The sequence below is a fragment of the Peromyscus eremicus genome, chromosome 11, assembly GCF_949786415.1.
Source record: "Peromyscus eremicus chromosome 11, PerEre_H2_v1, whole genome shotgun sequence".
NCBI classification, from domain to species: domain Eukaryota; kingdom Metazoa; phylum Chordata; class Mammalia; order Rodentia; family Cricetidae; genus Peromyscus; species Peromyscus eremicus.
In genome coordinates this window covers 8,052,893-8,181,319 of record NC_081427.1, presented here as the reverse complement: position 1 = coordinate 8,181,319, position 128,427 = coordinate 8,052,893, and the positions used below count along the sequence as shown (strand labels likewise).

General features: G+C 44.5%; 4 protein-coding genes and 2 long non-coding RNA genes across 8 annotated transcripts; 2 read left to right on the top strand and 4 right to left on the bottom strand.

The window, feature by feature from the left end:
* Positions 1–6,989: 6,989 nt before the first annotated feature.
* On the bottom strand, positions 6,990–11,173 carry LOC131921704 (uncharacterized). The gene is made up of 4 exons (XR_009382070.1): positions 10,927–11,173; positions 10,195–10,530; positions 9,152–9,541; positions 6,990–8,434 (listed from the first exon to the last, which is right to left on the bottom strand). It is a non-coding gene; the product is annotated as an uncharacterized LOC131921704 (long non-coding RNA).
* Positions 11,174–11,230: 57 nt separating this feature from the next.
* Positions 11,231–46,992, top strand: Cmbl (carboxymethylenebutenolidase homolog). Of its 3 annotated transcripts, none has more exons than XM_059276433.1 (6): positions 11,231–11,339; positions 38,643–38,839; positions 41,341–41,448; positions 42,666–42,808; positions 45,311–45,402; positions 46,345–46,992. In XM_059276433.1, the coding sequence occupies exons 1-6, from the start codon at positions 11,328–11,330 to the stop codon at positions 46,522–46,524; spliced, it is 732 nt and encodes a 243-aa protein (XP_059132416.1). In that variant the 5' UTR covers positions 11,231–11,327; the 3' UTR covers positions 46,525–46,992. The 3 variants fall into 3 exon arrangements, with proteins under 3 accessions (XP_059132416.1, XP_059132414.1, XP_059132415.1); XM_059276431.1 differs by having other exon boundaries at positions 11,235–11,339; positions 38,643–38,875; XM_059276432.1 differs by lacking the exon at positions 11,231–11,339 and adding an exon at positions 29,095–29,216 and having other exon boundaries at positions 38,643–38,875.
* Positions 20,605–21,351, bottom strand: LOC131921703 (coiled-coil-helix-coiled-coil-helix domain-containing protein 2). Its single transcript, XM_059276435.1, has one exon. It carries the CDS (start codon positions 21,309–21,311, stop codon positions 20,850–20,852), a length of 462 nt encoding a protein of 153 aa, XP_059132418.1. The 5' UTR covers positions 21,312–21,351; the 3' UTR covers positions 20,605–20,849.
* An 841-nt stretch (positions 46,993–47,833) lies between the features above and the next one.
* Cct5 (chaperonin containing TCP1 subunit 5) lies at positions 47,834–59,361 on the bottom strand. Its single transcript, XM_059276430.1, has 11 exons — positions 59,166–59,361; positions 55,817–55,877; positions 55,170–55,334; positions 53,618–53,816; positions 51,920–52,112; positions 51,694–51,843; positions 51,097–51,216; positions 50,332–50,517; positions 50,102–50,239; positions 49,725–49,905; positions 47,834–48,073 (listed from the first exon to the last, which is right to left on the bottom strand). The coding sequence occupies exons 1-11, from the start codon at positions 59,268–59,270 to the stop codon at positions 47,946–47,948; spliced, it is 1,626 nt and encodes a 541-aa protein (XP_059132413.1). The 5' UTR covers positions 59,271–59,361; the 3' UTR covers positions 47,834–47,945.
* Positions 58,994–79,069, top strand: Atpsckmt (ATP synthase c subunit lysine N-methyltransferase). The gene is made up of 5 exons (XM_059276434.1): positions 58,994–59,718; positions 64,981–65,258; positions 65,963–66,100; positions 69,480–69,530; positions 77,458–79,069. Exons 1-5 carry the CDS (start codon positions 59,667–59,669, stop codon positions 77,626–77,628), a joined length of 690 nt encoding a protein of 229 aa, XP_059132417.1. The 5' UTR covers positions 58,994–59,666; the 3' UTR covers positions 77,629–79,069.
* Positions 78,792–79,420, bottom strand: LOC131921705 (uncharacterized). The gene is made up of 2 exons (XR_009382071.1): positions 79,254–79,420; positions 78,792–78,952 (listed from the first exon to the last, which is right to left on the bottom strand). It is a non-coding gene; the product is annotated as an uncharacterized LOC131921705 (long non-coding RNA).
* Between the last annotated feature and the right edge of the window lie 49,007 nt (positions 79,421–128,427).

Here is a 128,427-nt window from a genome sequence, read left to right as displayed (position 1 = left end):
GCTCCGGGTTTTGTTTTTTTTTTTATTAAAAGACCATCTAAGATTCGAACAAGAGGTCTCATGTAGCTGACCTCCAACTCATGGGGGAGGACGACCTTAAACTTCTGATCCATCATGTCCTGAAGGCTGGGATTACAGGTGTCTGCAATTATGCCTCTTTAAGTGGTTCTGGGAATCAAACACAGGGCTTCGTTCTACATTAAACTGTAGAAACTGTTAAACCTCAGCAGCTCTCCCTCCAGGTTCAGCTTTCAGAACACTGTCAGTGGGACAAGTCAGATGAAACCTTTTGAGGCTCATTTCTGCCACTCATCTACTCATGTCTTAGGCTATGTGAATAATTTGTTTCCTTCTATGTTTGAGGAGTATTCCATTGTGCAGATGTACAACACCTTGTTGACATTTGTTAGATGTTAAGGTTGGTTCTATTTGGCATGATTATAAAGAGGGCTATTATAAACCTCTCTTCATTTTAATTCATAAAACTACTTTATCAGCAGTAATATTAAACAGCCATTTATAATGTCTGACTTTATATATCAAGACTTTACCTTAGTAGTTTTGGGAGTGTTAAATAAGGATATCCTTTTTATTATGCCTTTTTTAGTATATATTAATTGTAAAATAAATTGATGATTTTCATTATTATATTTATTTTGAGACATGTTGTCACATAGCCCAGGCTGACCTCCAACTCATTATGTAGCTAAGGATGACCTTGTACTCATAATTCTCCTGCCTAAATCTCCCACGTGCTAGGATTACAGGTGTAAGCCACTATGCCTGGTTTTCCTTATGACATTTTCATAAAACACACTTGCGTCACATTCACCTACACATGACAATCTGCCTCCAACCTTCTGGCCCTCTCTCTGCCTGTCCTTTAATAGTTCCCTTTCCGTTGCATAATCTGTTTTTCTAGAGTCTACATATGGAAGAAAAGATGCAGTCCTTGTCTCTTTCTCATTTGGAAAACAGCTAGGTTTGACCTCTTGTACCAAGCAGGCTGTGGGTGGCAACAGACATCAAGCTTAGCCCTGGGATCAGCTGACAACTGTGTGTGGTAAAGTGTCAAACTGCATGCTGTCTGTATCAATCAGGGGACTTTCCAGAAAAACAGAATTGCCCGAGTTAGGACTTCTTTTGCTGCAATGAAAAACCATGGCCCAAAAGCAAGTTGGGCGGAGGGTTTATTTGGCTTACACTTCCACATCACTGTTCGTCATTGAAGAAACTCAGGACAGGAACTCAAACAGGGCTGGAACCTGGAGCCAGGAGCTGCTGCAGAGGCCATGGAGGGGTGCTGCTTACTGGCTTGCTTAGCCTGATCTCTAGTAGAACCCAGAACCACCAGCCCAGGGATAGAACCACCTGCAATGGGCTGGACCCTTCCCATCAATCACTAATTGAGAAAGTACCTTACAGCCGGATCTAATGGAGGCATTTTCTCAGTTGATCTCTTTTCAGATAACTCTAGTTTGTGTGTCAAGTTGACATAAGACTAGTCAGCACAATTGACCCTCCCTTGCCAACTTGACACACAAACACATCACTATTAAGCCATGCTTTTCCTTTCTAATTTATCCCCAAGATCTCACATTAAAAAATTTAAATAACTTTAAAAGTCCCACAGTCTTTACAAATTCAAACACATTAAAATTTCAGTCTCTTTAAAATACCCAATTTCTCTAAAAATCCAGAATGTCTTTTTGTTTTGTTTTGTTTTGTTTTGTTGTTGTTGTTTTTCGAGACAGGGTTTCTCTGTGTAGCTTTGGAGCCTTTCCTGGAACTCACTCTGTAGACCAGGCTGGCCTCGAACTCACAGAGATCGCCTGCCTCTGCCTCCTGAGTGCGAGATTAAGGCGTGCGCCACCACCGCCCGGCCAGAATGTCTTTTAAAAGTTCCAAGTCTTTCAGCTGAGGGCTCCTATAAACATCGTAATTAAATTAAATACCTTCTTCAAGAGGGACGAACCAGGACACAGTCACAATCTGAACCAAGCAAAACCAAATTTTTCCAACAGTGTAAATAAGTCAATGTCCAATTGTCTGGCATTCACTCGTGATCTTCTGGGCTCCTCCAAGGAGTTTGAGTCACTTCTCCAGCTCCACTCTCTGCAGCACACACAGTTCATCTTCTAGGCTCCAGCTGGCTCCACTCCACAGCTGCTGCTGCTCTTGGTGGTCATCCCATGGTCCTGGCATCTCCAAAATTCGGAGGTCCCTGCTGCAGCTGGGCTGCACTTTCATCGATGGGCTCTCCTGGATGCTCACAGTACCAGCCTCAGCTGTTCTCCATGACTCCTTCATGCTTTCAAAGCCAGTACCACCTGGGTGACTCTTAAACGACCAAGTTTGGCTGTCAGCACAAAGTACAAACTGAAGTACAACTTCAGTTGCTTCTGAAACACACAGCTTGTATGTGCTGACCCTGAGGAAACACTTCCTGGAAGATTTCACCTCGATGATGCTGGTCTCTTCTCAATCACGGCTAATTCTTAGCTCCAGCTAACCAGCGTCAATTGGTCCAGTAATGCAAAAGTTTCACTTCAATGTTGCCAGTCGTTTGTTAATCATGCTGACTCTTCAGCCCCAGCTGACCAGAACAATAGAATCTTTTTCCCCCCCAGTGGTTCTTCTATTTTTTTTTTTAATTATGTATACAGCATATTTGCCTGCAGGCCAGAAGAGGGCACCAGATCTCATTATGGATGGTTGTGAGCCACCATGTGGTTGCTGGGAATCGAACTCAGGACCTCTGGAAGAGCAATCAGTGCTCTTAACCTCTGAGCCATCTCTCCAGCCCCTAGAATCTTGGTTCAAGATAGCAAACCACTCCATAGGGTCTTTAAACTTCCCTCCAAAACTTCACAAGCCAGGCTTCTATCTTCTGCACTGTTCTCAACATTCTTATCTTCCAAGCTCGTACAGAACAGCTCACTGAACTCTCAAGACTCAATGGCTTTTCAGTCCGAAGTTCCAAAGTCCTTCCATGGTCCACCTAAAAACATGGCTAGGTCTGTCACAGCAATATCCCACAATCTTGATACCAACTTGTCTTAGTTAGGGTTTCTATTTCTGCGACAGAACACCATGACCAAAAGCAAGTTAGGGAGGAAAGGCATACATTTCCACATTGTGGTTCAACAGGCTGGGTAGCTAGAGCTATGTTTGGATTATGCCTCTTCCCTGAATTCAAATGCCGAAGCACTTCTCCTCACTGAGACTGAATGGGAAGATAGAGCCTTGAGGGAGGTAATGAAAAAGAAATGAGGTCACGGGCTGAGGCCTTTCTACAGTAGGCTGCTGTCTTTACAAGACAGACAATTGCTGTGTCTCTTTTTCTACACGTGCACAGAAGAGACACCATGTGAGGACAAGCAGAAGGCAGCTGTGAGAGAAGCAGGAAGGAAGCCTCGCCAGACACAAATCACGCTAGCACTTTGACCTTGAACTTCTGGCCTCCATAACTTTAGGAAAATAAATATCCATTGTTGAAGTCGCCCCCTCTATAGTACTTAGTCATGGTAATCCTGGTAGGCAAACGTAGGTAGGGGGGTAGATTTTCGTTCATTTTAAGGAATTGGTTTATGCAGTTGTGTGGCCTGGCCAGTTGGAAATCTTCAAGGCAGATTGTCACACTAACAAATCAGTGGAGCTACACATTCTCTTGAAAACTTCAGTTTGTGTTCTTACCTTCAGCTGATAGTATGAGCCTCACCCATATATATTATCAAGCTTAATCTTCTTTATTTGAAGTCAACCAATTTAAAACCGAGTGAGGCAGTGCCTATGTATAGCCCTAGTTACCTGGGAAGCTGAGACAAGAGGAGATTCAAGCCAAGAGTTTGAGACCAGCCTAGGCAACATAGGGGACACTGCCTCGAATACACACATACACACACACACACACACACAGAAAGAGACAGAGACAGAGACAGAGACAGACAGACAGACAGAGAGACAGAGACAGAGACAGAGAGAGAATCAGCTGAAGCAAATGCTATCACATATACAAAGTATCTTCACAGCCACGTATAGACTAGTGTCTGACCCAACTAGATCCACAGCTTACGCTGACATTGGAGTAACCCTTACCCTGGTCATGGGTGTCAGGAAGGAGCTTCATCTGCCTTGCCATCCTCTGTCCTCTCACTACATAAATATGGAAGGAATCCAGCTGATGGCTAGGGAGGGGGCTATCGTGACAGAGCTGCTGTTTGAAGAAGCATGGAGCCCAGTCCATCGCTGGCCCCAAGTAAACTGGGTAAAGAGCATGATAAGTTCTGTTTCTGTTCAGCGCAGTGCTGGTGAGCCTTTGCACCACGAGCTTGCCATCTAGGGAGGCAGCCCAGAGACCCTGAGATTTTCAAACGGCACAGAGACTACCATTTATCTGCGGAGTTTTATCAAGAACCAGGCAGAGCTCTAGGCACTTTGTGTCACATTATTTAGTCCTCAAAAAGTCTCTGTGTGGTGAGCGCCATTTCTACCAGATTTACAGATGAGCTGATGAGGCCCTGAGTTAAACGTAGGAGCAGAGCTGAGATGCACTCAAACAGTCTGGCTCCAGAGCTCAGAGTTCCGCCACTCAGTTCTTTTGATTTAACACACCTCTATAAACCACACAAGGCCATGTATGTCCATACCATAGGCACACATAAAGCCAAGCGGTGGTTTGGAGCATAATAGTTCTGCATAGATCATGTGTGGATAGAAAACTTGTTCCTTTGTGTTCTTGTCTGTCACCAGTATGCATGACAGAAACAACTTCAAGGTCTTTTGGGGGTCACTTTTCTGGAAGTTTTAGTCCATCATGGCAGAGGGGTGGGCATGGTGCACCCCATGATGGCCAAGTGTGAGGCAGTGGTTGGTCACATTGTGATGGACTAGGAGGCAGAGTGCAGGTTGGACCAGGAGTGGGCATAACCAACCTCCAAAGAATCACCCTGCTGGCCAAGCTCTACAGATGCACAATAGTGGCCAAAACGGAGGACCAAGCTCCCAACATGTGGGCCTGTAGGAAATACTGCAAACTCAAGAGAATTTTAACTTGATGCATTTTAGCTTATTGGATGCATTGGACCTTAGAAAGCTTTCGTTGTATTGGCAGCTAGAGAGGGATAGGGATGACATGGATTTGTTGACAGAAGACATATGGTATTCTTGAGTTTAGTTTTTTTGAGTACTGAACTGTGCAGGTATTTATTTTGGCTTTTCATGTTAATATTTGATATATGAAATTCACAGTTCATAAATCTTTGTTCTTTTGTCAGTTGTTAAAGATCGAATTATAGATCTCATTTGTTTAATTCTTACAAGATTTCACTTGCTATAAGAATTCTCAAGTGAAAGATACTTGCCCCCAAGTAACGTTGCCCACTGTCCCATATCACTGGGCCGCTAAGCCAGGGACTCGGAGCACTTAGGAATCCTGGTGCTTCAGAGATGTAGAATAGATCCTCTTGGGGTCTGACGGCCCTGTGGCCTGCCTTCCACAACACTGATGCTTCTGTGACCTACAGAGGGTGGGTCATGTGGCTCACAAGTCCAAACTCAAGTTACACGCCTCTTGCTTTGACAGGGGTCTTAAAAACACCCATGCCCTTCAAAACAGATGAAGATTAAACTTGTTGGAATCCTGCATTCTCTCGCTTTGTCAGACTGCAGGTGACATTTGTTTAAAATACTCTCTGACTCAGACTGCAGGTGATATTTGTTTAAAATACTCTCTGACTGAAATCTGGATGTCACACATGCATCCATCCATTGATGAGGTTATTCTACTTGCCAAGGCCTGGTGAGAAACCTGTGTGAAATGGGTTCCATACCCTGAAACCAAATCTGTGGAGTCTTGTTTACAGATGTGATTAAGGATCTAGAGCTGAGATCTTCCTGGACTAGTGTTTGGAGCTTAAATTCAATGTGTCATTGTAAGAGATGACAGAGAGGAAGACTCAGAGACAGAAAAGGCCATCATGTAGCCTGTAGAGAGCCGTGCATGGCCGCACCTCAAAGATGGTGCCGGCATCCGGCTTCCGCCTTCCTGATGGCAGGTGTTCTCTGGCATAAACAACTCCTTATTTGGCTAAGGCTAGGATCTGGCTTGCTTCCGTGCACCTGGACCTAATCTGGCTTGCTTGCGTATGTCTGACCCTATCGGCATTGTCCACGTGGCACTACGGGGTTGGTTGCCCAGTGGCTATAAAGGGCGTGGGCTGGCTTTCCCCAGAGAGTGAGAGAAGATGGCTTTCCCGGGGTCAGAAAATTGTCTCAAGGTTCCTGAATAAACTGCTTGGAGAAGAGCCTGGTGTTGCGTCTTCCTTGCTGGTCAAGGCGGACGTGACAGTAGCCAGAGCAGAGACTAAAGTGATGCAGTTACAGCCAAGGAGCAGCTGCAGCCTCAGAAGCAGGAAGAGGCAGGGAAGCATCCTCCCCCAAGATGCATGGCAGGGAGCACAAGCTGTATCTTCAGAACGGTGACTGAGCACATTCCTATTGCCTCAAGCCTCCAAATTGTGGACGTTTGGTAAGGTGGCCACATTCATATGGGATATATAGGGCCATACTTCATGGAATTCATATTGAGACTCTTAAGTTGCAAGCATGGAAGGCTAATGAAAGAGACATTTGTCTTAAGGAAGCTAGTTACTAGAATAGAAGGTTGAAAAAGGAACTGGAGCTAGCACAGTGGTTCACACCTGTATTCCCAGCACACAGACACTGAGACTGAGGCAGAAGGATCATAAGTTCAAGGATAGCCTGGGATAACTAGTAAGATCTTATCTCAAAATTAAATATCTGAACTTCAGGATGGAAAGAGATGGAATGCAGGCCTGGAGTCCTGGTAGGACCCTCCTGTAGACAAATTTCTAAATGTTCTTAATAAACAAAAAACACAGAGCCAAATATAGGAGTGAAAGCCTTAGAGAGATCAGGGAAATACAGAAAGCCACCAGCCAACCTTACCTCATCAACTCTGCAGCTTCCAAATGTGAGTTACTTCCTGTCTACCCACGACTATGTGCCTTGCTGTGGAGCTAAGGCATGTGCTACCACGCTTGGCTCTGTTTCCTGTGTGGCCTTGAACTCACAGAGATCCTGCCTGCTAAGTGATAGGATTAAGGGCGTGTGCTACCACTGCCTGACTTCTTTGTTTACTTATAATGGCTTTCTTTTTCCTCTGATTCTCCAGGCAAGATTTATTTATCAAAGCACAAATAAATATCACCACATTTCAGCACAAATAAAATATCACTACATTTCCCCTTTTTTGTCTAATAAAAAGAAAAACAATTTAAAGTTATAACTAATATAAGAAAAACTATATATAGTAAGTACAATAACTATATATAGTATATACAAGCAGTAAATACATCAACAATGTCTAGTCCATTTGTATTTGACAAATTTAGAGAAAATGTTCCATTATCTATCCTATTTTGATGAGTCCAAAATGTACTTTTCACTTTCTATCCTAACTTATACTACCAACAGGAAACTATCTTATGGTGTCTTTCAAACTTATACACTTAACACCTCTTAGTGAGTTTCTTTTCTGAATTTCTTAACAAGGAAAACTGTAACTATAACTATCTAATCTTGAACTCCCTCAGAGACCCAAGAAGGAAATAATGTTATCTAGGAAAACAGGAAGTGCAAACAAGTGACTTTCAAAAAATGAGTTATGATGGAAACAGCCAGCTTCCTGGACAGTCACCCCAGGTTTCTCTGAACATTGGGACATCATCTTTGGCCTTCAGGCTTATCATATCTGACAGACTCATTTATGAAGTAGGATGTACACAAGGCTTACAGCTCAACCTTACTTTGGGTGTGAGTATTCCATGTACCAGATAAGCCTGAATTCCACCAGTGACCTGTCATGATTCAGGATTTTAAATTCTGGAAATTGCTGGTGTTTTTGGAATTCAGCTGCCAATTCTTCTTGGCTTGTGTGTGGCTTTATCTTGGCATCCCATTCTTCCTGGCTTGTGGGTGGCTTCATCTCCTTTATTAAATGCCAGTCTACCATTGAGAGGATAGACTCTGTCAGCCTAGTTACTCTTTCAAGAATAACTGTTTCAGCTACTGTTCCACTGCACACCAGAAGCCATTGGTCCATTGCCTGTTCAGCTGCCTTTGAAGAAAGGGGCACTGTACCTTTTCTGAATTGCAAAGCCACTTCAGCGATGGTTCCTTGGAGGATGCTTGTTGCTAAAGCCACAACCACACTTGTCTTGGCAAGGATCAGTAGTCCTTTGTTTTGTGTCCTGTTTGTCCATTTTGGACAGCATACTGTCAGCAGCCAGTGCAAGGGCACTTTCTTGCCCAGTGGCTAACTTTTACTGCAATGAAAGTTAACTCCATATGCATTTTCTTCAATGCCCATATCTTCTCTGAAGTAGATTGGTGCTGCCAGGAGCAGACATGTCTCACAGTCATTAAAAAAAGAAAAAAAATCTGTTATTAAAACATTTTAAATGCCATATTCTGTAGATCTCTGAAGGGTTTGAGGATGACCTGTCTAAAATATATCTCTGCTTGACCTTGCAAACATATCTAGTGTGACTACAAGTTCAATTGTAGTGTCTAAGTACTAACTTCCATTTTTTTAATATCATAATAGTTAGTAATAATAACATTCAAGGATTAGCAAATTGCATTACATTGTTAAATGAACTGTATAGGTATAATATCCTGAACAAGAGTAGAAATATATGTACAGTATTTTCTAACAAAATCAATCTCAAATTTGTATCAATATACACAATTTGTATACAGTATATAAAAATCCAATCCAATGTAAAATATTTAAAACTAGTAGTTGTCTTTTAAAAGTAAATTCAATAATCTACCTTTTTATCTGTATCATGTCTATGTCCTCTCTTTTTTCTTGTCAGAGTACATTCAATAATCTACCCTTTATTTTATCATTTCTATTTTTTCAGAGTAGATTCAATAATCTACCTCTTATCTATATCCTCTCTTTTCTTTTTCTTTTTTTTTAAACAAGAACCTTAAATCTAATCTCCTTTGTTTAGCCTCTTTCCTGACTGTTAACAATAACAACTTGTAACCAACCATCCTAAACAATGACAATTATCCCAAACCCAAAACCCATTGAAAGACCATAAACCATCTGCCTCACCTCTTGGGAATGTGGTCATTGTGTTCTTAAAATTGCTTCCTGCTGTTTGTGGGCGGAGGCATCTTTAGGGGATTCTGAAAAGAAAAATTTTGGGTTAATTGTCAAGTCCTAAGAGAGATAGCTGTATCATTTGTTGTCTAGTCTATGCATAATGCAAAAGTGCAGGGCTTATCTCAAGTCTTTGCTAGAATAGTCTGTGAAGCTGGATCATCTCAGCTAGCCATCTCGAAATTGTCCTGAGCAGTTTGTAGTCCAAAGATGATCTTTGGGTGATGTTTGTCAGCTTAGTGGTATTATTATTGTCCACGTGGAATCATCACTGTGGGGCCCATCATCTTTCTGGACATTTCAAATTTGCTGTTAGGCCTGGTATTGATTCCCTGCAGAAAACTGATAGAGATTCCAACACAAAAGCATGTATAAGCAGCTAAATGAAGCCTTTTATCTAGAATTAGTTAGTACTCTATATGACCATTAATATCATAACAAAAGTTAATATATATATATATATATATAAATCTTATAAATTTTGATATAAATTCATACCTTAAGAAAAATTTAAAGAATCAAAATAGAACCAAAGGATTGAGATAGTGGCAATGGACTAGTCCCTTAATTTTGGTTTTCTTCTGTCCCATATCACATGGCTCTTCTGACCTGATACAGAGATTTTGCATTTTCCTTTTAACAAACATGCTTGGGTTTAAAGAAGGAGAGAGCTGGGGCTGGAGAGTTGGCTCAGAGGCTGTTCTTCCAGAGGTTCTGAGTTCAATTCCCAGCAACCACATGGTGGCTCACAACCCTCTGTAATGAGATCTGGCTCCCTCTTCTGGCCTGAAGGGATATATGTAAGCAGAACACTGTATACATAATAAATAAATGAATTAAAAAAAAAAAAAGGAGAGAGCCATTCTCCAACTCCAAAGCCAGCTTTAATTTTTAATTGAGCTGGCACTACAAAAAGACCATTTGTGTTAAGTGTCTGTAGAGAAGAGCAGAAACAAACATTTAGGAAAAGTTATGAAATTTTATATGTGATATACCAATAGGCCACTTTACTCTTTTTCTTGGGACATTTTTTTTCTAGATGATTTGTCCTTTTTCTTCAGATGTCCCATTTATCCAGTGTTCTTCAGATTCCTTAGCCTTCATTTTCCTGAAAGACAAAACCAAAAACCCTTCCCCAAGCCTAACTTTGGGGAGGTTCCCTTTTGGCAAGTTATATCTGATTAAATGAAAAGCATTTGTTAGTGGTATAAGTTAGTTTAAATTGGATGGTCATGCTGGTTGATGAACTATCACCTCTTCTAATTAAGAGGTCTCTCTTATTCAAATCAAACCTTTATCAATTTTGATGGTGTCCACAGCTTTTTCTTCTCCTGTAGAAATAAAAGCAAAACCTCATCCCCAGCATAACACATATCTTGGTTTCCATTCTGAGGTCAGCACATCCTTAAACTATATAGGCTGATTTAATCCTGAAGTTTTTTCTATTATCCAATGTCTCTCCACAGCTGTTGTTCCTTTCTCATTAGCACTGAGAAAATTCAAATTTAATAGAGCATTATGTAATCTATTTCTGGGGGTTTTTGTTACCCCTTTCTGTTTATTTAGCATATCCTTTAGAGTTCGACTTGATCTTGCTATGAATGCTTGGCCTGTAGGATTATGTAGTATATCTGTAATATGTTTTATAGTGTAATAAGCAAAAAACTGTTTCATTTTAACAAAGACATATGCTGGAGCATTGTCAGTTTTAATTTGTGCAGGTATACCTATGATGGCCGTAACTTCTAGCAAACGCGTGATTACTGAATCAGCTTTTTCAGAACTCAGAGCAGTCACCCATTGAAATCCTGAATAGGTATCAATGGTGTGATGTACATATTTCTATTTTCCAAATTCTACAAAGTGAAACACATCTATCTGCCAGAGTTCATTCCTTTGAGTACCCTTTGGGTTACATCTTGCTAGTAATGGAATCTGATTGTAAAAAAGAACAAGTGGGACATTTCCTCACAATTTCCTTGGCTTGTTGCCAGGTTATGGAAAAATTCTTTTTAAACCCTTACTACTGACATGATGTTTTTTATGAAATTCTGAGGCCTCCAGCACATTTCCTATCAATAGTTTATCAATCTCATCATTACCTTGTTAGAGGGCCTGGAAGATCCATATGGGATTGGATGTGAGTTATGTATAAGAGATTCTTTCTATTCCTGATTATATCTTGTAACTGAATAAATAACAAAGTTAATTCTGACTCATCAGGGATAAATTCTGCAGTCTCAATATGTAAGACCACCCTTTCAGCATACTGAGACTCAGTAACTATGTTGAGAGGTTCAGAAAAATCCATTAATACCAACAGAGTAGCATACAATTCTGATTTTTGAGCCAAATTGTAAGTACTTTGAACCACTTTACTTAAATTTTCTGACTTGTAGCCTGCCTTTCCTTGTTTGATTGCATCTGTATAAAATGTACGGGCTCTAGATATATGTGTTTCCCAAACAATGCGAGACGAATCCAATCAGCTCTCTTTATAAGTGAAGGATTCTTTTGGGCCTTGTATAACTTTTGGAAATGATTCAATTTTCTTTCCTGCTTTCTCAATTCTGTCCCATCCATTTATGGCTGTCATGCAGCATAGAATTAAGGTTTGGATATCACATAAACATTGTCTTTGTATATCAGTGTAATCACCTTCTCCAAAAAGCTGGTCCTGGGAAATTTCCACACCTCTAGTTCTACATTGGTGTTCTATTGTTTTAACTTTCTCTTTAAACCAAGTTCTCCATTGTAATTGTGTTCTGGCTTCTAGGATAGCTATAATTTATTCTTTCCAGTCCTGAGGGATAATTCTATTACAAGTTGACCACGAGTTTAATATCTGCTTTACAAATGGAGAATGTATGCCATATGATACTATAGCGTCTTTAAATCTCCTTTAAATCTAACATTTCCACTGGAGTCCAATTAGCTTGTACATGCCCTAGAGCAGGTAGTTCCTGTAAGGTTATCAGATAGATTAAGTTTGATTGTTTGAAAACAGGCTGTCTCTCTGTAACTGTAAAATTCAATCCTGAAATAATTTCACCTTTAAATTCTCCTGTCTGGGTCTGAATTTCTCTATAATTCATTTTAACAGATTTTTCTAAAGCTTTTATCTTGGCACTTAAATTGACCAACCTTTTTAATGCTAAAATAAAAATGATCAAACAAATAATATTCATAATTAATGTTACATACATCCCATCAACATTAATTATCCTCTCATTTAATTGTTACATTTTCAGACTGCCTAAATGTGTTATCAAACAGAGACCAAATTCCTTCCCTTGTAAAAATGTTTCCTTTTTTTTGGTTTTTTGAGACAGTGTTTCTCTGTGTAGTTTTGGTGCCTGTCCTGGATCTTGCTCTATAGACCAGGCTTGGTCTCGAACTCACGGAGATCCACCTGGCTCTGCCTCCCGACTGCTGGGACTAAAGGTGTGTGCCACCACCACCCGGCCAATGTTTCCCATTTTTTTTAATGTGGGAAAAAGATTCTCTTTTAACTAATTTCAATCTTTAAGATATCTTAATTGACTTACTAAGTCTGTCCACTGCGTAGAACAGTAGAAGTCCGAGGGATTTTCAAAGCAGCTACCTAGTGTGGTGGCAGTCCGAGATGGGAATCCAGAGAGAGAGAGGGAGTGAGAGAGCCTACCATCCACCAGCAGAAAGAAAGCCAAAGAGACTCCAGCCACGTGCTCTGGCCTGAGCTGTGCAACTGGGCCTGAGGCAGGGGCCCTGTAAGCCCACAAGCAGTTTTTTAATGAATTCTTGCCACATGGGCACCAATTGTAGATGAATTTCTAAATGTTCTTAATAAATAAAAAACACAGAGCCAAATATAGGGGTGAAAGCCTTAGAGAGATCAGGGAAATACGGAAAGCCACCAGCCAACCTTACCTCACCAAGTCTGTAGCTTCCAAATGTGAGTTACTTCCTGTCTACCCACATCTATGTGCCTTGCTGTGGAATTAAAGCGTGTGCTACCACACCCTCCCTCCTTACCTCTGTGCCTGTGTCACTGTCTTCTCTAACCACAGAGCTAATCATCTTGTAGAGTATGGCCATGGCAAAGCACCTGAATTCATGTGTGGTTATTCCAGCCATACTCTAGCAAAGTAACTCATTTCCTCTTACCTTAAACCAAAGAGCCAGCTTACTGGTAGAAAATACGTTACTGGTACTCTGTGATGTTGGCCAGTGGCAGCAAGTAGCAACAGCTTTTAGGCAGCCTAGACATCATGAGGAGGCAGAAATCATCACTCTAGCTGGGGGTGGAGTAGAGTGGGGTGGGGTGGGGTTAGGTAATGCTGCATGTCTTTAATCTCTGCTGTAGGCCACAAAAAATATATGAAGTAGGATTTCAGCTCATTATGACAAAGCTATACCTGGAAGAAACCAAGGGCCTTCCAGAGGTCAAGCTGAGACTCAAGGAGTCTTGGCGATCTTGGCTTTTGATTATTAGCCATTTCCTGCTATGAATTTCTCATGTGCTGTTGTAGCTTTTCCATCGTTCATTGAGCACAATCTCTCCTCTCCTAATGGAATATTTAGATAACCTTTAGTGCAGTAATGCAGCCAGGATCCCTAATTTCAGGCCTTTCTGTAATTATCGTCATTAGCAGCATCCGGCCAGGACCATCCCCAGATGGATGAAAGTATCTTATCAGAGATACCGCTGTACTCTCTAAGAACAGACTTAAGCATCCATACTATCTGTTCAAGAAGGCCTGGTGGATGTGCTAATTAAGTTAACTTTCTTCCTTTCCAAAGTCTTATCTCTAGTTTTACATCTACCTTTAACTATTAACTCAGAACTAAAGGGTTTCTACTTACTGGTACATCAAGCTGACTCAGGCTGCATGGCCACCAAGTGCACTCCCCCACCCTGCCAGAATGCAGTAGTCAAGATTACTTGGACAGATAAGGGGCCAAAGGAAAATAAGGCAGTTTTATTTTCAGTTGTCGCTAATAGACTCCTAGCACTTTAACTAACCACTTCTAAGAATATAGTTGAGCACATAAAATCCCATGCTCAGATATTAACCAAATTTAGCCCTCAGTTGATTCTATTCCCCATTAGTCACTTCCCATTTGGGTTGCATATAATGGCTGGCAATTACTGCCCTTTTGTGTGGATCTTATTGCCCCTCCTTTTGACTCTGAGAGAATTCAAGCCTGGTGAACTTGCCTTAGCCAGAGCATTGCTATGGCATGGGCATGTTACTGTAAACCTCAGAGACTTGGAAGGACTAGACGGAGAAGAGAAAAGAGAATGGAAGAACTAGATGGGTAAAAACTGGAGAGGAACATACTGAAATGGGGAAGAACTAGATTGAAGGGCTAGAAGAGAGTGCTAGAGGAACGAGATGGAAGATGAGGAAGAGGGGGGATGGGGAAGAACAAGATGAGGAACAAGATGAGAAAGAAGGAGATGGGAGAGGAGCTGAGACAGGAAGGAACTAGATGGAGGAGAACCTAGATGGGGCAGAACTAAGATGAGAGAATTAAGATAGAACTTAGACAACAGCAGATAAATGTAGAAAGAAATTAGGCTAGAAAGAAGCTGGGCATGAGAGCAGAACTGAAGCTGTGTAGACAAAATTTTATCTCAGAGGAATAAAGTAGATGGATAAAAGAGCTTGGTGTACTTAGATTCTTTTCCTGAAAATAATTCACGCCATTCATAGATTCTCTTCTGGGCCCCTGGGAAGATTATTAAGGCTGGTCCTTACTAATATTCGAGAAATCTCAGCACTTGTGAGGCAGAGGCAGGCGAATCTCTGAGATCGAGGTGAGCCTGGTCTACAGAGTGAGTTCCAGAACAGCCAGGATTACACAGAGAAAATCTGTCTCAAAACAAACAAACAAAAAACAAATCCACTACTCTATAGTGTACTGTGCAGTGAAGCTAGGCTGTTCAGAAACTTATGTGCGCCCAATACATACTACTTAGAATATTTTCAGTTTATAGTGAGGGAGTGACCTCGCCATAACAGAGTGGCATCTTTGCTGCAAAACAACAGTAGACACTATTTCATCTTTCTCTAAGAAGCAAGGAGAAAGCCACAGTGCTTCTTCTGACTTAGTCAAGAAGGCATAAGCTGTCGTATTGCCAGCCACTAAGAACAACCAACATTTAAGGGGAGGAGCTGTCCTTTGCTTGGAAGAATCAAAATATTTATGGGTAGATTGAAAATTTTTAAATTTATTCTTATGTATGCTTACCTGCTTGTCTGTATGTATACACAGAGGCTAGAAGAAGGTGTCAGAACCCCTGGAACTACAGTTACAGATGGTTGTGAGCCCCTTATGTGTGTGTCGAAAACCAAAGCTGAGTCCTCTGTCAGAGCACCAAGTGCTCTTAGCCACCAAGCCATCTCTCCATCAGCCCCCATTTATGGGAGATTTTAAAAATCACTAGACGGCACACACCTTTAATCCCAGAACTCAGGAGGCAGATGCAGGTGGATGCTCTGTGAGTTTGAGGTCAGCCTGGTCTACAGAGTGAGTTCCAGAACAGCTAGGGGTACATAGAGAAACCCTGTCTTAGAAAACAAACAACAAAACCAAAACAAAATAAGCCCCCCTCAAATAACCGAAAAAAATCACTACTGGGATTATTTGAAGTTAAAAGAGGCCACAGAGCTAATGTAATAATATGCTCCAGGTTCCCAGCTTTTGTGAGCTGTCGTTCATGCTGGGGTGAGCTTTGTTGGTGCAGCTGGCTGTGAGTCATTTCTGCTCCTGTAAGTAACCCCAATAAGATCCATCAGTTGACCAAGTTGGACTTTGGTAGTAGCCATACTTCGGTCTGTCATGGGCTCCCTGTATCTAAGGTGAATGAATGTGTGTGTAGCAGCTCCCATAAAAACCTTTGTCACACAACGTCCATGAACATGGGCGATCTTTCCATCTTCTAGTGTTTCTCTGATTTCTTTCTTCAGTGTTTTAATTTTTCCACTGTAGAAATCTTTTATTTCCTGATTTAGGCTTATTTCAAAGTCGGCTTTGTTGTTATTTTGAAATGATTGTGAATGGGGATGTTGCACTGATTTTATTTATTATTTATTTTTAAATCGCATTTATTTGTGTGTGTGTGTGTGTGTGTGTGTGTGTGTGTGTACAAGTGCACACAAGCACATGTATGGGCACAGCTGTCACAATGTGTATGTAAAGGCCACAGGACAACTTTCTAGAGTCAGCTCCATTCTCTACTAACACCACGTAAGTCCTGGGGATTGAACTCAGGCATCTCAGGGCTTTAGGGTCTCTTATGTGTCATCTGCACATGAAGACTTTTCCTTTTTCATTTGTATGTGTCTCCCTTCTGTTCCCCTCTGGGATTGTTGCTCTAGCTAATACTTCAAGTACTGTACTGGATATGAGTGGAGAAAAAGGCCACCACTGTCTAGTCCTGTCTGGAAATGCTTTGATTTTTCTTGTCTAGTATAACTGTGGGGTGGGCTCATCATTATTAGTCATTATTATGTTGAGGTATGGTCCTTCTTTTCCTGATTTTTTTCAGGGCTTTTGGTGAAGAGATTTGGGGCTTTATCAAAAGTTCTTTTTGCATCTTTGAGATGACAGTGTGATTGATTGATTGATTGATTGATTGATTTTGGTTTTCCGAGACAGGGTTTCTGTGTAGCTTTGGAGCCTGTCCTGGAACTCAAACTGTAGACCAGGCTGGCCTCAAACTCATAGAGACCCACCTGCCTCTGCCTCCCAAGTGCTGGGATCAAAGGTGTGCACCACCAACCCCCAGCCTGATAGTTGACTTCTGTCTTGAGTTTATTTATGGAATGTATACCACTGTTGATTTGCATATATTGAGCCATCTCTGTATCACTGGAATGAAGTCGCCTTGAACATGAGGAATGATCTTTTTGATGTGTTCTTGAAACCAGTTTGCAAGTATTTACTGAGAATGTTTACATCTGTGTTCACCAGGGAGGCTTGCCTATAACTCTCTCTGTCTCTCTGTCTCTGTCTCTCTGTCTCTGTCTCTCTGTCTCTGTCTCTCTGTCTCTGTCTCTCTCTGTCTCTGTGTCTCTGTCTCTGTCTCTGTCTCTCTCTCTCTCTCTCTCTCTCTCTCTCTCTCTCTCTCTCTCTGTGTTTTGTATTTTGGTTCAGTGTTAGAATAAATCTGGCCTTGTGTGGAGAATGGTAGCCTTCTTTCTGTTTCTATTTTATGGAGGAATTTGAGAAACATTTGGTATTACTTCTTTAAATGTCTGTCTACACAGCTTCAGTTCTGCTCTCATGCCCAGCTTCTTTCTAGCCTAATTTCTTTCTACATTTATCTGCTGTTGTCTAAGTTCTATCTTAATTCTCTCATCTTAGTTCCGCCCCATCTAGGTTCTCCTCCATCTAGTTCCTTCCTGTCTCAGCTCCTCTCCCATCTCCTTCTTTCTCATCTTGTTCCTCATCTTGTTCTTCCCCATCCCCCCTCTTCCTCATCTTCCATCTCGTTCCTCTAGCACTCTCTTTTAGCCCTTCAATCTAGTTCTTCCCCATTTCAGTATGTTCCTCTCCAGTTTTTACCCATCTAGTTCTTCCATTCTCTTTTCTCTTCTCCGTCTAGTCCTTCCAAGTCTCTGAGGTTTACAGTAACATGCCCATGCCATAGCAATACTCTGGCTAAGGCAAGTTCACCAGGCTTGAATTCTCTCAGAGTCAAAAGGAGGGGCAATAAGATCCACACAAAAGGGCAGTAATTGCCAGCCATTATATGCAACCCAAATGGGAAGTGACTAATGGGGCATAGAATCAACTGAGGGCTAAATTTGGTTAATATCTGAGCATGGGATTTTATGTGCTCAACTATATTCTTAGAAGTGGTTAGTTAAAGTGCTAGGAGTCTATTAGCGACAACTGAAAATAAAACTGCCTTATTTTCCTTTGGCCCCTTATCTGTCCAAGCAATCTTGACTACTGCATTCTGGCAGGGTGGGGGAGTACACTTGGTGGCCATGCAGCCTGAGTCAGCTTGATGTACCAGTAAGTAGAAACCCTTTAGTTCTGAGTTAATAGTTAAAGGTAGATGTAAAACTAGAGATAAGACTTTGGAAAGGAAGAAAGTTAACTTAATTAGCACATCCACCAGGCCTTCTTGAACAGATAGTATGGATGCTTAAGTCTGTTCTTAGAGAGTACAGCGGTATCTCTGATAAGATACTTTCATCCATCTGGGGATGGTCCTGGCCGGATGCTGCTAATGACGATAATTACAGAAAGGCCTGAAATTAGGGATCCTGGCTGCATTACTGCACAGAAGGTTATCTAAATATTCCATTAGGAGAGGAGAGATTGTGTTAAAACCCAATGACTTCTAAAGAAGGCTCTTCAGATTCAAGTAAGCAACTCAGAACTCCCAGGAAGTCTCTGAAACTGACCATATCATAAGCTCATCAGACCCCAAGGTCAGATAAGCAGGAAGGACTGCTGAAGTGACCGTACCAGACTAGCTGCCTGGAAGAGGCAACTTTCCAACCTGTTGAGCTGTCTATAAGTGGTGCAGTGAGCTGTCTACAAGTGGTGTGGTGAGGTCAGCTTTTATGAGCTGTTACTCATGCTGGGGTGGACTTTAATGATGCAGCTGCCTTTGAATTCTTTCTGATCCTGTAAATAACCTCTCACCCAATAAACTCATTGGCTTACCAGGTTGGACTTTGATGGTGTCCTTATTTTGGTCTGTCACTGGGTCTCTATCTGGGGTGAAGAGACACTTGTCCATGTCTCCCCAGGTACAGTGCCAGCTGCTTTTTCCGCTCAAGTGTACCCATCAGTGTAAACAGAGCCTTCTTTTCCACCGCCTGTTCCCAAATACCTGGCAGCCACTTCCCAAATTACCACACAGAGGCTTATATTAATTATAAATATTTGATCAATTGCTCAGGCTTATTACTAGCTAGCTCTTACATTTAAATTAACCCATTTCTATTAATCTAAGTATTACCATGTAGGATATTACTTTAATATTATTCTGCCAAAGCCTAGGGCAGAGGTCCATGCCACTTAGCAGTTTAAAGTGTGTTCATGCAATCAAAAAGGCTAAAAGATATGCAATAAAAGAGGTCCAGGTTGGAAAAAACCTCTAAATGAATAGTTTAAAAATAAAGTCTTTAAAGAGAGAAGTAAAATAATAATTAAAAAAAATAAGCCATGTAGAGATGAGAAATACACAGGGAGTCTGGATCCTGTATGTTATTGTATGGATTTTGAATTTTTTTGATGGCTGGTGGGCAAGAGACAGCTGCTGGCAGACATGGGCTTGTGAACGGGACTGCAAAATTGAACCAACCTAGATACTTTAGGGCTACCTTAACTTTAAAAAAGAAATAAAAAAATATATTTATCAATGAAAATCAAAAATGCTTTAGAGTTTTGTTTTCACAGGAGATAAGAGGTTATGGATTCCTTCGGGGTTAATATGGATCAGGTTTGATCAGGGGAGACCTCCTGAACCTTAACAGGCAATATCTATCAACAAAGATTATAGCTGGATTTCCCAGGACTTGGTTATTATCTCAAATTTTCTCTTTGGGACCCTAATGATACTTCGTCTACAGACAGCAGGAAGCAGTACGGAGAAAACTATGTCCACATTCCCAAGTGTTGGGGATATGGGTATTCTTTGATTATTTGGTAGGTTATGGATGTTTGTTATCATTTAGGGGAATACAAGAATGATAGGATGGGGGGCTGGCGAGATGGCTCAGTGGTTAAGAGCACAGACTGTTCTTCCAAAGGTCCTGAGTTCAATTCCCAGCAACCACATGGTGGCTCACAACCACCTGTAATGATACCTGGTGCCCTTTTTTGGCCTGCAGGGACACATGCAGACAGAACACTGCATACATAATAAATAAATATTTTTATCCCAGCACTCGGGAGGCAGAGCCAGGCGGAGCTCTGTGAGTTCGAGGCCAGCCTGGGCTACCAAGTGAGTTCCAGGAAAGGCGCAAAGCTACACAGAGAAACCCTGTCTCGAAAAACCAAAACCAAAAAAAAAAAAAAAAGAATGATAGGAGGGAAGGGTAGATTGTTGAATCTACTTTAAATAATAGGGTAGATTATTGAATTGACTATAAACTAAGGAACAACTATTGATCTCAAATATTTTGTATTTGTAAGGACTTTTGTATATTGATATAAATTTAAAGTAATTTTTGTTTAAAGGATTTTTGTGTATTGATATAAACTTAAAGTTACTTTTGTTACACTGTACATATGTTTGTATTCTTGTCTAAAGGGTTTTTGTATATTGATACAAATTTAAGGTTGTTTTGTTACCACATATTATATATATGTTTCTACTCTTGTCTAAGGTATTGTACCTATGCAGTTCATTTAAAAAAGTAAGGCAAAGTTCTAGTTTTTGTTTTTTTTTTTTTTTTTCAGAAGAAAACAACTTTATTTTCATTAACTCACAAAACACAACACAGTTGGTTCAGGAGGCCATCACTTGCCCAGTGCCAACACTACTACAAGCCTCAGTGAATCTCTACACAATTAGAACTCTTTAATAGCTATGCTCAAGCAATGGAGCTATTAGAAGGGAGGTTTAGTCAGGGTCCACACTTGCACTGCCAATTATGCAGAGCCCATTTCAATTTCTTCAGTTTCAACTTCTTGATTAGATCAGGCCATTTGCAATTCTGCACTGCCGCAACACCTCGTTGAAGCCCTCACAGAGCTTGACGTCACTCTGGTTCTGGGCACACTCCAGAAACTGTTTGATCTCAAGAGAGCAAGGCCCAAAAGACTGCTGGTTCACAGGCTGGGTTCCCTGGGGCTCCTGGTAAGTGATGTCAGGCCTTGCGGGCTCAGCATTACCACCTCCACTGAAGCCCCCGGTGATGGCATGACCCAGGGTGTGCCCCACTGCGGAGCCCACAGCCACACCAGCTGCAGTGGTGGCCATCTGGGCCATCAGGCCTGGCTGCCTGGGGGCAGCGGCAGGTGAGCCAACTGCAGATGGGGCAGCTGCTGCTGGGGGATGAGCTGCAGGTGCTTGTCTGGGAGCAGCCCTCATCTGAGGGGCCCGGCTGGCCGGAGGGGCCACCCGGGAAGAGCGGCTTCGGCTTCCACGCGGCATCCTAAGCGCTCACACTCTCGGAGTCAGAAAACGACTAACTGCCAAAAGTTCTAGTTTTTGAAAGCTATTATTATAAACTATATAGGACAATCAAAAAACATAGGTCAGTAGTTAGTCATTTATAACAACCAAATTTTTAGATAGGTATATTTTCTAGGTTAAATAGATATGTTTTAGATAGATGGTCTTCAAATACTTCAAAGGCCTATAGAAAATGGCATTTAAAAATGTTGTGTTAACTGAAAGTTTTCATGACAATGAGATGCATCTGCTCCTGGCAGCACCAGTTTACTTCAGAGAAGATGATGGGCATGGAAGAAACTCCTTATGAAGTTTGCTTTCACTGTGGCAAGGTTAGCCACTAGGCAAAGAAACTGTTCTTGCCTTTGACTGCTGACAATGTGATGTGCAGACTGGACATGCAGGACACACAGGAAAAAGACTGTTGAACTTTGCCAAAACAAGTTCTTCAAAATTTCTGCTTCACAGAAGAGTCTGCCAGATATTCTGCAAGATACAGAGGAAAGTGACTGATGAACTTTGCCAATACAAGGCTGGATAATCCTTCAAATTTCCTGTTTCACCGAAAAGTCTGCCAGATATTCTGGGCCTGTAGGCTGAAGATGGATGCCCCAATGTTGCAGAGAAACTTTAGGTGACTGTTCAGGTAGCCAACTGTCTCTGTTGTTAAATAATATTACATCCTTCTGGGTCTTTGATGGAGCTGAAGACTAGATAGTTACAGTTGCAGGTTTCCTTAGTTATCTTAGAAAGTAAATTAGGTGTAAAATTTTGGATTCATTAAGATAGGATAGATAATGCATTATTTTCTCTGAATATGCTAACTACAAATGGACAGAATATTATGAATGTAATCCTTACTTGATAATTGTTATTATATATAGTCTTACTATGTTTAAGTTAAAACCTTTTCTTTTTATTTAGACAAAAAGGGGGAAATGTATAATATTTTAAGTTGTGTTACTTTTGTTTATGTTCCATTTGTTTAACTCTGTGAAGCTGTGTTACTGTGTGTGTCTAAAATACCTGATGGTCTAATAAAGAACTGAACGGCCAATAGCAAGGCAGGATAGAGAAATAGGTGGCGGGGCTGGCAGGCAGAGAGAATATACAGAAGGAGAAATCTGGGAGGAGGAAGAAAGAAGTATCTAGAGAAAAAATAGTCAGAGAAGGAGGAGGACTCCAGGGGCCAGCCACCCAGCTACACAGCAAGCCATGGAGTAAGAGTAAGATTTACAGAAGAGAATGGGGAAAGCCCAGAGGCAAAAGATAGATAATTAAAGTTAAGGAAAGCTGGCAAGAAACAAGCCAAGCTAAGGCCAGACATTTATAATTAAGTATAAGCCTCTATGTGTGATTTTATTTTGGAGCTGGGTGGGAGGCCACCAAAAGAGCAAAAACAACAACACTGTGGCTTTACTGGTCCTCTGGAATCTTGCATCTTGGGCAGCTGGCTCGCCTCTCTCCCTCTCTCTGTCTCTCTCTCTTTCTTTCTGCCCTTCTTCTTCCCCTCCTTAGTTTGTTTGTTTCTGCCTGGCTACTGGCTGAACAGCTTCTTTATTGACCAATGGGAGTAATACATATTAAAAGCTTACAGAAGGATCATCCCACAGCACATCAGCATCCTACTTGACGCAACTGGAGGAAACTGGCAAACCCTAACATTCTGATTTGAGACATCCTCACTAAGGCACCCAGTACATCTGCTTCTGTCCCCATGGCTGAGGACAGCACTGCTCAGCATTCTGGCATGCTTCAGAAGATCCCATCCTTGCATTTCTAACAGCCTCAGCCTTGCTTTCCTGCAAGCACTGGAAGCCTGTTGAAGCTGTCCAAGGCTCTCAGCCGCTCTCAACAAAGCCTCGTGCCCAGTTCCAAAGCCACTTCCACATGTGAGGATTTGTAAAAGCAGCACCTAATTCAGATATCAAAAATGGCTAAATTATTAGCGGGGTAAAACAGTAAACATCGTTGCATAGTTTGTGACTGTCAGGTTTCCGGGAGTGATGCTGGCCCAGCATCTGTTGTGAAGGTGTAAACTGGGGTTGTAGTGAGACCCATGCGGTGTCATATAAGCCCTTCAAAGAAAGCATGGCAGCTACTTACCTAGCAGAGATATGTGACAAGTGTGGTGGAAAGAGAGAGAGAGAGAGAGAGAGAGAGAGAGAGAGAGAGAGAGAGCAATAAGCGCCCCCATACCTGGCCTGCACATTAGGGAGGGTGCTTCCTAGCTGCCTCTCTTCAGCGGCAGCCTGTAAGTGGGAACAGATGAGGTGGGGGTGCTCTCCTTAGGTACCTTTCCCAGATACCCTGAAGCACAAAGGCGCCGCTTCTGACTTGTTTCAGTTTTCTTTGGAGAGGTGGTTCAGAGGGAATTCTTTTCCTAACCTTGTGATCAAGGGCGGTGTCCTTCACAGGGGCTGGCACGGTCAGCAGTTTTGTTTAACTTTGCCCTTGTTCCTTTGTTAACTCAGCTTGGACTCATCGGTCCCTGGAATTTGGTTCCTCATTTCCTAATGAAAAATCAAAACAACTCGGCAAGAGTAACTTGCAGCAGCTGCTGAATTGGACCCTGAAGCTTGGGAGAGCTCATCAGGAAACCCGCATCGACTTTAACAGCCTTTGTTAAATATTCGCTGTGGGGATGGGTTTCCAGTGGAGTCTGAAACGAAGCAGCTGATGCCAGAAAGCTGCCACTTCTGGTGTCACAACCCCCACCCCCACTGCCACACCGGCCCCATGGAAAGAATTTGTGACTGCGGCTGGTCCTCAATTCATTCTAGGTGGTAACACCTTGGTGGCTTCTCTTCATTATTCAGATGTTTAAAAATAAGACATCAGGTTTGAGGGGTGGCCCAGTGGTTAAAGGCATTTGCCACTCCTCCAGAGGACCTATGTTCTAATCCCAGCACCCACTCCGGTTTCTCCCAACTGCCTGTAAATCCACCTCCAGGAGATCCGATGCTCTTTTCTCTGTGGGCATCCACACATTCATGGCACACACTCACTCAGATACATAAATACAAATAAATCTTTTTAAAAATACCCAAAATAGGTCAGGTGTGCTGGCACACACCTTGAGTCCCAGCACTCGGCAGGCAGATCTCTGTGAGTTTAAGGCCAGCTTGGTATACGTTAGTGAGTTCCAGGACAGCCAGGGACTCTGCATAGTGAGAACCTGTCTCAAAAACACAAACAAACACACAAGACAAAACAAAATGAACAACAATAAACAAAACAAACCTTAAAATATACCTATCCTCCATTTCAGGCAAGTCTCAGGGCAGTATGTAATTCAGCTACAGACACATCAGACTAGAATGTGAAGGATTCTGTTTGCAGGTGAACCAGTTGCACGGGAGAACATTTGTGCATGTGTGATTTGTCTCCAGGCATAGAATCAGACAGCCACGCTAAGTTCGGTCAGTCACACAACAAACATCCCTCAAGCAGCCCCGCGCCTGAGGTAAGGTAGTATAGTGGAGGGTATAGCCTTATTGTAGTTCGTACTCTGGTTCCTTCTGCTAGGGCACGCTAACTCTGTTCTGAGCTCCTCCCTAAAACTCCACCTCCTAATCCCATCACTGTGGAAGTTAGGATCAGCATCTGAATGGGCTGTGTCGATAGAGGTCAGGGAAGGCATCTGCCATGGTGTAGCAATTTGGCAATGTGTCCCCTGTCGTAGACTGAACTGTATTTCCTAGAATTCCCTTCGCTTGTGTTTCCAGGTTGGGTGAGCTGGAAGGACTGTGCTCTCTAGAGAGGCAGAGCGAGGACGTCTTCCTGTGGCGCTCCCTGCGGATACCTCTCTGCCGGCTAACGCAGCAGCAGGGCCAACAGTCGGCTGGCTTTCTCCTCGTGTGCTTCTTCCCTGCCCTAGTGTGTGAGTTTAGTTTCATGCAGAACAGCTCTGCGTTTTTGCAGGGCCCCCTCGCCATCCCGGTGAGAAGCAGGAAGGACGAACGCGGGCTTTTGATCAGCAGGTGTTGCTGAGTCACGATCTTCTCTCACCACCTCCCTGCCTCGTGTGTCAACTTTGGCCTTTAACATTGGATGTGGTTACTTAGCAACACTTCAAGGCCAGCTTGTATAAATAAGCCGAACCCTTGCAGTGACAGCGTGTGGTGTGCGCACGCGCGTATGTGCCTGGCTCGCGGGGCTCAGTTTCTGAGGTCCACCTGGACCCCCTGGATGAGAAGCTCTCCGGTCAGGGTTTATCCCTGCCGTTTAGCCAGCCTCCCCTGGGAAGGGGCCAAATCCGGTGTCACCCCCTGACTTTGCAGTTAAGAGGACAGATGCAAAGGGCAGAGGCATTTCTTTGGGTTGCTCAGAGTGGGAGCCAGAGAATCGTCGGGGCTGACTCGTGTGAAGGGCAGGCCTTCTTCAATCAGAAGATGGTCTCATCCTGTGGCCCAGTTATACCGTACCCCTTCTCTCCATTACCGCGCATCTACTCACCCCTCAAGCTGGGCTCACCTCAGGCTTGTGGTGATGTATTGTGTGTCCCAGTAAAGCTTACCTGGGCATCAGAGGACAGAGCCAGCCACTAAATTAGACATAGAGGTCAGGTAGTGATGGCACACACCTTTAATCCTAGCACTCAGGAGGCAGAGATTGGATCTCCGTGAGTTCAAGGCCACACTGGAAACAGAGCCAGGTGTGGTGGCACATGCCTTTAATCCCAGGAAGTAATATGGCAGGACACAGGAAGGTTTATAAGGCATAAGGAAACAGGAACTTGCTCTCTTGAGGCTGAGGATTTTGTAGAGGTAAGCTAATGGCTGGCTGTTCTGCTTCCCTGATCTTTCAGCATTCACCCCACTATCTGGCTCTGGGTTTTGTTTTGTTTTTTATTATAAGACCTTGTAAGATTTGTGTTACAAGGCTAGCAAATTGTGACAAGGCAGAGTCCTTAGAATATAAAATCCCATCTATTAATAACAGTGTTATTAAATCAGAGACTAGAACTGACGCTTGAGGAGCTAAATTTAGCAAATAGAGAAAAATGATATGTAATTAGTCATATCTATTATTTCCCTGTCTACAGAGTTTCAAAGATGTTGAACAATACTTGAAAACAGGTTTTTTGTTTTTTTGGGTTTTTTTTTTTAGACAGGGTTTCTCTGTGTAGCCTTGGCTGTCCTGGAACTCACTCTGTAGACCAGGCTGGCCTCAGCTCACAGAGATCCACCTGCCTCTGCCTCCTGAGTGCTGGGATTAAAAGCTAGTTGTTTGTTTTTAATGCTATAGCGTCTCATGTAACCCAGGCTGGCCTCAAATCCACGGTGTAGCCAAGGAAGACTTGGAACTTTTTCTTGGCCTCCACCCGAGTGATGGGATCGAGACAGTATACCAGCATTCCTGATTTTATTATGCAGTTCTGGGAAATCCAACCCAGGCTTTGTGCGTGTCAGGCAAGCACTCTACCAACTGGGCTACAATCCCAGTCCTTTACAACACTCTCACAGCTTTTGAGTCCGTTCTGTTCCCTGAATCCTAGTCTACTCCCTTCTTATGGGTGCTTCCTCTTACTTTATATTTATCTATTTATTTACTTATTTAGAGACAGGGACACACCATGTCACTCTGGCTGCACTAGAACTCACTATGTAGACCAGACTGGCCTCAAATTTACAAAGATCTGCCTGCCTCTGCCTCCGGGGTGCTGGGATTGAAGACCTGTGCCACCACATCCGGCCTGCTTTCCTCTTCTTAACATACTGTCTCTATTTCTATTTCTTAAAAAAGAAAATCAGAGAGCTGGAACATGGTTCAGTGGTGAAGAGTCCTTGCTGCTCTTCCAGAGGACCCAGGTTTGGTCCCCGACACCCACATAGTGGCTCACAACTGGACTCTGTAATTGCAGTTCCAGGGGATCTGCCATCCTCTTTGTGCCTTGAAGGGTATCAGGCAACCATATGGTGCACATGCATACATACATACAAAATACATACATACATGCATACATACATACATGCATGCATGCATACATACATACATGCATGCATGCATACATACATACATGCATGCATATATACAAACACGCATGCATACATACATGCATGTGTGTCAGGTCCCAAAGAAACTCAGGACAAATGGTTGACTGTGGTGCCTATCAAAGCAAACACAGGTCTCCAGGCTCACTCAGTACCCATGGCACCTCTCAGGTCTTCTCACCATGCCCCTGCCAGGGACCTTCCCCTCCCCTCCTCTCTCCTCCCCTCCCCCTCTTTCCCCTCCCCTCCCCTCCCCCCTCTCTTCCCTCCCCCCTCCTTCCCTCCTCCAGCTCCTCTTTCATACATAACCCTGCCACTTCAGCCACTGCTCTCTTGGCTTTTCTCTCTCTCTTGGCTCCTGCTCCTCCTCTGCCCCCTCTCTCTTCTCTTCCTTTCCTATGCTCCCCCTTTCTCTCTCCTCTTATGGCCTGGTCTATTCTGCTGGCCATGTTCAGTCTGGACTCTTCCAGATGCCTCTGGATGTACTCTCCCTCATATCCACAATAAAACCTTCTCCTCAACCATACCATGGAGTGGTCGTGTTCTCATTTCATTCGACATGCAGGCAAAACACTCTACATACATACGTACATACATACATACATACATACATACATACATGCATAGAAAAGGGAGGGGAAAAGTGGTATCGTGTGTGTGGTGACACACACACCATAGCCCAGCACTTGGGAGGCAGTGACAGGAACATCAAGAGTTCAAGGCCAGCCTGGATCACACGGGGAGACTCCATCTCAAAAACAAACAAACAAACAAGCAGAGGCTGGAAAGATGGCTCGGCAGTCAAGAGCAGTCGAGGATCTTCCAGAGGACCCAGGCTTGGTTCCGAGCACTCTCTCACTCACATAGGGCCTCACAACTGTCTGTTATTCCAATCCCAGGGGTCCAATGCACTCTTCTGGTCTCTAGGGGCACCAGGCATGCAGACACACATGCTGGCAAAATACCCACACAGAAAATTAAAAAATAAATAAATAAAACAAAACAAAAAGACCCAGGTTAACCAACTCGCCCCCCGGCCCCCCAAAACTGAAGAAGGGCACCCTCCCCCTCCATTGTGCCTCTTTTGACAGTTCCATAACAGAGGAGCAATCCTGTCCCACATGAGATGTCGAATGGAGCTCATAGGCCTCTGATGCCGTCCATCTCTCTTAGCAGAGACATACCTGCTCCCCGGGGTCGTTTTGTAGTATTGTCTGGATTGTCAGAGCTACCCGGAGGAAAGCCATGAACCAGCCCCTATATCTTCTACATCTTCGTGACAGTGCAGGGAGATTAACCCTGTTTCATCGCCCTTGCCTGGGGGTGTTTGGGGAAGGTTAGGGCAGCAGGAAGCGCTACCCACTCCATCTTCTTTCCTCAAAGTTTTCTTTCACTTTCCTTCCTCTGTGGACAACGACCCGTGTTGCATGAGGTGAACATGGGCGTAGGGGATAAGTACAGAAATGCAGTAGCTCGTTCCTTGAAATAGCCTGATTGTGATTGACAACAGAGAAGTACAGGTCCCAGCAGATAGGCACCGGGCAGTGTCCCAGGCCCCCCCCCCCCGCCCCCCCGCGCGCGCGCCTCCTCAGGCCTCTGCTTTCCTCCTATCACTTCTCTTCCCATCCTGCCCTCTTGCCTCCATCCCAGAGAAAGCCCCTTCGCGATCCTTGTAGACCCCCTGATTTCAGTTCTCCTCCTCCTCCGCTGCTCCCTGGCTCAGACTTTTCCCGGGAATACAGGTCACCCGGCCACCGTCAGCGTGTCCACTTCCCGTGCTAGACCAGGCTCCTCCCTCCCTCTGCAAGGCTCTCCACTGGCAGCAAGCTCCAGGGCGTCTGCTCCCGCTGCTTGCCTGCCTGCCTTCTTCACCTCTCCACCAGACAAGGTAGGTGCAGGTCGCTGGGGACGGTCAAGCCTGCTGAACCTGTGCGTGGGTTTGCAGTAAAGCAAAGGGCTTTTGCTGGTGTAGAGGTGAGGCACTTCCAAGTCCGTCTTCCCAAGTGAACTTTCATGACAGTTTATACTGTCCTTGCAAAAAAAGGCAAGGACCACACCCCGATCCAGACCTAGGCAGCCATCCTTTACTTGGGAGTATATTTTCTTGTAGGTGTTCAGAGGTTAGCTTTTAAAACAGCTGAGAGCTTGTAGACCAACTCGTGTTCCCAAGGAACCCTTCTCCCTTGCCCTTAAATACTATTTTTAGGCTGGGCATTTTTATTGTACGATTTTTGTGAACATGGAACCATGGACAAACTGAGCATATTTGCATCAAAATCAGTACCCATCTCTGGCAGATCTTCTGTGCTGCGAAGAGGTGCAGTCATGTAAGAATATGACATCCTAGATGGCAGGTCAGCCTTCCCGAGGGAGAGTCAGTGCGGTTTTACACTCCATGGCTACTGGGTCTGGCCCAGGCTCTGCAGAGACGGCCCGATGCAGTTTATATCCACTTGCTGACAGAAAAGGCCACCTGTTGTTTTCAGAGGCTGTTTAAAACAAGATAGTTAGAAAGGAGCCCTGTGCACACTCGGGACAGCCTGCTGGGCCTCCAACGGCCAGAGAGCAGGCCAAAGGCAGGGTTGTGATTGGCACGTTTAAAGAGGTTGCTATGTGCCTCTTTAGCTTTCTATCTAATGCTATCCAAACAATAGATATGCACACTGCAAGCCTGGTCACTAAGTATGTGGAGAGACGGCAGAATCACCTAACACTAAGAGTTGGCTCTGCCTTTCCCAGGGCAGGACTCAAAATCAGGAGCAGTGAAGCTTCTGCAACATTTAACCTGGCAAATCGCCAGTCCCTCCCTGTTAAATGCCAGCTTTCTGCAGAATCAAATGCATCCTTGCACCCTGCGCCCTGTCCATGATTCCTATCTGCAGACTTTCCTGTTACAATCCTGTTTGTGCCTTGAGCTTGCTGAATTTATTTTCCCATTTCTTTTGGAAAACTTCATTGTGTGATCTGACTTCTGAGCTACACAAATCCTGAAAGCATGAAACCAGGGAAACTACATTCCCACATGCTTTCCTGCCCTATCTGACTTCCAGGGGGAACTGATACTGAATTCTGCTATTAAAAGACTGTTTTCCACAAAAGGTTTCTGTTACACAAATTGCTAAATGGTTTTTATTAATTAAAAAAACAAAACAAAAAAACAAAAAATCTGGAGCCAGATACTGAAAGATCAGAGGAATAGGACAAGCCACAGCCAACCTCACCTTACTGATGCCTCAGTCTCCAAAGAGACCTACTTTCTGTATACCCACGCCTATATGCTTTTCTATTCTACAATCTCACTTGCTTTCTCTGCCCAGCTACATCACTTCCTGTCTGTCAGTACAGACCTCCAGACCTCTATGGTTAACTGGTGTTGGAATTTAAGGCATATGCCACCACACCTAGCTCTGGTCCCCAGTGTGACCTTGAACTCACAGAGATCCAGATGGATCTCTGCCTCCTGAATGCTGGGATTAAAGGCATGTGCTACCACTACATGACTTCTGTGTTTAATATAATGGCTGGCTTTTCCCTCTGATCCTCAGATAAGCTTTATTAGGGTACACAATATTGGGGGACACAATATATCACCACAGATTTCTTCAGGCAGGTGTAAAGGTGTTGTGTTTGTCATGACAGGGGAGACAGATGTCTTAGCTGACTCAAAGAAATCAGAAAGCTCAAACTTATAACCAGTGAGGGAAGGCCCCAGAGAGGTGCCTGTGAGAAAAGAGACATGGGAAGCCCTTGGAGGAAATATAGAAGTCCTTGGAAGGGATGAAGGAGCCCTTTGAGGAGATATGGGAGCCCTTGAAGGGGATGAAGGAGCCACTGGAGGAGATGAGAGAGTCCTTGGAGGGGATGATGGTGCCCTTAGAGGGTTTGAGGGAGCCCTTGAGGGGATAAGGGAGCCCTTGGAAGGAATGAGGAAGCCTTTGGAGGAGATGAGATTGGAGGGGATGATGGAGCCCTTGGAGGAGATGAGAGAGTCCTTGGAGGGGATGAGGGAGCCCTTGGAGGAGATGATGGAGCCCTTGGAGGGGATGAGGGAGTCCTTGGAGGGGATGATGAAGCCCTTGAAGGGGTGAAGGAGTCCTTGAAGGGGTGAGGGAGCTCTTGGATGGGGTTAAGAAGTCTTTGAAATTTGTACATCACACCTACAATAGGAACCCTCTTGGAGTTTTTGTATCTATCTGTCTGTCTGTCTGTCTATCTATCTATCTATCTATCTATCTATCTATCTATCTATCTATCTATCTATCTATCTATCTTGTTTTTCAAGACAGGGCTTCTCTGTGTAGCCCATGCTGTCCTGGAACTCACTCTGTAGGCCAGGATGGTCTCGAACTCACAGAGATCTGCCTGCCCCTGCCTCCAGAGTGCTGGGATTAAAGGCATGTGGCACCACTGCCCAGACAAATGTGTAGCCCAGGCTGGCCTCAAACTCCCGTCTCTGCCTCCTTCAGCAAATCCTACTGGCATTTGAAACCACAACTGGCTTGTTTTTATTTTTAAAGACAGGGTCACTAGCCAAGGCTGGCCTCATGTTCCCTAGGTAGCCAAGGACAACCCTGAACTTCTCACTCTCCATCTCCACAGTGCTCATATTACAGATCTATGCCACCATGCTGTGTTTTGGGAGATGTGGTGATTGGATCCAGGGCTTCATGCCTGCCAGACAAGCACTCCACCAGCTAAGTGATACACCCAGCCCACCTTGTCTTTCGACTTATAATTTACAGAAGAATTTTCCTGTGGGAGGCAGGCTTGTAGGGGCAACAAATGTCCTACCACAAGAACTTTATACATTTGCAGTGTCTTCCACGAATGTGTATGGAGAATCCAGCACTTTCTGCTGCTAGCCGCTGTGGCTCTGGCCAGAGACACAATCATCAGGATGCCCTCCATAGGGGAATGTCCCACTATTTCCTGATGGCACAAAGAGGTACCTGAGTTCTGGAGGCTGTACCAGTGAAGACCACGGACCTGATCTGAGGGTGTGTCCTCAAACACACAGTTAATGAGCCTACCCGACGTAGGAGGGACAGGACCCTGCCACTCCTGTGAAGGACCTGGTAATGTGCAGAAGAAACCATGCTTCAGTGCAAAGTGTCCTTCCTCTTTGGCCCACTCTCTGGCTCTTGGAGTTTAGCCCTGTTCCATGTATCTGAGTCATTTTGCAATTCTTTGTAGGTCATGGGTAACTGGTAGACTGATAGATTTCTTAATTATGTCCTGCCTGTTACACAATCAATCTCCTTCCTCCTTTCCTTGGGAAGAAAGCTTGTATCCATGTGAACTTCATCCCACTTTCCTGGGGGCATGCGCTCCAACCAGTTAGAACATCTCCCCCTTTGTCTCCCATCACCCCAGGTGTGAACTTACTGTGAGCTATGGATGGGACAGAGTACAGAGTGCTCTTCTCACAAGGTGGCCTTCTAGAAAGAACTGCATACACTATCATACCTGAATGCACCCGAAAGCAAGGACGTGAAGGAATGCCCTGGCATGTCCACGTGGGGAAAGGCAAAGGCCTTGGGGGGATACTCACTCTTGGCTGTTTTCACATGACCAAAGATGCTAAGGTGTAACACCAGGTACATTCCCTCGATGTTCTTATATTTGCTTAAGCTAACTGTAAATGTCACCTCATGTTTTGTTTGCTTTAGTAATACAATGGAGAAGTGCTTTGTGCTACTCTAGAGCCCAGAAGCCTGGAGTCCCATGGTTTGTTCCCACCCAGATCCTTTGATTTTCAGACTTAGTCTCATTGGTCCTGAGGCAGGCTATCATTTTTATGTTTGTATGAGAGCGAGGCCTTTGCTTTATCCTGCAATCTGTCTTTTAGAAAATGTGTCATGGGGAAAAGCAAAAATCCTTAAGACAGACGCAGAAAACATGGGCTGCCAAGGGTTAAGCTTGTGTTCCCGACTCAGCCTGGACCCCAACAGGCCAATCCGTGGGTAGAAACTGCCTGCCCTGTTCCTGCCCTGTCCAGAGTACACTTGGCTCTTGCTTTCCTGGCTGGGCTCAGCCGTTGAGACCATGTGAAAGAGCTTGGCAGGACTCCAGCCTTCCACACGTGGCACCCTCGGGCCTGTGTTGGCTCTACCCCATTCTGTGGCAGAAAAAAAAACTTGGCGCTCCCAGATGTAAAAACTCCTTTTGTAATTGGAGCTCCGGTCAAAAGAGCCTGTTATCGGTGGCCTTGGGGGAGAGGCTAGGCTCCCCGGGTCCTCACAGCAGCGGTTTCCTTCTTTTTTTTTTTAGAGAAAGGGTCTCTGACCCAGGCTGGCTTCCAAGCCAACTCATAATCCTCCTGTGTCCTAGTTAGCTTTCTATGGCCGTGATTAAACGCCATGACCAAAAGATAGTTGGAGAGCGAAGGGTTTATTTGGCTCATCACAGTCCATCACCCACCGAGGGAAGTCGAGGCAGGAACTCAGTGTAGGAACCCGGAAGCAGGAACTGAAGCAGAAGGCATGGAGGCGCGCTGTTTACTGGCTCGCTCCCCTTGTCTTGCTCAGCCAGCTCGCTTGCTTCCTTTGTTCTTTTTTTGGGAGATTCATTTTCCTCCTCTGTCCAAAGCAGTGTCCAGGGTGGACTTTTCTGACTCATTAGGACGGTTGAGAACCGCTGATATAGCCCAATATTACCCACCCACCCCCACCCCCCGCCCCGCCCCGCCCCACACCCCCGCCAACTCTCTTCTGTGTGTCTGTGTTTTAAGACAGGGTCTCACTATGTAGCTCTGCTTGTCCAAGATCTCACTGTGTAGACTAGGCTGGCCTTGAACTCACAGGGATCTGGTCTATAGAGCAAGTTCCAGGACAGCCAGAGCTGTTACACAGAGAAACTTTATCTTGAAAAACCAAAAAAAAAAAAAAAAAGAAGAAAGAAAAAAAAAAGTTGCTCTTCACTAACATGTGGTTGTGTGTGCACACCTCCTTGTTATTTCATCACTAACATGTGGTAGTGTGTGCATCACACCTCCCCGTGACTCCATCACTAACATGGTAGTGTGTGCACACCTCCCCGTGACTCCATCACTAACATGGTAGTGTGTGCAGCACACCTCCCTGTGACTCCATCACTAACATGTGGTAGTGTGTGCAGCACACCTCCCTGTGACTCCATCACTAACATGTGGTAGTGTGTGCAGCATACCTCCCTGTGACTCCATCACTAACATGTGGTAGTGTGTGCACACCTCCCTGTGACTCCATCACTACATGGTAGTGTATGCAGCACACCTCCCCTTGACTTTCTCCAGGACACACGTCTCATCTATGTGTTTCTTCTCTTTGTATGAAATATCTGAGTTTTTATGGAGCCTTTTAATATATTTTTTTTAGACAGCATCTTAGTATATCATCCAGTCTGGCCTAGAACTTGCTATGTAGACCAGGCTGGCCTCATACTCAAGAAATCTGCTCGCTTTGTGCCTCCTGAGTGCTGGGATTAAAGGTGTGCATCACGACACCCTTTGCCTTTCAATCTTGTTATTCATCCTAATTACTTCCTAGTAACTTTATTGGCTTCTCTATAGTGAACATCTGAAAACTTGTGAACAATCTCAAGGATATCTAAGTAGAAAGACTAGGGCAACCTTGAACTCACAACTCACTGGAGACTCTGAGAAACACAGGGAAACAAGTCCCAACATCTTCATCTGTACAGATGTCATTTGTGAGGAAAGACAGGACTGTGCAACCCAGGACAGTACCCTCCCTCGCCATCATAGCAGCAGTCCTCTGCATCTGTAAATATCTACCCAACACTCAGGTGTCTGTAGTTTTCTTTCCTTTTTTTTTTGAGACAGGGTTTCTCTGTGTGTAGCCCTGACTGTTCAGGAACTCACTTTGTAGAGAGACCGGGCTGGCCTCAGATTCATAGAGATCCGCCTGCCTCTGCTTTCTAAGTGCTGGGATTAAGGTGTGCGCTCAGCTTGTTTTTTTTTCTTTAAAAAAAAAATTATTCATTATATCTGTGTGTGTGTGTGCACGCTGGCATAAGTTTACATGCACTGCATGTGTGTTGGTGTCCCGAGGGTCAGAGGGCTTTAGATCCCCTGGAACTGGAGTTACAGGCCACCTAATGTGAGTGCTGGGAACTGAACTCGGGTCCTCTGCAAGGACAGTAAGTGCTTTTAGCCACTGTGTCACCTCTCCAGTCCCAACTGTTTTTATCCTCAACAGTTAGTTAAAGTAGATTGAAATTCACTAATCTTTTCCTTGATGATGGGATGATTCTGGAGTCTCCTTTAAGAAATCAGGCCTCGCTGGGCGGTGGTGGCGCATGCCTTTAATCCCAGCACTCGGGAGGCAGAGCCAGGTGGATCTCTGTGAGTTCGAGGCCAGCCTGGGCTACCAAGTGAGTTCCAGGAGAGGCGCAAAGCTACACAGAGAAACCCTGTCTCAAAAAACCAAAAAAAAAAAAAAAAAAGAAATCAGGCCTCAGTCCAATGTTAAAGGAAAGCCGTTCACATGGAGCAGGCGAATTCTGCATTCTCTGCTTGGGTTTTGAGTCTTGGGATGTGATCTCTGCTGCGCTTCAAGGGCCCTGTGTGACTTGTTTTCTCAGCTGGGCCACTCCGTGTGACTTCTGTTGTTCTGTCCCTGGCCAGTCTGTCTTTCCCATGTGGATCGACTGTGTCTTGTTGGCTTCTGGGATGACCACACAGAACTCTGCTGTGCCTTTCTGTGCACCTGACACCTGACTGCATAAACAAGGCCGGGGGCATCTAGGACAGTGTTCTCCACCCAACCACCCCATTTTAAGTTCCCACCTCTCTGGTTCTTAATCTTTAGCTCTGTGAGCAAATGAAGCGACTCTGGCCCCCACAGTCAACCTTGGGACACAATCCTCTCCTGTGTTTTTTACCCCTCCTTGGTTTCGTGGAATTTCACCACTAATTACAGATGGTTTATGTTTTACTTTATTTCTTTGTGCGCGTGTGTGTCTGTGTTCAGGCGTGCGTGTGTATGTGTGTGTGCATAGAGAGGCCGGAAGACGGCCTTGGGTAACGTTCTTCAGGTGCGGACACCTTTTATATTTTAGTTTGTCTTCCTTCCCACTGCTCTCCTCGGCGCTACCCTGCTTCCTTCCTGTGCTTGGTTCTCTCTCTACCTCGTTCTCTCTCTCTCTCTCTCTCTCTCTCTCTCTCTCTCTCTCTCTCTCTCTCTCTCTCTGTATCAGTCACATCATGGCCGTGTATGAGCCTGGTTTAGAACTCTTCCAAGAGTCAGAATTTAATGTTTCCAGGGTCTTCTATTGTTCATCTCTTTGAAAGATTTGTTAGATCTGAATGTACATGAACTTCCAAAGTAATTACACAGAAATGTAATCCTGCAGACGATCCGGAAGTGGGGCCTGTGGGAGAGGAGAGGGTCACAAAGGCCCAGCCCCTCTTCGGATTTTATGAGCACCCTCATAGGAGACGCTGGAGAACGGTCTGTCTGCTCCTACCGCGTGAGGACACCGGGAGGAGGTGACCTCTGTGGTTCAGGAAGATGCCTGCTCCAGACAGCAGAGGACTGCCGCTTTGATCAGGGGCTTCTGGTCCCACAGTCTTAGGACCATGCCGTTGCTTCCAAGCTGCTGTGTTTTGTTACAGCAGCTTGAGTGGACTGACTCCCTTCCCACGTCTCCTTGAGGCGGAGCTCACTTTCACTCTGCCCCCCCCCCCCCAACACTTGCCGTGTAGACTGGAGGGTTCTCTCTCTGCAGTGCGCTGTACTGACTTACTACGCAGGCTCCATCGTAACTGATTTCTAAACCTTGTGCGTTTGTAGTATGATCTCGTTGTGTTTAACTAGTTAGTTCCGAGGCGTGCTCTCTCTCACATAGTCCGCTGTGTAGCTGAGGAGAACATTAAACTCACTTCTCATCCCCCTGCCTCGACCTCCTAAATGCTGATTGACTTCCCAACCAGGGCAACTGTTCAGGGTCAACCAGGCATTTTCAGGCTCTCTGTCTCTTATTCAAATAATTGAAATACAGGTTTGCACGAATCTCCAAGTATCGGGCAATGTTGTTTAAAACAAAGCAGGTTTAGAACAGGTCACTGACAGCAAAGCACAGGCTTGAAAAAGTACCCAACAGCCCTGGCCACGGCGGGCCTTCTTTTCGTAGAGTTTGAGAGGAGAGAGAGCTTAGTCAATAGGGGATGATTTGGGTGGTTTTGTGTTTGTTTTATTTTAAGACAAGGTCTTACTGTGTTACTCTGGCTGTTCTGGAACTATGTAGATCAGGCTGGCCTTGAACTAGAAGATCCTCCTGCATCTACCTCCCAAGTGCTGGGGTTAAAGGTATGTGTCACTATGCCTGGACTACTTTCTTCTTTTTTTTTTTTTTTGTGATTCTCTCAGTTTTTAAGTTATACAATCTTTTCTTTATTGTGCACACCCCTTCCCATAATGCACCTGGTTTTCATCATGTGTATATTCAATTATGAGTAGGCACAAGATGCCAAATAGAGGATTTTTCCTAAAAGTTCAGTTAGAGGACAGAGTTTGCCTTACTGCAAAGGCCCACCAAACCAGTTGAAACCAGATCAGCCCCTCCTACTGTAACACAACTGGAGCATGACTGCATAGAATCTAAGTTTGAAGATTGTTAAGGAGAGCAGAAACTTAATCCATTGCTCTGAGGGGTTGTGCACACGCTTGACGCCAGGAGTCCTAGGTTGCTATGTGCATTGTTCAGAGTGGGTGTGTGTGTGTGCATGGCATGTGCAGGTAGGGTTTCTAGGCTGCTAGGTGTGTTACTAGAAGAGAGGTGTGTGCATATCTCCACTCAAGTGGAGTCCTAAGCTGGTATTCCCCGTGCTTGCCCGACTTCACCGGTTCCCAGGTGTGCATACGAGGTGAGTGCTCTGGCAACTGAGCTAATTTCCAGTTTGTTTTAAATCACACTTATTACCTTTATGTAAAATATTTGTTGAGATTTACACCGAAGTTACTATATGGAGAGTTTGTTCATGTCTGTTTGAAAGACTGTCCTGGCCAATGCTTTGCGAAGGCATTACCTGTATACCCCCTGATATAAAACCATCAAAGGACTCATCTATTGAACAGGTCCTAATGCTATGATCTAATTGTCTCTGGATAGGTTCACTAAACACATAGTTGTCTCTTAATCCTGTCAAGGTCACAGTCAACATTAGCCAGCACAACATTGAGTTATTTCAGAATAAATGTCATAGGTGGAGTTAGATGTTTTTTCCAGTAATTTTGATGATAATTTATTTAGTATAGATTATCTTTAGATCTGTACTAGTCAGCATGTAATGAATGTTTCATTTCCTCTGTAGCCTGACATCAAGACCCCAATGGCTAATGAAGCTAACCCTTGCCCATGTGACATTGGTCACAAGCTAGAGTATGGTGGCATGGGCCAGGAAGTTCAGGTTGAGCACATCAAGGCATATGTCACCCGGTCCCCTGTGGATGCAGGCAAAGCGGTGATCGTCGTCCAGGATATATTTGGCTGGCGGCTGCCCAACACCAGGTATATGGCTGACATGATTGCTGGAAATGGATACACGTACGTATGAAGTTCTGTTCTTTGCTTAAATTCTTGTGAATTTCTGTGGTCCATTTTGTTCCCTTCCGAAAGACAAAAACAATAATAGCCTGAGCTGTATTCTCACTTACATTATCTATTTCCTTATCTCAGTGATGGGAACTGGGAACTGTCCTTTGAAATTTAACACTGACCTGGTGGAGCCAACTCTTCCCAACAGAATCCCTGAGCATCTGGTCCCCAGCGGTACCTGGCCCTACAGTCATGCTGGATAGAGGGTCCTCTCCCCACAAAGGGTCCCATCCAGGCATAGGCCAGCACACCTGTGCACACTCAAGCATCTCAGCCTCAGGGTAGGTTTCACAGGTCTTCTTGGAATGTGACTCAGAACAAAAGAAAGTCACACGTCAAGGCTCCTTTAAAGTAAATCAGTGGAAATTTCAGGTGAGTTCCAGCAAAACCTTCTGCTGTGGATGTCACAGGATATCTGATGATGTTCTTAGCTCTTGTGCTGGTGGCTGCTACTGCTGTCTGTTACTGCATTCCATGTGACTTAGCTGATAGTCACAGAGGTGTTAGGTCAGACACAGAGACGGCAATGAATAGATTATGAGGGCTAAAGACAACCCAAGAGGATTGGGCTCTGGACCTGCAGCATTCCAAATCCTCCACAGTGGTGAAGTTCCCATCAGTTTATGAGCCTAGTGCCATCTTTTGCACAGGCAAGGTGGCTTATTTTCTGGGAACTTGGGTTCACAGTGCACAGAGAGCTGGAAGTCCAGGGTGAGCCTGTCTTCTCTCCCCCACTGCCGACGCAGGCCTAGCAGGCCTAGCAGACCTACCGAGGGATGAAAAGATGGCCTTGAGGAGAGTGGGGCCATTTCCTGGGGGAAGCCTCTAAATAAACCTATGATAGCCAATGTGGACAGCCTCTCATGCTTCCAGCAGCCCTGGGAGGGAGGGATATTACCTTCCCCATATTAAAGGCTGGGAAGTCAAGGCACAAAGACAGAGGCTCTTGGTTGCTCTGGGTGAACTGTAAGTCACTGCTTGAATGGCAGTAGGACTTACAAGACTCCTCCCCTTCACACTACTCATTTTACATACGCAGAGCAATCGGAGGCCGGGCAGTGCACATATCTGTCTGTCTGGTCAAGAATGTGAGGCTTAGGACCAGAGAGACGGCTCAATGGTTAAACGTACTTGATGACTTGACAGAAAACCCAGGTTTGGTTCTGAGAACACACATGGCAGCTCACAACTCTCCGTAACTAGTTACAGGGGATCTGACACCTTCTTCTGGCCTCTGCAAGCAACAGGCATGTACATAATACATGCAGACAAGCACTCATGCACATACAAATAAATCAATCTTAAAGAATGTGAGGGATGCCAAGCAGTGGTGGCACACTCCTTTAATCCCAACACTTGGGAGACAGAGGCAGGTGGATCTCTATGAGTTCAAGGTCAGACTGGTCTACAGAATGAATTCCAGGACAGCCAAGACTGTTACACAGAGAAACCCTGTCTCGAAAAACCAAAATAAATAATTAAGAATGTGAGGGATGAAAGTGGTCAGTTACTTGTCAAGGTCTTGCTACAGTATAGGGTGGTACTGAGACATGAACCTGCCCTTTTTGGCCCAGGCCCTGGTGTTCTGCCCACCTGTGCAGCAGAGGGGCTGGTGCCTTGAATCACAGCCATAGCTAACTCATTCCTTTGGGAGACTGTGGTCCTGGCTCCATCGCTCCCGAGTTGGCTTCTAGGAGAATGGCATGGACTCCAGTGTGCAATCCTGCCTCTGCCCTCCCAAGTACTAGGATTAGCAATGTCCATGATTTCCAAACTGTGCCAATTGCCTGTGCTGGGTCCTCTATCATTTGATCATATGATTTGTGCGTGTGTACAATGTATATATGTGTGTGTGTGTGTGTGTGGGTTCGCGCTTACTGTAGTGAGACATAGAGGGCAGAGGTCAACCTCTGTTAGTCTTCACTTTGCTTGTTTACTCTTTCTCTGGCCTGTTCTAGAACGTGCTGTGGACCTTACTCTTGGGGCAGGAAACTGGTAGGCTGTGCAGAGGCTGGGGTGGGGCATTACCTGATCACAGTGACTCTTCATATTCTTCAGGGATGACCTTTGGCCAAAGCCAGTGCTCTGGGTCTGGTTGAGAGGAACAACTAACTCCATGGAGGAAGGAAGGAAGGACATTTCAGGGTCCATACCAGGTCTGTCTCCTTCTGCACTGGAATAGCTCTTGAGAAGCAGAGTCACACTCAAGCTGCTGGATGCTGTGTAGTTGCGGTTGTGGGATCTGAGGCAAAGTGGCCTGGTTCCAGATAACCTTTGATGTAATCAAGGGTGGCCTTCGTGGTCCAGGTTCTTCCTTCCCTCTGCCAAGAATTGGCAACCTAACAAGGTGCTTAATAAGACTGGACAAACTGAGTCAAAGCGATCAAAGGCTTATTCATGTCCATATTTTACAGAGCCATCGTCCCAGACTTCTTTGTGGGGCAAGAGCCATGGGACCCAGCTGGTGACTGGTCTACTTTCCCTGAGTGGATAAAGTCAAAAAATCCCAGAAATATCAATCGGTAAGCTATCAACAGGCATGGTTTTGTATGTGACAGCCCAAAGAGGAGCGGGCTTCACCACAGTTTCCTCTCCCCCACTCCCTTCCTGTGGGGTAGGGCCTCATTTGGCCTTAGTCAAAGTCCTTCCAACAGCATGATGGGAAAGTTTTGCTCCAGCACACTGTGAGCTGTGGATGGAGGGGGCCACACACCCCTTGCCCCACTGCCCCAGCAAGCATAGCTGCTCACCTCCCTTACAAGCGATGAGTTCAAAGTCCTGTGTCCACATAGGTGCTTGTTTGCAAGTGTTAGGACACCTATCCCAAGTGCATCAGCAGTTCAAAGAGCTATTGGTTTATAGAACCATGGAAATTAGCTCAGGGTTCAAGCAGGAATTGGCCCGTAGCTTAACGGTATCCCCAACTCCCATCTTCCGTCGCTGCTCAGCCTCACTTCTTGTGTGCTGGCTTCGTCCTCAAGAAGCCCCACCTCAGAGGCAGCCCATTCTTCCATAGCGTCTCTCCCAGCAACCTGGAGAGCATCATATTCCCTGCTCCCCTCGGGTTATGATGGGCTCTGCAGTCCATCCTGGAAAACTATCATTCTGACCAGGAGATTGTTCTCCGATTGGTCAGGTATGAGCCACAGACTACTGCAACCAAATTTACCTCAAATTCCACAATCCACTATGGAAACAGTGTCATGAAGGTTTCATAGTAACAGAAGAAAGATAAATTCTAAATCGAGACACTTGAAATACATTGGTGGAAACATTAATTAGGTGGTTACAGTAGAATAGAGAAATCTCAGCTGCAGGACCCAGATGCTAGCTGATAGCATTTTGAGCTCTGTGATTGGTGGAGAACAGGGTTCTACTGAGTTAATGCACTCCAAAGGCTTTTATCTGTTTATCAGGATGTTAGGGTCAGCTTTATCTGCTAATTACATGAGTTAGAGCCAATAGGGGTGGGCAAGGAATGGCTCATTAGTGGGTTAGAGACAGAGATACATTGTAATTAGGCTCTGGACCTGCAACCGTCCAAGCTCCCCACAGCTGCTCAAGTTTTCATTTCAAGCAGTCCATCAGCCTTGCAGCCACTGCTTCTTCCTAGGAATTCTGGTTCTCACCACCAAACAAGTAAAAAAACTTCAAGTAATGTCCACGGAGACATCCCGGTCACCATAACCTTGGAGGCTCACGAATCAGCCCTCTCTTTCCAACGCCTTTTCTGTTCTAGAGAGGTCGAGGCTGTCATGAGGTATCTGACACAACAGTGTCATGCCCAGAAGATTGGCATTGTAGGCTTCTGCTGGGGAGGAGCTGTTGTGCACCATGTGATGATGACATACCCGGAAGTCAGGGCAGGGGTGTCTGTTTACGGTAAGTGCCCAGTGCATTTCCCTCAAGAGAAAGGGGGGTGGGGGTGGGGGAGTGACAGGTCTCTCCCAATGCTGCAACACAAAACCTGATGGCGTGAGAGGAACCAGCTTAGCATGGTTTTCTGAATCTGAAAACAGAACTGGGGAGACGGCTCGGTCAGTAGAGTTCTTGTCTTGCAAGCAGGAGTTCCTGAATCTGTTTTTCAGAACCCATGTTAAGGGAGACAGGGACAGGTGAGATTTTGGCTTACTGGGCACTTTGGTACCACTTAAGGCACCACTTAGCCTACTTGGTAAGTCCTAGATCCTGTCTCAAAAATCTAGGTGGGAAGGCTCCTCAGGAACACATCCAAAGTTGTCTTCTGTTCCCAAATGCAGTGCACCTATGCACCAGTGAATGGAAGCATATGCAACTGTTGTGTGCGCGTGCGTGTATGCACATGCGTACACAGAGACACAGAAAAAAGCAAAGTCTACTTTAAAGTACAAACAGCAACTTTCACCTTTAAAAAAAAATTAGCAATTTAAAAACTTTGTATGGGTATGTTACCTACATGTATGCCTGTGCACCATGTGTATGCTTGGTATCCACAGAGGCAGAAGACATTTGTCAGATCCCCTCTATAGTTACAGATGATTGTGAGCCACCATGGGGATGCTGGGAATTGAATCTGGGTCCCCTGGAAGAGCAGCCAGTAACTGCTGAGCCATCTTTCCATCTCCAACTTTTACATTTAGCCAAATGGAAACAAAGTTACTCTAAGCATGAGATAAGAACTCTGTACCTGTTAACAGCAGCAGCACAGGGAATTTAAAAGCATCCAGACTGAAACGTCAAAAATAATGCAAGAAAACTGACTGCTACTTCAAAAAGCTACACATGCACAAGCAGTTCTTATATGGCTTATGAGCTCTTTGACATGACACTTCATCTACTATTAGCACTAAAAAAAAAAAAAAAACCAAAAAAACAAAAACCCCAAATATTTCCTTACACAAAAGGAAATACAGTTAGGCACAGCACACACACTTGTAATCCCAGTACTTGGGAGACTGAAGCAGGATTGGGATTTTCTGGCCAGCATGAGCTACATGGTGAGAGCCAGTCTCAAACAACAACAAAAAAAATTCAATAAATCACCAGTTGGCCTTAGACATCAGGCCAAGGGTGTGAATTAAAAGGTTGCTCCTGGCGTGCATGTCTCTGGCGCCACCTGCTGGTTGCTGTCGTGCAGCCTGAGTGGAAGGCAATTGCAGGAGTTGGGCAGGACACATCCACCCATTATGCGGCTTTGCTGGAGTTGGGCAGGGAGCACTGCCATCCTCCCTGTGCCTTGCTGCCTTCTGGAGAGGAGTAATGGGGAAGGGAGATGTGTGTGCCACTTAGCTTTGTTATCATACTGGCAGGAAGCAGGGAAAAGATAGTTTTTCTCATCTTTTTAAATCATCACGATCATGTGTATGTGTGCAATGTGTGGACCTGCATGCAACAATGCCTGTGTGGAAGCCAGAGAACAACTTTATGTGGGTTCCAGGATCAAACTCAGGTCCCCTTAGGCTTGTTTGGCAAGTGAGTCCTCTGACTCACTTTCTGTCCAGTCTTCCAACAGTACACGACTTGCTTTTTCCCCAAGCAAAGACACCTGGGGGTTGCCTGGGCCTGGCAGAGCAATACTTTGCACTAATTAACCTTAAGAGCACTGAGACAAGGATGGACACTGAATTTCATACAATGACCTGCAGAGCAGACACTGTACCCTTGGAGTCTTGTTGGATTAATATCTGGTCCAATGGCTGTTCTTCTTATGAATAAAACTGTCTAGTTCATTGAAACCGGAACAAGTGGGACCTGCATAGAAACTTCTAGAGCGGTGGTTTAAAAATTACGACCTGATCCAACAGCCATCTCAAGAGGGAGCACTTCTCAGACTGCTGTCCTCACACACCAAGCAGCACACAGCACTAAGTTTACTGGCCTGGCTCCTGTTGAACGAGGTGCAGAGGATTCGGCTAACTCAGTTGCACTTTTATGGAGTTTCACAGGCCAGGCTTCTGTGGAATTGCTCAAAATGAAAATAAACCAAGGGCTGGGGAGATGGTTAAGGCAGTGAAGTATTGATTGCACATCCATGAAGACCTGGGTTCAGATCCCTGGCATCTGTGTAGGAGTCTGCATGTCTCTCACTCCTGCACCGGACAGGGGGAGACAGAAGGGTCCGTCAAGTTCACTCATTAGCCAGTCTAGAGAAACCTTTGAGCTCTAGGTTCAATGCGACCCTACAGCAGAAGGTAAGATGCTGAGTGACTGAGGAAGACACTGGATGTGGACATCTGGCCTCCACTTACATACACACGTGCACAAGACCCCATGTGGTCATGTACATCAACACACGCACATACCCCTCCACCTCCCGGAAATCTCTTAATACCTGCTTTACTTTGTAAAACCACACCAAATCCAGGCAGCTTTCTGTGGAAGTCAATCTCCCTCAACTCTTTCCAGGCATCATCAGAGAGTCCGAAGATATTTATAATTTGAAGAACCCAACGTTGTTCATTTTTGCAGAAAATGATACCGTGATCCCACTTGAGCAGGTGAGTGGGCAGCCTAATAGCATATCCTGACATTTTTGGAGTAAGTTCCAAAGAGCTCACTTATCACTGTAACTGTTTCCAATGATGAAAATGTACTAAGAATGGAACTTAAGCCCAGAATGGGTCTGTTCAGAAGGAGAGCTGAAGGAAATGTTCCAACAGCCCATTCTGTGAGAAGGAATGGTCTCCACAGTAACCCACTGGTTACCATAAAGTCAGATTTATTAAGACCAGGAAGTTGATAAGGAAAAAGTCTAAGTTAAAAGCAGTCATTTGTAAATCAGCCTTTCAACAGTCCTCAGCTTAAGATATTTGGTTTAATTTTACTATAGTGCAAAAGTAATACACAGTAGACCAATTTTGAATTCGGTTCTTTTCCTGGCCTAGCCACACCTGTACATGGTCTCATGATGTTGACAGCTGGGATAAATTACGCATCCCCATCAGCCCTATGGTCACTAGGGAAACCAGCAACAGTCTCACTGTGCTCTGCTAAGGTGGGATGGTCAGCAGGGCAGCTATATTCAAGGTCCACCCCGCCTGGTGCTGGGGGGACTGAACCCAGCAGGCCCCACACATGGTAAGTATGTGCTCCACCACTGAGCACCCTTTACACAAAGGACTCATTACATAGACCAGGCTGGCCTCAGAGATCTGCCTGCCTGTCTCTGCTAGGGTAAAAATGTCCACCACCATGCTCAGTGTACTTCGGACCTACCGTATTTTTAACTTAGAGTGGATTTGTTGGGTCTCAGCCCTAGGGTAAATGTAGGAGCTTCTGTAATTGGTGTAGCCTCATCCTTATGCTGCTCTGCAACCCCCGACAGGGGCCAGGAACTGTTTAAGTCAATTCAGAAGCTGTGGAGCCTGTTCTCTATGTAAAGCATGACGTCAGCTCAGAGTTAAAGTCACAACACCTCACTTTATTTTTTTGTGCACTAGGTCTCTGTGCTGACCCAGAAACTGAAGGAACACTGCATAGTTAATTACCAAGTTAAAACATTTTCTGGGCAAACTCATGGCTTTGTGCATCGGAAGAGAGAAGACTGCTCCCCTGCTGACAAGCCCTACATTGAGGAGGCGAGGAGGAATCTCATTGAGTGGCTGAACAAGTTCATTTAACAGCACTCAAGCACACAACAGCTGTCAATCAAGTCTGCCTGGACACAATTACCCAGCTGATTTCTTACTTTACTTAAAATATAGGAATCGTAAAAACTTTTCTGAAACATAGCAGAAACTACGTGAAAAATACTTAACACAATAGAAATTTTTAATAAAAGCTCGTTACCCGAAGACTTCAAATGACAGTGTAACTATAATTATTAGGGGAATCTGGGGCCATTCAGGGACCAGCTGGGTTCTCAGATGTGGCTTTACATTGTTAACTGAAGACTGTTAAAACAAGTTATGTGCAAAGCCAGGAAGATCACAAGTTGTCAACTAGGTAGGTTAACCCCCGCCCCCCAGATGTTTATGGGCTTTGGTGAAGCTCAATGCCACCCATATGCACTTTGGTGTGAGTAGTGTTGGAATTCAGCTCCCATAGACCCAATTATTCAATCTAATAAACTGATTTTTTTGAATTTATGAATCTGTAGCTTCTCTTTTAAATAAGCGTCTGTTTCTGTATGTGCCACCACAGGTGGCGGTCAGAGGACAACTAATGGTAGTCTTTATCACGTGGGTCCAAGGAATCATGGTCCCCAGACTTGGTGGCCACTTGGTCTGAACCACCTGTAGGCCTTTTTCTCTGACGGAAACGCTAAGACTAGCTATCATCCTGCTGTGTCACACACTCTCCCCAAGCACTGGCATTTTGTGTTCAAGACTGGGCTCCCAAGGTCTGTTAAATTGGTGGAGGTGGAGGAGGAGGATAGATCCCATAGTCCACATCTGCAAGGAATGAGCCTCCAGATGTCATCAACAATGTCCTGCTTTTCCTGGGATCCCCCCTGAAACAGGGAATGCCAGGTTGCCTGGGCTGGCCTTGACCTCCCAGGCTTAAGCAGTATGTTACATGAGCCCAGAGCACCTGTGCCTCAACTGCCCTCTAAGCCCATGCTACAGGCAGAGTGCTGCCCATGCCAGTTCTGATTGGCACATGAGCTAACTGGCCACTGTCCAGCAAGCCTGGGGGCATCTGAGGGAGGATTCAGTCTCCAGCACTGGTGTCTTCAGTCCTCAAGTGTTTGTACAACCCAGGAGCACCCTCATGGACCTCTACAGTCAGGACTGCTCTGCTTCCTGTCGGGGAGCTCCTGTCCTGTCAACTGCAGAACAAACCCCGACGACAGGACCGCTAAGCTGTGAAAACAGTATCTGTCGTTTGTATCTGCTTCCTTACACGGTTAACTGCAGATGCAGGATGCTTACAGACATCTAATAACACAGTGAGAAGGTATCCCGCACTAAGCTCTGAACAAGGGGGCAAAGTTACCAAAGAGCCGCTTTTATTCCAGCATCACAGGCTGAGAGGACCAGTGGTCACTGCAGATGCGCACAACACACCCTTTATTAGTCACAGTGGTGGATGGTACATTTTATTCTTCAGACTCTCCAGGCTTACGGATGTCATCAATCTTCAGAATCATTCTAACCATCTGTGTGGCAAGAGAGATCTGCTGCTTTTTGCCAATCAAGGTTTCTATGACATGCTGGTGCTGCATATCTGAAAAACAAATACAGCAATCAGTGGTCTCAGAGCAGCCAAATTTACTGTCAACAAGCAGTTCAACTCATGTAGTCACCACAAAGCTACATGTAGCAGGCTGTAGTGTGCTTATCTGTGCTCCTAGTTACTGGGGAGGCTGAGGTCAAGGTCAGCCCGGGCAAGATAGCAAAATTCCACTTCAAAAACAAACATGGTTTAAGACTGTGCCATTTGTCAGTCACGGACAGAGAGAGGCTCACGGGCCCCTATCTCTCCCTGCTAACTACTGGCCCCTGGTGGTCTCAGGGTGATCTATGTCTTCAGTTGTGAGAGAGCCCACTGGGCTCCAATGGACAGTTTTACAAACGTATGGTCATAGAGATAGTCCTGGTTAAAAAGTCTAATAGAACTAAAGGCAGGAATGTGGGGAAAAGATTTATAGGGAGGAAAACAGGGTCTGGGGGCAAGAGTATTCAGAATTCATCATATCTGCCTCTATATCCATCTATAGCAATATCAAAGTGTTAAACAATGAAGTAAATAAAAACTATATATGTAAAAAGAAGGGCTGGAGATGGCTCAGTGATTAAGAGCATCAAGTGCTCTTAGAGAGAACCCGAGTTCCCAGCACCCACACAGCAGCTTACACCCATCCAGTTAACTCCAGGTCCAGGGGATCCCAGTGCCCTCTTCGGGTCTCCAAGAGTAGCAGACACACAAGTAGTGCGCTTAAATGCATCCAGGCAAAACACTCATGCACACTAAAGAAAAATTTTTGAAACAGGGTTTCTCTGTGTAGCTCTGGCTGTTCTGGAACTCACTCTTTAGACCAGGCTAGCCTCTAACTCAAGAGATCTGCCTGCCTCTGCCTCCTGATTGCTGGGATTAAAGGTGTGTGCCACCACCACACTGCTAATAAATTTTAACAGATAAACAAAATCCCAAACCAAAAATCCCAAAGCTGTAGCAGTCAACTGGTTCCAATTTCCCCATGTCATCTTCAGATGAATTTCCTTAGTACTGAGGACATGCTTACATTGGAAAATGGTAGCCGAACTGCCAGGGCTCATGGGTCAGTGACATCTCAAAGCACCCAGAGGCACAGCAGTGAAATCATGTCTCTACAACGCTCAATCAGTAGACACTTCATGTCAGAACCAACACAAGTTACTTTAAGAGTTGTTCTTTTGTTTTGGATGCTGGAGTTGCTATTTCATAAACTGTCAAGTCCTGTGCTTGAACTCATTGCAGGAATGCAGGTATGGTCTATTAGTAAAGTAATGTAGCGAAGTTCCACCAAGTTAAATGTCTGCCACTTTTTCAACAGCTGAACTGCCAAGCTGCTAGTTATAAATCTACCAAACTCCACAGCCACAGGACAGCCAGTGGCATGCTGTGAACACAACTACGTTGTACGGAATCTGACAGACATCTGTGTGAAGGAAGACCATCCTGTATGTACTGTAGTAAAATGAGTGTAGTGTGTCACTAAGACTAGGTCCCACAGCAATCAACTCAAATACTCAAATCAAGAACTTAACTAGCCAAGTGCATTCAAGAACTCACACCAGATAGCCTTGTGGTATGTACTACTCCACACAGCAGGAGCACACACCTTCCAAGTCAGTAGAACCCTGGTTCACTCACAGAACCCCAGAAGACAACTCACCATTTGTGCCCTTGTGCAAACAGTCAATTCCAAGGGCAGGGTTGGACTCCTTCACTTGTTTGGCTCGGACTTCAGTCATGGTCTGGATGGGATTCATGCCACTGTTTTCTGAAAGGGCCATGGGGATGACCTCCAAGGCATCTGCAAAAGCTCTCATGGCATACTGCTCCAAAGTCGGGCACTGGAAAGGCACAGGGGCAGTGAGTGCACTTGGCAAGAGCCAACCTGACCCAACAGCAGTTCCCTAAGTATGCACCGGAAAACTTAGGACATGCTTAATAAACCACGGTTACTTTATCTACAGAATGCAGGTGGTGGAATATAAAACATGCTTGAACCACAGACATAGTAGTTCTCACTGCGATTCTGGCTGTTACCTTATCTGCTTCTTTACTGACTGCCAGAGCGCAGGCTATTTCAGCAGCCCCTCCTCCATACACAACCCGATTGTCTCGGATGAGGTTCCGGATGACACACAAGGCATCGTGGAGGGATCGTTTTGCTTCTTCAATGATCTGGGGAGAAGGTCATGTCTCAGCGCCTCATGCAGTTGGAGCAAGACCCTGGACCAACTGAGCCACCTCCCAGCTCAAGGACGGATTCTTACCATCTTGTTCCCTCCTCTGATGAAAATGGTCACAGCTCTAGAGTTCTTACACTGCTCAATCACCAGCATTTTGTCTTTTGTAGTGCCAAACGAGATCTCTCGCACCACACCGGCAAAGCCCAGCTTCTCAGGGGTAAGCTCTGAGAACCTGGGGACGATCCGCCCTCCTGTTGCAATGGCGATCAGCTATCAGAGGACAGACAGATGTGATCAATGCTAGTGAACTTCCAGAAGCAGACCACAAAAAACCACATGTAACCTAGGACCACCTTATTCTGGGATGGGCAAAGTTTCAAGTTTCCTGTAAACTGTCTTGCTAAACCGACAGGCTCCGAGGGGCTGGTGCTACCCAGCTCTGTCATAGTCAACCCCCAACTCAGCCCCTTACAGTCTGGGTGGCCCTGTCTGCAAACCCAGCTCACACGCCCCCACAGCACAGCAGGCTGCGGAAGGAGAAGGGAAGCAAAGCTTGTCCAGCTCAGGGCTTAGGAGAGCTGTTCCTATTCTGCTGCCACTGAAGGCACAGTACCAGGCTTTCCTGCCCCGAAAGTCAACAGGGAAGCCCAGAAAGCTGACTCCACAACACACTGTCATTCAAATAAATATGATTCTAGAATGTTCTTCCACAGTTACTCTTTCTCTAAGCTGTTGCTTTTTGGTGTGCGATGGTTACTTCAGGCAAGCTGTCAAAGTGGCACCCTAATACAGGCATACATTGCAGGTTCACCCCACGCTCAGCAAGGGCTCTGAATGCCAGCCTCCTACCTCAATCTCAGGTCCTCCTACCCAGCGAACTGCAGGGAGGGCATTCTGAAGAAGTAAATGATTGGCTTCATCATCAAAGCCCCACTGGCAAATAGCCAGGTTAGCACCAGTTTCTTTAATCTGGGAAAAGAAATGCCACAACTCTTATCAATAACAAGTAGTTATTTGTTCCTCATTACATGACCTGAAAAAGGGGAGACGCACAGCAGTGCGTGTGAAGTCTGTGTACTGAAAGGAACAGGAAAGCACAGAGGGAAGAAATACACAAGTGTGCATCTTCATCTGCTCCTTCCAGTACTAAAACATGCACCAACGGAAACCACTCTGCTCTCCAACTGTGCTTTAAATTCCTCTTACAGCTCTCGTTTGCTCCACTCAAGCCCAGGAGAGCTGCTAACCAAAGGCACAGCTAAGACGCCAAACTCTCAAGGAAGTTCAGGGCAAACCAGCTGCTTTCCTATTATGCCATTTGGTTTTTCTTACCGTACTTATTTATATGACTGACGCTGAACGTTATTTGTAGCTATGTGACAAAGTCCCCAGATGCTAACTCAGTTAGTCCTGAGGAGTTGGTTCAGGGGGCAGCACAGGACTGACCTGCTCAATCATCTCTTCGAACTTCTCCTTTTCGTATTTCTGCAGGGCTTTGTAGTCCTCCACAGAGGTCACATCCAGCTTGTGCTTTGTCTTTGGTTTAGGTGGCTCAAATGGACACGTGAGAATTGCAATCTTAGCATTCTCCACTCTCTATGGGAAAGCATCAACACTGTAAGTAGAGGGTTTTAGTTCAGAGCAGTGGGGAAGTGCAGGAGCACTAACTTACTTTTGGCATCTGTGGGTGACTGAAGTCCTTATCAACGATCACACCCTTTATAAGTTCTGTGTCCTCCAGCCTCCCACCCACTTTGCCTTCCACTTTGATGAGCTCAAAGTCAACGTCTCTTCGCTCCATGTCTGCCACAGTGAGGACGGCATTCACAGCGATTTCAGCCATTTGTCGATGGCAGCTGTTCACCCTGAGAAAACACACACCTTTCTCACATTCCTTACACGACTGCAGTAACCAATCCAGCATGTCATGCAACTCAACAACGGGTCTAGGAAAACTAGTGCTCCTTTCCAAGTTCAAAGCAGACCAGGGACAGTAATGGCCTAGGCAAAGCAATAAATCTGAGCTGTGCAAACCCCTTATGATTTGAACCAACTCTACTTGCAAGTCTTGACACCTAAGTGTACTTTGATTTTCCTCTAAAAGCGCATGAATCATCTGGTGGTGGCCAGGTCCACCTTAGAGCAGGATCCTCAGTATCTACTCAGATACTAACTACATTCTAGCCTTGTTTCTGTTCTGGATATCTGGCCCTTTGCTGCAGGTGCTCAGCTTTCCTGTGTCTTCTCAGACACCAAATGAGCAGTCCTTAGGTGCTTCACAGCTCAAATTTATTGCATTTGCCTTTTATTGAGACCATTTCTTCTGCTAAAACTACCAGATACACAAGAATGTCAACAGCTCTGCATTTAAATACTGCTCACACCGTTAGGTGATTTAACAAAGAGTTATAAGGCTGGCGAGATAGCTCTATGGGTCAAAGCGCTTGCTGCCAAGCCTGCTGACCTACCTGGTGGTAGAGAGCAGACTCCCACAAGTTGTACACGCACACACAAATGTAAAAAGAGTAGTAACGGGGAAATGAGAGGACAAAAAGGAGGAAATAAAGACAATTACCCCATTTTCTCTCACATGTGGAATATTTACATTTAAAAAAATGGTATCAAGCAGGAGGGGACAAACAGGAGCAAAGTACAAGGAAACACTTATGAAATGTCATAATAAAGCTCCTACTATGTGCGACTAAAATGAGTCCATGTGTAGTTATGCTTTTGCTGGGTTTTAATGTCATATTTCGGCAGCAGACTGGAGTTTCAGCCACTGTAGAGAGGAACACCCCTAGGCTGAGACCACTTAATCTTCAGGGGCAGGAGCAGACGTTAGGAAATAGTGACAGAAACTATAAGACAGGAAGGAAGGTCAATGTTAAGACCATCCTTCTAATGACATTAAAACTTTAGAACAGTCCATCTGCTTATTGAATAAAAACACAAATGCAGCCGGGCGGTGGTGGCGCACGCCTTTAATCCCAGCACTCGGGAGGCAGAGCCAGGCGGATCTCTTTGAGTTCGAGGCTAGCCTGGGCTACCAAGTGAGTTCCAGGAAAAAGGCGCAAAGCTACACAGAGAAACCCTGTCTTGAAAAAACCAAAACAAACAAACAAACAAACAAAAACCACAAATGCTTCCCCAGAGTGACTTCCTAGTGAAGAGGGGATGGGAAAAAGTGTTAGAAGAACTTTACAGTCACGGTGATTTACTACCTGGCAATCCCACTTCCAACAAAAACAGGAAAGCAAATAAAACCATCAGAAACGTCCGCAAACCACACTGTCGCCTTTTAGAACAGGTGAACAGTCGTCCCCAAAGGGCAGGCTTGCAAACCACATGGCTCTACTGATAGAACACGTACACTTTGGAGCCCAGCGTGGTTTTTGCAGTCTGAATTAGGGGTTCAGGGTCGTTTATGTCAACAAGCACATGATCACTGATCTTGTCCAGGTGATCTATAGCAATTCGGGCAGCCTGTTCATAGCCGTCGGCAATTCTGATCGGGTGGATGCCTCGGTCCAGCAGCTGCTCAGCTTCTTCCAACAAGGCACCAGCCAGGACTGCAAGCAAGACAGCAGACAACCAGTTTAAGTTACAAAACTAAGAAAGTTCTAGAACTGGGCTGGATGTAACCTTAGAAGCTAGGGCTATGATGGAAAGGGAGGAGCCCCCCCCCCCTCTTAGTTTTGATCATAGTCAAGGTCTAATAAGCTGCCCCTTAAAGATGAATTTGTTAATAAAAACTTAGGCAAGCTAGAGCAGTGAGATGGGTCTGTGGTTTAAGGCACTTCCTGCCAATACTCACAGCACCGGAATTCACATAGAACAGACTCCCAAAAGTTGTCTTCTGATTGTCCTATGACCCTCCTCACAGTAAATGTACAAACAGAAAGACGTAGGCCCCATGCAAGAACAATACTTTAAATGGATAGTAGCAAACTGTTTTCTGTGGCCAGGGACTTCTGCTTGGTGAGGGTATCCTGGCTTGTGAGGGCTGCTGAGTGCCTGGTCCCTAAGCACCAACCCGCCTTCCTTCCCCTCTTGGTGACAGAAAGGAGTTTGGTTCTGCTAATTTAAAACCTGCTGCATTCCATGTAAACCTACAACAGTGCTTGGGAAATTAGGGCAATTCCAAGAGTGTTGAATAAATGACTTTAAATTGGTTGCAGCAAAGCTAACTCTGCATATATTAATGTGTTTTCCTTTGATCTGCACAGCAATTAAAATTAGATTTATTTTTGTATATATGCAAAGCATGCATGGGTGTGGCGGTGAGGGATGACCAGCTGGAGTCAGCTCTCTCCTGCTACGATGCAGATCCCAAGGATCAAACTCAGGCTTTACTGGCTAGACGAGCCATGGTGCTGGCCCTCAAACTTTGGATCATTTTGAAGATTTCAAATCTTAGGGGAAAAATGCTAAGAACAGTAAAAACAAACAGGATAACCCGTTTTCTCTTCAGATGCATACACCTTTTCCAGTTAACTCTGAGAATTAGGAGCAGGAATCAAGGCATGCCATTCCCCTTCTATGTTTTGGTATGACAACCCGGGCATTCTCTGTATAACCATGATAGACAGAGCTGTCAGCTCAAGGATAATGACCATTGATACGATATAATGCAACCCACAATCCAAAATTTTACCTCCTCTACGTTTATCTTAACAAGCTTTAGCTTAAAAACCCAATGGATCGAAAGCACCCATCAGAAGCTGTCCTATCTCCCTGCTAACTCTCCCTGCCTGCTTTCTGTTCTTTCCCAACACTCACTTCTCAAAGTCTGGCCCATTGTGCTATAATGTGTTCCCCAACTCTAGTCTGTCCCACTGTCCTCAGGACCCGACACAGAAACATTAGCTCGTGTGCTGCTTCTAAACAACCTCTTAAGTTAGAAAGGCTGTTTCTTTTCTTACCAACCACTCCTGTGGTTCCATCTCCAATTTCATCATCCTGGGATTTGGACAGTTCGACCATCAGCTTGGCAATCTGATGATCAACATCCATCATGCTTAAAATGGTGGCACCATCATTTGTTACAGTTACATCGCCATCCTTATCTACCATCATCTTATCCAGGCCTAAAAGACAAACATTCAGAAGGAAGTTGGACAAAATAATGTGTAACCAGTATTGTCAACTACTACAGGGGTTAGAGAGAGCATATCAAACAATTCTTACCATAAAATTCATTAGAAACAAATAATTCAACACATATAAAACATCCACCAAAGATACCTTTCTATCAGCTAATCGAAATTCCACACTGGAACAGTCTAAGTGTTTCAAACCAAAGAAATGCAGATTAACCACCATATACAGAACACTATTACATACAGTATTAACTCAAGACACAGGTGTGCTCTGGAACATGCTAAGGAAGTGAAGAAAGGCCTATCTAAAGTTGTGAGCACACTGTAACTATAAGCCCGGACACTCAGAGCGGCTTGGCTGAACGGAGCTGAATTAAGCTGGAAGACTGCTCCACTGCATTTCTGAAGGTGTTACTGACTGTATAATGACTTCAAACCTTTATTATTAAAAATATCCATGGTTCTCTCACCGTTTGGTCCCAGTGACGTCCTCATTGTGTTTGCTACGGCTTTTGCAGCCATGATGTGAGACTAAATGAAACAGAAAAAAAGCAAATACCCAGTTACATGACATTTCAAGTTGATGTTAATGGAGGAGGGAGGCCTTGGGATGTAATTTCTAAAATCTAGAAATGTCTACACCAACAGCGAGGTCTGACTTGAGCAGTAACACAGCTATAAGCTTTAGTGTCAAGTGCTTTGTGTCTCGCATTTTCAGCATGGGAAGGAAGCAGGCTGTCTCCATTACTGAACTCTGAGAACACAACGAACGTCCAACTGTAAACACAGAACACCTTCAGTTTTCACTAAAGCTCACTGCAGAGATATACGGCATTAACTCCACCCACGCAGGAGAGCCACCCTTGCTAACATTCTTAGCAAACACTATTTTCAAAAGGCAAGTTCTGAATGAAGGCTAAGAATTGGGGCACGGAACCTGGACATTGTTCTAAAACTCATCTTCCACCTGAAGTCCTCGAACAATGACAGACCACACTTGGCTGTGAGAGACACTAGAGTAAGGCTGGAGTGTAGCTCACTGACAGAGTCCTGCCCAGCACGCACAGGAGAGGGCTCAGTGGTCAAGAGCACTTGCTCCTGCAGGAGACCCAGGTTCAGTTTCCAGCACTCACACGGCAGCTCCCAACCGCCTGGACTCCAGTTCCTCTTCTGACCTCCAGAGGCACCAGAGCGCACCATACATACATGAAGGTACTCACACACACACACATAAAGTAAATAAATCTAAAACCCAAAACCAACACACAGACATCTCATTATTACACAAATCTGCCCTTTGTCTTTAATCAACAGCAAAGTTACACACACAACATCGTTTAAAAGTAATGTTTTTTCTGATTTATTTTCAGTAAAGGTTTGATCTGTATACCTATTTTATATACACCTATACCCTGGGTCATGTAGAACTTCACAGGAGAAAAGTGTATGGGACCCATACCCACATATGCATTATGGTCATGTGACCTGCACCCGCAGCAAGCATATGGTACTTTCTGTCATCTTGGCTCGCTCAGTGCATCAGAAGTTCTACAAGATCAAGGGCCAACTACATGCCCCTAAACAGAGGACCCTCAATATTCAAAGGGGCTGACCCAGAACACCCAATCTTACAGCACCCATACTACTATCCTTGTAGGCCTGAGATCTTGATCCCTCCACTCTAGGAATACACTCCGCAGCTTCACTGAAACATCTGGTCTGGTTCATTAGTTTCCACTGAAATTCTTCTACCTCAGGTGTTAATGACAACAATCTGCCCACACCAGAATTCACATTAATGTCATTAAAATATTAACTGTACAAGTCTGAAAGGACCCTTCCCTGTTCCCAGACATACCTGGCTCTGATTTCCTTCAATGTCACGATCTTTTATTCTTGCCACCACCAACTCAGGTCAACATTATCCAAAGCCATATCCCCTCCACTTCCTATTTGCTAATTAACTCATTTTCTAAAGAGTCCTTTAGAAACAATTCCAAAGGTTTAAAAGGACTCTTGTGCCTTCATACTGAAGTTCAAAGGCAAAGCACTCCAGAGCACTCCTCATAGTTTCTCTAACTCGTCTTATCCCCAAGGTGCAGGTGGATACAAACTTCTCTAACCACAGAAATCTTGGGTATTTTCAGAGCTGTGCAAGTACACAAGTTCATGAACTTCTCCTGTCACCCTCAATGGCTGACTACAAAACACCAAGTTTATTTTTGTCTTTGCAAACTCTGGTGACTCTTGAAATGCACTTTGACAGTATGTATTCATAATGGGCCTTTTGAATACCCACCACAGGGAAATGTCTCTCTGGGTGCTCAAGGATATTTCTGGTTGGCTAAACAGGTATATATTGAGCAGAGACCAACAATTCAACATCACATACAGAACAAGCTTCTAATACAAATAGTCTGGCCCTGAATGCCAAGGCTAAGCTCACTGCTCTGCACCACTAGCTTTGACTCAGGTAGACTGAAGTCATACCTTCTCTATCATAGTAGCTGTGAAATTTTTGGCAATTTCCCTATGACCGTGTCCCTAAGTGTGTAATTCTGTAAACAGACCTATCCTGAGTGAGGACCACCTACAACAGTCCATGCCGTTAGCACAAATGGCTGACACAACTGTTAACATTAATTACATTGGTAAAATTTCTGCCTGTTGGAATGTTACTTAATCTGCAAGTCCCCTGAGGGGTGTGTGTGTGTGTGGGGGGGGGGTTGGAATTGAATGCATAATGCAGACTACCTGAAAAAAGAAATTCCTCCAGAAAGGAAACAGAACCAAGCATCTACAATTGCTCTGTCCACTTCATCAGCCACTTCAATACACTGACTGTCAAGTCCTTGGCACAACAGAAAACATCCATTGAGAAACCAGGTCCACAGAGGCTGTGTAACTGGAGTCAGTGAGGAGGTGTATTAATTCTAAATCTGTTTAAATAAAACCCTAACACTTGGTGAACAAGGACACCTCAAACCTGGTGGCACGACTGGTACACATCAAACCTAAGACGGGGCTCCCTCCTTCCTCTGCGTTTTCTGTGGCAACGCTGGTCAGTGACATTCCTTTCTCATCTGGGGTCTAAGCTCTGGGTCTTGGCCTTCTTCATTCCTTTCCACCCAACAATTCGGCTCTGCCTTCCCTCAGGATAACTGCTGTGTGTCCCTGTGATGGGGGTTCAGGAGCTCCAACTTTGGGGAAACATCATAATCTGCAGCCAACTGTGCTTGCTCCACTGAAACTATCGCCTTCCATTCCAAAAATAGGCGTTTTCTGGCCCAAGAGAATTTACCGTCTCCTCTGAACACAACGCCCTGGCCCTTTCAAACACGTGCGTGTGTATCGGATCGTTCCTTCTACCCGAAGCTGGAAGAGCTCCCTCCACTGTCATCTGTATCCTTCCTGCACGCAGCCATGCGGAGAGCACACGGCATGTCGCATGCCCCCTTTCTCACGCCTCTAATTTCCGTCCACTGCGGGACGGCACCTGCCCAAAGCCCGAGCCGTTTACAGCCGCAGCGCGAGGGACCACACCTTTCTTCCGTTCCGGGGGCCGCAGGCCGGCTCCCCAGGTGAGCGGATGGATGCGGCCCCACCCAGCTCGGAGGGGCCTGGCGGGCCCTCCCCACCCCCTCCGGCGCCCAGAGGGCGGCTGTGCACCGGAAGCCCAGAGCGGCCCCGACGGAACCGGGGATTCTCGTCCACCTTTCGGGCCAGCACATGGCTGAACTGCTCCCAGGCCAGCGCAGGCGCACAGGAGCGCTCCGGCCGCCTCCCTTCATCCCGCGGCCTCGCGTTCCGGGCCGTTACCTTGAGGGCCTCAAGCCCCATGAGACGGGACTTGCGGTCTTGATCCTTGATGATGAGGAAGGGGCGCCCATACTCATCGAAGGCGAGGGTCCCCACGGACGCCATGGTGGGCGAGGGAGAACAGGCGCTTCCTAACAACCGGCAGGGACCACTCCGGAATAGAGAAGGCACCGTCCTCTCGCGAGAGGACGCAAAACCTCGCGCGCGTGCGCAGTACAGGCCGCGCGAGACTTTTCTTTTCCCCTGTGACTTTTTTTAACGCCAGAGAGTACCTTCTGGAATCCGCCGCTCTTGGAAACTTCTATTACCTAGGAAGCTGGGGGGGTTATTCCAAAACTCGGAAGGCAACTTCTAGAGCCCAAATACTAGTACCAATACTAGATCCAATTTAGTCACTTATTCAAGGTTTTTGTTTCTGAGACTTTTTGAATACAGAGTCGCAGCGGGGAGCTAATTTCCTTAAGACATTTTCTCCTTTATTCCCACCCCGGCTCTGGGAAGATGGTAGATTCCACTTCCGGTCTCCCCGGAAGTTTCGCGATGGAGCGAGGAGGTGAGAGTTGGCCGGCATGGCGGCGGGTTTCTTAGCGGGCTGCGGTGCGGGCGCGCGTGGGGCGCGGGGGCGCGGCCGGCAGCCGGTGTGGTCGCGGGCGTGCGTGGGTGCCGCGCTCTCCGCCTGCGCCGTCCTCCTCCACGCCCCTGCCCGGTGTTCTCCTGGCTGGGTGGCGGCGTCCACGGTGCTTGCGGGGCACTCTTCCCGCTTCCCTGCACGCGACTCACTCCTCAGCCCGATCTTAAGCCCTGGGGCCGCTGGAGTCACAGCCCTGTCGTGGACGAGCCGCTGCTTTGAAGTTATTGAGCCTGCGGCGGCTTTATTTTCTTGTCTGCAAAAAAAAAAAAAAATAGCAGTAATGGTTGACAGGGTTGCTGGGAGTGTTCCCCGAGAAGAGCGCCTGGTCGTCCGCACGCAGTGTTGGTTCTCAACTCCCCACGTTGCACAGATCCTGAGACTGGCCCACGGGCCTGTGCCAGGTGGAGACAAAGTGGCTCGGCCTTGGCTTCGGAGTCCCTTAACCCCACCGTTTTGCTTTTAGAAAGATAACCAGAACGCTAATTGCGCTGTCCGTCGGCCCGAAATCACGATCCATTTTATAGGCTTAGATTGGTCACGAATTTCCAATCTCTCCACCCGTACTCCACGGAACAGAAACTGTCCCTGCTGTATTATTATCGGATTTTACCAAGCACTCAAAATTAGAATGCGTGCACCAGCACAGAGCTGAAAGCCAGCCTGCTGTCGTACGGTTGCTGATGTGTTAATCTTGCCTAGTGCCTAGCCCTCTTGTCTCCTCTCGGTGATGCACCTAGTGTCTTTTGTGTTTTGGAGTAGTCTTATTTCCCTTCAGTTTTGTTGAGTTGGTGTTTTTAAATGTTCAGATGGTGGATTCTGCAATCCATTTTGCTGTTGACTTGAGATTAGAAAATATCTAACGGCGTCTTCTGCACCCTATTTCCTGTCAGAACCCTGTCTAGGATGACTTCTAGTATCAATCAATAGGGGATATATAGCAAAAGGACACAAATGACATTAGGTCAGTACAACAAAGGGTTAAAAAAATACAAAAGGTCTCATGATAACATTTTCATATGTATAAAATTACGTCATTGCACCTTGCATTAAGCACCCCTCACTGTCCCCTCCCACTCTTCTCACTTGAATTTCCTCATTGTTTCCCAAATAGTTATTTATTACATATGTGCATACATTATATATCATCAAATCTAGGTTCCACATAGGAGAAAACATGCGGTATTGTTGCCCTGTTATTTCCTTTCCCCTTCTCCCTTTAGACCTCTTCCGCCTCCCTCAGAAACACACACACACACAGGAGCACACACACGCTAACACACTATTAAGATTTTTACATCTGAGAGAAAACATGGTATTTGCCTTTGTGAGTCATTCTTATTTTACAAGTGAATAAAACTCCGTTGTATGTATGTACTGAACTGTAGCCATTCATCTGTTGGTAGCATCACCGCTGGCTTCACGAAAGACTTCAAGTAAAGGCACTGGCTGCCAACCTGCCAACCTGTGCTGGATCTCCATCCCACATGCTGAAGGAGAGACCGGCTGACCGCTTGTAGTCAAAGACTTGCCCTTCTGTAGGCTCCTCTCCTTGCTGTACTGTAGGCCCGCTCTGTCCTGCCTCCATGCCCTGGTCCCCAGGCTTGCTTCTTTTGCCCTCAGTTCAAGTGTTCTGCTTATAGTTTCCCTCCATTTCCCTGTACTCAGTATAATATTGCAGCCTTTGTCTGCCTCAGTTGGTCCCCCACTACTTACCCAGGCCAGCTGGGAGACCCTGGAGACCAGGACCTCGTTATTGTATACATTGCTGGGTCTATGCATGGGTACATGTATATACAGATGAGGTAGAATTTGGGCTACAGACACATTTTTAATTAACTATTGCCCAGCTTGATAAACAGTGTGATCTATTTATATTAGGGAATTATGTTCAGCTGTAAAAAGGAATCAAGCACTGATAAGGAATAGCGTGAATGATTCTAGAGTACATCATTTTAAATGACAGAAGTTGGTTAGAAGACCACAGACTGTAGTGTGTGTGTGTGCCGAAGTTCCATATGTGTATCCATGGAGACCAAAGTTTGACATAAGGTATTTCTGTTGTACTCCACTTCTTTTTTTTTTTTTTTTTTCAAGACAGAGTTTCTCTGTGTAGCCCTGACTATCCTACAACTCACTCTGTAGACCAGGCTGGCCTCGAACTCACAGATCCACCTGCCTCTGCCTCCCAAGTGTTGGGATTAAAGATGGGCTCCACCACCACTCGGTCACTTCATTTTTTTTGAAACAGGGTTGCCCGCTGAACCTGGAGCTTGGCTGTTTTGGCTAGGCTGGCTGGCGAGCCAGTCCCTGGGATCTACCTGTCTCCCCTTTCCAGTGCTGTGGTGGTGCCTGGCTTTTGCATGGGTGCTGGGATCTGAGCTCAGGTCATCATGTATGAACACCAGCGCTCCCCACTGAGCCATCTCCCTGCAGCGCTCCCCACTGAGCCATCTCCCTGCAGTACTCCCCATTGAGCCATCTCCCTGGCCTTTGCAAGCTGTTAGATCTAAGTCCAAAGTAGAGGCTATGGAGACTAACGTAGTGGTCACTTGGGGCAGGTAGCAGAGGGTGGGTGGGGAGGTGACCCTAAAGGGTTAAGGGGCTCGTGGGCCATCATGTTCTGAAACTGACTGATTAGGACTGCATACACCCACTAAAACCCAGTGAACTGTACACGTTTACTGGACAAAGTGTATCAATTCTGTCTCAGTAAAGCCTAAATTGAGTTTCTAAGCTGAGTGTGGTGGTGGATGCCTGTAATCCTAGAACTTGGGCGGCTGAGGCAAGAGAATCAATGTATGTTCAAGGCCAGCGTAGCAAGACTGTCTCAAAAAGAGAAAACAATGGCTCCTCCAAATGGTAGTCTTCAAGGATGGCAGTTAACCGTTGTTACAGTCTTTCGGTTTATACCTTATACATGTTAATTTAAATGTGGTAATCAGAGAAGGATAGTAGTATTACTAACCTCTTTTTCTTAAGTTTTGAGTTGTGCAGAAGAAAAAAAATGAAAATTCTCCTGATTAGCAAGCCATACTGCAGCAGCAGCTTAGTATCAGATGTTAAACAGCTAGCTTAGGTTCAGAGACACCAGGACTGAGTCTTAAACGTGTTTACAGCCTGTGCTGTGCTCCACTGGGACGCCCGTAGGAAGACTCTCCATGAAGGCAGCCAGTGAGCCCTGGCATCTCCCAAATGAGCAAATGTGTAACGACTATAGCATATTCCTCCAGTGTCCACATGATAACTGAAACTACTGAAGGGTTCTGTTACCATAACACCTGAGGGTGACTTTATACACGACCACGGCATCGGCAGCAGACTCCCCGCCCTCCCCCACGATCACAGCAGCAGGCTTACTTCCCCTCCTCATGTTGGCTCTCTACTACAGAAGCAGCTTTCAAACTCACTTTAAGGGTCTCGGAAGCAAAGTTGTGCTGAGCTGAGGAAGCGGTGTTGAGAGCTGCCCTGGGTTGTGACCTGTTGCTTTGGCAGCTTCTGTTGTGTCCTGTGTTCAGAGTTGTAACTCAGTAGAGTAGCTTGTCCCCACTGATGGGTGTAGTGTGTAGAGTCTGTCCCCCCACCCCCCGCCCCGCCCCCCGCCCCGCCCCCATTGTATCTGCATTCTGACTGATGTAGCTTGTGCACATGGAATTAAAGATCTTGGACTAACTAGGTGTGCACACTGTTGTCAGAAAGGAGGACGGGAATGGATGGAAGCAGGGGTTGGAGTGCTGTGGGGTTAAAATCAAAGCTGGAAAATGCAAAGGAATTCATCCCCAGTCTAGAGGCCTTAGGAGGAATGCAGCCTTGCCAGTCCACTGCAGACTCCTGACCTCCAGGGGATGGTGAGAAAGGTGTTGTAAGCCAGTAAGGCTGTGGTCACTTCTCACAGCAGCTTGAAGTAAGCACTGCAGGCCTTTTGAATGGCTTCCTGACAGCTATGAGCAGCCATATACGAATGGCGAGTATCTGCTGTCCCTCCTCAACCTTTTCCTGCTTCCTGTGCATTTGTGTGTTTTCAGTCTTACCCACAGCAGTGGTCTGTTTGCCGGGGGGTCCCACAGTGTTCCAGTAATGTGAAATAGTTGACACTGGGTGCCTCTGCTTGCTGTGTGCCTGAGCCTTGTGATCACCTTACCCGAGCCCAGCAGTCCCTCTCCCAGCCGGTGGGGGCCCATGGTTTACGGAGGTGGAGTTCATCAGGAGGACTGTGAGGTCACGTTGTTAACACTGTGACAGAGCTGGCACCTTGTCTGGCTCTTAGCCGGGCTTTGCTTGTCATTAATCAACTTCCCTCCCCTCAGTTTTCATCTTACTAAGGACGCATTTTAAAGGGCGAACACAAAAGGAGGAACATTAAGGGGACTTGCATTTCTCCAGTCATAGATTAGAGTTTGCTTTCTTCTGTGCTAAGAATAATGCAATGACCCCCCCCCCCCATGTGTTTTAAACTTTTTTATTACCATATTTATTAAAGACTTCAGCAAAATCTAATTTTCATCCCTGGTTGCCTGAAAATTGTAGCTATACAACTAACTAGATTATAGATGCTATAATGCATTCAGCCCATTTTAAATGGTCAATAACTGGACATTTTCATGCTTATTTTTTTCTTGAAGTTTTCTTTGTTCAGACTGTAAAAATGTGAAGTTTATGATTAAAACTTGCAATAATGGGTATTGAGATAACATATTACTAGAGACCTAGACACATACTAAACCAGTCCATTGGAAAGAAAAGATTTTAGATCTTTCATTAGCATTGAAGAATTTTCCCCAAATCACCTTAATTTTGTCAGTGGAGTTTAGAAGTCACTGTAGAATTTTATACCTGTAAATTAGGTTGTATCTAGTGAACATATCCTTTAAAAAGATGAGCTGGGCTGGAGAGGTTGCCTGGTGTTAAGAGCATTTGCTGCTCTTGCAGAGGACCCAAGCTTGGTTCCCATCATCCATGTCAGGCAGCCATAACCACCTATAACTGCAGCTTCAGGGAATCTGACACCTCTGCTGGCCTGTGTGTGTGTGTGTGTGTGTGTGTGTGTGTGTGTGTGTGTGCGTGCGCGCGCATGTGCATGCACACACACCTGTACACAAACAAACACAAAAATGTCAGAAGAGTTGTCGGTTTTCTGATGTGTGCGCTGTGTGTTTCTCCTCGCTTTTGATAATGGCTCATGCCCAGAAACACCTGAGGAGGAAGGGCAGCCAGGCCGTGTTCTGCCTACCAGTTTGGATTCCAACAGTTTGAAGAAGAGCAATTGGGGGTTCTTGTTTCCTGGGCTCGTCGGTGGGGCATTGGTGACAGTGTATGCCGTGGCTACACCGTTTGTCACACCAGCCCTCCGGAAAGTTTGTTTGCCGTTCGTGCCTGCCACTTCGAAGCAGATCGAAAACGTTGTGAAGATGTTGCAACACAGAGGAGGATCCCTGGTGGACATTGGCAGTGGTGATGGACGCATTGTGAGTCATGTCCAAACAGTTTAAGGTTTGGAACCAGGACTGTTAGAATTTGTGCTTTATGTTTCTTATGAGGCTTCTGCAATGACTTGCCCAATGTGACAGTTTGGAAAGTGTGTGTTTCACTTTGCGTTTGGCTAACTGTTGGACCACCAGCATGTGTTTAGAGTTCATTTTTCTCTGATTGATTTTTCTTCCTCCTGGAGGAAAAGTACTCTGTAAACATGCCAGATAGAAAGGAGCAATTAATTGCTAATTACCAAATAGTCTATTAGAATTTTTGATCCAGTAAATGTGGCATGATTACAAGAAACGTGGAGCTGTGGAGCTAAATTACCTTGACTTTTTTGCAGTTTAGATACTTGCTTTATGCTTCTCTGTATTGATACATGGGTAAGTGATGATTCCTAGGAGCTGATAGAAAGTTAAATAAGAAAGGGCATTGGTGAAGCCCTGCTTGACTAAAGATAGGAATTCAGGGTGGGCACAGTTCCATGTGGCTGAAATCCCAGGACTTGGGAGGTGGAGGCAGGAGGATCAGCCTCTGCTAGATACAGAATTTGAGCTAAATGAGGCCTTGTCAAAAAAAAAAAAAAAAAAAAAAATCAGAATTTTAGTGACTTTACCATGTTGTGAACAACCTGAATCTCTGAGTAAAGAAAAGGTCCCTGACTTTTTTCTTTTGCTAACCCCCTGCTTCTGTCTAGGTGATTGCGGCTGCAAAGGAAGGATTTCCAGCTGTGGGCTACGAACTGAATCCATGGCTGGTTTGGTACTCCCGGTACCGTGCCTGGAGAGAGGGTGTGCATGGCTCTGCCAGATTTTATATTTCAGATCTGTGGAAGGTACGTGATGTGGAGGATGGTGCTAGAAAAGCTGGTGGAGCTTCTTCATTCATAATTAGTGTGCTGACAAGAAAGATTGTTGAAAGAAAAATAAAGTCCAAATGAATATTTTGGATAACAAAGTGCAAATGCATTTTTTTTTTTTTTAAGATTTATTTATGTATTTATTTATTATGTATACAATTTCCTGTCTGCATGTATTCCTGCAGGCCAGGAGAGGGTGCCAGATCTCATTACAGATGGTTGTGAGCCACCATGTGGTTACTGGGAATTGAACTCAGGACCTCTGGCAGAGCAGCCAGTGCTCTTAACCTCTGAGCCATCTCTCCAGCCCTGCAAATGCATTTTAACCTCATAGATTTATAATAGGCTGTGCTTTAGTATAGAAGCTTCAAGTTTTGATAAAAGTCATATGAAAGCTAAGAATTTATTGACTAAATTAAAGCATTTTCTTTTTTTTGTGAAATAATGAGCTATTTCATTTCACTTAGAAATCAGATTATTCTTGATAAATATTTGGCTTTTCTGTGTGTGTGCTTGCGTGTTAAGAGAGAGACAAAGACGGATGATAGAAGGAAGTCTGTGAACCTGCTATGGTGGCTCCTTCTCGTAATCATAAAAGGAAGGATTTTCTAAATATATTTGTACTCTTTATTCCTATATTTTTATCTGTCTTTATTCTCTCACATTTCATCCCGACTGCAGTTTCCCCTCCTTCTCTCCCAGCCTTTCACCCCCACCTTCCCTGTCTCTCAGATCCTCCCTCCTTCTATCTCCCCTCAGAAAAGAGCAGGCCTCCCAGGGACATCAACCAAACATGGCATAATATGCTACTGTAAGACCGGGCACATACTGTCAAATCAAGACTAGATGAGGCAACCCAGCAGGAGGAAAAGGGTCCCATAAGTAGACAAAAGAGTTTGTCACCTGCATTCCCACTGTTAGGAATCCCACAAGAACACCAAGCTACTCAGCTGTGCATATACCCAGAGGACCTAGATCAGACCCCTACAGGCTCCCTGATGTCTGTGAGCCCCCATGAGTCCTAGGCAATTGATTCTGTGAGCTGTGTTCTCATTGTATCCCTGTTACTTCTGGTTCCTCCTATCCTTCCTCCCCCTCCTCTTCAGGACTCCTCGAGCTCTGCAAAATGTTTGGCTGTGGGACTCTGTATCTGTTCCCATCAGGTGCTGGATCAAGTCTCTCTAGTCTCTTTGATGAGGATTTTTCTGGGCACTAGTCCCAGAGTGCTCGGCAGGCAGGACAAGCTGTAGGTTTGTGGTTGGGTTGGTGTCCCAATCCCTCCACTTGAGGCCTTGCCTGGTTACAGAAGATGGCAGTTCAGGCTCCTTATCTTCGATTACTAGGAATTATTGCTAGGGTTACTCTTGTAATGTCTATTGTACTAGACATCTGCATCGCCCCTGAAATGGGTCTGTGCACGATTATCTTTTACCTTCAGCTGACATCCACTTGTAAGTGAGAATATACTATGTTTGTCTTTCTGGGTCTGGGTTACCTCATTCAGGATGATTTTTTTCAAGTTCCATCCATTTGCTTGCAAATTTCATGATGTCATTGTTTTTAACAGCTGAGCAATACTCCATTGTGTAAATGTACCACATTTTCTTTATCCATTCTTCAGTTGAGGGACATCTAGGTTATTTTCAGTTTCTGACTATTATGAATAAAGCTGATACGAACATAGTTGAGCATGTGTCCTTGTGATAGGATGAAGCTTCCTTTGGATATATGCCCAGGAATGGTATAGCCGGGTCTTTAGGTAGATCAATTCCCAATTTTCTAAGGAACTGCCATGTTGGGGAATACTATTTTAAGGTGTGTTACTTTTGTTTATGTTGCATTTGTTTAACTCTGTGAAGCTGTGTTACTGTGCCTGTCTAAAACACCTGATGGTCTAATAAAGAACTGAATGGCCAATTAGCAAGGTAGGAGAAAGGATAGGTGGGGCTGACAGAGAGACTATATAGAAGGAGAAATCTGGGAGGAGAAACCTAGGAACCAGAAAAGGAGGAGGACTCCTGGGGGCAGCCACCCAGCTACACAGCAAGTCACACAGTAAGAGTAAGATTTACAGAAGTAAGAGAATGGGAAAAGCCCAGGGGCAAAAGGTAGATGGGATAGTTTAAGTTAAGGAAAGCTGGCAAGAAACAAGCCAAGCTAAGGCCAGGCATTCATAATTAAGAAATGCTCTGTGTATTTATTTGGGAGCTGGGTGGCAGGCCCCCAAAAGGCCAGAGACCCACCAACAACACTGCCATGTGGATTTCCAAAGTGGCTGAACAAGTTTGCATTCTCACCAGCAGTGGAGGAGTATTGCTCTTGTCTCACATCCTTGCCAGCATGAGCTGTCACTTGTGCTTTTGAGCTTAGCCATTCTGACAGGTGCAAGACGAGTCTTAGAGTTGTCTTGATTGCATTTCTCTGATGGCTAAGGATGTTAACCATTTCTTTGTTTCTTGGCCATTTGAGTTTCCTCTGTTGAGAATTCTCTGTTTTGATCTGTACCCTGTTTTTTAATTGGATTATTTAGTTTTTTGGTGTCTAGTTTCTTGAGTTCTTTATATATTTTGGAGATTGGCCCTCTGTCAGATGTGGGATTGGTGAAAATCTTTTCCCATTCTGTCGGCTGCCTTTTTGTCCTATTGACGGTGTCCTTTGCCTTACAAAAGCTTTTCAGTTTCACGAGGTCCCATTTATTAACTGTTGATATCAGTGTCTGCACTATTGGTGTAAAAAAAATAAAAAACCCAAACAACAAAACCCTGTATTTTGTGTTAGGAAGCTTCACAAAGTGCTTTTTCTTAAGTAAGAATTTCCCACTGTAACACTGTCCTCAGCAGCTTATAAAAACGCACTTAGATTTTGCTTGCATTGTTTTCAGGCTGTATATAACTAAACGGTCTCCATAGAGCAAATACGATTTTATTGGGCAATAAGAATTTTGACTGGCAAAGCACTTTTACTCCATTTTTCAACTGCTGCAAAAACCATTTTATTGAACTTTGAACGCAGTGTTTTAGGGAAGAGGAGAAGATTAGAAGTCTGAAGATGCCGCAGCTTGAAACAGGTGGCTTTAGGAGATTTGACTGGCAGCAGGACACAGTTCTGTCTTGGTGGAGTCCTTGTGAGGGTGGGGAGATGAGGCCCAGGATGCATCCCGAAAGCTGATGCATTTGCCTGGCGTGCATCGAAGTGTGGGCAATGTGTTCTTTTTTGCTGGGTCTCTTAAGGAGGCTATTCTTGGGGGGAGTGTGTGAAAACCTGCTGCCTGGCCATGTGGGCTCCAGTGAGGCAGGTTTATTGTGATGCTTGTCTGCTTAGAATTAACCCACCATTCTTTCTCCATCCTGTTTAGGTCACCTTTGCACAGTACTCCAATGTTGTCATTTTTGGTGTGCCCCAGATGGTGAGTATGCAGCCCCGTCTTGTGGGGTCCGTAATGTTGCCGGCCTATCAGCTGCATGCAGTTCATCACCTCTCACACGTGCAGTGATGGTTTCCCAGTGACTTGAGGGGAAAGTTAGATTTCAGGTCATTGGTTTAGTAAAATACTAAGGACCTTAAAAGTGTAATCATTAAAGATTCAGACACATTTTAAAATTTTAGTTTCAGAGAAAAAAAAAATCTCAATGATCCTCTAAAACCTTAACAATCCCAGTTTGAAAACTGCTTTATGAGGTCCCAGCGTTGAGTATAGTTGATGATTTTCACGGCTGTTCACTCATACCCCACTGCAATCACTTGGGGAAGTTAATGGGATGTTCCCTTTGAATTGATCATTCTTCAGTTTTGCTGGAAGATAATTTTAAGGGTGGATGAGCATTGACTGGTTTCAATTTCCTCCAATTCACAGATTTGCCAAAGAGCTGAGTATTGAACTTTGATTATGTACTTGGAAAGTGAAAATGCCACACTATTGTACTGAAAATGGGTTTCTCTAGCCTTTGCAGAGATAGTCAGGGTAGGATGCTTCACTGTCATTGCTGGTTTAGAGACCAGAGAAAGCAATCCCTTTTTACTTCTCAAAGTCTATAATTGTAGCCATAATAATCTTGGTAGAATTGGATGTTTTCTGAAATGGCACAATATAACGGATAGGGTTTTTAATTTAAAATAAAAAGGAAATTTCATTTTTGTTGTTTCATTTTCTTATTTATGCCTTAGATTTTTGTTGTTTTTTGAACTAGAGTATCATATCACTGTGTAGCCCTGGCTGGCCTGGAAACTGTTATGTAGCTCAGGCTGGGTTTCAAGTTGCAGCCTCCGGTTCCCAAGTGTGGAGGTTATGGACATGTGCCGCCATGCCCAGCTATGCTTGGACTTTTATTCACAGTGTTTACCTGCTTGAGGAATTGATCCTCACATTGGAACTTCCAGTGCAATGGCACATTTTTTGCTTTTTACAAACCAGAAATGACGTTATTACAAAAGTGACTCTATCTGTGTGTCTGCCATGGGACCTGTGAGTAACTGTGCTTTGTTCTAAAAGTGAAGGCAGGTGAGAGGGCTTGGTCCTTGATCATTGAAAACTTGCTTGGGTCAGGCCTCGGCTCATGCCTGCAATCCCAGCATAACCCAGCACTCCGGAGACCAAGGGAGGAGGGTTATTGTGAATTTGAGGCCAGCCTAGGTTACAGAGTAAGGCCCTGTCTCAACTCCCCTCACCCCACAAATAAAAATAATCTGGGGTCATAGACTAGACAGGGAATTTTGGTGGTGGCTTACTACTTAAGATGTTTGGGTTCTGCCTTCTAAGATGTAATGATTAGCATATTGGAGACAAGTAACTTTAATGTAGGAAGTAGAGAAGCAGATTTACTGGGAATCCTATGTTGCCTGGAGAGAAGAAGTTAAGCTGAGATGTGGGTTTGTTCTGAAGCCCTGCTGCCGTGTCCCAGCTGGGGGCAGCAGTGGCCTTTGTAATGCTGAGTGGAGGCTGCCCTGCTGCCTGAGACAGGGTTGGTTTGCACAGTGTTGGGGGCTGTTTCCTCAGGGGCAGTGTGAGTTTTGTTATTTTGAAAAATACATGCAATTTTTGCTTATTCTCCTGTACACAGACGAATCTTAACCGAGGAATTTCAGCATTTCACTGTTCCTTGTTTCTAGGGAAAAAGAGGAACAGTGGGAATCCAAAGGGCATTCATGTCCCGTAAAAAAGACTCAGCCAGCCAGGGCTCTGCACACGGTGGGTGGGGAGGAGCTCATTTGGCATCTGTTGAGCTGGAGTGTCACGTGTGGGATCCCCACTTGCAGCCCATGTCAGACTTTGGTCAAGAGGAAGTAGCGAGGGGCAGGAGAAAATGCTGGCTGGGAAGTTGGAGATCAGCTTTGCCCTCTCATAGTTGTGTGGCCCTGGGAAAGTCTTACCTGGCTGTGTAAGGATGCTGTTGAATTGCATCTCATTCTCTTGAGCATGGATCAGTTGGCCCTCCAAAATGAGCATGTCAGGGCAAGTGTCTAAGGACAGCTGAGGCACTGATGGGCACTTGTGGAGCCAGGAGGAGCCTTAGGGAAGTGTGGAGGAGGAGAGCTGACATTGTAATGCCTCAGTCCTGCTTTTAATACCAACTGGATTATCTCCGAAGGCACAGTGCACTTGGAGGTGGAAATTGGAGCTGACGCTTCAAAATCAAGTATGTATCAGAGTATGCTGAGGAGTCCCATTTGGACCTGGTGAACATACTACGAAGGTTGTACATTTTTATATTTAGCCTGAATTTATGCACGAAGAGGCTCTTTTCAAAATGTGGAGCAGGTTAACTGGGGCTTTGTTTAAAATCCTCTGTGAGGCTGGAGATGTAGCTCAGGTGGTGTTTGTCTCTCATGTGTGAAGCCCAGGGTTCAGTCCCCAGCATTACATGCCTGTAGTCCCAGCACTTGGGAGGCAGAGTCACAGTATCAGGAGTTCAAGGCCATCCTTGGCTACATAGCCTGTTTGAGGTCAGCCTGATTACGTGAGACCTTGTCTCACAAACACACACCCCCAAAAGCCAAAACACCAAACACTAAACCCTCTGTGACTTCTTGCTAACTTAGGGAAAAGGTCCAAACATGCCATTTGACTCAGATTGGCATGGAGTGGCTCCTGCTCACTTGTGACCTTGCTTAGTCATTTTTTAATGAGTTCTCTGCACAATTCTTCATCTGGTCAGTCCCTGGACTTGGCTGTGCTGCTCCTCAGAGCCTGTACCGTCCATTCTTGGTGACCTCAGACCCACTCTGCACAGGGTTTGGTGAGTGAACTCCTACCCTTTCCTTTGTGAAGCCTGTCCTCAGTGGTCCCGTTGAATTCAGTGAACACTGTACACTGTGCGCTTCTATGCCTGCAGGCTGTGTTCATGTAGTAAGTGTGGCTGCTGCACAGGAGACAGGGTCTCCTGACCACTGACTGCATAAGTGAGTAACAAAACATGTACACCCTGAGGTACCTTATCACAGTCTAGAGGTGGTGGGACCTGCGAGAATGGAGCCAATGACTGAGGCAGATTAAAGTCTCACACAATAGCTAACTTTATTCAGAGCCTCAGACAGTTTATACTCCAAGGGTTAAGAAAGGTCACAGGAGTAAAGTTCTCATGAGCACAAGCTGTATACAATCACAAGGACAAGCCACATGTGGCAAAGACATGTTTTCCCTAGAGCCATATAAAGGGTAGTTTAAACATTTAATTCCATAACAACAGCAAGCAATAATGAGTAATCTGATGTAAACTCACTCCTAGCAACTACACCTGGGAAGAACACAGAAACAATCTGAGAATAATTCTGTGTTTTAGAGAAACTGAGGTCACAAGACCCTTGTATTGTTTTCTTGGAGTGTTCTCATAAAAGCACTCCAAGTTCTTCTCACACAGCTCCACTCTTGGACCATGTTCTCACAGTACCTCTTACTAGTGGAAAGATTATATGTTAAAGGAGACATCTACATAGAATATGCCATATACTAGAGGAGACTATGTTCTGTGGGGTCGTCGAGAACAGGGAAGGAGCGGGTCAGATCCCTGGAAGGATACTATCCATGAACAGTCACTCATGCTAAGGGCCTGCAGTTGCACAGTGCTGAGTGGTGTGAGTGTTGGCTGGAAAGCAGGGAGCAAATGCAGGTGATGAGGGTGATGTGAATCTGTGTGGGCTCCTGAAGTCACACTGGCGGTGTTGGGTAAGGGAGAGTCTGGAGTCACAAGATAGTCTTGGGTAAGGAAGAGTCTGGAGCTCAGATGCACATGCCTGAGTGTGCACAACCATGGGCCAGTCCAGGAGGCAGGCAGATCTCAGGGAGGACCTGCCCAAGGCCTGAGCTTTGTCTAGGAAGTGCGGCATAACAGCCAAGGCTTCAGGAGATCTTGGTAAGGATGTCTTCACCCTTGGAGCCAAGTGGAGGAAGAAGGAGGCCGCCAGGTCTCAGGTCAGCGTCAGCCATAGGTCTGCCAAATGCCTGTAGCAGATTCAAGGCGTGCTTCACATTTTGAAGATATGATTAGAATCTGATGAGTTTGTGTCACTTTGAAACCCATAATTATATGAATAATTTTGAATTCTATTAGACAGGCATGACACATCACTACTTCTCTTCGTGTGTGATATCAGGACAGATTTGATGCATATTTATGTGTAATTTAGTCAGTTAATTTCTTATGATTGAAATAGCTTCTTTCATTTTTAGGTTTATCTTGACTTAGCATATGACAGTCACTCTGAAATAAAAGAAACTATAAAAGAGAAAAGAATAGGAATGTGAATACATTTACAATTATCTTTTTATGCATTTTGAAAAATGCATGTTGTCTCATTTTTTGCTTATTTAATTTTTCCCTAAAGGAATAATTTCTTCTTCTTCTTTTTTTTTTTTTTTTTTTTTTTTTTTAGTTCTTTGCTGGTCATTAGAAGAATAGAAATCTTTTCTCCTTAATGGATTTTTTTTCTCCATTATCAATTCTAATGATGCATTAGAATTTTGGCTTATTCCATCTGTATCTTGGGTTTTTTTCCCCCCAAGTCATTTTTGTAAGATGCTGGTCAAGAATAAAACCTTCACAAGAGCCCTGCTGGTTTTTCTGTCTGGCTGTAGTTACTTTTAGAGGGAGTAGTTTTTGCTTAGATCTTCATTTCTAAGTATCATTTTTCACTACAGGGAACTAGGAATCCTTGAGAGTAGCTGATCGAGAGTTGTTACAGGAGGGAGGGTACAAAAGCTTGGACCGTGTTGTTAGCCCAGACATGAGGAAGTACTCAAAATATTTAATGGGAGTATGTCCAAGAATGGAGCAGCCAGATGCAGAAGGTGCTCCATGGCCAAATTAGGACAGTGTGAACATTAGCATAATGAAATTAGAATATGGATATGTATATTTACAACCTCCCCATAAAATTATTTTTGTTGCTATTTCATTGTTGGGGGCACAAGCACAGAGGTCCTTGTACTCACAGAGAAGCACTGAAAGAACCAGGAATGTTAGTGATGTAGGGGTGTCTCCTCAATGGAGGAGATAAAGATCAAATACCTGCATTCCATCCAGAAAGCTCAGAGTGGATTTTGTTAACAACCTGGTGACCATTTTGCTATTTGTGGAGGCAGACCCCACCCTAGTTCCCCAGAATCCTGGTTATTCCAGACTCTTCCCTCCTTAGACCATTACCCATCCCTGTAGCTGGAGTTTTCTCTAGTCTACCCGGTTCCTGCAGCCGCTCAGACCCAAGCAAACACACAGAGACTTATATTACTTATAAATAGTATGGTCATGACAGGCTTCTTGCTAGCTAGATCTTACATCTTAAATTAACCCATTTCTATAAATCTATACCTTGCCACGTGGCTCATGGTTTACTGATATCTTTACATTTTACTTCTCATGACGGTGGCAGCTGGCAGTGTCTCCTGACTCAGCCTTCCACTTCCCAGCATTCTCCTCTTTGCTTACCCCGCCTATACTATACTTCCTGCCTGGCTACTGGCCAATCAGCATTTTATTTATCAATCAGAGCAACACATTCACAGCATACAGAAAGACATCCCTGAGGGAGAGGTCACAAGTACTTTATGGCCTGCTGACCTCTATGCTGTTGGTCAGAGATCCCACTAGATTCTTTGTTTTAGCTTTAGAATGCACTCTCATGGTCACATGTACTTTGTAAAGAGTCTCCATGTAGTCATAAGATATTTTAAACTGTATTGTGCACCTGATTGGACTAATTGGACTGATTGTTGCCTGGAAACTTTTCTCAAATTGTACTGTGTTTTAATTGTGCTAACAATGAACCACCTGGTATTAGGTTCCCCAAACTCTGATCCAAGTTGATGAAGTCAATCATTCTTTTATCTCTTTGCAGATCATGGTCTGCATTGACACCTACCTGGACCGCCACACTTCATAACTGTAATTTTGTTACTGTTATGAATCATAGTGTAAATATATGTGTTTTCTGATGGTCTTGGGGGATCCCTGTGAAAGGGTTTTTCGATCCCAAAGCGATCTTGGCTCACAGGTTGAGAACTGCTGATCTAGAGGAAAGATGGATCAGCCTGTTGCTACTTTGCAGCCTTTATAGTAAAAATTGATTGCAGTCAGAATCCTTAATATATGCTACTTCTAGGGCAGAGACAGTTGTGAGTAAAGGTGCTTACAGTTTCTTACAGCGGGTCACTAAGGATAAAGGGAAGGTAGTAAGTACATTACAGAGATGCCAGATTCACCCAAACAGTGGTTGATGGCACCATCGGGAGCAGGAGGGCCTTCTGGGCTTCTGGAGCTCTGATAAGATCACAGGCTTACAGCAGGGCCATTGCCAGAGACCCACTGAGACATCGGGAGCAGATAGTGGAGGAACCTGAGGGTCATTGGTCTGTTGTCATGAAAGACAAGAAAGACAGGAACTGTCCCAGGTCAGAAGAGACTGAAGCGGGGTATAGCTGGGGGTAGAGCCCTGGGTCAGCATGCACAAGGCTGATCATCCCTTAGTACTACAAAACAAACAAGAACAACAACAAACCAAGCTAGGAGACCAGAGGAACCATACGGCTAAGCGGGGAGCTGCTTCCTTGGCGGTACAGGACGCTACTGGGAGAAAAAGATTGAATTGTTCTGGGGTTACTGTGGGCAGAGTAAGTTTCCTGGTGTGAGCCTCATGTGGAGTGTGTAAGAAACAGGAGTGTTGTATGCAGCCTCTTCTCAAAGGTTTAGAGTCAGTTCATGGGGGAGGAGGGCTGTAGTGAGCAACGAGGCAGCACTGGAACTTGGCTGGGTGGACTGCGCATGGGTCCTGTGTTCAGTTCTAGCAGCTTGTCTACAAATTGACACCATCTCAAAATCAGTTAAAAGTAGAAAGTGAAACATATTTTTAGAACATGAGGGTATTCATACATTTTTACAAACTACAGATAATTTTAAATAGTTGTTTGTTGATGTAATTAAAATGTCAATACTTTCAGCAAATACTAAAAACACTATTGGTAGGTTGGGTAATAAAATTATATGAGGTTGATGTAGTATCTATATTGTTTAGAAATTCACTAAAGTTGTGGCTGCAGGTGTAGCTGAGTGGGAGAGGGGTGCGTAGTGTGTCAGGTCCTGGCTTCACTTCATTGAACTAAACACCCCTAAGGGAGGATATGCATCATTAGTACATTATACACACATTTATTATTTTTTTTTTCTTCTTTTGATTTTTCGAGACAGGGTTTCTCTGTGTAGCCCTGCCTGTCCCGCAGCTATTTTGTAGACCAGGCTGGCCTTGAACTCACAGAGAACCTCCTGCCTCTGCCTCCTCAGTGCTAGGCTTAAAGGTATGCTCCACCACTGCCCAGCTTAAAATTATTTCTAAATGGTAAAATATGTGCTTTTTCATGGTCTAATTAGGCAATATTTCACTGACTCTAAATGTTGATTGATGCTACAGTGTACTGTTATTGTAGAGAAAAAAAATAACAGCGATTCTAGGATATGTCAGTTGTTTGATGTGTCCCAATTCAGAGATGTTAAATGTATAGAAAAATGTGTCTTAAATACATGAAATACATGCTGTGTTGAAGTGCTTTAGTAGATAAATCATTTAAAATAATTAGTATTTTAATTATTGTCATATCATAATTTTTGTCAGAAAACCAAGGATTTATTATACATATCTGCTAAGATAGGTTACTTTATAATTGGTACTAGAAGATGTCCCTGTAACTGCTGTTAATGTGTCTTCTTCTGTTGATAGATTGCTTGATAAGTGTTTGTGCCTGAAGTGATGTGTTTGTAAGTATTTCCAGGGACTCTGAAGTGCAGAAAGGCACTTTGAAGTCGTCTCCTTTGTTACTGTTCAGGGAACCTGATGGCTGTTGTTCTCCACAGATGCCACAGCTGGAGAAGAAACTTGAGCTTGAACTTGGGGATGATGCTAGAGTTATTGCCTGCCGGTTCCCTTTCCCACACTGGACTCCAGACCACACTACTGGAGAGGGGATCGACACCGTGTGGGCATACGACATGAGCACTTTCAGAGGACGGGAAAAGAGGTCCTGACCATGAGCATCCAGTGGGTCATCCAGTGGACCTTCACTTTCCTTGACATGAAGTGAGAAGTCACCATTGCTGTCCTCACCTTTTGGAGAAAATGAACAGAGCTCAGAAAAACATTTAGGTTTAAAGGCAGTTTGATGTAGCCTAGGTTGGCCTTGAATTTGCTGTGTAGCTGAGGATGACTTGATCCTCTGATCCTTCCTCCTCTACCTTCCCAGTACAGTTTGCTCAGTGGAATATTTTGAATGGGTTTACTGCTGTCTCATACACTAGGATGCTCAAAGATATAAATAACTGAGTCATGTTTATGGACTGGAAGGCTGTCATCTTGAAACAGCGTGGTTTAATGCCAGATGAAGAGGAAGGGGGCACTCATGCAAATGCCTACAGTTTCCTGTGGTTTTGTTCATGAGTGAGATTTATCTCCTTTCTGTAGCTTGTAGCTAAATTAATTTTCTATAAGATAGTATTTATAAGGAATATTTTGCCCTAATGTTGGTGGCCCACTGTACTTTACCAATTGAATATGTACAACTGTATGTAAACAGACTATGTGACATGAATGTGTTTTAAAATTGGGGAAATTGTGACAAATTGCACTTGGCTTTAATTAGCAGTATTGTATGTTTGGTGTCAATTGCATTATCATGAGTAGTATCTTAGATTTGATGAGGCATTTAGAGAAGTTCCTTGGCCCAGGGAGAAGTTAGGAAGGGCTTAACAGTGAGTGACTGAGCTTTGGAATCTGACTGAGTTGCTGTTGTTAGCAGGAGGCCTTGGCGTCTGCCACCAGGACAGTGACACACTGAACACGGGTCTGTCTTTGGCCAGTCAATGGTGTTTATATTTAGACACTGAGGAAAGCTTATGCAGGGAAGTTACAGATTATTTCTGCCAGCCACTTCTCTTATTTTATGAGAACAGCCACTTGTGGAACATTTCTCCTGAGAAGAGACGTGACTGATTTCGATAGAAGATAAGTCAGGGAAAGCCTTTGATTGTGAGTAGACAGGCTTCATAGACTGAAAAATGAATGTTGAATGGTGGTACAGCTGCTCAGCTCAGCTGTTCTTACAGAGAAAAGAACAAGCTCTGCTCCCATGCCTGGGACCTAAGGCCCAAGCTGTCCTAGTGGGAATTTAATTATAAAAGATGGCTGATAAAAATAAGAGCATTTGATACTTTTCTTGTGAGGACCAACTGGAGACAATGGGGCATTGTCAAAAGGGGCATTCTGTCACTTGTTCATCACATGCATGATGTCTGTCCAAGCTCTGCTGGTTCATGATGAGAAGACATGCCTGGCTCCTGGCCTCCGGAATTTCTCCTGTAGAAGGCAGAAACAGCGAATTTCAGTGTGTGTGAGCTTCTCTGAAGAAATGGAAGCGTTGTTTGTTTGAGGAGCCTATGGAAGGTGTAGGCATTAAATCATTTGTTGACTGTGGCTGTCTTTTGCTTTCCAGGTCTGATTTTCCCTTGAAGAGCGAGTTCCGGGTGGGTGGGTGGGCGGTTTTGATGGAAGCACAGACCTTGCTGTCCATCTCTTGCTCTTACCTCCTGCTCTAGCTGCCGCTGTTATATTCTGGACATATATTCACACATTGAGAGGGGTCACCACTGTTTCTTACCAGGCACATGTAGTGAGTCGATGTGGGGTCTTCTGTACCCTGGAGATATCCCACAGTTTTCTAGATATGTTCCTGATGGGTATGGATCAAACAGCAGTCATTTATAACTTACCATCTTCCCCTTTAATGTGGTAAGCATTAGCTGATGCTAGGTCACGTGACCTCAGAGTGTCATACAAGTGTTTTGACCAGCTTCTGTGAGGTCATGCATTAGTCTTTGAGGACTTTTCTACTAGAAGATGTGGCTCCTCTGTGGCTAGTTTGAATTGTTATCAGTTACTAGGTTAAGGACACTGATCAGGTTTGCTCATAAGAACTATTTGAATGTCAGAAATAGGTTCATGTCTGAACAGATTGGAATCAGGGACAAGTGCCAACCTGATCAAATTCAAAGCTAAAGAAGACAGAATGGTAGCCAGGGTGGAGCTCTTGCCTAGCTTGTGCAAGGCCCAGTGTCACTCATTGCTCATAAATGTTTTGGTCCAAGGGGTCCTTGCTCATGAGCATGAGCTCCTCATTGTGCTCATCTGCCCTGGTTTTAGACTGTGCTGCTGGGAATTGGAGAGCCTTGAAGATCCCTGGGAAGATGTAGACAGGAAGTCCATGCCCAGTAGAAATGCACTCCATGAAGTCACCTGAAGTTAGGTTTGCCTTGGATCATGAAGTTCCTTCCTGTGGATGGGAAGCAGGAGCTGGACAGCCACTTGGTGGGGATGTTGCAGAAGCAATGTTTGCAGCACACATGCATCACTGAAGTGATGGGGGCCTTTCTACTCTTTGTAGGGCCCCCTGAATCATTTGAACAGACTTCTAAGGCCAGGATAATAAAGTGGAGCGTAATTCCGACAGAACTTCCCATGCCACAGATGTAAGTTGCTCATAACTGTTTGTCACTACAAGTTTGCAGAAAAAGTGGTCAGAATATTGGGATGCTGATGAATGAAGTTAAATTATACTAGAATAGCCGTGAAGTGTGAGGCCTCAGGAAAGCTGGGCACTAAAATTTCAGGACTGGTGGTTAGCTAGAATGGACATAGCTCATTAAAAAAAATATCGTTTTAACATTATTTTTGTGTGTGTACATGGTGTGTGAGGGTAGAAATACACACATGTGAGGTCAGAGGACAACTTGTGTGAATCAGTTCTCTCCTACCATGGGTGTCCTAGGGATCAAACCTAGTTCATCAGGCTTAGTGTTCAGGGCCTTTACTCGCTGAGCCTCTTGCTGGCCCATGGACCTAGTTCTTGAAGCCTCTTGTCAGCATCGGTCACTAATGGTTCCCCATTCTCCCTTAAGGGACTCTGTCCTCTCCCAGTCTTGTCAAGAGAGCAACCATGTGGGGCCCTAACATCCTTCAAAACCTCCCCAAATCAGCTGGAACAGGGTTGAGAATCTGAGTTGAGTCCTGCACACTGTTGGGTGGACTCTTTGCTGGCAGGAACTATGTGGACTCTGTTAGACTAGGGAACACGAAGACTGGGTATGGACATCCCTTAATGGAGGCCAGAGAAACTTTAGGGCTCACTTGAAGGACAAGTTAACAGACTCCTGAGCATGTCATAGTCCCAAGTGGGAGGGGCCAGTCCACAGGACCAGAGACCCTTGGGAACAGAGCCCAGTCTGCCCTTATGTGCTCAGATGGAATGAACTGTTTCTGGAAGGATTCCATTTATAAAATAGGTAGTCTTTAGGACCGATGAAAATACCACTTGCCAAAACAGGTATAAGCACAGGGAACTTATCCCTAAAGACAGCGTGGACCATATACTTAAACAGGAAGGTGGATATTTGTTTAAATGAGAGGATAGCTGAATCTGAATAACAATACCATCTCTCAGTTTGGAAACTAGTGGTTTGAGAGTCCTCTTAGGCCGAGCACCTTCCTTTAGATTGAGGTGCTTTGTAATAATGACACATTATGATTCTCTTGGAAGCGGCACACTTGTGACTCAATGAGCTGATGCAAATTGAACATGAACAAAAGGACCATATAACTTTTATAGGTGGGGAAATTAGATGTCTTATTTTTCTAATTTAATATTATGGTGTGAACATTATCCAGGAAGGATTGATCAAACAATGGCTCATTGGTCTCCGGGTTTAATCCAAGGGTGGAAGGGAGACATTGAGGTAGTTTTCTTCTCTGTCATATCGCGATGGAAAATAAGCATCAAGTCCAAGTCTTTATGAAAACAGCGCTTCAGAACAGTCAAGAACTGCACACATCTCTGCAATTTGGTGGGTGCATTGAGTTAGTGGAGTCTTAAAGGTTTGCTGTAAATTCAACTCCGTAGTGTGTGTGCGAACAGAATGACAGTGTGGCAGAATGCAGTGGACTAAATCCCGTGTGTGTGTGTGTGTGTGTGTGTGTGTGTGTGTGTGTGTGTGTAGAATGATAGTGTGGCAGAATGCACTGGACTAAATTTGTGTGTGTGTGTGTGTGTGTGTGTGTGTGTAGAATGACGGTGTGACAGAAAGCATTGGATTAAATCCCTGTAAGTGTAAGTATCAGTTGGCAAAATCACAAGCAAGAAGGCGCAGCTTCCAGCCTGTTTGTGATCTTCTTCCCTTTGTGCTCCCACTCTGACTGGTCCCTGGTGTGTTACAGATCATTTTGTTCACGTAGGTGTTCAACTTAAGAGATAGATTACCTACTGCTGTCTTCAGAGGTATTTGCATTTTGTCAGAGAATCTCTCTAACCTAAGTTTGATTCTGGGAAGACTGAGAAAAGATAATTTGTACTGGAGAAATGTCAGGTTGACTTCTACAATCCCTACTCACTGCACTGCGTACCCATGACAGCTCAGAAAGGCAAAGCTGCCCCACCGTGAGTTTTCTCTTCCTGAACATGTTAGTGATGAGAAGTCTGTTGCCGAGAAACTAGGATGATGACTGCCGTTGTGTGTTAACTGTCCACCACAGGCCTTTACACACATAGGAAAATTTCATGGCTGTGGTAGACAGCTGTAATTCCACACTTGGGAGATGGAGGCAGAGGGTCAGCAGCAGTTCAAGGTCACATTCAGCTACATAGTAAATTCAAAGGCAACCTAGATGACATGAAACCTTGTTTCAGAAAAAGGGAAAATAAAATCCTGTGAGCTCTGCAGTGTAGACATGTCGTTTCTCTGTTGGATAAACTAAGGCATGTAGTCAGTGACACATTGGACAAGGCACGTACACTACTTAATCTCTTAATCCTGACTGACAGTGGAGACACACATGTGTTTTCCTTATTTGCACTTCTTGGCCAGAGCATGGGGAGGGCCGTGCTGCTCTGAGCTGATCCCTTTGACTGCATGAACTCAGACATTAGCGGCGTCTGAGCAGCTCTGAAGCTTGGCTTCTGAGCCTCTTTGAATCAAGCTTGTCTTTGGTGGGCAAAGGGTGGTCCTTGATTAGAGGAATATGCTGAAGGATAATCTACCCACTTTAAAGAGGGTCAGCAAAGCAGTATCTTCAAAGAACAGAACTGCTTTACAGTTTTCCCCCCTGCACAGACACTCCAGTGCAAACACATCACCCGTATTAGAAAGCGTTGCATGCCCGTGTCTCCGTTAGTTGGAGCTGCCGTGACCATATACACAGACTGAGGTTAAACAACACAATGTGTCCCTTATCTCTGGAGGCTGGAGTCCAATGTGCAAGTACTGACAGGTTGGTATCTCTGGAGGCTTCTCTCCTAGACTTGCGCCTCCTTGCTGTGTCTTCACATAGATTTTCCTGTGCCCGTCCCTGGTGTCTCGCTGTGCACCCTAGTCTGCTTTCCTAGTAAGAAAGCCAGACAGATTGGATTAGACTCATTCTAATAACCCCATTTAAACTTATTCGTTGTGTGTGTGTGTGTGTGTGTGTGTGTGTGTGTGTGTGTGTGTATGTGTGTGTGTGTGTTGAGGCACACATGCCAGTATGCTGGTACATGCACATGTATGTGCGTGCTTCTGTGGAAGTCAGAGGTTGATGTTGAGTGTCTTCCTCTGTGGCTCTTCACCTTATTTTTTGAGACAAGTTTTCTCATTGACCCTGAGTTATGGATGTGGCTAAATTTGGTAGCAAGCCCCCCAGTGTCCTCCTATCTCTGACCTCTGCCCCTCCCTAGTACTAGTGTTACAGATGTTTACGTTATATACTGTCATGTATGCTAGGGGTTCAAACTCATGTCCTCAAGCTTGCCCAGCAAACACCTGTGGAGCTATATCCCCAGTCCTTACTCACCCCTTTAAATACCCCATCTCCAAACAGTGTCATGCTTTGAGACACCGGGTGTTAAGAGGTCAGCATGTGCATTTGGAATATTATGGTTAAGCCTCATTTTCAACTTGATGGGCCTTAGTATCATCTAGAGAAAGCCCTCTGGCTTTATCTGTGAGGATGTTTCCAGAGAGTTTTAACAGAAGAGGGAAGACCCATCCTGAATGTGAGCAGAACTATTACATGAGGTGAGGTCCTGGGCTGAGAAAAGAAAGGTGAGTGAGTGGACACCAGCATTCACTTCTCCGTGCCCGCTAACTGCGAGTGTGATGTTGCCAAGCTGCTTCGAGCCTCTGCTGCCCCATGTTCACCACAGTGATGTGCTGTGCCCTCAAACTGTGAGCCGTAATAAGCCCTCCCTCTTGCCTTAAGTTGCTCTTGTGAGGTATTTTGGCCACAGTTGAGAAGAAAGTAGCCAGCACAGGAAATTGGTATCAGAAGTGGGGTAATTGCAACGATAAAACCTTGTCACATAATTTGGACCTTTTAAACTAGGTTATGGGATGGATGTCTAAGAGTTTGGAGCTTTGGGCTAATGAAGACAGAATGCTGCAGGTGGAGCTTAATGGGCCATTCTAGGGGGAGTTTTGGAAGACCAGAATGTGGAGAGATGCAGACAGTAAAGACCTGGCTTGTGAGGTTTCATAGGGGGAGTAGGAATTCTACTAGAAATGAGTGGCAAGCCATTTGTATTATATTCCAATAATGGCTACATTCTACCTGTGTCTCAGGAAATAGACTGAGGCTAAATTAAAAAGTAATGGACTAATTTATTTAGCAGTGAACCTCAGGACAGGATAGCATTCAGACTTTGGAGTGGCTATTGTTCACTTCCTTATCCGGGTTGACAGTGAGAGAGGAAGCAACAACTGGAGGAGAAAGATGGCAGATGTGTAGTTTGGTGAGGAAAGGCATTTGAGTGAGTTTGTGGTTGTACAAGGTAAATAGGAAATATAGCAGCTGTTGTAGAGATTAGCACTGTGTTAGCTTGAATGAGAGTTTCCCCATACTATTGGACGTTTGAACACTTGATCACTTGTTGGCACTGTTTGAGAGGTTTACAAGGTGTGGCCTAGATGGGGGAAGTTGTCACTGGGGTGCAGGCTTTGAGAATTCAGACTCAGTCATCCATAGTTTGTTCTCTACTTCCTCCTTGCCATTCAAGATGTGAACCCTCAGAATCTTGCTCCAGTTTCCATGCCTGCCCCTTATCTACCATGATGGACTCTTATCCTTCTGGAATCAGAAGCCCCTATAAGCCCTTTCTTCTATAACTTGGTCATAGTGTTTTCTCACAGCAACAGAAAGACGATAAATATAAACACCGTTAAAGGAGAGACCATTCACTTTGCACTGGGCCCATATGAGAAATGCCCCGATGTCAAGACTCTACCCATTGAAGGCGTTAACCTGTGAAAATGCAAATTAATTTTACTGGAGAGGACCTGAACCACAGGATCCCTGCTCAAAAACAACTGCCTAGGGTGGTGCTTCCCAGGGTTAGCCCTTGAAGGCATACAGAGGAGAAGGATGCTCAGGCAGCCAGGGTACATCTCAAGCTGGCAGCAGGACTTGGGAGCCTTAGCCGCATGAAACTACGCTTTTTTTGTCAGGCATGATAGATGCAAGATTGAGGGGGTCATGGAGACTTGTGCTAAGGTTCCAGAAAACTGCTGAGGCCAGGTAGTGTGTCACAAGTTGCAGTTATCTGATAGACCATCACAGAAAGTGCTGAAGGTGAGGCCTAAGTTACAGTGGAGGCTACAGGGTGTTGGAGATGTCAGGATCGTGGGCTGTCTACTAAGGAAAACTGCAGGCACAGAGTAGAGTTGGCCAAAGAGGCTACATGTGCTGTGGATTACAGAACTGGAGAGGTGGTTCTACCTAAGGTTGTGGGAGCCCAGATAATTTTATTATGAGTCCTATATGCTAAAAGTGGAGTTGGAGGTATTTTCCTGTTGGGTACTGGTGTAACCTTTGAGAGGTGTGGTCTAGCTGAAGGAAGTTAGGTCACTGGTGACATTCTCTGGAAAGGAATTTGGGAGACTTGGCTTTTTTCTCTTTGGCTTCCTGGCCACCGTGGGGTGAGTGGCTTTGCTTCTGTACACTGTGAAGATTTGTCACTGTGATTGGTTTAATAAACAAGCTGTTCAGCCAATAGCCAGGCAGGCTAAGGTTAGGTGGAAAAACCAAGCTAAGGAGGGGAAGAAGAAGGGCAGAGTCAGAGAGTTGCCACCAGATGCAGAGGAAGCAAGATGAGAATGTTGTACTGAGAAAAGGTACCAAGCCATGTGGCTAAACATAGATAAGAATTATGGGTTAATTTAAGTGTAAGAGCTAGTTAGTAATAAGCCTGAGCTACCAGCCAAGTATTTATAAATACTTTGGATTATGAAAGAAGTGGAATGCTTTAAGCACTGCTTAATGGGCCATACTAGTAGGAGCATGGAAGACAGTGGTCTCCTGATATTTCTTACATGTTAGAGTCTTTCATGTAAGACTTTGACCTGCTTTGTCTTCATAACAAATGAAAATTATAAGTGGAAGAAACACAGTTTTTGAGATTTAATCAGCAGCTCAAAGAAACAGAAAGTCTAAGTTAGGTAGCAGTCAGAGAATCTCACCAGGAGTGAGAGAAGCAGTGTTGGTAGACCACCTAGAGGGTGACACTCCCCTTCCCTACTTCACGCTCTAGCTCCCTAGTGGTCATGTCCACCCTCCAGAAGACTGTACTTTGACTTCAGTGACTTTGCTTGCCTTCTCTGAACGTTCAGTGCTTTTGGAGCTGGTTATGACCAGTTTTGGCTGGTTATGACCAGTACTAAATGCTGAAGTGTAGCTAGAGTTTTCCTGCCTGGCCCACAATCAGGACAAATCTCTATCACCTGCCAGTCCCACAGCCTCAGACCCGACCAAGTAAACACCGAGACTTATATTGCTTACAAACTGTATGGCCATGGCAGGCTTCTTGCTAACTGTTCTTACAGCTTAAATTAATCCATTTCCATTAATCTATACCTTGCCACATGGCTCGTGGCTTACCGGCATCTTCACAAGCTGTTTCTCATCATGGCGGCTGGCAGTGTCTCTCTGACTCAGCCTTCCACTTCCCAGCTTTATTCTCCTCCTTGCCCCGCCTATACTTCCTGCCTAGCCAATGGCCAATCAGTGTTTTATTGATTAATCAGCAACACATTTGCCATACATCCCACAGCACTGAAGGACTGATAAAATGCTGATAAAAGCCAAGAGCTTCTCCGCCCTTTGTGTTGTTTAACGAAGGATCTTTCTGGCAGAAGAGCAAGTGTCATACACCAACAGTGCTGAATGGAAACTTTAGGCTATTGACTGTAAACAGCCATCAACACCTGTCTGAAGCACATCTTATGTACCTTCCGAGGCTTGTGAAAGTGTCCAGTGCTGGGCAGTTCATCCCGAGTCTTTTCTTTTAGAGACCAAGTCTCATTATGTAGCCTGAGTTGGACTGAACCTGACTGTGTACAACGGTCTGGACTTGAACTCACAGAGACTTGCCTGCCTCTGTCTCCTGAGTGCTAGAATTAAAGGAGTGCACCACCACACCTAACTCCTACCAATTTTTAAGGCAACCCTTTTTAATGTAGGGCTTAACTTTTTTATACCTGGTTGAAACCTGCCACTCTGCCACCACCCCGCCCTCACTGCCCTAATTTCATCTTCAGAGCAACCCAGAACATACTGAACACTTTCTTCATGAGACTGACTTCAGGCATTTAAAGGACACCCTCCCATCCCTAGTGAATCTCCTATTCCCAGTTCTTCTTTAGGCTGCTAACTGTCCTTAACCTTAGGTTAGATGCCATCTGTTCAAGTGGCTTCTGAAGGTGGACCTAGTCCCTAGGTGTGGCCCCAAGTGCAAAGAATAGACTCTCCCATATTATGTTCAATTTCTCCTCAACTAAGACCTTGATGTCAACTCACTTGGGATTTCAGTCATGCTTCCAATAAGCTATATTTTCAACATACTATTATTTTTGGTTGTGTTTTTTATATAAACCACATAAGTAGAGCTATTTTCTGACCCAAGTGTGTTTCATGTTTCTGCAGCAAGTGAAGGACCTTTAATACATATTCTCTTAAAAATTTTGACCATGTCAGATCTGCCCACTGCTGTGGACTTTAAAGGCTTTTTTGGGGGAGGCTAATTTAATCACTCAATCATTTGGTCGTCCCGGTGTACTTTATGCCACTGGAACATTAATAACATGTGCAGGTGTTCTCTTTTGTGTTGTGGAGAGAAACAGTCTCAGACTGAATGAGAAGGGTTGCCATCAGATTCTGGGACTTTGCACCGCGCCATGTCTGCTTGGCTCTGTTGACGGCACTGTAGGAGATCACTCTTCTAGTGGCTGATCTACTCTGGGTGCTCCTTACAGAGGGTCTCAACTCTGAAGGCCATGCAGGTGAGCATGTCACCAGGATGCCAGCCTTACATGATCAGCTTGGAGCACCACACCTGTCTGCATGTCTTAGGTGGTCCGCAGATGCCCCTGAACTAAATATCTGGGAGAGGCTGTCGGGGAGCTGACCCATAGCTTACTGCATTCCGCCCATACTCTTACTAGATTGCTCTTTTTTTCTTTTGTGCTGGGGCTGAACCCAGGGAATTTGTGCGTGTTAGGTGAAGGCTCTCCCACAGAGAGAGTTATATCCCCAGATCCACTATTTCCTTTTTTACCCCAGACCCTAGTGGTTTTGTCTCTGCAGTTTAAAACACAGAGTAGTCATGCTGACGGTGATTGGCTCCTTGTAACTCATACCTTGTCATGTGCCCCAGCTTCCTGTTGCGGTCTGCAGAACCCCTCCAAGTCCCACTGTCACCACAGGTCAACACCAGGCTCCCTTGATCTGGAGTTTTGGAACTGATTTTACCCACTCTTTCTTCTCACAGTACGTGCCACACCCCCGTCACCTCTTGTTTCACAGGTTTTCTCCAGCATCTTCAGTAAGAATTTATCTGCTTCCTTTACGGGAGCGCTCGGGTCCCTGGATAATACTGCATATGCTTGTACGCTTGGAGGCTTGGCTGATAATACTGCATATGCTTACATGCTTGCAGGCTTGGTTCCTTCACAGCAGGTAACAGCAGCGCTGTCCCTCTGTGGCTTAAAAATCCCTAGCTGGAGTACATTTTGCTCCTTGTTTAGCTTTAAAAAAATTTTTTTTTTTAAATTTACTTTTTATGGCCATGGAGTTCTAGCAGTGTTAGCTTCTTCCTGGGTTAATGGATCCAAATTAGGAAATTATAACTTTAAAATTACATTAATTTATTGATTAATGTTATGTATGTAATGTACATAGCAGCACGTGAAGGTCAGAGGACAACTTATGGGAGTTGATTCTCTCCTTCCATTGTGTGGATCCTGGAGGTCAAACTCAGGCTGGCAGGTTTAGCAGCAAGCATCTTTGACTCCGAGTAATCCTGCTCGCCTGAAATTTGCAATTTTTAATAAAAAATTCCTTTTAATAAACGATTAACTAGGAGAATATTATTTTTCTACTAACCATTTTTCCTTTGCTGTGTTGATTAAAATATGTGCTTTGAGGTAGTAGATTCCAAGAGAAGTGTGAATTTCACGTTTTCTATGTTCCTGCTTTTATTACATGTAACTAATCCTTTCCTGCTTGACAGTTCTGCATCCGGTGGAGAGTCAAGCTGCCATTAACTTCCTCTGTCTGACACTCAGCTTGATGTTGCTTTGCTGTGTGCGTCTTAGACCTCAGGTCCTCCAGGCCCTGGTTTGTGCCTGGTGCCTCTTCTGTCCTCCGTGGAGGCTTCTTCCTTCCACAATTTAATTTTTCAGAATTTAACTTTTGATTGCAAAAGTCAGGCCCAGGGAAACCTCTTTGTTGTGCTCACAGTTTGCTGGGCGGCGCCTTGTTCGGTGTGTGCTGTGCTGTGGCCTGACTGTCTGCTGATGCAACACCTCTGTTGTCTTCAGTAAATGAAAGGCAAACATTTCCACCCATTAGTGCTTAGAAGGGAAGAAGAGGAGGCGCTCGGGTGCCCAGCACATCGTGGGATGAGATAAGTGTGCAGTAGATTTGTATTTTACTCAGCTTGGTCAAGTGACTCACATTCGGGATTTTCTATTTTTAATTGTTTGGTGATGATTTCTCCAGTTTTTTTTTTTTTTTTTTTTTCAAATTTGGTGCCACTTAAGACATGAAATTTGACCCTGTACAGGGAGAGTTTCTAGGAAAACAGATGTTTCTGCTTTTTATTTCGAGCAGAAAGAATCACTTTGCCATCAAATACAGCAGATAATATTTAGACTGATAACAGTAAACAAAAATTTCAGATCATCCATCTGACTACTCATCAGATCCTGAAAACTGCTAGCAAGCGTGAAACAGTTCAGATGAATTATGATAAAGTCTCTCCCCAAAGCTTTTGCTTTGCCAGAACTACTGCCAGAACACAGACAAAAAAGAAGGGTTGATGCTCAGCTTATATGTGAAGGAAAACAAAGGACAGTGTGATTTGCAATTTCTGAACACTCTTTTTCCCACAGCAGGGGGAAGTTTCAAAGCAAGCTTGGTATTTTTGTGTCAGTCTTCAGTCCTTTGTTCAGAAAAACTAATAGTCTGTCCTCAGAAACTGGACCTGTCTTCTGTGCACAGGCTGATAATGGTAACATATATATAAACGCTACGGAAATGTAACCTCATATTCAAGGGTGTCCGTGATAAATTATAAATGCCATATACTCTAACATTTAAGCTATAGTTTGCATGGAAAAATCCACACCTTTTAGTTCACAGCACTGTGAGTTTTGACAATTCAGAGTCATGTGATTATCACCGCAATTAAGACACAGAATGAATCCATTATTCATAAGATTCCCTTGTGCCCTTTTGAAGATGGCTCCTGTCCCCAGCTCCTACCTGGCAACCACTGGTCCATTTTCTGCGCCTGGGCTTTTCGTCAACTAGGATGTCGGATGAGTGACGTCATGGAGACAGCTCTTTGAACTGGCTCCTTTTACCTGCGCTCATGCTTTTGCGATTCCTTCATGTTACTGAGTAGGGTCCACTGTGTGGATGTACCCCTCTTTGCTGACCTATTCATCAGTAGAAGGAGATTTCTTTTCTTTCCTTTTTTTGATGATTACAGATGAAGCCACTGGGAGTAGGGTTCCTCAGGACATGCCAGCTTTATAGGAAAGCACCAGAGTGTGCCTGCAGCTTGTGAGGGTGGCAGGTGCTCCCACCTCAGTCCTCCTCCTCACCCCTTCTTCCTGTTGTGTTCTCCTGGCTTCTCATGGTGTACACTGGGAACATCTCATAGGCTTCTGCTACCTTGACTGAAGTGTCTGTGTGAAGCTTTTGTCTCTTTCAGGATTTAGATTATTTGTTCATTGCGTATTGAGCTTTGATAGGTCTTTAGTTAGAAATTTTTCTTTTTTAAGATTCATTTTATTTATTATGTATACAGTGTTCTGTCTGTGTGTTTGCCTACACACCAGAAGAGGGCATCAGATCTCAGTATACATGGTTGTGAGCCACCCTGTGGTTCCTGGGAATTGAACTCAGGACCTCTCAAAGAGCAGTCAATGCTCTTAACTGCTGAGCCAGCTCTCCAGCCCCCATAGAATATACATTCTTTACCAGGCTTGTGTTTTTTCCAATATTTCTCCCAGTCTTTAGTGTTTCTTTTTATCACTTAACAATGTCTTTTGCAGAGCAGGAGTTTTGAATTTTGATAAAGTTCAATATAATTAAGTGTTTAAAATAATTGAGTTGTGCTTTAGTGTGTCTTTGTGAAGAAATCTTTGTCAAGGGCATAGGGCTTTTTTTCTGGTGTATTTAATTTGAGAAGTTTTATGCTTTTAGTTTTGCATTTAGGTCTGTGGTCCACTTTGGGTTAATTTTTGTTTATAGAGTGAGGTGTGGATTAAAGTCTGTTTCTTTGCTGCTGGTTTCTTTCTCAGCTGAGTTACTGTAATCTTACCTGTGTTGAAAACCAACTGGCAAGGCCAGGGGTGCTGGTGCTGTAATCCCAGCATTTGGGAGGCAGAGGCAGGAGGATTGCCACAAGTTTTAGGCTAGCCAAAATTGTTTTCTTCGGTGTTACATGGTTTCAGCAGACAAATCTTTCACATATCAGATATGATAGTTTGTTTATGGAGCTCTCAGGATTTCCTTAGTCGCAGGGGAACGCTTCCCATTTCCAGCAGTAAATGCAGTCGTATCTGTGGGCTTTGTACAGTTTTATCCAGGTAAGGAAGCTCTCCTCTCATCCTAGTTTGTTGAACATTGTTTTCATGAAATGGTGTCAGATGCTATCAAATGCTGTGTGTGTGTGAGTGTGTGTGAGTATGTGTGTGTGTGTGAATGTGTGTGAGTGTGTGAATGTGTGTGTGTGTGTGTGTGTGTGTGTGTGTGTGTGTGTGTGTGTATGTCTTCTGTCACTATGATGTATTACAGATTTTCATGTATTGAGCCAGTCTTGTGCTCCTAGGATAGATCCCACTCAGTTATAGTGAGTAGTGAGTAGTTTTTACACATTCCTGAATTGTAGTACTTAGCTAGGATTTGTGGCTGTAGCCAGAAAGGATGTTGCTGTGCAGTTTTCTTTTCTCATGATGACTTTGTCTGCCTTTGGTATTAGGGTAATGCTGGGCTCAGAGGTGCTCAGAAAGGTTCCCTCTTCCTTGATATACTTTCGTTTTGTTTAATGAAATGGGGTTTTGCTTTTCAACCCACGCATCCCTGGAACTTAGTATGTAGTGTGGCTGGCCTTGAATTTCCAGTACTTCTGCTGCCTTCAGCCTCCCAAGGATTGGGATTAGAGGCATAAGATACCCCACCTGCCCCTTTGATGTTTTTGATGTTTATTTTGTAGAATTTTTAAGGTATTCAAGTTAATTATTCTTTAAACATTGTGTAAAATTCACTAGTGAAGCCATTTACATGTGCTTTGGACAATGTTAAAATATGCATCATGTTAATAGTTGTGTTTTAATTTGCTTCTCACTTTAATACTTTGCTTACTTACATATCTTTAGAAACATTTCAGATCCTGAAAGATGAACTTTGTTAATAATTGACCACCTGCAAAACTTTTAGCTTCGTCAGACCCAGGACTTATTTTTGATGGGCTCAGTTCTTTTGATCTGATTAAATCCATCAGTTGAACAAACCCGCTCATTTAGTAGACATTTATTGGGCATCCTTTATGGGTTAGATTTAGGAGGGGGATTTTGACATGAGGTAATGTTCTCATTTGCTGCTGTTGGAGATATGTTAACTGGAGTATCTATTTATCATCCATCCATCCATCCATCCATCCATCTGTCTATCTGTATATATATCCACTTATATGCTGATAAAAATAAAAGTTTCTATCATTAAAAATATTTATGTGCTCGATGATTTACTTGATAGTCTTGTTTGACAATATCCAAGAAATTATGTAAATTTTCTGTTCTTTTAGAGCTTGTTATAGCTGACATTTATTCTTTCAATATTAATTAATATTAATTAAATTGTGACTTAGTAAAGAGGATTTGACCTCAGTATTCTAATTAGTAGGTATTTATTCTTGGGAAAATTATTATCACCATAGAGCAAGGAAATTAGCAGGAAAATAGATGCAAAGAAATTTTGGTTACTGATAATATGGTAATTTCCTTCCATACATATTGTTGTTACCATCCGTTAAACAAAGCCAGTGACAAAGAGATTATTCTTAGGAAGGTAAAAGGAGCCCTTTCATATGTTAAAAACAATTTAGCTGATGCCTAAACAGTTAATTGTACTGTTTCCCACTTCAGAGAATTCTGAGGTCCTTAACCTGAGTGAAGTTCTTAAGGTGGAGAGAAGGGACATTCTGCCCTGCAAAGCAAATGAAAGTCTTAAAGTAAGAAACCTGCAGCAGGATGAATCGTTAATCACTCTTCAAGGTCCAATTCCTCTTATTGAATTTCCTTCTTTTGGCCCAGTGACACATTCAGTGAAGGATCATGATTCTATACAATTAATTCCATGACTATAAGTACTGAGAAAAGAGAGGTTATTAAAACTCAGGAGACTTCTGCGTTCCAGTAAAACCATTAAGAAGGAACTAATGTGATAATAAAGTGAAAAGCAATTCAAAACTTATCAGCCTAATAAAGAGTATAACCAAATATCTTCTAGCAATAAAAATCTTTGGAAATGAAACAAAGGAAAAAAGCTCTTCCCGCTCAGACTAACAGCGTTACGCTGGGTTTGGCCTTCGTTAAATCAGCCACGGTATCTTGAAGAGGATATTTAATTATCAGGTGATTTGTGACCATATTCAATGGAGAGTTATGGAGGGGGGTGGCGTTTTGATGTCCACCCTACACATACCAAGTCCAGCCACAGCACTGTCACCTGCCTTTTCTGTGATTCAGTTAGAAGCAATTCGTCCCACAGTGTGGGAGTGAGTTATACGTGCACATTGAAATAACACCATTCTGCCAAGAAGCACAAAGTATTTCATCTATATGAAGGGAGTCGGATGTCAAGAAATGCTTTGTGGCAGATGGCAGGACGCACAGGCCTCTCATCTTCCATTTTTACGGCCCTGAGGGGAAGAGAAGAGTAGGTGTTCAGCATCAGGCCTCTAACCCGTTCCTGCAGATGCCTGGCTTTCCCTGAAGTGGCCGGTGCCCATTCTGTCTCCAGCCTGTGCAGGAGTTATAGAGCATGCGGAGCTTCCAAGTCACAGCCACCAGAAGCCATTAAGCAGCCGTCACGCATGATCAGAGTCACAGAGATGCCCAGCGTGCTCCTGCTGTGAGCGTCCTCCTTTTAAACACCCATCGCTCCGCTTTGGCTTCTTCGTATTTCTTCCATTTCTCATCTTCTTCTTCTTCTTCTTCCTCCTCCTCCTCCCCTCCTCCTCCTCCTCCTCCCCTCCTCCTCCCCTCCTCCTCCCCTCCTCCTCCTCCTCCTCCTCCTCCTCCTCCTCCTCCTCTCTTCTTTATACTTTTCTTTTGTGAGACAGGGTCTTGCTATGTAGCCCTGGCTGATCTAGAACTTTTTATGTAGAATAGGCTAAGCTCAAATTCCCATAGCTCTGTCGGCCTCTGCCTCCAGAGTGCTGGGATTAGAGGCTTGCGCCACTGTGGCCCTGTTCCAGCTTTTGTTCTTTTCTCCTCCATCTCCTTCATCAGGTCTTTTGTTCTTTCACGACTCACCTTTTGTTTCTTCTGGATCCCAGTATCTCATGACACGAGGGTCCCCTCTCCCACAAAAACAATGCTGATAAGAGGTGAATCTTTCCATATTGACCTCCAAGAATTACAGATTGGAATGAGTATTAAGAAAATTTGATCCAATTTCTTCATGTTAAATAATAGGCAAACTGAAGAAGTGATGTGTTCCAGGTCATAGGAAGTTGGTTGGCACAGGAGAGCCTGTGGTCCCAGGGTTTGCCTCATGTCTGCCTGGCTGCTTACAGCCGATGCCAGTGCATGGTCAAGCCTCTAAATGGCTTGGTGGAGGCCTATAAGGCCAGAGAACGAAAGTGGTGGTCCATTTCACTAGAGCATCAACTGGAACTGCCTTGGAGCAGAGAGGTTATGTGGCAGCTAGTCAGCTGTGGCCTCCCAGCTCCCTTCCTACCCTCCTCTGCTGATGTTGCCCACTCTGAGACTGCAAACCCCATCAATCCTGCCAAGATGTGTGCTGGAGAGGGGCTGCAAACCTCAGGATGCGTGCTGGATAGGGGCTGCAAGCCTGGTGTGGGAAGCCTTCTTGTTTCCTCTAACTGACGCTGGAGTCCACTGACTCCTGGAGTCATCTATGGAGGCAATACCTACTTTCATATTGCAGTTTCTCCACATGTCTAGAACTATATTGGCTACTGACCTCCCAGTAACACGAGCAGAGGCCTCTGTACCAGCTCTTGGAGGTCCCTTCTCAGTTTTGGGTGTTTCATAAGCCTCAACTCTCCTTTGGCTGCCCAGGTCTTAGTTACTATCTGCATTTTAAAGGTAATCAATATTTGACTGTCATCTTCTTTAAACAATGGGCACACTTTGTTTCTGATCTGGGGGGTGCATGTCCCTAGTGATATAAACACCAGTCAGTATTACCCATCTTATTAGAACACTTCTAATTATCTGCAGAGTATGCACAAAATTTATTACATATGAAAGAGAACAGGAACGGAAAGGAGCCGCAGACATCTTTGGCAGAGCGTCCCACCTCCCTGTGGACACCGCCGGTGGCTGCTGTTAGGGGCACCGCAGTGGGAAGGTCTGAGAGAACAGGCCCAAGGCTTGTTCCTGGAGGCATATGAGGCAAGGCAGGGAACTGTCTGGGCCTTTGTTTAAGGAGATGGGGAAGGTATTTGGCTGGGAGGATCATTTTTTAATAAAATATTACATTATATTTAGTGTATGTGTGTGCGCGCGTGCGTGCGTGTGTGCGTGTGTGTGTGTGTGCGCGTGTGTGTGTGTGTGTGTGTGTGTGTGTGCGTGCATGTGTGTGTGTGTGTGTGTGTGTGTGTGTGTGTGCATGTGTGTGTGTGTGTGTGTGTGTGTGTGTGTGTGTCCGAGTGCCCCATTGTGCAGCTGTTTGTTTTTCTCCTGCCGCCATGTGGGGCCCAGGAACTGAACTGAGGTCATTCAGGTTTGTTGGCCAGTGCTTTGACCCACTGAGCCATCGTCTCACGGGTCAGGGAGGAGTATTTAAAAACTTGTTTTCCTTATTCTTGAGAATTTCACCCATGCATACAATGCAGTGCAATCATATCTACCTCCGTTTCCCCACTACAACTCCTCCTATATTCCCTTCAACATTCCTTTCCCAACTTTACAATTATTTTTATTTATCTATGTATTTTATGTATAAGTGCTCTATCTGCATGTCAGAAGAGGACATCAGACTCTAGATGGTTGTGAGCTGCCATGTGGTTGCTGGGAATTGCTCAGGACCTCTGGAAGAGCAGCCAGTGTTCTTAACTGCTGAGCCATCTCTCCAGCCCCGATTCTCAACTGTTTTTTTTTTTTTTAATGTTAAATTTTATAACCCACTAAGTCCAGTTATTGCTGCCCATACATGCATGGGTGTTAGGCCACCTACTGGGCCACAAGAAGCCAACCAGTGGCCACATTCTCAAAATAAATAAATGAGTAAGTAAATAAAAGAAGTGATTCTTCCTTCCCCAACAACTACCAGTTGCCAGTGTCTCCTCAGGAAGGGGTGAGGCCTGGAGATCATGTATCCCATTCATGCTAGGATTTTTGGCTGGCTTGATCTTGTCCAGCAACTCTACTGCTGTGTGTAGCTGGAGAGTTTCTTTCTGGGTCCCGCCAAGCCCCCGCAGTCCCGCAGCCCACTTATAAAATAATCACTCAGCTGCTTATATTACTTATAAACTGTATGGCCATGGCAGACTTCTTGCTATCTAGTTCTTCTATCTTAAATTAACCCATTTCTATTAATCTATATCTTGCCATGTGGCTCGTGGCTTACCAGTACTTTACATCCTGCTCCTCATCGCGGTGGCTGGCAGTGTCTCTCTGCCCCAGCCTTCCACTTCCCTTAATTCTCCTCTCTGCTTGTCTCACCTATACTTCCTGCCTGGCTACTGGCCAATCAGCCTTTTATTTATACAGAGCGATATCCACAGCAGTTGTAAGTTCATGATTGTGACAGCTATGTTCTGTCCAGGAGACAGCACTCCTCCCATCTTCCTGCTCTACATTCTTTCTGCTGCCTCTTCTGAGATGTTACCCACCTTTGGTGTATGTGAGAGCTAACCTAGAGCACTCAGCCCTGTGACCAGCCATGTCCCTCTCCCCCTCTTGACTGCTGCCCCTGCAAAAAGAAGCTTCTAGGAACAAAGTTGCAAGTAGCCCAGGTCTATGGTAAGAACAGAAATATCTAGAAGGTACTCTGACAGCATGATCATTTAGCAAAAGTAGCAATATTAGGTTCTATCCTAAGGCCTGTGACTGGGAGGGTAATTTTTAACAGCTCTAATTTCCACTATGAGTTAAATCAGATTGTATTTTGGAAGATTAAAAAAATACGTGACTTTAAACAGAGCTGCTAACTAATCATTAGACCATGGCTGTGGATTGGTAGCAGAAACCTGTCTTCTTGGACTTGATAAAATTTGAACAGAAAGCCCCAGACCTAGCTGAGTTGCCTACCCCATATGGCCCGAGTGGTTCATGCATGAATCAGAGCTTTAACCAGCCCTTGGAGATGGCAGAAGTCACAAATTGTGATTCGAGCCAGAACTGAACTAGCAGCTGTGGTTCATTCTGTTCACTGAGCGTGCAGCCTCTGTCTCACGTTGGAATACCCACATGCATGTGCTCGGCAGGCTGGCTGAGTCTCGTTTGCAACTCCCAGAGAAGACATAACCACGGAGCGTTACCCTTCTTGAGTGTGTGCCCAATGCTATTGAAGTAAATAAGGCAGGAGCACAGAGGAAAGTTGTTCTTGACAATGTAACAAGCATTCCGTTTTCATAATGCACTTATCAACAGAGCTGAGATGGTCTTGTGCTTCTCGAGTCACGAATGTCATATTAACTCAGGTACAAGTGGGTACAGGGCTTCCTACACTCCACAGGGAAAACCAGAACACAGTATTTACACCAAGAAGGGCTCTGGTCATAGTATACAGCAACATAGCTCTGATCAAGATAGGCTCCATTGGTTGAGTTTGGGCCACACCCTGGGTGTTAAGGAATAGAGGTGTGATGTTCTGTTAAATGAGTAAAATCACCTCCATGTAGACTACAAAGGTGAGATTTGGGAGAAATGATTTCCTGAAAACCCTTAGCATTGTGCAGAAGAGAAAAAGACTAACTGCACATTGTTGACTGATGTGAGTCTGGTGGAGAGTGAAGAGAGTCTATGGTGGGATAATTACCTACATGAAAATATCAGGCATTTTTGTACCAACTGAAAACTGCCTTCCTTCATCAGACAAACACAGAATGGGTACTTTGACATGCTGAAGCAGAGCGGACCTCTCCAAATACTGATAGTTTTTTAGACTCTATAGTCCATATCTTTCAAAATAACCAAGTCAAGAATTATTTCCTGAGCAATAAAAGTTAACACAATCCAGAACAAATCCACTTACCAAAGTGTAGTTTTAAAGATTAAAGCCATTCTCCACCCATACAGTATGTTAATAGTACATGGCTAGCTCCATGAGATGCTCCTGAGTGGACCTGTGGTGATGAAAATCATTCTGCTTCATCCCCATCTTTGTCAACATTGTTACAACACACATTTATTTTTACACATATCCTCTCCTAAAATCCAGTGGGACTTGCAAGTTGAGATCATGCTGGAAAATGCCCTGAGGTATTTTCACACATACAGCAGCATGAATGAAGAAATGTGTGTCTTTGTAGATCTAGGCTTCTGGCAAGTTAGTTTGGAGTTCATCCCAAAGCACCCTGGTCTAACACAAACAACCAAAAAGAATGCTAGACACATGGACTGTTTATTACTGTCCTGATGCTGTAATTTCCAGGACAAGGTAAGGCTGGGCTTCCCTATCACAAATTAGACATGGTCATGTGACTTGAGTTGGCCAGTAGAATGTCATCAGGAGCCTGAAAGATCTAATGCACCAATCACAGTCACATTTTCTTGCCATGTTCCAATGGTAGGGGCTTTGTCAGATCGCACCCCTAAGTGAAGATGACATGGAGCCATCTGCTCTTCCCCACCTCCAGCTAGTTCGTAACGGAGGCTGTCACTTGAGAAAGAAATCATTATGCATTTTCCCAGAATTTACTTTTATTCTGACCAGTTCATAAATTGCTAGCAAGAGCAGGGTAGTAAGATTAGAGAATCGTAATTTGTCATTGGTTTGAAGGACAAGTTGCAGGCTGCGGAGAGAGCATTGCAAAGTCTTGGAGGATGACAAGTGACCTGGCAGCAAGAGCCTTGGTTAAACTGCTGCCCCCAGTGACTCAGAAGGCAGATTATATATGAATTGATAGCTATAGGGAAAGAGGAGGGAAGTGCAATAGTAGTAATGTGTTTTGGTTTCTATTGGTCGACTTTGACAAGGTGTTTGTAAGAAACAAGGTCACAAAGGAATTAACCGGGTTCCAAGCAGGAATTAATGGAAAGTGTGAAGCTTCACAGTGTCAGAAAGGCTGACTGATTTCAGGTGCCAGACAGTAGGGGATAAAATTGGGAGAGCCTCTTGGCAATAAAAATATATTAAAGCCAAGCTTTGCAACAAAGGGCATGACCTGTACATCTACCTTCAAAAACCATTCACCTGATTATATTTCATTTGCCATCACATCATTATCAAAGCCTATGAAGGGACTGAAGTGTACCAGAGTAAAGGCCAAGGGAATCTTTGAAGAAAATTGTAGGTGTGGCTGTTAGCGCATGAACTGTCATCAGGCAGATACAAAGCAGATGAAGTCATTGCAAGAGGTGTCCTACAAAGGGACCACCAGACAGCATGAAAAAGTGTAAGAGACTTAAAAATGACCTAAAGACCAGAAACAATTTGGAGCAGGAAGTGAAATGAGAAAGCGGGGCAGCCTTCAAGCTAAGGGTGTTCTCTGTAGTATGAGTTTTCCTGCCTGGCCCACAGTCAGGACAAATCTCTCTCACCTGCTAGTCCCACAGCCGCTCAGACCCGACCAACTAAACACAGAGACTTATTGCTTACAAACTGTGTGGCCATGGCAGGCTTCTTGCCAACTGTTTTTACAGCTTAAATTAATCCATTTCTATAAATCTATACCTTGCCACATGGTTCGTGGCTTACCGGCATCTTCACATGCTGTTTCTCATCATGGCAGCTGGCAGTGTCTTTCTGACTCAGCCTTCCACTTCCCAGCTTTATTCTCCACCTTGTCCCACCTACACTTCCTGCCTAGCCAATGGCCAATCAGTGTTTTATTTATTGACTAATCAGCAACACATTTGCCATACAGAACATCCCACAGCACTTCCCCCCCCCCTTTTTTTTTTCAAAAAGGAAGGTTTTAACCTTAAAGTAAAATTACATATAATTTGGGAATTTGGGCATAGCTTCTCTTACTACTTCCTGCTGGAGGGGGGTGCTGTATCTTATGGGAACACAAAGAAAATTTTAGGATCATAGAGTAGTCCGTGAGGCTGTATCGTCTGAGCCAGTTGCCTTCAAATGGTTCTGGATGTTGGATCATCTGGGCCATGGTGTCATCGGAGACCTTTCAGGGGGTCTTGGCTGGTCAAACCTGATGTATCTTAATCTGGAACAAATCCATAGCCTTTGGCTTTCTGTGGGAACAAAAGCAGAGTCTCCTTTCCAAAGCAACATATCCTTATATCCAAATTTTGAAGTCAAGGTACCTTTAAAATATACATATTGGTTTAACTCAACATCTTTTACGATCAAATGTTTTTCTGCAGTTAAAAATCCCAAAGACAATACAATCCAGATTCTCTGTGTAATATCCATTTTTATGTGGCTTATTTTTTATACTACCTTTACTGTCTCTTTAAAGACTTTATTTTTTAAAACTATGTATTTGTTTCTATAACTCTATATATCACCTTTTTTTGTCTCTTTCAAGCCTACGTATCTTTTACACACATTGTAAACTATTACACCTGAATCTGTCTTATTGTGAATCTATTGCTTTAAACTGCAGCAGCTGTGGCTGCTGGCTCCACCCACCTCAGCTTCCCAGCATGGCGGTGGTTTACCACCAGCTCTGGGAGCTATCGTGGGTCTATGCTTTTATCCAAGCAGCGTACAGCCCAGAAACCTCTTTTTTTGTTTTGTACTAGCAAAGTCTAAATCCACCATGCAGCTTAATGTGCTACTTGCAGAGGCCTCATTCCTGCCATACTGCAGGTCGAGCACGCACACTAGGAACCCACCAGTAGCTCAAACCAGCAGCTGCCGCTCATTTGAGAGAGACAATTAGGAAGCTGTTTTTAGCTCCATTTTAGAAATTTTTTTTTCTCAGTTTTTAGGTGGAAACTCTTGCCACCACGTTGGACGCCATTTGTAGCTTGAGTTTTCCTGCCTGGCCCACAGTCAGGACAAATCTCTCTCACCTGCTAGTCCCACAGCTGCTCAGACCCGACCAACTAAACACAGAGACTTATATTGCTTACAAACTGTATGGCTGTGGCAGGCTTTTTGCTAACTGTTTTTACAGCTTAAATTAATCCATTTCTATAAATCTATACCTTGCCACATGGCTTGTGGCTTACCGGCATCTTCATATGCTGTTTCTCATCATGGCAGCTGGCAGTGTCTCTCTGACTCAGCCTTCCACTTCCCAGATTTATTCTCCTCCTTGTCCCGCCTACACTTCCTGCCTAGCCAATGGCCAATCAGTGTTTTATTTATTGACTAATTAGCAATACATTTGCCATACAGAACATCCCACAGCATGACCTAAAGACCAGAAACAATTTGGAGCAGGAAGTGAAATGAGAAAGTGGGGCAGCCTTCAAGCTAAGGGTGTTCTCGGATGCCTAGTTTATAGTGCCATGAAGCGTCACGGGAAAGCAAGCCAGAGACTACAGAGGAGTACAGGGAATGAGGCTTCCATCACTGAGCACATTTAAGGGCTGATGGCCTTCCCTAGGTGGACCTCACATTGTTTGTTCAGGGACTTTCAGAGATGCTTACAGCCAGTGTTCTGTCCACCCCTCTCCTCCTTAAATAGGAATGCTTCTTGGATATCTATGTTTCCTATTTCACCTTTGTAAGTGGGGTGTTTAGATAGTAGATAACTTATCTTTTTAGTTCATGGTCCCCAGAACAATAGGTGACCATCCAGGCCCAGTTCAGTTACCCTATCGCCTCTTGCTATGGACTACATTGCATCCTTCAGAATTTATGTTGAAGCCTTAGCCCCCAGTGGGATTAGATTTAGAAACAGTGACTTTAAAAGGGTAGTTAGGGTTATATGAGGTCATAAGACTAGGCCTTAGTCTAGTAAGCCTGGTGGCTTTATAAGAAGATTAAAAACAACAGAGGAAGGGCTACATGTCATGTGAGAACACTGTTGTGGAATAATCTTTCTGTACACTGTAAAGATGTGTCTCTGCTTAAGGTGCCTTCTGATTGGTTTAATAAAGAGCTGAATGACCAATAGCTAGGCAGGAAGAGGTTAGGTGGGACTTCTGGGGAGACAGAGGAACTCAGAGGGCTAGAATCTAGGCGTGCAGGAGATGCCAGCTAGACTCTGAAGAAGTCGGACATACGGTGCAGAGCAGAGGTAACAGAGCCATGTGGCAGAATGTAGATTAATAGAGACAGATTAATTTAGGTTATAAGAGCTGGTTGGGAAAAAGTCTTAGCTAAAGGCAAAGGTTTCATATCTAATGATAAGTCTCTGTGTTGTTATTTGTGAGCTGGTGGCTCAAAGAAAAGTCCGACTACATTTGGCACCCAATGTGGGGGCACTACCACACAGAAGGAGAAGTCATGCCAGCCAGTGTTACCACCGTCGAAACCTGGGCTGTAGTTGTTTTTTTACTCTTACTCTTTTTGGCTCTTTGGGGGGTGCAGCCACTCAGCTCCCAAATAAATCATATGGAGGTTTATTCTTGCTTATTAATGCCCGGCTTTAGCTTGGCTCATTTCTAGCCAGCTTTTCTTAACTTAAATTATCCTATCTATCTTTTGCCTCTGGACTTTTACTTTTCTCTATCTCTGTATATCTTTTCTTTCCTTCTTATTGCATGTCTGGCTGTGTGGCTGTGTGGCTAGCACCCGGCATCCTCCTCTCCTTCTTTTTTACTCCTCAATCCTCCCTTCCCAGATTTCGCCTCCTATTTATTCTTTCTGTCTGCCAGCCCTGCCTATCCCTTCTCCTGACTTGCTATTGGCTGTTCAGCTCTTTATTAGACCAATCAGATGTTTTTGAGAGGCAAAATAATAGTTTCACAGAGTTAAACAAATGCAGCATAAAAGAATGCAATACATCTCTGCATCATTAAACAAATGTTCCACAGCATAAACAAATGTAACACATCTTAAAATAATATTCCACAACACTGGGCTTCTCCAAGAGCACTCACAACAATTGACTGCTACTTGCAGGGGCTCCAGAAAGCAGGCTCAACAACTTCCCAGAGCTGGGACAGTTAGGAGGAGCTAGGACGGTTATGCTCAGCTTGAAAGGTTAAATGTAGCTACCACTGTGCCTACAGACCTGAAGGGGGCAGAGCCAGCTGCCAGAGCCACGTGCTAAGTGGAGCCATGTGGCGGGTAGCCTAGCCACCACCTAGCAGTTTAAGGTTTGTCTCCTACGGTCAGAGAATACTGTAAGTGTGTGGCTGCAGGCATGTAAAAAGTCAGATCCAGAGTGAAAAAACTCTAAACATGTACAATAAGTTTAAAATGTGCATAGGTGCTAAAGAAAAGAAAATGGGTATAGGCAGTCTTAAAAAATAGTTTAAAAGTAATAAAATATAAAGTCTACTCAGTTGATAGAGTATGAGACTCTTAATCCCAGGGCTGTGGGTTTAAGCCCCATGTTGGGTGCTACTTGTAGTAGTACTTATCATCAGGACTGCCAGCCCACAAATAATGACATGGAGACTTATTAATTATGAAAGCTTGGCCTTTAGCTTAGACTTTTCCCCAACTAGCTCTTATAACTTAAATTAACCTGCTTTTATTAATCTATGTTCTGTAACATGGCTTTTACCTTTTTTTCTTTCTGTATGTCTGATTTGTTCTTTGTCTCTCTGGTGTCTCTGCCTCTCTTCCTTCCAGAGTCCTCTCTCTCCCTGGAAGTCCTACCTGTTCTCTCCTGCTTACCTATTGGCCATTCTGCTCCTTATTAAATCAATCAGAAGGCACCTTAGGCAGAGACACATCTTTAAAGTGTACAAAAAGGTTATTCCACAAAAGAACACAATGAGAAGATGGCTATCTGCAAGCTAAGAAGACAGGCCACAGGAGAAATTAAGCCTAAGAGGCCTTGATCCTGGACTTGTAGCCTCCAGATTTGTGAGACGATTTTCTCCTTTTAAAGCCACGCTGTCTGTGGTATTTTGTTATAGGGGCTATAGCAAGCAATGAACTCCTGATGGAGACATGAAGAGCCTCACCCAGGGGTTCCTAACCTATGACTAGGTGGGGATTTTGAAGTCCTTCTCTTGGGGAGAGAATAAATGAAAACGGCTGTCTACTGGGTGACCAGGTGGTGGGTTGCAGTCATCATTAGGGCTTTGTGTCAGTATTCCATCACGGTAGGTTTCTTCTCCCTCTTGGTATGATCACGTGGCTCACTTGGCCAAAGCATTATGGGCAGAGGTGATGGATGTTTCTTCTGCATAGAATCTTTTTGTTTCATTTTGTTTTGAGATGGGTCTCATGCAGACCTGGCTAACTTGAACTCCTGATCTTCCTTCTGTCTCTGTCTCCCAAGTGCTGGGATTACAGGTATCTGCTGCTAGCAGGTGGACTCTCTTATCTGCCGAAGCACCATTTGCTGCTTTTCGTCTGCCTCATAACTGCAATCTGTGACTTCCAGATGGCAGAGTGTCTGTTAGCCTGTGTTTCCAGCCAACCCACAATAGTCATGGGTATAGGTGAGATGCAATATTTAAAGCCACTGGAGTTGAGGGGACTGTTAATGGCAGTGGCACAAACAAATCTGTCTTGACTGATCAAATCAATAAAGAAGATAGAGAAAATTTCCCGGGAACTCATGGAATTTGACTGTATATGATCAAGTAATTCAATATATTAGAATTTGTTCTTCATTAATTAGATAAGCAGAGCTAACCTCAGAGGATGCCCATCAATCACTGTGTGGCGACGCTTTGCATTCAGGTAACATGATTGAATCCTGGTTGGAGAAACAGGTTCTAAGTAAGGTTGTGAATAGTAATGATGGATTCTCTTAAAATCACTCATAGTCCTCTGCTCACTGACCTCGCAGCGTGGTTCCGAGGCAAGGGCTGTGTGTAATCACCAATCCAAGCCAAGCCTGGGCCTCATTCCCATAGCATTAGTTCCACTCACTTTGGCCTGCAGTGACACTAGAGGAATTGACTCTGAGCTACCAAAAATCTCTGGACTGTGTTGAGGTGAAACATGAACCACAAGCCAGGAACAGGGTCAGATTATGCATGACTCTGAGTAGTTGTCAAATGAGAGCATGGTGACCCCACTAAATACTGTATATTTTTATGAATGATGAGATTTATAAGGAACTTAACACACATTCTGTGACATTGTTATAATATGGACTTAAGACGAGCTTGAAACATGCTATAGGTTAGAACATATGATGGCCTTTGTGGTCTAGAAAACAGACTCTCAAGGAAAAAAACGAGAGAGTCAGGAAGGGAAACAGCCTCAAGGGGACTCCTGGGAAAGACTGCGTATGAGGGAGAGGGTAGAAATGAACTTTAAATCAAAGCATTGCCCTTTCTTCTGGAAGCTTCCAGATGTCTTCTGCTACATCTACTTGAGAAGCCATTTTATACAACATGCCCTATCTTCCCTTCTTACAACTGATTGGCCCACAGGGGATTTCAATTCACATGTGGGATACTTTTCCAGGGGTTTGGACTCAGGGTCTGGAGTATTGAACCCGTCTCTCTCTCTAGTGGCAGAGATTGTAATTGCCCAAGCTGGAAGCTGTTGACAGAGCGGTCTTGCCCCTTTGGAAGGTCTATTGAGAGGAATGGAAGACTAAAACAGATGCGTACGGAAACAGAGCCTCAAGAAAAAGAAGGGCCTGCTAAGCAAACCTCCTCATCAAGTGCCAGTCACAGGCATCTTGTTATAGCAACAGGAAACCAAGATTCTGCCTTTAGTTAATTCTTTTTCAATTAGCCGGAAGATGTGAGAGAAGCCAAATCAATCTTGAGAATTTATCAACCAAGTCAGTGGGCACTTTAGCGCTGAACATAAAACATACGGATCTGAAGCTCAAGTAATCCTGCATTAGAAGACCAAGAAGCATCCAGAGCTCTGTGCAGCTCCTGCCTCATCCTTGGCGGCGTCAGCTTTAAGCATTAATGCGTGTAGGAAATTCGTCTTCAAAGGGGCCAACAGACATTATCCCAAAATAAATTTGCTAGAATGTCTTCCTGCTTCTAGTGCATCTTCAGTTTCACGAGGACATAAAAATGGAAGGAGAAAAGAGAGCAGACGTCTTCCCTCTGGGTGAAATACCTCACTGGTATGTCATAGTGATGTGTAATCTCACTAGCTTACTAATGGCTTCTTTTAAACTTACCTTGAAACAGAATTATACACAGTGATGGGCTAGCATGTTATGTTTTGGTACCTGTACATAGCATGCAATGTTAAAGACAAGATAAGCCAGCATGCTCTGCAAACACTGATCCTTGGTTAAAAAAAAAAATCATGCAAAATCCTTGCTTCTAGCTTTTTTGAAATAATGTTATTTATTATCTATTGCCACACACTATACAAAAGACCAGAATGTCTTTCTTCTGGCCAACAAGAACTTGGTACCTACTGTCCAACCCTTCCCACTACTCTTTTTCCCCATCTCCCCAGCCTCTAGTACCCATCATTCTGCCCTCAACTAATATGACAGCTACTTTTCACATATGAGTGAGACCATGTAAGACTTGTCTTTCTGCACCTAGGTCATTTCACTTGACATAATGACCTCTGACTTCAAAAAGATTTTATTCTTCTCATGGCTGAGTAATATTCTATGGTGTAAGTACAGTTTAAAATATATATATATATATATATATATATATATATTCACATGATAGAATGTTCAAGAGCCGAAAAGCCTCAGTACTTCATTCTGCTACTATTTACTGGTTTCCTAATTTTTTCTTCTAGCCATCTTCTAATGAGATGATAGGCCAGGGTTGGTCAGGAAACATTAGCCTCTCTACTTGGTGCTGATGTTAACTGTCTTAGGAAAGGCAGAAGGACTTACACAACTGTGGAGCATCTGGGAGACTGAAGGCAGAGGAAACGACTCTGTAGCCTCAGCCAGAACATGGAAGTGGGTGGTTTGTGTGACTCACATGAACCGTTGTAGTTCTCGAGAGTCCCTGGGCGGCTTGCTCCATGTGTCTTGTGGTGTAGCACAAGGCAGGTAGTCCTCCAGAACCTGCTGGGAGCCCTCATCTCACATTTGCTGGCTCCTGACTCCAATTCAACGCAAGCTCCTTTCTTCTGTCTCTCATTTCCTATAGGGCTTCTTGGCAGAGGACTCAGCTCTGAACCACGCTGGGATGAGGGTACTGGGAACTGAAGCTCCTTCCTCCTCTGTTAGATGAACAGACGTTAGAAGGAGGTGGTGGTGTTAGCTACAGATGATCCTGGGGAGGAAATGGATGGAGTTGGGAGTTTTCCCTTGTGCTTTGGAAGGCTTTCTCTTTTAAGAAGAGAACTGGCCCACGTTTTCTAAGCTGGGGATGCACCCAGTTTGTTTCTGCCACCCAGCATTTCCCTAGCCCCAAATAGTCTCTGGTTCTCTGCCTGTCCAGTCTGACCTGGTAGCACAGATACTGAAACTGAGTCTGGAGTTTTTAACTTCTAGAAAGCATTAGAAATAATGAAATTAATGTATTTCCACCACGCTATCATTACAGAATATATTATCAGTAGGTTAAAGACAGAAATGTTTTTAAAATTAATTAATATTTTATTTGTATATATTTATTGGGCAACAATTTGTTACATGTATGTAACACAGTGATAAAATAAAGGCAATTAGCCTTTCCACCCCCTTAGGCACTTTTAAATGCTTTTGTATTAATACATAATAACTACATATTTACAAGGTACAGTGTGATATTGAATACATGCGTACAGTATACACTGATCAAATTCAATTAATTAATGTATCTTCATCATTACTTTATGCTTGGAGTTCTTCTTAGTTATTTTAAAATATGTAATAGGTTATTAGGAACTGCATTGCAGAACACTTTCCTTCTTTTTGTGTTGTCCAGCCTCCCTTTATCCTGCTTCACCCCCTCCCCCTTCCCAGGTCATCACCACGTGGACCTTCTTAGAAAATGTGGGCAGCCTGACTACATCTCTCAGCTACAAAGAGGGGTCTTAGTAGCTTCTGTGTGATGAGGTAAAGGGCTAACTTTCTGTGTGCATGTGAGAACTGTTGAGTTACAGCAAAAGATGTGCCTAGAAGTTGGGTTTCTGAGCTGTTGATTCATTCCGGTTTAAGTAGTTAGTTGCATAGACACAGGGATTTTGGGGAGTTTCTTGGGGCAAAGCTTCACTGCCTCCCAGATAGCTCTGTCCACACTTCACAGACACTCAGCAGTTCCTTTCTGAGACTAATGCTTTTGTGTGAGATAGGGTTGAAGACACTGGGGCTGTTGTTTCGCCACAGTGCGCTGCACACTCTGGGGACACCTGAAGGGGAGGTTTGATGACTTTTTTCTGGAATCCTCTAGGAGAAGGCGAGCTTCCTTCGGTCAGGCTTACCCTTCACATTCACTGGTTTTTTTTTGTTTGTTTGTTTTTGTTTTTGCCTTTTTGTTTTGTTTTGTTCTTGCTTTTTATTTTTCAAGACAGGGTTTCTCTGTGTAGCCCTTGCTGTCCTGGAACTCACTTTGTAGACCAGGCTGGCTTCGAATTCACAGAAATCTGCCTGCCTCTGCCTCCTACTACCACCTGGCCTCGCTGTTATTTAATTTTAACATTCAACAGGACAAAGTCAAGTTGCAGGATTGCTCATGCTTCTGTGAAAGGAAGTCTCCAAGCCTGGAGACAGGCTTGGTGATGAAGCGTACACACTGCAGAGGACTTGAGCTCCGTTCCACAACCCATGTTGGGTGACAGAACTGTCTTCAACTCTAGCCCTAGGGGCTCTGATGCTCTCTTTTGGCCTGCATAGGTACTGCCACTCATGTGTGCACATACAGACAAACAGACATATATACATATGCACAATTAAAGAAATTAAATTGAAAACATGTTGTTAAGAAAGGTGTCTTGGGGCTGGGGAGATGACTCAGCGGTTAAGAGCACGGGCTGCTCTTCCAGAGGTCCTGAGTTCAACTCCCAGCAACCACATGGTGGCTCACAACCATCTATAATAGGATCTGGTGCTGTCTTCTGGCATGCAGGTATACACACAGAATATTCACACGTAAGATTAAAAAAAAAAAAAGAACAGTGTCTTAGTTAGAGTTACTATTGCTGCAATCAAACAGCATGGCCAAGAGCAACTTGGGGAGGAAGGGGTCTATTTGGCTTACACTTCCACATTGTAGTCCATCACTGAAGGAAGTCAGGACAGGAACTCAAACAGGGCAGGAATCTGGAGTCTGGAGCTGATGCAGAGGACATGGAGGAGTGCTGCTTACTTACTGGCTTGCTCCTCACACCTTGCTAGGCCTGCTATCTTACAGAACCCAGGCCACTAGCCCAGGAGTGGCTCCACCCACTTCCCCTAAGGGGCTGGGCCTTCCTGCATCAATCACTAATTAAGAAAAAGCTCTACAGGTTTGCCCACAGCCCAATCTTATGGAAGCATTTTCTCAATTGGAGTTCCTTCTTCTCAGATGACTAACCTGTGCCAAGATGGCAAAACTAGCCAGTACTAAAAGTCAGGTGAATCCCTTAAGCACACACATGCACATGCAAATGCATAGACAACACATGTATATACCACACACACACACACACACACACACACACACACACACATGTGTGCATATACAAATGTACATACCACGTACGTATATACAAATATATAGTCCACATACACATACAAATACATATACCACCCATACATTCATACATAAGTACAAATGCACAGCCCCTACCCCAACATATACAAAATTACATAACACACACATACACTCAAACATGCATTAAATTAAAAGTGTGTCTCTACCACACCAACACATACCCTTCACTACATCCTGCTTCCTCCTTGTCACCTGGAAATCAGGATGGCTATGGAGGCATGCCAGACCTGCCTCAGGAACAGCCTGCACTGGATTTAATGCTTGGCCAGTGTTGCCTGTAATTCTCTTTCTGAACAAGGGACCATGCATTTCATTTTGCACTGGGTTCTGCAAATTATGTAACTGGTCCTGCCTGAAACAGTGTGGAGAGAGGTTTGTGGAGACTTGGAATGATACTGCACAGACCTCTGGCTGGGTCCCCTCATCTGCAGCACAGGTGATGAAATGCCCTGGTCTGAGGAGACAGTTTGGATAAGTTCTCCACAGGTTGTCAGACCCCATCTTTCTGCAAACCCTTCTCTAACCTTTCTGCACTCCCAGATTGAAACGACCCACAGATCATAATTAAAGCAACAGAGACATTACCGAGAGAAATGGGAGAACCAAGTGTGCAGCAGGACATTTGTCCCAAATCAGTGCTTTCTCCTGAGAGTCTGTAAGCCTGTGCCCCTGGAGTGCTGGTGTCTTGTCGTATTGAGTGCCTGTCCTTTAACATAGGAGGGTCTTCAGGTGGCCTCTGTTCTTGTCACTTTCTCCCTACATCTCTGTATGACATTTCACTCTGTCCTTTCTTTTATACAGTTCTGCAGTACAGTATCATATTACTCTGTAATAAATTTTTAAAATAAATCTTTACTTTATGTGGGTGACTGTTTGCCTCAATGTATGTGTGCACACCTTGTGTGTGCCTGGTGCCTTCATAGGTCAGAAGAAGGTATAGGATCCCCCAAACTAGAGTTAGAGATAGTTGTAAACCTTCATGTGGGTGCTGAGAACTGGACCTGGGTCCTCTGTAAGAGCAGCCAGTGCTTTTAACCAGTGAGCCATCTCTCCACCCAAATTGTGGGTTTGTTATGTAGCCATTTCCTCAGAACTGAAATACACTCAAACATGCATTAAATTAAAAGTGTGTCTCTACCACACCAACACATACCCTTCACTACATCCTGCTTCCTCCTTGTCACCTGGAAATCAGGATGGCTATGGAGGCATGCCAGACCTGCCTCAGGAACAGCCTGCACTGGATTTAATGCTTGGCCAGTGTTGCCTGTAATTCTCTTTCTGAACAAGGGAAGGCGACAGGACTCAAGAAGCTCAGAAGGCGACAGGACTCAAGAAGCCCCTTTCTAATAATTAGATAACCAGGGAACTGTTGTGTCAGGGAGGACTCTTCTATGGAGCTGCCTGCAAATTGGTGGTGTGGAAGCTCTGGGGTCAGCTTTCCCAGATCATCATCACCTAGGCGGGTGCTGGGGTGGGCTTCTCAGTGATGGAGAGGACTGAGATTCACTTGTGTTCCTGTAAGCAGCTCCTCACCCACGCTCCCGCCAGTAACTGATCCAGTCATTTGTTCCCCCAGCTAGACTTGGGTGGAACAGTGTCTACCTGGTGTGGACAGACATTTGTTCTGTCTCTGTAGGAAAATAAAATGGACCGTTTCCATTATTTTTAAGTGTACAATGGGTGTCTCCAATTACATCGTATTGTTGTGAGCCATCACCAACCCTCACCTCCAGGACCAGTTTCTTTTCCTCTTGTAAAGCTGAAGCTCTGTGCCATTAAAAGATAATGCCCACCCATCTGCCCAGAGCTCCTGGCAGCCACCATCCTCTTAGGGACACAACCTACTTAAACACCTCACGCGAGCAGACTTATACTGTGCTTCTCCATATTTCTTTCCTGTCCTTCTCAGCTATTTACTTATTTTTGAAGGATCTTTGGCGTTAACAGTTGCAGGCAAGCTCTCTAGCTTTGCCCCATTCCAAACTCCCTCCTACACGTGGTCTTCTTCACTAGGGAGTATGTTTCCGTCCCACACGTGTTCACACTTCCATGGTCTGTTGAAAGGCCCATAAATAATACATGATACTGTTGAAATACTCATCATATTTAAAAATTCAAATGAGTGATATCATACAATGTCACCGGCAACTCACGTTCCTGACTCGATGTTGCACTTGAGATTTATATGTTGACATTTAAATGGCAAGTTCATTTCTTTTATCTATTGTGTAGTATTTTATTATAGGTAAACTGAATTTAAGGAAATCTATTCTCCTGTGGGTGAAAAATTTATGTTGCTCTCTTCTTTCCCTATTTCTGACAAAGCCGCCAAGAACACTCTTGTTTATAATTCTGGTCCATGTAGACAAGTGCTTTCTAGGTGTGTCTTAGAGGAACTGCTGAACCATGGGGTGTAATCTGCAGTATCTTTGGCATGTACTTTGAAATTGCTCTCCCGATGAGATGACAGATCACATGTCTGTTGGTACTGATGGAAGCATGATCATTTTTGTCAATCAGTTGAATACAAAATGGTATTCCACTGTGATTTAATTTTTTTTTACTGTTTGACAGTTTCATACATTTAATTAATTTTAGCCATTTTGGGTTCCTACTCCCTGCTCACCTCCCCCACCTTCTCATATAGAAGTCCAACAATCAGCAAGTCCGACCTCAAGGAATTAAAATGCTGTTCTGCAAAGGAAACTATAAACTGTGTGAAAATGTAGCTTACAGGATGGGAGAAAATCTTGGCCAGTTATACATCTGAGAGAAGATTAGGGTATAGAACATACCAAGAGCTAAAAAAACTAAATACCAAGACAGCAAACAAGTGGATTAAAAATGGTTTACAGTAATGAATAGCAAGCTCCCAAACAAAGGAACACAAATGGTTAATAAGTACTTAAAAGAATGCACAATACTCTTAGCGCTGGCTACCCTGGAGCTTACTCTGTAGACCAGGCTGGCCTGCAACTCACAAGGTTCTGCCTGCCTCTGCCTCCCAAGTTCTGGGGTTAAAGGCGTGTGCTCACACCTGGCTGTGTTTAACACTCTTTTCTACCATTTTTTCCCCCAGTAGGTAAAGTTAAACCTTTTGAAATATGATGGTCATGCTGCTGTCCTTGACTTCTCAGCTTCAGAGAACAAACAGTGTTGCTGCTATTGATTCTACACAACGAAATATTAGGATTTAGGTTTGTTATATGGATGGCTGTTCTAGGTTGTCAGCTTGTCTACCTCTGGCATTAACTAAAACCCAAATGGCTAGGCACACCTGTGAGGGATTTTTTTTCTTAGTTAAATAGTTTGCAGTGGAAAGACCCACTTTTTAAATCTAGATCTTTGAGGTGGGAAGGTGAAATTTTAATTCAGATCTTTTGAGGTGGGATGATCCACCTTTACTCTGGACCACACCTTCTGCTGGCCACCTATATAAAAGACATGGAAGAAGGACCTTGCTTTCTCTCACTGCCTGCTTGCTCTCAGCAGCTAGCCCGTTCCTTCCCTGGCGTTAGAGCCTGGTTCTTTGGGATTCTGGTGTATATTGAAGACGAGCTGAGACATCCAGCCTCATGGACTGAACAATTACTGGATTCTTGGACCTTCCATTGGTAGATAGCCATTGTTGGACTAGCTGAACCACAGCCTTTACATTCTCTCTCAATCCATTCTATAAGTTCTGTTCCTCTAAAGAACCCTGATCAATACATTATATGACCATTAAGTTCTCATACGTAAGCCTTCCCCTTACCACAGCTTTAAAAGGCTCTTACATATTTATAAGAACGGGAAAGACACCTCTCTCAGCTCACAATGGGGTTTCATCTCAGCAAGCTCCCTGTGAGTTCAAAACAGTGTTGCATCAATGTGTTTGCTCTCCCTCACCTACTGATCATTACGGCTGAATCTCAGGGTGGGCTGTAGAATGTGGTTGTTTCTTCTCATGATGGTGTGCAGCTGGCTGAGAGCTAATGATCCCACCACAAGAGACCATCATACTGGATATTGCAAGCCCAGGAAAAGATCCAAATTCACAATCTGAAGCAAAGTTTCTACTGTTTTTGCACTGTCTCTCACCTTCCTCGAGTAAGCAGCCCAGGCAGGCCTGAAACTTATAATCCTCCTGCCTCAGGCTCCCAAGTGTGGGGATTACAGCTGTGTACCACCACACCTTGTCTTCACTATTTCTTTCTTTTATCTTTGCTTATTTTTGTTCACCACTGAGGACTGCGCCTAGTTCCTCATTCAGGCTAGGCAAGAACTGAACTAAGTCCTTTTTGTACTTTTTGCTTTGAAACAGGGTCTCACTAAATTGTTTAGGCTTAAACCTGTTCTGTAGCCCAAGCAGTACTTGAACTTGAAATCTTCCAGCTTCAGCTTCTTGGTTGGATTACCATCCAGCACCATTGGACTCAGTTCATCATCTGTTTCTGGTATGTGCATATAATTTTTGCACCGTCATAAAACTGAAAAGTCATTTACTTCCAAACATTGCAAATCACAGATTGTCCATTCTGGGTTTCTGGGGATAAAGGATGTTTCAAATGCACTTGTGAACCAGATGTGGACTGTGCATCTAAGAGAGCCAGGAGGGATGTTTTAGATCCTGGCTAGGAGGTCAAGTGGAGGGAAAACCGTCCCCAAGAAGAGAGGAGATGAACATCTCACTTCACTCCTGGAGACAAAGCAAGGAATGAGTGGCCAGCTGGAATAGCCTTTCTCACTTACCCAGTGAACCACAGGGAAGAGATTTCTGTGGCTGGGCAGGGGGTCACTGAGGACTTCTGAAAGTACAGTGAGAGTCAGTCACGAGGGAACACCTGGCGCTGAACCAAGGGCCTTGAGACTGCCCATCTTCTGCCCAGCCAGTAAGGCTTGCTTCCCCCCCTCCCCCCAGGTTCCTCCTTCCTGTTGACAGGGACGGACTGGAAGCCTTGTTTTAGCAAGGAAGAGAAACAACATACACTAGTGAGAGAAGGGGCCTAGGCCCCTCTTCCGAACTGCTGTGATTCCTGCTTGCAACAGCCTGATTAGGGCTGGAGTAAAGACTCCACTTGAGTTAACAGCTTACCATTCAATGTTCACTAGATGTCTTAAAATGTAAAATTATTTGGGGATTTATGTATTTACATTTTAAAAATTGTCAGTGACTAGAAAATTCATCCTGCTGAGTTTTTATCCAGCAGTAGGAATGGCCTGTTTTAAAGGAGAAATGGAGCATCTCTTGAAGGGGAGCATGCTCAGTTTGACTTGCTATTACCCTTCCAACATCCGAGCTTCATGTTAAGCCATTTCATGCAGAAAGCCCTTTGTGGGTGCATGGCAGCTTGAGCTAGAACAGAATTGCTATAACTTACAAAACCAAACACTCGCTCGCGTTGTCTGATTGTCTACAAAAACTTTGGCAGACTCATATTCCCAAAGGGCACAAACATCTGCGGCAGGTCGTGAGCTCCAGAGTCCCGGGACAGGTGATAGATGAGCAGGTCAGCTCCCTCAGGACCTGTCTTCTGGCTTCCAGCAGCATCAGCAGTCTGCAGTGTCAACAAACTGTAGAGTAGGGGGGGTTGTGGAGGCATGGTTCTGGGCACCACAGGATGCCTGGGCAAAGGCCTCCCACCATGGTGCTCCTGACGTGGTTGGAAACGCCATCATTGTCCAGGCAACCGTTAAAGCAGCCATCCCTTCCAAACAGACAGTGTTGAAGTCAGCGAATGTCTGTAAGACTCTGAGCTGCTGGAGCTCAGCGAAGACGGAGCTGGCGAGTGCGTGGAGGAGACTGCTGGATATAGTAAGGGCACTGGGACCCCTCTGCGCTGAGTCAGCTGCAGAAGCCGGTGCAGCCAAGTTCTGTAACTGCATTGCTTTTAACCCTCTCAGTCAGTGGAGGCTGCTCAGGGTTATGAGGCTCCCCTCCTAGGGGAGGCAGAAGGCTGGGGTGATAAATGATGGAGTCCAAGGATATTCAGACCAGCGGTGCTTTCCCACAATGCCGTGCTGATTTGCCTCATCTGCTGCTGGAGCTGCTGGGCCGTTCTCATCTGTTCTGAGCCCCTCTGTGAACCCTTACCGTTTACTACTACTGGGATAAGCAACCGTGTGTGGCATAGTGCTTTGCCTTGATAGCTGTCTATATCACGGCTCTTGGTATAAAGGTCATAAATGCACATCCTCGGTTCAGGCCATCAGGTTCCTGTGATACCCAGGACTCTCCAATCTGTCCAAGCAAAGTGAGCAGGGCTTGGCTGTCATTTTCAGTGCATTCTTGGAGCATTGACTATACAATTCATTACTGAGTATACCATTGATTATATCATTCATTATACCAGTAACCAGCTTCCTCCCACATCCTCATTCCTTTCACAGTCAGCAGGTTTCATTTGTAGAGAGAGCACAATGCATCCCTGGGAGGACCTCCACGGTATGAATAGATGCTGGTTGGGGTATAAAATGTAACAGAACCTCACCTTTTGCTGTGGAGGTGCTGGTCTAGTTTCATTTCTGTGGTTTTAACAAAACACCCTGACAAAAAAAGCAAGGTAGGGAAGGAAGGGTTTGTTTGGCTTACACTTCCAGGTTACACTCCATCACTGAGGGGAAATCAAACAGCTGGTCACATCACATTCAAGAGCAGAGAGAGAATAAATGCATCATTGCTAGCCTGCACTTGCTAGGCTGCAGGCCCCTGCCCATGCAATGATGTCACCCAGTTCAGGTTGGCTCTTCCCACCTTGATTAACAATCAAGACAACCTCCTGTAGACATACCCAAGCCAACCTTACGTAGATCATTTCCTCAACTGAGTTTCTAAATTGTGGCAAGTTGACAGGAGGGCTTGGCTCCTTTTCCTTAAGGTTCTGATTTCCTGGACAGCACCATTTAGTTCAAAGACTTAAGTCATTCTTATACTAGGTCTTGGAATGTGGACCACAAACCTTGATAGCACCAAGATTTAGATGGACTGGGTGGCCCAAGGTGCCCTTCCTGTTTTCCTAGCAGTAGCTGCTCTTATGCCTGCTGCTACCCCTGCTGTTGTGTGTCTCTGAAGCAGCTGCCACCACCATGTCCTGGGGGAGTCCCTGCATCCAGCACTGACGCTGCTGTAGCAGTTGTAACTGCAGAGCAGAACCTTGTCCCGATGCCCAGGGCATACAATTCTCGGCCACTGTCCATCACTTGAATGCTACCGGTCCATTGTCTTAACGACATCTATTGATGTTGAAGAGAAATCTGTGTCTATGTCACGACCATTTCTGTTTGTGAACATCTTGCAGAAGGGACAGGGCAGCTGTCCTTGGTTTAGGGATGATATTTCAGGCTGTTTGTTATATAGTAAGCAGCCTTGGAAGGTAAGGGCCATATCTCCCCCAGAAGAGGTGGGAGTTTGTTCACTGGAAGTTAGAGGTGGTGTCTCCTGCGGACCTCCAGCTCCTCAGAACACACTGAGAGGTCCCCTCCGCCCACACTGTATGTATTTGGAAATATTTTCCAGCCCAGCTTTGTATTCTGCTTTTTGTCTTGTAGTGGGGAGACTATTTTCTGTGTTGGAAGTTTAAGAAGTTTAATCAGTGTAATGGACTTTCCCCTGTTAAACTACTTCTAAGTGGTGGAGCAGAAGTTGTGGAGTTACAGTTCTTGTCAGGGCCATTTCTACTGGTAATTCTTTTTTACCGAGATTGGTCTTTCTTTTTCTCTTCCTTGCTTCCTTGTTTCCTTTCCCCCCTCCCCCTCTCTCCCTCTCTCCCTCTCTCCTTCCTTACCCCCTCCTCCTCCCTCCCTTCTTCCTTCCTTTCTTTTTTGTGGTGTGGTACTAGGATCAAACTCAAGGCCTTGTCCGTGGTAGACAAGCTCTCTCATGGGTTACATACACACTCTGCTGTCAATGTCAAGGCCGTGTGTGTAGCTGGGAACCTCACTCATGCTAGGCATGTACTCTACTACTGAGCAACACCCCTCAGCTCAACTGAGGCTAGTTTTAATTTTAGTAAACATTTTATTTTTCTCCTTGGTGTTTACTTCAGAGTCCCTGCCCTATTTCTTCTTTTTCTAAGTTTAACTAACTCAGCTCTTCCTCTTGGGACTCTAATCAGAGGCTGTGCCGTGGCTATGAAGCCAGTGCCATTTCCTGCCCCACGCTCCCCCTTTCTCTCCCTGCTCTTGCTCAATGTGTTACAGTTTCCATTTTATGACTTTTCACTCCTTCAAACTGTCCTTTATTGCTGAGAGTTCCACACTGTAATTTGAAATGTAGGACACTAAAATGTCCATTTTGAGTGATCTGCTAACTACCAGGCTGTAATTGTATCCAAGATTGATATTTAGCTGAGACTTTTAACTATTTTATTCAACTTGAGAGGTGTTTTTGTACCTAATTATTTCTACTTATGACTTTGCTTAGAGCTTTTATTTTACAGTTATATATATATTTTTATACAGCATTAGATGTTCTCCCATCTATTTTCAGGAGTCTAGATAAAAATGTTAACAAAGACATAAAAGCCGTTCGTTAAACTGGGACTGTAGACTGCATCATCTTGCTTTTATTCCCCCCCGAGATTTATCATTGTGGAGAAGAGTCCTCCCAAGAATAATGTCTACCACAATCCTCAAACACCTAACATTATGAAACTAAAGCCTCCTTTATGTGCTTCCTGGGAGCGAGAGGGAAACGATGTGCAGATGAATCACCCGTGACAGGAGGAGGAATGCCCGCCATACGACGACGAGCAGCCTTGCTGTGTGCGTTCGCCTGGGGTTTTAGTGTGACCACGTCTTCACTTCGGTTCTTCCGCCTTTAGTGATTTCCAGTTATGCACTTTCCCTGAGGGATGCAATGGGCAGAAGACACAGACTCCTGAATCCAAGAACAGAGGCTTCCTACCTGGGACTCACGGGACTCCAGAGACTCCTAGAAAGCTTGTTTACAGGGGGGTGTCCTATAATGGATTAAATAGCCTGGAAACTGAAGGTATTCATTTCTCAGGGTTCTGGATGCTGAACCCTCCACCAAAATCAAGGTAGCAGCAGCAGGGTTGGTATGTGTTGAGGAGGCCTCGTGCTGTCTCCCTAAGCTACTCCAGAAGATGCTTATTACCTAGAAGAACTTTCCAAGGTGGTCCTAGGACCAGTCATCATGTGCATACCTCAAGTCTGTAATTTTTTTTTTTTTGAGTATGTGTCTCTGTGGTGTGTATTTGTGTGCATAGTGGGGCCAGTGGGAAATCTTTGTTGGTTCTTGCATGTTACCCTGTCTAAGACAGCATCTCTGTCGTGGTTTCTCCCTGGCTTCACAAGCACTGGGGTGACAGACATGGCCCGCAACACTTGACTTTGCATGGGTCTCCGGATTTTAACCAAGGTCCTCACATTTGCAGCAAGTCCTTTACCCACCAAGCCACTCTCTGTAGCTTCAACAAGGAAAGGAGACATTTCCCACAGCTTCTGCATCCTAAGAATTGCCCTTACCCCAGGCAGCTACATTTGCTCATTGGAACTGTGGGCACCATTGTCTGCCATTAACCAGAAGTTACACCACAATAGGGCAGCACTCAGTAACAACTTACCCTAGAACTGTGGCCTCTTAGGAGCTGGGTCAGCTTAACCTGCATCATTTGATTATTTTATGCTGGGAGACATGGGAATGGGAGGGTTTTGCTTAACACAAAGGTAGAGGAACAAAAACTATGTCTAACATACTAGAAGCCAGACATCATTGTTAAAAACCTTTGCACTCATGTAGTATGTTGGGGAGAATCTGGAAGAAGTCGGGGAGGGGAAATACATCTTATAAAACATTTTAATTATTTATTAATTATTTATTTAATTAATAACAAACAAAAACCCTATCCACCCATGGATGCTCAGAAATAGCCACTTTGCATCTATAATGTTTTTAAACCCAAGTCACTTCTGGAACATTGAGACACAATAATGATTTGGTGAAGTTATTGATTAGACTATAAGAGGGTTTCAATATTTTATTATTATTATTTTGGTGAGGGAGCATATTTTGGAGGTTTTTCAATTTCTGTTTTACTTGCTTTTAATTTAGTTTAAAAATTAATAATGGTCAAAATAGTCATAATGAGGATGTATTACTTTCTACTATTAGGAAAAAAAAACCCCAAATATGAAGAACAGGTTTTAAATGTGAGATTTCACCTTTTAATCCCTGGAGTGCACCGAGGGGTGATGATATCAAATCCTCTTGGTAATGATTTACCAAACACATCCATATCCATTGGCCAAGCACTGCTGGTACTCTGCCACTGTTTCAGTCACTTGTGGGCACCCAGGGGAGTTTGTCCTTGCTGTGACCATACTTAAGGAGTGCTCTGTGGAAGTCCTCATCCAGGCAGGACCCTAGGGGTCCCTTCAATTGTGACAATTACTCAAGACTCCCTGCTTGCTGTGGAGCCATTATTGCATACTGTTGTATGTTTTCGCTCTTTTAGGGGGTCCACCATCCAGCTCCCAAATAAATCACACATGGAGGCTTATTTTTAATTATGAATGTATGGCCTTAGCTTGGCTTGTTTCTTGCTACTTTTCCTTAACTTATCCCATCTACCTTTTGCCTCTTGGATTTTCCTGTTCTCTTACTTCTGTAAATCTTACTCTTACTCTATGCCTGGCCCCTGGAATCCTCCTCCTTCTCCTCTCCTCCCAGATATCTCTTTCTATTAATTCTTTCTGCCTGCCAGCCTTGCCTATCCTCTCTCCTGCCTTGCCATTGGCCATTCAGCGCTTTATTAGACCATCAGGTGTTTTAGATAGGCACAGTAACACAGCTTCACAGAGTTAAACAAATGCAACATAAACAAAAGTAACACACCTTAAAATAATATTCCCCAACAGCACACTTATGTTGGGCTCAGTGAGATGGTACCAAGGAAACGAGACCTGGAGGAAGCAGGAAGATGAGGGTGTCCTCCTTTCTACTGTGGTAGGGATTCAAGACAAAATCCAAGAAGCAAAATTTGTCTTCCTTGAGGTGAAGGGATCATGACTGTAACTGGCCTCTGACACCTGTGAGGCAGGTGGTACTGGCTGAGACTTCCTGAAATGCAGGGACATTTCTGACAGGTTGGGAAGGAGCTACATCCGGGGATCTGAAGATTTCTGAAAGTAGGTGTTTGATGTGGTGTTCTAAACCAACAAGGAAGGGGCTGGGGATTCCTCTGTCCCTATTCTTGATGATCAAGGTATCTTAGTTAGGATTTCTATTGCTATGAAGAGACACCATGACCATGGCAACTCTTTTTTTTTTTTTTTTTTTTTTTCGAGACAGGGTTTCTCTGTGTAGCTTTGCGCCTTTCCTGGGACTCACTTGGTAGCCCAGGCTGGCCTCGAACTCACAGAGATCCGCCTGCCTCTGCCTCCCGAGTGCTGGGATTAAAGGCGTGCGCCACCACCACCGGGCCCATGGCAACTCTTATGAAGAAAAACATTTAATTGTGGTGGCTCACTTACAGTTCAGAGGTTCAGTCCATTATTATCATGGTGGGACATGGTGGCATGCAGTCAGACACGGTGCTGGAGAGGGAGCTGAGTATCCTACATCTTAGCCTGCATGCAACAGGAAGTAGTCTGTCTCACTGGATGTAGCTTGAGCATAGGAGACCTCAAAGCCCACTCTCACAGTGACACACTTTCTCCAACAAGGCCACACCTCCCATTAGTGCCATTCCCTTTAGGGGCCATTTTTTTTCGAAGCACTACACAAGGATAGCTGGAAAAGGCAAGTTTCTTAATCTTTCTGTCTCATACAGAAAACAGGACTAATAATTATTGTTGTAATGATTTGATGTGTTAATATGTTAATATATATGTTCACATAGTATTTAATAAATCAGAGATATGACATCTACTTACATGGTAATGGGGGTCTTACAGACTTTCTGTGGGCCAGCCCTGTAGAGAAAGCACTTGGGAAGCCAGGAATTCTTCCCAGTGGCAGGACACACAGCCTCTATCCTCATAGCCTCTGTCTTCATGGCATAAAAGAAAAAGCCTGAGGATTGGAGCTCATGTTTCCTGGACAATGCTCACTCCGTGCTGGAGGTGTTGGCTCTGATATTGGGGGACATGTTCATGAGAAACTGGGAAGGCAGTTGGGGATGTCTGGATTTCATTTGTGGCCTTATGTCAGGTATAACTTTGACCCTGGTTACTGCCTGTTTGATGAGAAAGCAACTCTAAGTAAGACCCTACCTACCTTTATTATTACCGAACTTGAAACCCAGATAGACAGAGTCTGCTGGGGTGGTGAGTAGTCTCATGAGATGGAAGGGCTCTTGGCCATCACTGGAGGTGGATGCAGCTGCTCTCAGAGGAGGAAGCTGGGGATAGCTGATGTCTAGCCAGTGGGGACAAAGACTTGACATCTGGGTCCTTTTTTTTGTGAGGCATCCGGGATGCAAGGGCATCCCAGTGTGCTTAGAGTATGGAAGGTAAGTCTTGAGAGTGCACTGTCTCTGCTCCAGGCCTGTCCAGGGCCACTGTCCCCATGGAGTTGTGCTGCCCAGTCTTCACACAGATGCTGACAGCAACCAGTTAGGACCAGGACATCCCATTGCCTCCTATTCCTCTGATTTCATAATGAGGGTTCAGCACTTAGCAGATGCTAGGCTGCTGCCTTCCCTCTTCTCCCATGGTGACCTTGTTGTTGACACCTCTGGGAGCTGCTCCATTCATTTGTCCATCTGTTTCATAGTGGTCAACGTGGAGGTTGGGAATAGACTTATCCAGTGGTAACAGTGGTGGTAAGTAGGCATAGAAAAGGAGTCTAAGCCAGGTCAACAAAGGGGAAGGTGAGAATTCCTTGTCAGTGGGATAGCTAGCTGTCTTCTGCAATAGAGTTCATTTTGCTGCATTAGAACCCCTAGAGGCAGGGTACTCTGAGGGCACCTGGAGGGGCCACAAGCCAAGGCTGTTTCCACATAAAAGCCACAGGGCTGTGTGGGAGGGCTGTGCTTGGGGTGGCTCTGAGCCTCCAGCATGGATGTTATCATGCCTGGGTTCTTACTTTCTCTATGAGCACACCACAGTGCTGGCTATACCCCAGTCCAGATACATACAACAAACTCTGGGTGTCACATGGATTGTATAGGCCAGCCTGCAGAAGGTGCCCATGTGTTAACCCAGAAAACTCAGGTGGTGTCTGCATTTTACTTTTAAGGACTTCAAATGACAGGGCCTCCTGGAAAGAGAGAAGGCAGATGTGGCAAGAGTATAGTGGCCTCTCTTGGCAGCACTGGAAGGACTGATCACAGCCCTGCATATCTGGGGACAACCAGTGAGAAGTGTTCACCAAAGTATGTAGATGTAGAGAAGAGGTAGACGGAGGTGAATAGAGACTATACTGCCCCCTTCTTGTGAGGATCAGATAGATGTGTCGTCTCTTCTTGGGTAGACCATGCTAAATCCAGGATGATTTCACACTCAGAGTCTGTTCTGGTGTCATTGCTGCTGCTATGATAAGATACCCCAATGCAGGGTAACTTAGAAGTTTATTTCAGCTTACAATTTCAGGTTACTTTCCATCATTGTGGGGAAGTCAAGACAGGAGCTTCAAACAGCTGGCCATACCACATTCACAGTCAAGAACAGAGAGAAATAAATGCAGATACACTCACTATCTTGCTTATGATGTCTCCTCTCTCATGCAGTTCACCCTTGCCTAAGGAATGGTACTGCCTACACTGGGCTAGGTCTTCCCATATCAGTTGACTTAAGAGAGTCATACCCATTGGCCAACCCAATGTAGACAATCCTCACTGAGACTCTTTTCCCAGGTGATTTTAGGCTGTTGACTATTAAAACCAGCTACCACAGATCCCTAGCTATTTACATATGCAAAGACTTTATTTTTAAATAAAGCCTCACTGTAGATTGTGAGACAGATGTGGGTTTGTTGGGTTTAATATTTGATCCACTGTGGAGTGTCTGGTATAGAAAGGACAGGGATGGTGTGACAGTGTTTGCATGTTAGGCATTGCGATTGATGTCACCTTGGTCATTGCCACTCTCAGATGGCAGATGTCATTGGGATACCAGAAATTTGATCCCATGGATCCTGATAAATAGTGTGGCTCCCATGACATGTCACTACATAATTTTAGTTGGTGGAAGGTCCCAAGAATGCCCTTTTGAAAGCGAATTCTATGGAGAGAAGTCTTACTGGAAGAAACCATCTTATAAGTAAGGCCAGATAACTGCAACCTCACAGATGAGGCTCAAATACTCTCACAGGTCCAGGTATGAGAAACTCACCAGTAGGTCTACATAATTTACTTGTTTCAATGAGTGTATGCTATAATAGCATCATAAACAAACTGAGTTTGGGGTCATTAAATTTTTGTGCATGTGATGCTATGCCATATGTGGTACTCATTCATGTCCCTGGATATGATTAGACATCACTTAGAGTTGTCCATCTTCAATCTCACAAAGGAGGATATGGTACATGGGGCAGTAACAATGGCTGTAGTTTTCTTCTATAGTAGTGGTCAACTGGCCTCATATGATAAAATGATGAGCTCTGGGCTGTTTGTCCTGGTGGGCTGCGCACTCTAATGCATCACTGATGGCTGACTAACGTCAAATCAGTCTCTTTGAGTGTGCAGAAGTCCAGGTTTGCACATGTATTTTTAAAATTACATTTAAAAAATTTTTGTGTCCACCTGTGTGTGTATGTGTGTATATATGTATGCATGCATGCATGGGTATGTATGTAAGTAATTATGTGTGTGTATACTCATGTGTCACAGCACATGTGTGAAATTCAGAAGACAACTTGCATGAGTTGGTTCTCTCCTTCCGAAGTGTGGGTCCTGGACTGAACTCAGGTTACGAGGTTTGGCAGTGGGAGCCTTTCCCCACTCAGCCCTCTCACCAGTGCTATGACATTATCCCAGAAATACCCTCTGCACTGTTTGTTATCTTAACAGTATGTTGACCTTTAATTCAACTCAGTATTAACAACCTGGGCAGTCTCTGGTCTGATGTAGCTCCCCAGGCCATCTCCAGGCAGTGTTCATGGCTGAGGAGACATGTCTGCTACAGTCTGTTCCATGTGCAGTTGGACCTAAACCTCAGTGAGAGTGGAGAGAGGGGCCTCAGTGTCCCTCAGCTACAAGTGAACAGAGGGGCAGATGGTCTGTAAAGACTTTCAGGAGTTTATGCTGTAAAGGAGGATGTATGCCATCAAGGGAAGAAGCAGTTAGGTGCTGTCTTTGTTAGGGTTCCTATTGCTGTGATGAACTCTATGACCAAAGAAACCTGGGGAGGAAAGGCTTTATTTAGCTTACACTTCCATATCATGGTTCATTAATGAATGACATCAGGACAGGGACTCAAACAGGGCAGGAACTGGAGACAGGAGCTGATGCAGACCATGGAGGGGTGCTGCTTACTGGCTTGCTCATCATGGCTGACTCAGCCTGCTTTTTTTTTTTTTTTTTTTTTTTTTTTTTTTTTATAGAACCCAGGACCACCAGCCCAGGGATGGCACCATCCACCATGGAATAGCTCCTCCCCCATCAATCACTAATTAAGAAAATGCCCTACCGCTGGATCTTATGGGGACATTATCTCAGTCGAGGCTCCCTCCTTTCAGATGACTCTAGCTTGTGTCAAGTTGACAGAAACTAGCCAGGACAGGCACTGATACTTTACAGGTCGTGTGTCGCCTGTGGACGATGTGCAGATCTCAGCATTTCCACTTCTTCACGGTCTTTTTCTTTGAACTGGAAAGTGTGAATTCTATTTTTTTTTTCTCACAGCTGGGAGAAATTCTGGAGGTCTCTACTCCGTTGGTGCAACATTGTGTGGGTCATTGGGTGATTTCTTAAGCATCTTATTCTGAGTCACACTCAGTTGTAGGCTGAGGAGACAAGATGGGACAGACCAAGCCAGCCAGGGCACACTAGTTGCTGCAACAAAGGGACAAGACAAAGCTGCTGAATACCTCAGTGGGCTCATCCCAGTTCTGAGGGGTTGGTGGGTGGCTTTGCTCTGTGTGGTCATTCAAGGAACGTGGCTGACAGTGGCTGTGTAATTCCCAACACAACACAAAGTTGTCCAGGCATCGGAAAGAGAGGAAGAATGCGTTTTCTTGGGAGGGGATTCCTTCAGGTTCTAGGAACCCAGCCTGGAGGTGGTGTGCCTCACTTTCCCTCCTCTCCTCCTGAGTGTTGCTCTTTCTTCTCAGGGTTTGACAGGGAGGAGCAGTGTGTGAACAACTGGCAGGGAGGAACTGGTTTTCAACCTCAGTCTGTATATCACACCATAACAAGAAGAGCTGGTCCAGAGACAGGACTCTAACATAAAAACACAGTCTCCTGAAAACACAGAACAAATAATATATCCTCATGTGTCCATTTCTAGTTCACTCTTCCTGGTTACTAGTGATGTTAAATATAGTCACTTTCTTGTAGTTCCTGGCCATTCTTAGCTTGTATTCCTTAGAAGAATAATAAGTGTGTATTGAAGTGTATTGAAGAATTACAACATTCCAGGTTTACATTTCTGTTCCTCTTCCGAAATTAACTATCACACATACATGTAAAGTGATATTATTATTTTATTCCATAGGAAAGGACATTGAGGCCCAGAAAGCTTAGGGTTCTTCATTAAGATGGTGTATCAGTCAACAGAGCCAACTTATAAAACCAGCCTGGCTGTTTATCAATAAATGAATGGATAAAGAAAATGTGGTTTGTGTACACAATGGAGTATCATGCCATAAAGAAGAATGAATTATAGCATTTGCAGGAAAATGGGTAGAGCTGGAAATCACACTGTTGAGCAAAATAAAGCAGTCTCAGAAAGATAATTTCATGTTTCCTCTCATCTGTGGATCCTAGATTATAGGATGAATATGTAGACGAACGGCATGAAAGTATAAAGGCTACTGGGGGAGAGAAAGGGGGCTAAGAGGAAGAGGATAAGAGGCGGTAATTAGGGTGCTGGTGAATACGGCCAAAGTACGTGACAGTGCTGGGTAGTTTCATGTCAACTTGACATAAGCTAGAGTCACGTGGGAAGAGGGAACCTCAGTTGGGAAAATGCCCCCACCAGACTGGCCTGTGGGCAAGTCTGTGATGCATTTTCTTGACTGATGATTGATGTGGGAGAGCTCAGCTCACACACAGTGGTGCCACCTTTAGGGTTGTGGTCCTGGGTTCTATAAGAAGGTAGGCTGAGGAAGCCACAAGGAGTAAGCCAATGAGCAGCCTTCCTCTAGAGCAATGTTTCTCAACCTTCCTAATGCTGTGGCAACCCTTCAATACAGTTCCTCATGTTGTGGTGACCCCCAACCATAAAATTATTTCATTGCTACTTTATAACTGTAATTTTGCTACTGTTATGAATCATAATGCAAATATCTAATATGCAGGATATCTGATATCCAACCCCAAAGGGGTTGCAACCCTTATGTTGAGAACCCCTGGTCTATGGCTTCTGCTTTAGTTCCTGCTTTGAATTCCTGTCCTGACGTCTCTGCATGGTAGACTATAAGTTTTAAGTTGAAATAAACCCTTTTCTTCCCAAGTTGCTTTTGGTCATGATGTTTTATTAAAGCAGCAGAAACCCAGTGAAGACAGTGATTTACCTGAATGGAAATGTCTTCATGAAACTCACCACTGTACAGTGAATATACACTAATAAAAGGAATCTTGTGCATTTATCACAGTGCAGAAGGCAATAAAAATGTAAAGATAGCCACACGCTAATGCACAGGACAGTAATAGATGAGACTTCAGAGCAATGAGATGCTGATTTGGAGCTGGAGGCTCCCAGGGACAGAGCAGGGTGTTAGGTCTTATTAGTTGGTGTATTAAGCATGGCTCTCAGACAGGCAGTCTCACTCATGTGACAGTCCAGTTGGAATTTCCCTAGCTGGTGGGAGGCTTCTGATACAAGGCCACATCTACCTTGTGGACAGGAAGCCCACAGCATCGAGGTGGCTTTTGGACCTGGCCATTGCCTTTTCATTAGTCCAGAGTCCCATCCTTCTCTTTGCATAAACTGCTGCAGACCTGCTTGCCTGTATTGATCTGTCTATTTTTGTGAATCCTTAGTGCACTGGGACATTAAATAGTATTAAAAAAAAAAAACAGTGCTTATAAAGTTGGCGTGGGGCCTTTGGTCCCCCATTTTCTGCTCCAAAGAAGTAGCAGAGAAACAGCGTACTTTCAA

What these genes read in the sequence shown, in the direction of transcription:
- Cmbl (XM_059276431.1), top strand. An exon ending in GGCAGGGGTGTCTGTTTACG is followed by an intron (nt 42,809 to 45,310) that starts GTAAGTGCCCAG and finishes AACTCTTTCCAG; the next exon opens with GCATCATCAGAGAGTCCGAA. An exon ending in CCGTGATCCCACTTGAGCAG is followed by an intron (nt 45,403 to 46,344) that starts GTGAGTGGGCAG and finishes TTTGTGCACTAG; the next exon opens with GTCTCTGTGCTGACCCAGAA.
- Atpsckmt (XM_059276434.1), top strand. Translation starts at nt 59,667, where the DNA reads ATGGTAGATTCCACTTCCGGTCTCCCCGGAAGTTTCGCGATGGAGCGA. An exon ending in GCAGTGGTGATGGACGCATT is followed by an intron (nt 65,259 to 65,962) that starts GTGAGTCATGTC and finishes GCTTCTGTCTAG; the next exon opens with GTGATTGCGGCTGCAAAGGA. An exon ending in ATATTTCAGATCTGTGGAAG is followed by an intron (nt 66,101 to 69,479) that starts GTACGTGATGTG and finishes CATCCTGTTTAG; the next exon opens with GTCACCTTTGCACAGTACTC.
- Cct5 (XM_059276430.1), bottom strand. Translation starts at nt 59,270, where the DNA reads ATGGCGTCCGTGGGGACCCTCGCCTTCGATGAGTATGGGCGCCCCTTC. An exon ending in TGGGGCTTGAGGCCCTCAAG is followed by an intron (nt 55,878 to 59,165) that starts GTAACGGCCCGG and finishes TGTTTCATTTAG; the next exon opens with TCTCACATCATGGCTGCAAA. An exon ending in TTTGCACAAGGGCACAAATG is followed by an intron (nt 48,074 to 49,724) that starts GTGAGTTGTCTT and finishes TTTGTTTTTCAG; the next exon opens with ATATGCAGCACCAGCATGTC.
- LOC131921703 (XM_059276435.1), bottom strand. Translation starts at nt 21,311, where the DNA reads ATGCCGCGTGGAAGCCGAAGCCGCTCTTCCCGGGTGGCCCCTCCGGCC.